Source organism: Elgaria multicarinata, chromosome 12, assembly GCF_023053635.1.
Source record: "Elgaria multicarinata webbii isolate HBS135686 ecotype San Diego chromosome 12, rElgMul1.1.pri, whole genome shotgun sequence".
NCBI classification, from domain to species: domain Eukaryota; kingdom Metazoa; phylum Chordata; class Lepidosauria; order Squamata; family Anguidae; genus Elgaria; species Elgaria multicarinata.
Genome location: NC_086182.1, coordinates 4,221,041 through 4,340,150, shown reverse-complemented (window position 1 = coordinate 4,340,150; position 119,110 = coordinate 4,221,041). Strand labels below are relative to the sequence as shown.

The 119,110-nt window shown below is 41.7% G+C and overlaps 1 protein-coding gene across 1 annotated transcript; it reads right to left on the bottom strand.

The window, feature by feature from the left end:
* Positions 1-9,776: 9,776 nt before the first annotated feature.
* SLC23A2 (solute carrier family 23 member 2) lies at positions 9,777-115,004 on the bottom strand. Its single transcript, XM_063139372.1, has 17 exons — positions 114,923-115,004; positions 109,515-109,581; positions 64,949-65,212; positions 61,428-61,526; positions 51,768-51,884; positions 49,035-49,192; positions 43,761-43,849; positions 39,414-39,484; positions 38,000-38,181; positions 31,746-31,866; positions 29,904-30,060; positions 27,185-27,332; positions 25,912-26,017; positions 21,176-21,305; positions 18,769-18,906; positions 17,516-17,611; positions 9,777-16,097 (listed from the first exon to the last, which is right to left on the bottom strand). Exons 3-17 carry the CDS (start codon positions 65,051-65,053, stop codon positions 15,865-15,867), a joined length of 1,950 nt encoding a protein of 649 aa, XP_062995442.1. The 5' UTR covers positions 65,054-65,212; positions 109,515-109,581; positions 114,923-115,004; the 3' UTR covers positions 9,777-15,864.
* Between the last annotated feature and the right edge of the window lie 4,106 nt (positions 115,005-119,110).

Below are 119,110 nucleotides of genomic sequence, written 5' to 3'. Positions count from 1 at the left end.
ATAGTAAAAAGTAACCCAGCAGTAAACCAGCAAGGGAATTGGGAGAGCAGTAATTAATTCCCAAAGGCCAACTTTTTATTCTTTTTACAGTTAGGTATCCAATTTATATCCTGCCTTTATGCAAAATACCCTAGGCGGCAAACAAAGTTAAAATCAATTTAAACAAGATAAAACAATCAATAAAATGATACAACACAAAACAATATATAGCAGTCAGCAGTAAGATTCTAAATAAAAAGATTTTTACCCATCTGCAAAATGCTACTAGGGAGGAGGCCCAGTGAACTTTTGGAAGAGCCCAGCATTGCAACAGCCGCAAAAAAGACCAACACAGTCAAGAATTTCCGGTGGCCATCACACACTCACGGGCAATGCACATGGCCTCTGAAAGCAGGATGAATCCATGATTACATTCCCCTTTGATGGCTGAAAGCGTGGAGGAGCTGAGGAGCCTTATGACGAAGGGGAAAGAAGAAAGTGCAAAAGCTGGGTTGCAGTTAAACCTCAAAAAAACCAAGATTATGGCAACTAGCTTGATTGATAACTGGCAAATAGAAGGAGAAAACGTGGAGGCAGTGACAGACAGTATTTCTGGGCGCAAAGATTACTGCAGACGCTGACTGCAGCCAGGAAATCAGAAGACGTTGACTTCTTGGGAGGAGAGCAATGACAAATCTTGATAAAATAGTTAAGAGCAGAGACACAATACTGACAACAAACGTCCGCATAGTTAAAGCAACGGTATTCCCCGTAGTAACCTATGGCTGCGAGAGCTGGACCATAAGGAAAGCGGAGTGAAGGAAGATAGATGCTTTTGAACTGTGGTGTTGGAGGAAAATTCTGAGAGTGCCTTGGACTGCAAGAAGATCAAACCAGTCCATACTCCAGGAAATAAAGCCAGACTGCTCACTCGAGGGAATGGTATTAAAGGCAAAACTGAAGTACTTTGGCCACATAATGAGAAGACAGGACACCCTGGAGAAGAGGCTGATGCTAGGGACAGTGGAAGGCAAAAGGAAGAGGGGATGACCAAGGGCAAGATGGATGGAGGATATTCTGGAGGTGACGGACTTAACCTTGGGGGAGCTAGGGGTGGCAACAGCCGACAGAAAGCTCTGGCGTGGGCTGGTCCATGAAGTCACGAAGAGTCGGAAGCGACTGAACGAATAAACAACAAAAAGAAGATACTCCCCATGCTCAATTTTATATCCAATTTTAAAGTTTCCCTTAGGCTGTGTTTAAAAACAAGCTTGACAAATTGGCAGGCCCACCACAAGCTCTCCCTCCACCTGAGGCAGGACAGCATGTATAGAATAGTTGAGTTGGAAGGGGCCTATAAAGCCATCGAGTCCAACCCCCTGCTCAGTGGATTCCTCAAAGCATACCCGACAGATGGCTGTCCAGCTGCCTCTTGAAGGCCTCTAGGGGGGGAGAGGCCATTGGTTGACCTCAGAGAACCCTAGGTAGAAAAATGAAGTTCCCAGACGTTGTGCCCCAGTTTCTTCTCTTGTAAAACATGCAAGTTGGTGTAAATTTTGCACGCCACTTGAACTGCCACGTCCATTCTTGTTATGCTGCCCTTCAGCTGAGATCGTGCAATGCGTTCAGAATCACGGATATGCTTGTTGGCTGCTATCAATATCAAGTCTCAAATTGCCTTCAAGTGCGATTCATCTTCTCCTTTTTTCGCTCCACAAAGGGCTATTTTCTGATTGCAATTAACTTGGCTTCCTGTTGGCGGCATCATATTAAACATTCATAATACATAACTCTATCGGGGCAAGTCTCTTCCACTGCTGCTGCTCCCAGTATTAACAAAAGAGCCAGCCAGATCAACCCTAAGCGCTTACATATATCTATAAAACTCATGTAATTCTTGCATTATTTAGGGCCTTGGCAGCAGAGAGCAAAGGAAAACTGCTGAGTAGACTTGGAGGGATAAGGAAGTACTAAGTCAGACATCTCCATAAATTGACAAGCATCTCTCTCTCACTCTCTCATTCTCTCTTACTGTCAATGATGTTACACTTACTCCAGTCAAGGAAGCTCGTAGTCTTGGCTTTATATTTGATTCCTCGCTCTCCTTTATTCCTCATATTGAGACAGTAGCTAAATCCTGTCGTTTTTTCCTGTATAATATTGCCAAGATTCGATCATTTTTGTCTGTCTCTTCTGCCATGCATTGGTTATTTCTCGGTTGGACTACTGCAACCTTCTTCTCACTGGCCTTCCTTCTTCTCACATCAGTCTGTTGGTTTCTGTTCACCACTCTGCTGCTAAGATCATCTTCTTGGCTCGCCGCTCTGACCATGTAACTCCACTTCTGAAATCTCTTCATTGGCTTCCAATTCACCTCAGAATCCAATATAAACTTCTCCTGTTGACCTACAAAGCTTTTCACTATCTAGCTCCTTCCTATCTCTCCTCTCTCATCTCACACTATTGCCCCACTCGTGCTCTTCGCTCCTCTGAGGCCATGTTTCTCACCTGCCCAAGGGTCTCTACTTCCCTTGCTCGGCTTCGTCCATTTTCTTCTGCTGCCCCTTATGCCTGGAACGCTCTTCCAGAACATTTGAGAACTACAAGTTCAACCACAGCTTTTAAAGCTCAGCTAAAAACTTTTCTTTTTCCTAAAGCTTTTAAAACTTGATTTTGTTCTTACTTTATACTGTTAGTTTTACCCTACCCAGTGCCTGTTTACCCTACCCTGTGCCTGTTTGCATTCTCTTCCCCTCTTTATTGTTTTATTATGATTTTATTAGAATGTAAGCCTATGCGGCAGGGTCTTGCTATTTACTGTTTTACTCTGTACAGCACCATGTACATTGATGGTGCTATATAAATAAATAATAATAATAATAATAATAATTTCCAGAGGAGCAACAGGTAACCGGACACAAAAATCCCATTAGCTTCCCTCCTAGGGGTGTGTGGGTGTGTGGGTGTGATTTTTGTTTGGACTGTGGAAGAAACACTTAACACCCTCCTTGCCATGATCCCAATTCTGCAGGGTTAAACCATACTACTTGAATACAAACCAAATTGGAATGTTATATTGTTTTTTCTCTCCATTTATTTATTTATTACCATCTTTTGACCACCACACACATCCTATTGGATCTGATATCTGCACATTCATTGTAGGACTTTGAGTTGTATTGTGGCCATCTTTCCATTTCCAGGTCATGTCAGTGTGTTCCACCAATATTAGGGTGAGGCAAGTCTTCTGTTGTTTGCAATTGACATTTAAAGCCCTAAACGGTTTGGGGCCAGGTTATTTGAAGGAACGCCTCCTCCCATATGTACCTGCCCGGACCTTAAGATCATCTACAGGGGCCCTTCTCTGTGAGCCCCTGCCAAAGGAAGTGAGGCAGGTGGCTACTAGGAGGAGGGCTTTCTCTGCTGTGGCACCCTGGCTGTGGAATGAGCTCCCCAGAGAGGTCCACCTGGCGCCTACACTGTACTGCTTTCGTCGCCAGCTGAAGACCTTTTTATTCTCTCAGTATTTTAACACTGAATTTTAACTTAAATTTAACTGTTCTAACTCTGTATTTTAATCTTATATCAATTTTGCTGTGTGGTTTTATCCTGGTTGTGCTTTTGATACTGTATTTTGTATTTGTGCTTTTAACCTGTTGGTTGTTTTATTATGGTTTTAATTTTTGTGAACTGCCCAGAGAGCTTTGGCTATTGGGTGGTATAAAAATGGAATAAATAAATAAATAAATAAATAAGGGATCGATTTGGAAAGACAGGGGTAATTAGACAATGTCAAAGTCCATATAACAGCCCCAAACTCTTCAGGAAGTAGCCATTCCACCATTCCAGATCAAATCATCCATATTTACCTGAAGTAGCCTTCTTCATGCAGCATCATTTAACCCTTTTAGCACCAGATTAACAACGTGCACATTAATTGCCTTCATGTAATTGCCTTCCCACTTCCCATTGGGCCCTGCAAGCGCCTGTCAGTTGCGGCCCAGCGTCTATAAGCAAGACCCAATGCACAGGCTGAACCCAACACATCAGGATTTGAACCAGGGAACGGAAGGATGTCAGGCAGGGATACAGCTTGCGTGCCACCATCAAATTCTGGCCAAACAAGCAGGAACCTTCAGGGAAACCACCAGCCAGAGTGGCAAAGGACCCTCTTAACAGCAATAGGTCTGAACACGTAGTGGGGTACCTCCTCGCCCCAATAAAAGTAGGCATAATAGTAGTCTGATTGACAATGGGACACAGCTACTAACGTTCCATAGGACAGATGATCTAGACCACTTTGAGATAACATGTTCATCATTTGTACATAATGCCATTTCAAATTCAGATTTTAATTGCTCAGACCCACAATTCTGTCTATTTTAGACCTTTTATACATAAGTTGAGCCTCGTGTGGCGCAGAGCGGTAAAGCAGCAGTTTCTGCAGCTGAAACTCTCCCCACAGCCTGAGTTCGATCACACCAGAAGCTGGTTTCAGGCAGCCGGCTCGGGTCGACTCAGCCTTCCATCCTCCTGAGGTTTTTTAAAATGAGTACCCAGTTAGCTGGGAGAAAGGTAATCACGGCCGGGGAAGGCAACGGCAAACCACCCCGCTATAAGGCCTGCCAAGAAAATGTCAGCGAAAGCTGGCGTCCCTCCAAGAGTCAGTAATGACTCAGTGCTTGCACAAGATTCCTTTCCTTTTCCATACATAAGAAAGCCATTGACATGTATAACCTTCTTCCAGCAGTTCTGCCCTTGATTTTAACTTACATTCATCTTGTTAAGTTGCAGTGTTTTCTGTGGAAAGTAGGTGTTCAGTTGGGGGCGGGGCAGTGATTCACTTCCCTTTACCCCTTCCCTGTGTGAGTGGGTTTTGTTTTTTGGATAATTTGTATCAAAATGTCATGATGTAGAGGTTTCCCTTAACAAGAAGTCTGTGAAATTTTGGGAAGTTAGGTGCAACGGCTAGGTAGATACAATGAATGAAAATCAATTGCAAGACATATTTGTTTTCTGCTCTGTTGGTACAAAAGACACCGAAAATGCAATAGGAGAGGGGTGGATGATGGACGTGGACCATGCAGTGGCAGAGGCCAACGGATAAACATTTTCCAAGCAAGTACCCGATGCTGTGGGGCCTGGAGTGCTCCCAGGTCCCACAGCCTCCACCAAGCCTCTTTTAACATCCCTGCTCCCGGGAGAGAGAGCAAAAAACACTGAACCCCAGAACAGTCCTGCAATGTATTATTTCAACATCTCACTCCCCAAAGCACTGAGATTGGAAAGGTCTGGTCAAATGATTCACTGTGATTAGAAACCAAAGCAGCCAGTCACCTTAGCCCCCTCTTCTTTGACCTGCCTCTCTCAACTTTGGTGTTTTCCTTATCTGGCAAGCTGCGGTGAAATGTACTCATTTTGGAGACACACTTTGTGGCCCTCCAAATCGAAATTGGGAATGAAACTTCAGGCATGTCCAGATTCAGATTCAGTCCATTTCAGCGAAGCCCCACATTGATTCGGACATCTCCCAAATCCGTCTGAAGCAGTCCAGTTCCATTCTGGATTTGGGGTTTGGCCAAATCTGAAGCTCCTTCTCAAGTTTCTAGTCCTCATGGCTATTAGGATATGGTGGGTGTATGCCTCCTGAAATCTCAGAAGCCAAAGGAATGGCTGAACATGATTTCCAGGGATTCAGGGTTTCAGCGCCTTTATTGTTCCTTGCTCCTCCCCAAATCTAGCAAAGCCAGGAAAAAATGCAGAATAAATTATATAAAAGAGAAAAGATGCAACTATGCTCAATCTGCATAATGTATGCACATCACAGAATTCAATTTTTCTTGCCATGGCATTTGAACATTTGGTTACAGCTCTCTCTCTCTCTCTCTCTCTCTCTCTCTCTCTCTCTCTCTCTCTCTCTCTTTTCTTTAAGTGTGGAGCACTCAATCCTGAAAATACTTCTCTGAATTCCTTGGGGAAAGAAGCAAACAAATACAAAATGCGTGAATTCCCCGAATTCCTTTCTTTAGGAAAAACCAAGAGTGGAGAATTCTCTCTCTCTCTCTCCTTCCCTCCCTCCCTCCCTCACACACACACACACACACACACACACACACACACACACAAGCAATTATAGGGCAATTAGTCTTCTTAATATGCCAAGGGAAATTAATTCAATGCTTCTCCTCCTGAACTGAGGGAACTAACTTGGAGCACACAATCAGGAAAAAGTCCACCAAGACCTTTGCGCCACCATCTCCCAGGCAAATAACACTATTTAAAAGATTGGGTTTTATTACGTTGCCTTTATTGACCTACAAGAGACAGCCAGGGCCAATCCAATGCAATAGGCAACTGTCTGGGACATCCTTCCCCATCTGCCCATGTTGGGTAAGAATGATGGGAGTTGCAGTCCAACACATTTGAAGAGCACCCCGTTGGGGAAGGCTGGCCTGGGGCATCAAACTTCAAGGGGCACTAGGTTACTCTAGAAACCGCTTATTTATTTGCTTATTTATTTATTTATTTATTTATTTATTTTTATTACATTTCTATACCTCCCAATAGCTGGAGCTCTCTGGACGGTTCACAAAAATTAAAAACATTCAAAGTATAAACAACAGTATAAAACCATAATATAAAATACAATATAAAAGCTCAACCAGATAAAAACAGCAGCAATGCAAAATTACAAATTTTAAACACCGTTAAAATTTATTTATAGACTGTTAAAATGCTGGGAGAATAAAAAGGTCTTCACCTGGTGTCTAAAAGCATATAACATAGGTGCCAAGCGAACCTCCTTAGGGAGCTCATTCCACAGCTGGGGGGCCACAGCAGAGAAGGCCCTCCTCCTGGTAGCCACCTGCCTCACTTCCTTTGGCAGGGGCTCACTCACTCACTCGCTTAAGTGGGGATAACCAAATCTGGGAGAGGAAGCCTACATGACCCTCTCCCACTTAGGCCATTCATTGATGGAGATCGGCGGCAGAGGGGAGTGTGAAATCCCCACCCATGTGCACAACACAATATGGGCTGTGAAATGGCAGAACGAGCTGGACTACTTAAGCATTTTTACATAAACGGAACCAAACAAACTGGAACACTGGGGAGGGAGATACAGGCCTGCCCCTTCCAATGGGGGAGTCTGCCGGGGTATATCCTCTGGCTCTGTTCCTTTTCTTTCCAAGCAACTGTTTATGTCAAAGGAGAATGGCTTCCCCCCCTCCCGGAAAGATGCAGATGGAGCAGTCAGAAGGCTGGCAGTTGGTTAAGCTTCCCTGGACATCAAAGTTGCCTTTGTCTAAGCTATACCAGCTGGGGATATATTGTGAAGAAAATCTGTGTACCAAATCACAGACAGGTTTCTGTGTCAGTGACAGGTGTTGTTGGGACTGCAACACCCATCATCCCTCACTGTTGGCTGTGCTGGCTAGATTGATGGGAGTTGTAGTCCAATGACATCTGAAAGGCCACAACTTGCTCAGCTCTGCTGTAAAGTGTGATGGTGCTATATAAAGCATGATATTTATTTATTTATTTATTTATTTATTACATTTCTATACCACCCAATAGCTGGAGCTCTCTGGGCAGTTCACAAAAATTAAAAACATTCGAAGTATAAAACAACAGTATAAAACCATAATATAAAATACAAATATTTTATATTATGATACAGTTCGAGTCATTATTTCTATTGGAAAATAGAGGCACAACGTCAAGTTGAGTTGCAGTTTTCACTTGCAGAGCATTCAGAATGGGAGGAAGAAACTGGTCTAATTTCTAGATTTAATTTTTTTTCTGGAGACTGGGGTCAGTTTCAACTTTGTGTTTTATGATTTTGTGTTACATATTTGTGCAGTAGATGCATAATTTAACAACCTGAAGGCTAATAAAATCTTCACTGGCCCCCAAGTCCTAAGAGCATGGCCCGTGAGAATCAGATGTACCACATGAATTTGCACCATTATTGGGAGATCTGAGGTTAAAAGCACCAAGTTATTCCCTAACAATAAGGGCTGAAGGAGTTCTAAAAAGGCAAGCGTGGTCCTTGCTGTCTCCTGATGGAGCTCTCCAAGGTACTGCAGTCTACAGGTATTTTTAGAGAGGAAAAACTGCTATGCTGCTGTAGCACAGACAGAGCACCTCTCTTAGTAGGAATTCGTAAAAAAAAATACATTTAAGATGTTTTCTAGCATTATTTGCCCTATTCGCATTGAGAATGAACCCAAACGCAATCTGCATTCTGAAGGCAACAAAAATGCATAATTTGAAAAGTGTGCACAAACATGATTTAGGCACAGTCCTATGGGTTGTAGCCTCGTTGGATGGAAGCCTCTAATCTCAGAGACGTCTTGAGTATCCAGTGCCTTGCTATGCTGCTGCTAGCAGGGCAGGAAGAGCAATGGATGCAATTTTTGCCTCTCCATCCTCCTGTTCCCCGCCCCCTTGATGGGCCTCTGACCCATCTAGAGAGTTGTGCTGGCAGGGCTGGGGGTGTGGGAATTATAGGATTTTCGTAGCCTGGACCCTCCTTGCACACCACAATGCCCTCTTTCACACCTCCCTGAGGTCCTCCAAGGCTGCTTTTGTGACCTCGTAATGCAGCAGTCAGAATTGGAATCTGGAGTCCCCCTGCAAGTTGATAGTCTTATTATTTATTTATTTAATTATTATTATCATCTCTTTCTCGCTCAAGGCGGTTTTTCTAGACAGACATGATGGGCTTTGCCAGGTCATGCTGTCTTTTACAGATTCAGGAATTTCCTGACAATTGAGCATGTTTTAATTATGATTGCTTTCTGGATGGTGGTGTGGATGTACTTTTGTAGGCCCAGTTTCTGAAGGTTTTCAGTATAGTTTTTTGATGTGATGCTGGTGACTGATGTGACAAATGGAATAATTGTGACCTTTTCCTGTTGCCATAGTTCTTTTACTTCCATGGCCAGTGTATATTTTTCTTTCTTTTCCTCTTCCTTTTCAACATTTTTGTCATTCGGTATTGCTATGTTGATGAGGTATGTGTATTTTCTTTTTTGTCTATGACCATTATGTCTGGTCAGTTGCAAGGTATTGTTTTGTCAGTATGAATTGTTCTGTCCCAGTATATTTTATGATCTGCATTTTCCAAGATTGTTTCGGGTGAGTATGTATAGTATGGTAAGGGTGTTGGGTAGTGGATGATGATGATGATTTATTTATTTATATCCTGCCTTTTCTCCTCCAAGGAACCCAAGGTAGTGTACATAATCCCCCTCTTCTCCATTTTATCATCACAACAACCCTGTGAAGTAGGCTGAGCTGAGAGTCTGTGGCCCAAAGTCACCCAGTGGGTTTCCACAGCCAAGTGGTGACTAGAACCCAGATCTCCCTACTCCCAGTCCAACACTTTAGCCACTACACCACACTGGCCTTGGAGGGGGACTCTGAAGTATCCTGTGGTGCTAGGGCCATAGGATTGCTGTCCCTGTCAGTGGGAGATAAATGTGTACATTTAAAAAATGTGCACAGTTGATATTTGTGCAAATATCCATGAAACTATGCACAAATTGTCTTGCAGGAGAAAACCCCAAAGCTCACAATCTGATCTGAACATGAGTCAGAATGAGCTTCAGGGTGGAATTCAGAGAACCTTGATGATCTCAAGTTTTGCTGATTCACTCATTCTTTCCTTCAGCCCCTAATCTGCAATTTGGGGACAACAAATCTTTGGGATGAGCTGACAATCTCGGTTTTAATGCTGATTCGTATGTATCTGAAGAATGACCACCACAATCCAGTTGCAAAGTTGCATCTATGTCACCTTTTATTTATACTGAACAGCTTTTAAAAATACAGAATAAAATAGCTTTTATCTACTATTATTCACAACATCTGGTCCAAATATTACATATTTCTTAAATATTTCAACGTTTAATAAAGCAATTGTTAGAAAAAAAACCCAACAAAATACAACAAAATCCATAAAAATCTCAATAAAAGAATTACACATCTCAAAGAAAAAACCCAACTTGGTATGTAACATGAGATTGTGTAGCCATAGTCATTCACAAAGAACTCATGTGGGGGGGGGGGGGAATGAAGAATTATTTATTCCCACTGTCTAAAAAACAGTCAAGATTTTGTTACATCAAAAGTTGTTATGAACAGACCATAAAAAGTAAAAGAGAATGCACTATAGTTTGTATCGGCAGCAAGATGGTTCACTTGGAAAGATGTCAGACAATATACAAGGTAATTCTCTGCTATCAAATATGTACTGATGACTAATCACAGCCACAATTAAATCATAACCAGACAGGAATGTTTTAGATGTTGCTGAAGATGAATTCTCAATACTTAAAGCAGCCCAGCACTATTATAATAGCATAGAGACCAATGGGCGGAATCTAAATACTGGCGGAGATGTGGCCTCCTCACAGCACAAATGACAAAGGATTTGCACTACAAAATGTGAAGCCCTGACACATCTGCCATCCTTGGTCCAGGCAGGTTAAGAAACTTTTGAGTGAGAATCTCTAGATATGCAACATGCACCATGCAAAAAACAAACTGTGAGTATATATTTTCTGCAGGGACTTGTACCCCATGCTTCCTTGCTTGCTTGCTTGCTTTTGGTGGTGCTCAATGGTTGGTTGTTTTGGTTCAAGAAGGCCACTGAAGAACGAAAGAAAAAAGACTGCTTTGTGCTGGTCTGTCGTGCATATTGAGATGTGAGTCCAGTCACTCTGGACTGGAACGCAGGCACACACCCAATGGCAAAGGTCTGCTTTCCCACATGATGGTTTAAAGCAGCCTCCTCTAAGCCGATGCCTATTAGATGTGTTGGACTACAACTCCCATCAGCCCCTGACAGCATGCCCAATGATAGAGCTGGTGGGGGTTATGGGAAGTGTAATCCAACACACCTGAAAGACACCAGGTGGGGGAGGCTGGCGTAAGGACAAAGGAGCCAAAGGAGCCGTCTCGTAAAGAGTCTCTGCAGCATCTGAACTCCTCACATCAGCATCAAGAGTGAGATATACCAGTTTACAGTCTGCTAGTGAGCCAATCAAAAGACCCACATGCACGCCCTCAGGCTATCATGCATCCTTGCATGTGCTGGACTATCCTTCTTGCAGGTAGACAAAAGCAGCAGAGGGAGGGAGGGAGGAGGGCCATCAGTAGCTACTTCCTTGGAGCACACTGATATGGAAAGCACACCGTAACAGATGAAGCGAGCTTAGCTTCTGCCAACAGCTCTAGCCCATTTGTTTCCAACCACTGAGCTCTTCCCTATTCCCCCACCAATGCCTGCGCATGTCTCTCTGAACTCCACTCTCAGCTGACGTGGCTGGAATGGGATGAAGAGCAAGGTGGAGCCAAGGGAGGGCCAATGGCCTGTAGTCTGAGGCGGCCCACTTTTTAAACCATAACATAGGAAGCAGCCTGAAATTTTGCCATTAGAATTTGGCACTTCACAGATGGTAGAAGCTTAGAGTGTGCCATCAGTGAGGCAGATGGTTGACATGTTTTGGTCTGACTGCTTCATCTCTACATCTGATAAGTTTCTCTTGTTCATTCTCAACCAGAGTTGGCCCAAGACATTTTGGTGTTTGAGGTGGAAAATCCAAAAGGTACCCTCCCCACTTCAAAAGCTGAAGTTGGGCACAATCCACAAGCTGCACTGAAATGAACAGGAGCTGGGCACTCTCAATCACATATCTCCCACCCTATGGCCATTAATGGTCAAGTTGGAATCAAATTGGCCACCAAAGTTGGACATGCACCTTGTCTCAGGGTTGGACCAGCTCAGCACTCAACATCTTTTGCTGCAAGTACTAAAGCTACATTGCCAGTATCAATGATTTTAGGAGAGAGGTGACCAAGAACTCCTCTCTGTTTTCACTTAAGGACATAAGCATGGGTAAATAAAGTATACACAATTGGTAGCAATTCGTCAATGAAGAAATTCTATCACATGACATTGTCATGACAATCATATCACTCCCACCCAGGAAGCCTGTGTCATATATTATCCTGGGTGGAAATGTTACTTGATGGGTGTATTTTTTTTTTCCTTTTTAAGTCTATGGAAATAAAATACTGCAATATTCATGTACAAAGTTGCCATATTGAAAGTTAGTATTAAACGGTGTAAAACAAATTGACTGTGTAAATTTAAAAACTCCTTCCCTGATGCAGCTTATTCTTTTTAATACATTTTGTCAATCAAGGATAAAATTAACAATTAAATATAAATTCAAGAGGCATCATTTTATAAGACACATTCAAACATATTTGCCAAAGTACTTAATTTAACCACACACACACAAAATCAACGTAGGTTTTTGTTTTAAATACAAAAGCTCTCAAATCATTTTGCCTTGAATATATGTTGATTCATCTTTGATGTGACGTAGTGTCATTTGGCATATTTAGTACTTTTAATTGAAATTTGTCAGTGCTTTTTCCCAGCCCTCCTATTAGGTGTTCTCTCCAGACAGCATTGCTTAATTTAGATGGGAGAAAGGCAGGTGGCTACATATGAAGACACAATTCAAAGCATCGCAACCATATTTCACTCTCTTCCAGTTAGGATGCCCCTGGCATCTAATAGTACCATCCCAACCAACTTCAGGATTACTCCTAGGTAAATGGGCGCAGGACGGCTGCCTTACTTACAAGATACTGTGTTCAACTTGGAACAATCAATCAGCAGATGATGCTCATAACACCACTTTAAAAAAAAGACACACATCAAAAACTCCACATACACACCCCTGCCCTGTAACTGAATGTTACCATAACTAAAATTTGGAGGGTATCCAGAAAAAGGAGTTTTCTGAATTCTCTCTCCCAAATGCAAGACCAGGGCCAGTCTTAAGACATTTTGGTCCCGGAGGGGGAAATTGCAGAAGGCACCTCCTCCCCGCAATAATATGAGTTCCAGTCTACCAGACATGCATCTGTTCAAGCCCTCTTTTCTTTGAACAGTGCGTGAGCACGAGAACCCTCCTCTCCCTCTCTGCCACTCCTAAAACCGGTACCCAAGACCTGCTGCCTCAGAGCAGCGGCTGTTTCTGGCAACCCTGCACTTTGCAATCTTTGTCAACTTCTCTCCCCCAAAATATGTGTGTGTTCGTCTGTTTTTTAAAAACTAATTCTCTCTCTCTCTCTCTCTCTCTCTCAAGACAAAGACATGTGTGCATTAACTTCCCCTCTATTCTTACCACAACTGCAGAAACTTCTAACATTCTGGGTGTTCTCATTGTGCAAGCGAACAATTGAGCATCAAGGCCATTGAAACAATTCCTAAGTAAGCAGCAGTATTTGCAATGCCCTCTTGTGGCTGCTTTTGTCCAAAAAAAAGAAGAAGAAGAGAGAGAAAAAGAGATAATTTTTGCCTTTCAAAGTCAATCTGTTTTCTAAAGATTTTTGCAGCAGAATCATTATTTGGTAAACCAAACTGTGTTTGTAAACGCTACAAATCCTTGGCAAACACTTCGTCCAATAGCTCTCAGCAGTCTGCAGTCAGGTCGGTGCAGCTAATACAGTAGAAAGACTTTCAAGTTCGCCAAGACTTTAGGAAACCATTTTTTACATAATTTGAATTTTTAAAAACTACATCTTAGGAGGGAGGGAGAACAAGTATTTGCACCTGAGTATATGTTACGGCAGAAGTGAGACAAGAAGTGAGAATCACCTGGGAGTACGTTTTTTCTCACTTCTGTGACGTTTCATTTCACCTGAAGATAAGTTCCGTAATAACAGAGTCAGGTGATTTCCTTGCCAGAGTTGGTGACGTACTCAGGGCACAAGTCCCAGCAGCCACAATGCTGGCCTATTCTGCTGGGCACCATCACCTGGGGACTTGCTGATCCATATGCTGGCTGAAGCAAACTGAGTTGTGAAAGACTGTGAAAACTGTAGTTTAGTGACATCTCAGTTCTACTTTAAGAAGCAACTGGCACTTTAGCAACCAAAAAGGGGGGGAAAGGGAGAGAAAAAAGAGGCTATGATCAAAACAAGAATGTGTTAAATTCTGCCAATATTATGAACACACCACTTTTGCTTCTCTAATGTGTGCAGAACAAGTTGGCTTTGGCATTTACATGATTATAACTTTCCACCTACATTTTTCTTCGGTTGTACATGAAATATAGGATGGAAAACAAGCATGCAAGTCCTTCCCTTGTATGCTGAGTAACTCCCACTGAATTCAGGGGGATTTACTCCCAAGTAAGGGTACCCAGGTTTGCAGCCTTAGTGTCATATATTCCTCAAGGGCGTGGGAGGCCTCATGTCCTCGAGTGACTGAGTATCAGCCCTGACTTAACCTTTTGTTAAATTAAAAAAATATTATTATTATTGGCTGGTTTCCATACCTCATTTGACTTCAAGGCAGCAAACCGCTGAAAACTTTCCAAGGAAAGATCACAGAGGGGAAATAATCTTTATGTGTAAAAACTGTACAAGGAAAATGCTGCAGAAATGGCAGGGAACATCCACCATCCATGGATTTGCTTTTCTCCTGCACTATTCAATACTGATACATCAAGACTCCTTTTGACTTTCCCAAATCCTAAAAGCCTCAGAGATAAGCAAGGGCTGTTTTGCGCCTCTCTAGTAGACTTGCTTGAGTAACTGACCAACGATTTACAGTATCTGCTTTTTAGAAAAATGAAATGCAAGCAGCACCATAGAGCATACTGGCCTTGAGAGAACACTTACCCTAATACCTCTCTGACAAATCTTTCCACGTCTTAAAAAAAGCCTTTCGGGCCACATTGGGGGGAGGGGGAAGGAAAGAACCCCACCACCAACACATCTAAAAACTAACTTGCAACAGTAAGAACATTAAACAGAAATATTTTTTTATAACTATGAATGCATGGTGAGCACAAACATCCACATAATGTCAGAGCCAAGACGAGTACAGGAAAAAAAAAGTAGAAAGTCTAAATGGCACCCGCAGTGGGCTCCCAATACCCGTTAAACCATCCAGCAGACAGGGATGCCATGCATAGTGTCTCTCCCATTTGTAAAGTAGGTCCTGTTTTCCGCTTGGAAAAGGAGGAGTATGAGAAGGCAACATCAACTGTAGGCCGCTTTGGGGACTGGCAGAAATGTCTGAACACAGATCGGCACAAATCTGGAGCATGCTACTGAAATAATCCATTGAGGACTAGCCAATTTAGGTGCATCATCATCATCATCATTATTATTATATTATTATGTAAGAGCCGACTTGCAGGTATGCAAGACGATGAACTGCTTAAGCATTCTAACTTCAGTAAAGGGATGTGTAATTTGATGGCAACCTACCCCACTCTGCCCCATCGCCACAGCTGCTGTGCTAGGGGAATTTGAGCTCTCCAGATCAATGTCAATTTCTATGGGGCAGAAACGTTTGCAAAGGCACCGCTTTTCAGTACAGCAATTCCATACTCAGTACTGGGCAGTTTAGAAAGCACTGCCTAGAACAGAAAGTCCCGCTATAATTTGCCAGAATAATATAAACAAGTCTTTGAAGGCTTCTGGGGGGATTTCTTAAAAATGGAATGTATTTAGCTTTATATGGGAAAGATACAGCCTGTTTGAGTGCTGTGTTTACATATGTGTTATTTACCAATTTAGGATCTGGATTTAAATTTTCACCAGAAGAGCAGCTGGGCCAAAGTCAGGATAAGCAGATCTAACAGCTTTAAAAAACATACACCATCATGTTAACTAGAGAGACATTATAGATAGCTATCACCATCCACAATAGGAAAGCTATTTTTATAATCTGTCTCGGCTCTGTTCCAGAATTTAAAATGCAGATATACAAAAAATAAAATAAAATAGCAAGGAACTGCAGATGTGTCTGTTACTACAGCTAGAAGACGGAGGTTTCGGCCAGGGCTATACGGCAGCCTCAGAGTCTTCCTCTGAACTCCTGCAGCTGCTGTTTTTCCTGAAGCCTTTCCACGTGTAGCCGATGAAGGTGGGGCTGATGGGTAATAAACTGAAGCATTTGTACTTCTTCACCATTTCCATGCCGAAAGGCAAGTCGTAGGTTTCCATGCCATCCATGGCCTTGCTGCCTTTGCCCACTCCTTTCTTCCATTTCCGGATTCCTCTTTCCTCTGGGCTTCCTGGATTTTAAAGGGAAAGGGGGAAGAGCAATATCAAGAGGTGAATGTTGGAGACAAAAGGCCCTTTCATGGATTCATAGGATCATAGAATAGTAGAGTCGGAAGGGGCCTACAAGGCCATCGAGTCCAACCCCCTGCTTAATGCAGGAATCCACCCTAAAGCATCCCTGACAGATGGTTGTCCAGCTTCCTCCAGGTGAATACTGGGCAGGAGGGGTTGGTGGGGCATAGGAACTGCTGGCTCTGCGCCTCACATCTGTGCGTTGAGCGGGACACTTGAAGAGGGGCACTAGCCAGGGGACAGTTGTGGGACCTCTCATCCTGTAGGTGGTTATGAAACTCTCTGTAATTTTGAGAGCTCTGCTGCATGAGGACTGAACATGAGATGCCATGCCACATTTTGTCAGGAAATTGTGTTACTTGGTATTACTTCAAAAGATTTATAAATGCCTTCTTGAGTAAATCAAATAAATCAAATAAAGAAATAGGAAAACCATCAACCACCCATGGGGAAAGGCAGGGAGACACTTTCACACATAGCTTACATAGAAGACTTGACTGTGTAACAAAATCCCAGGACTTAAAAGCGACCCTTTGACTAACACAAACAAACCCTCAACAAATTCCACTGTAAATGATATAAATTGATAAAATAATACAGAAGCTGTGGGCCTTACACCTTCAGAAACAGTTCTTCCAATGTTGGCTTTCTAAAGCTGCAGCCCTAAGCATGTGTATGGGAGGGGGAGTCTCATCTGAATCAATGGGGACAGACTTGCTCTCAGGATTGTGCTACAATACTATAATGATCAAATAAAGCTAATTCTGCAAGGGCTGCAAAGAAAGTTAGAAGGAAACTGGATGGACCTTTATAAAACAAGCTCGAACTCAGTCTTCCCCAACCTCCATATGTTTTGGACTACAAATCCCAGCATCCCTGAACAATGGCAATGCTGGCTGCGGCTGCTGGGACTTGAAGTCCAAAATATCAGGAGGCTACCAGGTTGGGGAAGGTTGCTCTAACTGTTTAGAAATTTTATTTGGATATTTAGTATTCGTTACAGTAATTACGTATAGAATTTTAAAAAGATGTTGAAAGAAGTCCTGTCATTAAATTATCCAGAGATTCAATGAATCCATCCATCCTGTGAGCGTCAGGCATGCAAGTCCTGTGTTCAAACAAGAGCAGCCCTTCTGATCGCACCTGGCAGCAGATCTGGAGCTGCACTGAGAGCAGCAGATGGGAGAAGACAAAATGAAAGAACTCACGGAGCGCTGCTGCAGGAGTCCCACAAACACAATGGGAGCTGCCCTGTGTTGAGGAGTGGCTGTGGTGGGGATTCTCTGTCTCAAGCCTATTGGGGAGGAAGGCGGGCAGGCCAAGAGAGGGAAAAGGCAGACAAAGCTGCATGACCAACCTGGAATTGTGTTATCCAAAATAAACGCTACACAACCCCCAACAAACATGGCTGTAGTGAGAAGAACGTTGAGTACAGGATCAATGCTGGTTATTCCTACAAGAACAGAAGAGAAAGAAAACGGTTAGACTAGAATCGGAAGAACTACTATATTTATACACGTAATTTCAGAAGCCCGTCCCCACAGTCAATAGAGCACACAGGCCTTGAATTATGATTCCTGCAGGAATGCACATGTATGATGTTCTGCCACCCTGCTCCACCTGGAGACAGTGCACCTGGCGGGGCAGAGTGCCTGCTTAATCTCACCCTGTTCAATTCTTTCTGATGGGGGAGGCACAGCTCCTTGGCAGAGCACATGCTGTGCATGCAGAAAGTCCCAGGTTCAACTCCTGGCATATTCATTTAAAAGGATGAGGGAGCAGGTAACGGGAAAGACCCGAAACCCTGGAAAAGTGATGCCAGTCAGGGTGGACAATGTTGGGCTAAGACTGGCCATCATCATCTAATTTATAGGCCACTTTCCCACAAAAAGTTCCTGAAGCAGCTAACAAAACAGCAATACGTAAACAAAAAACCATATAAATATATCATTATAATAGTACAGTATACTGTGAGGTTGGAGGTTGTGGCCTCTCCCACACTAGAGGCACTCAAGAGGCAGCTGGACAGCCATCTGTCAGGGATGCTTTAGGGTGGATTCCTGCATTGAGCAGGGGGTTGGACTCGATGGCCTTGTAGACCCCTTCCAACTCTGCTATTCTATGATTCTATGTGTAAGGATCCTGAAGAAAGGTTGTAATTTTTCATTGGTTCAACATACCGTACAACACGATAACAAAGAGCTCTCTTACCAGTTCCAAACAGCTTGCAAAACATACTGTAGAAAATCCATGTTTTAAATGTATCTTTGATTAAACATGGCTGGCGGTCGGAGGGCTCTTGTGTCACTTTCAGGTTGCCCTAGAAAGCCTTCAAGAACAGCAAGTTCTGGCAAGCCCAACTTTAGTCTGCAGTTAAAGCTTTAACTAATTAATTCTAAGGAACAAATGAATCACCAGGTGACTGATTAATAATTGCAGCCCTTGTTGACTGAGTATGGGCTGAAATATTTACAAGACCCTTTTCCACATGGGTTGTGTGAATACATACTTCAGAGTACTTCTTTAAAAATTCTAAATAAGTGGTTTCAGCATGAGTATGTTTCATTCATTCATATATATATATCAGATTAAGAAAAAAATGCTTTGTACCTGTGTCAAGTGGGTTTTGTCGGAGGTAACTTGGCAGGACCAGTCCAAAGAAGATGGAAAATCCAAGTACAAAAAGGTTCCGTGAAGAATTCAAATCTATGAACTGCAGGTTGGAAAGTCCGACTGCAGTAATCATCCCTAGACAAGAAATATGACAGATTTTCAGCCTATGCTATGTAATGTGAAATACTATACAGAAGACCAATATTCTCCAAATCCCGCCATTAAAAAGCAAATGTAAACTCAATCTTTGTAGAAGCTAAGAAACAACCGTTCACTGAATAATGCTTAAATATATTGTGGCAGTCTAAAGGGTCATGTTTTAGGCATAGCCTTGAAAAGGGGTTTTAAGGCTCAGTTGCCCCATTTGTAAAATGGGAATCAGAGTACAGCCTGCTTTACAAATGGGCATATGTGAAATGTGGTCTAAAGCTGTGTTTGTCAGGGATTGCTAAGCCCACCCAATGTGTAGTGAGGCAACAGAGACTTCCTGTGCAATCCACAAAATCTTTATTAAGTTAATAACACCTCTTCACACCTACAAGTGAACCTAATTAGCTCAGCAAAGCAAGGAAGTTGCCTGGCAACTCAAATGGACGCTGTCCGTCCCCCCATGTCCAGTCTTTTAATGTGCTCCTCCTTCAGTGATAGTCCTCCTGACCTAACATCTGATGGGCAGCCAATCTGGCGGACCTCCTCCCAACTCTGATGTTTGTCAATTCTGGTGCTCCAGTCCCCTCCGACAAAGGCTGAGCTTCCACGGAGAAGCAGTGGGGAATGATGGTCTTTGAACCTGGGCCTTGTGTTCGATAAGCCCCTGGGAAGATTCATCCCTGACTCCTGGGCCAGATCTACACCAAGCAGCATATAACACTTTGAAAATAGTATATGGAATGTGCCCTGGACCCCAACAGTTGTCAATACCATTATAAACTGCTATAAAGCAGTAGTGTAGATCCCTGCCTTGGAGAATTCCCCCCCCCGCCCCCACTCCCTGTCTTGCCTGGCCTTCTTCCAGTTCTGCATCCTGATCTGAATCCGAGTCTGAAGCCAAACCAGGGAGATTGGACCCAATCCTGACAGTGTTTATGTCTGTGTTGGAGCACTGAAAAACTTATACGGCACTTCTTAAAGTTCAAAGTGCTTTTAAAACCTTTCTCATCTTTAAACACAGGTCATAAGAGCACTTTGTGCATTAGGTATAAAACCTGCTCCAATGCAGACATAAACACAGCTTCAGCTCACATTTCACAGGTCCTTTCATTCCTCTACTATTATGGGTTGGGTGCATTGCTATATCCTCCATAATACTTCTCAAAGTTACTTCAGATATTCAGTTTATCAACACTCATCTTAAGATATGTGTTATTGGGGCTTCTGAAGGGGTGTGTGTGTGTGTGTGACTTCTAGACAGATGCCTTTCACTCCCAAGAGGAGAACTATGGGGTCTTGTATGAAAGGCTGCTTTGATAAAGAAATTTTGCATTTTTCTTATAGTTTTTGCTTTGAAATATTTTATTTCTTTTACTTTTAAATGCCATGTAAGTTCTAGTTTCCTCTATCGTGAATTCAGTTTTAATTTCTAATTACAATACTGTGCACTGAGTTTTTCTCTTTTGCCTACTCACATAATTTCTCTGTGTATACGTAGCAGACTGATCCCCAGATAACACTGGTTTTGTTTTTTGATCTAATTTTAAAGCATTCCTTTGTTGGCCTAAGGGCCAGCTAGGGCGAGGGCAATCTACTAAATTTTTAAAAATAAACTCTGCTTCCCAAGTTACTGTCGCCCTGTGCCTGACATCAACATCTGAGGCAGGGATGCCTTTGCATGTAGACCTCTACGTGTGGAAATTAGTGCAGGCTCTGCAACTCTGATCGCAAAGGGATTCTAGTATCTGGGGATTATTATGAAGCAGGTAGGTGTCCTCACTTCTGACGTGCATGCAAATGTGTGACCAGCAGAGGCAAGAGGGCCGCCTGCCATCAGGGGTGAGGCTAGGAATGTGACCCAGCAGGCCCTTACAACAGGCGTTACACTGCCATGCGAGTAACGTGTGAAGGGGGCTGAAGCCCTTCAAGCCCAAGCGAGCGGGTGTGGTGCACTCTGAAGCAGCTTTACCAGATGTAAGTATGAGAATTAGGAAGGCAAGGGCTACTACAGCCAGGTCAGGAAAAGAACACAAGAGAAACTGGATGACTGTCAGCTGACATGGCTCTAGAGCAGCCTTCCTCAACCTGGGGCGCTCCAGATGTGTTGGACTGCATCTTCCAGAATGCCCCAGCCAGCTGGCTGGGGCATTCTGGGAGTTGTAGTCCAACACATCTGGAGCACCCCAGGTTGAGGAAGGCTGCTCTAGAGAGAGCTTATCCCTAACAGACAAAATATACGGAAGAAATCCAGTACCGAAGAGAGTACAGAAAAGAGCGCCAAGCACTGGATCCGGGAGGGATGCAAACAAGGCGCTGAATTTGCCAACCATTCCAAGCAGCAACATGAGCGCAGCTCCATACTGAATAACACGCCGACTTCCAACCTACAAAACACACCGAGGCAGAGATAAAGTACAATACTTCGGGGAAGTTCCAACAGAGTTTTTGTTGTTGATGGCTACAATTTGAGACAAGTTTTTAGAAATGAGTTCAAAACATTGCTTAGAAGTTCAGATTTTTTAAAAAACACACACACACACACACACACTCTAGAAAAGAAAGACTTTTTCTGCTGGTTATAAATTTATTCGATATGATGTTTATTTTCCATTTCCTCCCAACTGAAAGCAGACAATCAAGCTCTCTGCCGAATGTGTTTTCCTAAAAAAGAACAATCAGTAATCAGTTGGGAGGGACTCTTGATGAGACGAGCATTTTACGACACCCCTGAAAGTATTCTTGGATCCACGAAGGAATGTGGTGCCAGCAAAACCAAGGTGGCACTGCCCCATGACAATCTCTCTCACAGCAACAAGAGCCAAAGGGAAAGAACTCGCAGCAGGTGCAACAGCAGGTGGAGAGAGGAAAGGGATTAGGGCCTGGGGGGCCTGGAGAATGAAGGACGGAGCTGAACATCTCCATTACTGGGGGATCTACACTAGTGCTTCCCAAACCTTTTCAGGTCACTGCCCCCTTGGTTCCACAAACTCATGCCCAGAGCCCCCTACCCTACACTATAAAAATCATTATTCAGAATAGCAGTTTTCAACAACCCACTAAGGATGATAATAACAATAAAATTCAAAACAGTAACAATTAATTGAATATTTATTCAAAATCCTCAGGCTTGCCGAGGGAGGGAGGGAAAAGGGAGCCGACGCCTCTGTTTTGCAGCCGGCGTGGCGGGGCACACCAAGCAGGGTATTATTTATTTATTTATTTATTTATTTAATTACATTTATATACCGCCCCACAGCCGAAGCTCTCTGGGCGGTTTACAACATTTAAAAATAGTAAACATTAAAAGTATACAATTTAAACACACATACACACACACACACACACACACACACACACACACACAAAAACAGTATAAAAACAACAGTATCCATTTAAAAACAACAATTGTGGGGTCCATTAAAAACAAACTTAACGTTGTTAAATGCTGTTAAAAATGTCTCTTCATTAGCGTTTTGGTGCTTTTGAAACATTTCAATTCACAGTTAAAAGGACTCTTCTTAAACGGTATTAATACATGTGTGGATTCTTCCCCTATATAGCTTGGGACCAAACTACCTTCTCCCATAAAAATGTCCCTGGGTGTTAAAACCTTCTGGAGAGGCGCTTCTCGGAAAAGACCACCTCAAGCGCCCCCTGCTGCCCCTTTGCCTCTTAACGCCCCCCTATGCAATCCCACCGCCCCCAAGGGGGCAGTACCGCCCACTTTGGGAACCACTGATCTACACCCCCCCCACCAAACCTCAAGAACATCAGAACATAAGAAGTGCCCTGAGGCTGGATCAGGCCCAGGGTCCATCTAGTCCAGCACTCTGTTCACATAGTGGCCGACCAGCCATTGGCCAGGGATGAACAAGCAGGACATGTGGTGCAACAGCACCCTCTCACCCATGGTCCCCTTCCCTCCTACTCGTTTGCTGGGCACTGGCTGATATTTTCAGCTTTTTCCTTGCTGCATAACCACAAGAGTTTGATATTTTGAAACAAAAATGTTCTCAAGGCTGATTCATATCGCCACATTTAACATATGATCACGTAGATTGGGTGAAACTGCAGATCCACTAGCACGAAGTTCTGTTATCACGTGGTCCCAGTACTCAAATGAAGGCAAGCTGGTAAGAGTGGTCAACCTGGTATTTAAGTTCTTGCTTATGGGCATTCTAGTTCAAAACTAATTTTCTTGCAGAGTTACGTAACAGAATGAAACAATTCCAAAATAAAGCACAGCTATTGCTCGAGGCTAAACTCTTTGAAGAGGGCAATTGAATAATAGGATGCTTTACTCCAAACAAAGGCTCCCAGGGGACGCAAAGTTTTTTGCACTGGCAGTTTCACACACAAGCATCAGAGTTCATGTGACAATCGTGTTTCGTTTGAACTGAGTCACACTGTACTTATGGGCAAAGGTCTCCTTCACAAAACTCTTGGCTACGTTACTATCTTAGCTAAGAAAGATTAAGTACAAAGGCAGGATGCCATGAAGATAAACTTTCAAGATTAAAAAAACCCGACCTTCCTAAAAAAGCTGCTTATTTCTAGCTTAAATAGGCATTTTGCTACAAAAAGATCTAGACCAGCCTTCCTCAACCTGGGGTGCTCCAGATGTGTTGGACTACAACTCCCAGAATGCCCCAGCCAGCTCTGCAGTCCAACACATCTGGAGCGCCCCAGGTTGAGGAAGGCTGGACATATATGTATAACATTTGCTTGTACACTACCCAATAAAAACTTAAAAGATTTCACACTGTTAGTCCTTTGCTCAAAACATTATTTCATCTATGATTGGTAGTCCAGTGAGCAATATCTTCTCATTCAGTTGTAAAACAGATCTGACTAGGTTTCTAAATATTTGCATAAGTGTGCAAAGCAAACTGAAGAAGAACAATGAGAAAAGAGTGTGTAGCACCGTAGGATGAAGGAGATCAGATTGATAAACCATTTATTTAGACTTATTAAGTTGCATTACCGTGCTGCTGGCAAACTTCTGTTTATGGCTACAATTAATTTTACGTAAGAAGTATCAAAGAAAGCATCTGCATTACTTCAGCCTGCCAAGAAGGCATAGAGGAAGTTATTAATACAACAATGGCCTTTTTGACTTCATTCTCTTCTCTGTCGTTGATTTCCAATAAGAAAACTAAGAAAAAGTTTTCGTTTATTTATTACATTTTTATACCGCCCAATAGCCGAAGCTCTGGGAAATAATTTTGTAAATATACTTTTTTATCATTCTTATTTTAAAAATAAATAAAAAGCTTCCTAGCACCTTTCTATTTGAAATGACTTAAAATTGCCAGGATGAGACTAGCATTTCGCTAGGATGGGAGGTGGGATTTCAATTTTGTCACATTCTCTCTTTTCTGTTGTTTTACATATGTAAACAGTCCTGGACCTTCAAGCTCGGAAGGGGCACAAATCCAAACCCATATCCATATTTGACTGTCCCCTCATTAAGGCAGCTGGACAACCACCTGTCAGAGATGGTTTAGGGTGGATTCCTGCATTGAGCAGGGGGTTGGACTCGATGGCCTTGTAGGCCCCTTCCAACTCTGCTATTCTATGATTCTATAAGTATAAAATTAGGCTGTGGAAATACTACACTTTCATTTACTTGAGCCGTTTCCCTCCTGAAATGTTCAAAGAGAGGCATCCAGTAGGTGGCAATGTTCACATGTACACTTTCAAACACAAACGAAGATGACAAGCAGGCCAAACTGCACATGACTCTGCTAGACCCACGGCTTTCAATGCATGTCTGTCCCAATCATGTATAAAGCATGCTAGAGAGCAGGTGGGCTTCCCAAGTGATAACTGAAATGTTTACTGTACTTGACAATGAAATTACAAAATGAGCATGCAGGTGGGAGCGATGAGCCCTCTCGCTCTCCTGTCCCCTTTCTATTCCTTAAGACTCTTTTTCCTGGGCTGCAATACTGAAAAGACGCCTGGAGGAGATTGCAAGGAGAAAGGGGGCGGGGAGGATTAAAGCAGGGCTAACCTAGGCACACACACATACAGAGTTTTACATGTGATTGGGACAGACCAACGTTTAAAAAGAAAGGTCTCATACCATCATGTGTGGTTTGACTCTATGGCCCTTTCTACACCATACGGTTATAGAGGGAGGGGGGGGGCGATCCCAGACTTACCTCCAGCCGGGATCGTCCATGTCCACATGGCCAGCACGACGTCCGGGATGGGAGGAGGGACATTGCGTGAATGGAGGCGGCCATTTTTGTTTTTAAGGAAGAGGAGTTGGAGTGCACTCACGCTCCAGCAAAAAATAAGGTTAAAAAAAAGAAGAAGCCCCGACCCTGCTCCCCACCCCACCCCCAATGGACCTGGACTCCCCCTGTCCCAGCTCCTTTCCTCTGATGACCTCCCTACTCGCAGGGAGGAGGGAAGAAGCCGGGACGGGCAGCCACACAACTCCTGTGGTCTCGGGATCATCCCAAGACTGTAGGAGGAATCAGGTTTTCCCAGGGAGTGCTTATCCCTGGGAAAATCCGTGCTAGTCCACCCTTCCCCCGGGAGTCCCTGTGCGTCATTTGGACGCACAGGGACTTGGCTGTGACCAGCCCGGATTTTCAGGCTGGTGTAGAAACAGCCTAAGACATTCCAGGATATCCCATATTTTACAACGGAAGGTAGAATATCAACTCATTTCTAAAACCACACACTGGGTGAAACAATTCATATTCTTACTGAGCTTTAACGCCCCTGACTGGAAGTACAAAAGCTAACTAATCAGCATTAGAATATCTTAAATATGCAAGCCAAAGGCTAAAATCACGTCAAATAGTTCACCAGGGAATTATGTTTTTGCTCTCAGTGTTCAATTTTAATCCATCCCCGCTTTTGAGCAAGCCTCTCTCCTCCTCATTAAGCACCTGCAGGGAAAGATCTCACTGTGTTTGGTCTCTAGGACACTGCTAAAGGGGCAACACTCGCTTGTTTGAATAGGTCTGGTACCTTTGTAATCCCCAAGACTCCAATATTAGGGCTAGAAGAAGTGGATCCGTTCCCAGTGCCAAACACTCCATCCAATACGCAGGAAAGGCCTTCTATGAAAATGCCTCTGCAATTAAAAGAGGAATGTTGGGATGAAGTTATGGCATGTTAGAAAGGAGAGGGGGAAAAACCTCAACCAAACAAAATTATTTTCTGACACTGAGGACGAAGTATTCAAGTTTTGAAATAAAAATGTGGTCATCTGGTCAAATACGCTTATGCATTCATAATAATACAAATAAAGCAAAATGGGTTTTTTTTTTAAAAAAAAAAAAACTTCACATCATTACAACCAAAAGGAATCAGGACAATTTGCACAACCTGACATCCACCGTGGAGTATGACTGCCATTTTGCATATCCAACCATCAATAGATGCGGTATAATGTATCAACCTCCATTTATGATGTATTTGTATATATTGTTTATGAAGATGAAATTGTTACTATGATTATGGGGCTTTGCTATGTATTGTTGCTCTCACTGCTATTGTAAGTTGCTTGGAGCATAGTTTTTATGGAAAGGCAGCATACAAATAAACTTGTTGCTGATGCTGATATTTTAAAGGTTTTTGGAAGCAACATAGCTTTGCAGCCCTGAAGTTTATGCAAGAGGCAGAGAGCTAAATTCAAATGCAGAAAAAGCATGCAGGAATGTCCTTCTGGGACTGTAACATTTCAGACAACAGGTGAGGAACTGTAAGACTGAATGTTTCCTCACGTTAGGAAAACACTTCATTGAAGTTTCTTGTTAACAGAGTGGTTAGTTTCTAGAGACATACTGGCGCTCACGTCCAAGTCCTCATTACCTGGCTTGGAAATCCTAGCTCAAACCACAGATGTGGCTGCTCAGTGCTGATTCGCTCTCTCTCTCTCTCTCTCACACACACACACACATTTCTTACACAGCACTTTGTAACTTGTATATAAACGTGCAGCTACCTCTAATGAAAAAGGTGTTTGAGGTGAAGGCATATGAAAGCTCTGTCTGTGATATTTGACTGGGATGGGAATTTGATCATCCAACTTCCTAGTTGATGCTGCAGCATTAAGTTATTATATACATCTCTAAATTCACCCTCAATTATGCCACAGTTGTGAATAATTTGACCCTGTAATTCTATGCAGTCATACTGCAAAAACCAAAAGAAATTAACACCAAATTTGGCTTTGAGACCAGGGCAATAAGAAAAAAATAGAGTTGGAAAAGAATAGTGTACTTTTCAGGAAGCGTACCTGTTTATTGCATGGATTGGTGGCGGCGGCGCACAAGATAACCTTGCACAGGCATAATAATCGCCAATTGATTCGATGATACTAGCAACCACTGCACTGAGCATTCCAATTACGCCCGCAGCTGAAACCGTTGGCAATCCCCACTGAACTGTGAAGGCAAACACAAAGAAATCTTTCTTATTCTACTTAAAACAAAATGTCTTTCAAGGCGTAAAATGTTCGCTTAAATCGCAGGAGATGGCCCATCCCTGGAACAGGGTGGGGACATTCTATTCTCTTGACATTGGTGTTGGGGGCTTTCCTACATCAACTGACCCTTCACTCGTGGTCAGGCTCTATAATAAATTGGGGCCATCCAGTAAGCAGGGCTTCTCCCAAGCACGAGTGCAGACGCTTAGCACCGCATCAGATGGGTATGTCTATTTCTATGTTACATACAAAAAAACAGAAATGAGAGTATGTGCAGACATGGAACATCTGTTTCTTACAACTTGAAACCTTTTTTCTTTTCTTCATGAGTGAAACTGTGGGGAAATCAGATCAGATTGCTTTGAGGACTGGATTTGAGCTATGGTTTGTCATCTGGCAATCCCCGTATCGTATCATACAAATACTTTAAAAGCAGAAGTTAAAGATGCCACCAGCTTCAATATGCATGTGACAAAAACAATATTCTCGTGAAAGCTTTCCCCCCCTTTCCCTCACAGTATCAACAGTTTTTGTTGTTGTTTATTCGTTCAGTCGTTTCCGACTCTTCGTGACTTCATGGACCAGCCCACGCCAGAGCTTTCTTTCGGCTGTCGCCACCCCCAGCTTCCCCAAGGTCAAGTCTGTCACCTCCAGAATATCATCCATCCATCTTGCCCTTGGTCGGCCCCTCTTCCTTTTGCCTTCCACTTTCCCTAGCATCAGCCTCTTCTCCAGGGTATCCTGTCTTCTCATTATGTGGCCAAAGTACTTCAGTTTTGCCTTTAATACCATTCCCTCAAGTGAGCAGTCTGGCTTTATTTCCTGGAGTATGGACTGGTTTGATCTTCTTGCAGTCCACGGCACTCTCAGAATTTTCCTCCAACACCACAGTTCAAAAGCATCTATCTTCCTTCGCTCAGCCTTCCTTATGGTCCAGCTCTCGCAGCCATAGGTTACTACGGGGAATACCATTGCTTTAACTATGTGGACCTTTGTTGTCAGTGTGGTGTCTCTGCTCTTAACTATTCTATCAAGGTTCGTCATTGCTCTCCTCCCAAGAAGTAAGCGTCTTCTGATTTCCTGGCTGCAGTCAGCGTCTGCAGTGATCTTTGCGCCCAGAAATACAAAGTCTGTCACTGCCTCCACATTTTCTCCCTCTATTTGCCAGTTATCAATCAAGCTGGTTGCCATAATCTTGGTTTTTTTGAGGTTTAACTGCAACCCAGCTTTTGCAATTTCTTCTTTCACCTTTGTCATAAGGCTCCTCAGCTCCTCCTCGCTTTCAGCCATCAAAGTGGTGTCATCTGCATATCTGAGATTGTTAATGTTTCCTTCTGCTTAATCCACACCACTATTAAGCCAATATATACAAAACTATCTTATGCCAAGTCAGATTGTTTGTCTATCTGTGTTAGTATTGCCTCTTACTCTGACTGGCAGCTACTCTCCAAGGACTCAGGCAGAGATATTTCACCGCCTCTTTCTCTTTAACTGGAGATGCTGTGAACTGAGCCTGGGATCAATTAGGGCCTTGCTAGACCAAGGGTTAGCGCGGTGCGCGGCCCGTGCTCGTTCCTGTGCGTCCAGATGATGCACAGGGGATCCTGGCCTCAGCCAGGCCTTGAGCCGCCCTGGCACCACGCTAACGGGAACCGCTTGTAGCGTGGTTCTTCCCGCGGCCCCGGCCTCAGGTCAGGCTGACGCTGGGACCACGGGTGTGTAGCCAGGTCCAGTGCTTTTCCCGGCTACTGGATTTACTCCGGAGTAGCTGGGAAAAGCGGCGGACGGGCAGCAGCGCTCCACAGGAGCGCAGTGGCCATCAGGGCTATGGGGGGGGTCATCGGGGGGTGGGAAACAGAGGCCGGGGAGATCAGGGGGGGAATCGCGGCCCAGGGGACATCTGGGGGGGGGGAATTGCGGGCGGGGGGGATACCAGGCAGGGGAAGGAGAATGGGACCAGGGGGATGGCTGGGCGGGGGATGGGGGGAAGGAGAATTAAAAAAAAAAACCCAACCCCTACTTACCTTTCAAGCCTCCTGCTGCTTTAAAAATTAAAAAAAATGGCGGCCGCGACAGCTCTCCGCCAGAGCTTGTCACGTCTGGCGTCTGAATAAGGGCGAGAACTCGCGTTATTCATAACACGAGGTCTCCCCTCCTCTCCCCTGAATTCTCACTTAGGTCTAGCAAGGCCCTTAGATACATTTATTCTATCACTGAACTATCAGCCTTCCCAGCTATTAAAACACATGACATCTGCTGATTAAATCTGCCTAAACCCGAAGACCTAAATTTAAACTGGCAGAATATGAATAATATGCGGTTTCACCTCTATGAAGCAATGAAAGCAACACAGAGACTAAATTTTGCAGTCTTATTTCTACAGCTACACGCCAATGAGAAAGTAATATTTTCTTACTTCTACAAGACACAGAAAGAAAGAAACGAATGTAAGTCTAGACTGATCACACCAAGAAGCAAAGCTTTGAGGGAGACCCTCCCCCTTCCCTAAATGCTTGTTAGCTGCACTTACATGGATAAGGGACCTTGAACCAGGGTGCTACCAAAAGAACCCCTTGCCGAGCATCGGTTCGCGCATAGAATCCATACTTTGTGCTATCAGGTGGAAAGACATCTGTCACAGTGAAGATGAAGCACAGGAACCATGACACCAGAATGGCTAAAATTATCTGCAGTGGGGAACAGAAAGGCATTTAGAATATGGTAGCAAGGTAACGGGCATAGAGGGTCTCATTGTTAATACTGCAATATCATTTTCCAATAGGGAAAAAACTATCAGCTTACCATTAAAAAAAAGGAAGGAAAGAAAGAAGCTTTAATAAGCTTTTAAAAATCTTTCCAAATCAAATGGGATCTTTCATACAATTTCCTAAACTGGGAATGTCTCCAAATAAGCATTTAAAGGTGCAATCTTATGCAAGTTTAGACAGAAAAAAGTCCAACAACTCATAGTATGCCCCAGCCAGTGGTAGGACATTTTCTATCAAAACATGCACAGGATTGCCCCCTAAGGGGTTGATATTGATCCTTTTTATATACCGTATAAAACCGTATTTCTTCGATTCTAAGACACACTTTTCCCCCCATAAACATCTCTAAAAATGGGGTGCGTCTTAGAATCACAGGTGTGTTTATTATTTCTTAGAATCAAAGCTTTTTTTCTGTTGGTGGTACTGAAATTAGTGTGCGTCTTACAACCGATGGCGTCTTAGAATCGAAGAAATACGGTAATAACTAAGCCCTGGGTATACTGATCAACTCACAAGAAAAGCCAGTGGATACCAGTGGGAATTTTTCAAAGATGATGTGGCACAAAGTGTTGAGCTCCTAAGATAGTGGGTCCCTACAACAGATTTCAAGGTGGAGGAAATGGGTAACTGGCTTGCTGGATCACACCAGAGATCCATTTAACACAGCACTATCTGCAAACAGATCTGTTTGGCCAAAAAGATGCTCCTGAAAGGCTCACACACAGGGTGTCAAGATGATAGCCATCCCGTTAGCCCTCAACATCTGATAACCAGAGGTATAATACACCTGAATATGGAGGTTCTATTCAGCTATCAGATATAACTGCCACTGACAGACATGATCACTAAATGTTTAATAATTTTTAAAGACATCTAAATGAGCACCCATTTCAGAAGTGAATTTATGAAATGTGTTTGTCCTGAATTTACTACCAAAAATGTTCACCAAATGACCTTGAACTTCCATGCTTTGAAAGGGAGTATCTCTCTTTCCACATCATTCATAGCTCCTTAATTCTCTATCATGTATCCTCTTAGTAGCATTTTCTCTAAATAAATAGCCTGAATTGTATGCCTTTCATGAAATGGAAGATGCTCCCAAATTCACTGATCATTTAACTTTGTATATTTTTTAGCTCAACTGATGTCCTTTTTAAGGTGGGATGGCAGAACTGTATGTAGAATTCCAGATTATAGTTATACTATCTATTTAACAGCTTTATGATACTTCCTATTTTATTTTCATTCCATTTTCTAGCAATCCCTAACACTGACTTTGTTTTTTCACACACCCACACCCACTGATTTCGTTTCCCCCCACCAACATTGCAACAGACATCTGAGCAGGTACACAGCCTAAAGAGGCCGAACCTCTTTAGGCTGAAACCAGGAAACAAAAAAGACCATTCACACACACAGTCACCCATTACATTGTCCTCAGCATTGATTTTGTGATACGGTTGTAGAAAAATCATGCAGCCTTTTATAAAATCAAAGAGGGTAAAAACCCAAACCCACACGAGGCTTCCATTTTGATAGTAACCAGTAGAAGTTACAGCAGAAGCACAGCTAAATCTAAGCAGAGAACTCAGGTGATTACTTACAGGAAACATTTTAAAAAGTTGCAACCGGTATGCAGTCCATCCTTTTTTGGATTTGTAGATTGGTAAAGGGAATTTGACATTTCGGGCATACTGAGAAAACAACAGCACTAAGAAAATAGTCCTGAAGAAAGGGGGAAGAAAAAAGTTTATCTATTTACTAATCACTAATTTAACAGGTAAAAAAGTTAGTCAATAGAAATATTTCTGATTTCTAGCAGTTATATTTATTCTTGCATATTTAAACTACAGTAACAATTTGCAGACAAATCATATTAGCATGACAAAAGAGCTTTTATTTTTACAGTCAGGGAAAATAAGAAATTTACTTTTAAAAATGAAAATATTAAATTAAAGCAGCTTATCTAAAATGTGCTTTAGAAGCACAGGATTAATTTTTACTACTTGGAAGCTCAAAAAAACCAAAACATCACAGTAAACTTGCTTTCTAGGCCTCAAAGACTAATGGTCATTAGAATATATACATTTTGGCTCAGTTCACCCTACCCGGTGCCTGTTTACACTTCCCTGTGCCTGTTTGCATTCTCCTTCCCTCCTTATTGTTTACTACAACTTTATTAGATTGTAAGCCTATGCGGCAGGGTCTTGCTATTTACTACGTAATCTGTACAGCACCATGTACATTGATGGTGCTATATAAATAAATAATAATAATAATAATAAGTTCAGACAACACGTTTCTCAATGGTGGTTTTAGAACTCCATGGTGGAGTTTTTATATCACCAATAAGAAATGTGTTGTTGGGCGGGAAAACTCCACCCCATGGTGGAGATTTTTTGGGAACACACTCCATGCTGAATATGCATGCTGTACAGAGGAGAGTTCCTGCACAACTGTTGCATTGTATGGTGGGCTCCATGGAGTTTTCTGTTGCATTGAGTTGACTTTTCCCACTGGCTGCAGAGTTCCCTGGCAAGAGCAGCGAAAGGAGCGAGTGCCGCCCTAGGAGAGGTGCTGGGATTGTGTTTTTTTGCAGCAGTGGCTGATAGGATACCATTGGGAGGACTGGGGCAGGAGAGAGGGTTGAGGATCTGTCAATCAAACATCGCAATGGATTTTACTCAACTCCACGGTAGCCCACAGTCACACAATGGTGGAGTTAGAACATGTTGTGTGAGGAGTACCCCCTAGAAACTCAACTGTGGAATTGAGTTTTCACACTGTGTTGACTAACATGTTGTCTGAACTGAGCCTTTGTCTGTGAGAGAAGTGAAATTACTGCTGCAGCTTAGGTTGAAGGACCCATTGACCTGGTTTGGACCACACCACAGTCCACCCTTGGGGCACTGGGGCACATACCATCCACCATTATGAACGTATAAGCCCCAGCCCAAGTTTGTGGTGGCTTGCTGTGTCATCTGAACCCGGGCTCTGTCAAACAATCTCCTCTGCCCAGGTTCGGGTGCTAGGCAAGCCCCAGCTAGGTCTTGCATATTCATAATGGTGGACGGCATGTGCCGCAGCTCCTTGCAGGTAAATTAACCCATGATGGGCTGTCCCACTGTGTCTCCATTCTAGAAACTTCTCCTAAGGGAAAAGTCAAACTATCAAAACTGATTAGGTAGAATTAATTCTGGTATGTTTTCTAAATGCATTAAAAAACATGGTATGTCTTTTTAGAGCAGGAGTGGTCTCGGCGGATTAGCGTTTCACAGAGTTATGTTTGGCACTCACCATAAAGACAACTATCTTGTTCCAGCACAGGAAGTCTTCAGATGCGTAATGGCACAAGGATTTGTTGCTAATGGGCACCCCAAGGATTTGCTTATAGCTCAGAATTTGGCTTGTTTCAAAGCTTAGTACTTCAGACCTCACTTAGTACTTAGGACCTCAGGTAGACAGGTGTTTGCTGAACAGTCACTTTAGGCCAATAAGCCAGGCTCAGCACTCCAGATGTTTTATTTATTTATTTATTTATTTAATTACATTTATTTATTTTATTTAATTACATTATTTAATTGTTTTGGCCTACAACTCCTGTTAACTCTACCCAGCATAGTCAACAGTGAATGCTGATAGCAGTTCTAGGCCAAAACAAGTTGTCCATCCCTGTTTTAAAGTATATAAAGCCAAAGGGGGAGTTCAAAAGGAAAAGAACTGCAGGTAATCTATAGGATATACTCCCAACCCTGGGGAAATACATATAACAAAGTTTATGTGACAAAGACATGTGCGTAATAAGATAGTAAGGAGAAAAATAAATATTTTCCTTGGAAAGGTAAGGTGGCCCCTTTTAAGATCAGGGTCAAGCTGTTCAAGTGTGTGGACTCGGAAAGGATTCTTTCCTTATGAGTGACATTTGATTCGTAGGACCTCTCCAGTGCTGAGCCTGGCATATTGGCCTAAAGTGGCTCTTCAGCAAACACCTGTCTACCTGGGCTGCCTTGCTTCGTTGCCATGGGATCTGTAGCAGCAGCACGTAAGCAAATTCAAGTGAAGTCTCCCACACTAGAGGCATTCAAGAGGCAGCTGGACAACCATCTGTCAGGTATGCTTCAGGGTGGATTCCTGCACTGAGCGGAGGGTTGGACTCGATGGCCTTATAGACCCCTTCCAAGTCTACTATTCTATGATTCTACTAAGCTTTGAAACGAGCTATAAGCAAATCCTTGGGGTGCCCATTAGCAACAAATCCTTGTGCCATTACGCATCTGAAGACTTTCTGTGCTGAAACAAGATAGTTGTCTTTTTGGTGAGTGCCAAACATAACTCTGTGAAATGCTAATCCACCAAGAACACAGCTATGGTATCCTAAATAAACTTCCCTGAAATTCTAAGAGGGCAGGTTATATCCCCACATAAAGAATGAGGTTGAGATTGCCTTTAATCCAAAAGAGAACAGATCAGTTCTCTTTCAGGCTTGAGGCACAAAGATATGGTCATTGCAGATATGGTCATCTGATGCCACGACCTCCTGTGACGTACAGATTAGTGAAAAAAGAAAGCCTCCTTGTGCTTAGGTAGAATCTAAACCTTGAAAAAACAAGTTAGAACCTTACAATACTTTAAAAATATTGCTTGTTTAGACAAAAATGTTTGATCGACTGCCACATCACATTATTATAATATTCCGTTTTCTAATGCAAAAATGTCATAGGGGTGGTTTCATTGCCCCTGACACCAGCTTCCACTTTTTCATGTTTTTCCACACTGTTCATAGTCAGTCATATCCCCATTCTGCTGCTGATTCCGTGGCATTTTTTTTTCTTAAGAGGACTTCATGATGTGATCTTAGTCATAAGAATCACCTAAGTAAATGTAATGACATCACAGACAATTTGGTTACAGGGTGATATCACTGGGGGCAAACACAGCATTCACATTCCCCTCACTCCGGTGGGGGAGGGGGGGGGGTCCCCGTTGCCAAAGTAGCCAGACTGCAGTCCATTATGTATCCCAAGCCACATTTGGGTACAATTAGTCAGAGGACTGGGATGAGGGAGAATTTGCCTGGTTGCTTTGGCAATGGGACAAAAACCGCCCTTCCCATGTTTACATGGTTTCACAAAGAGTGCAAGAAATCCCCAAAAAGAGGGCCCAAGTTTTACAGGGGGTGGGGAATATCTGCAAAATGTGGACCCATTTCAGCTCACCACTAAAACCTTGCCCATAAGCAAGAACTCAAAATGGATTCTGTTGTCCTGTTGTCTCCTCAAATGGCTTCCAGGGGAAACTGTTTCACTTGCACTGGTTGAATCTGGGAGTTACGATCATAACATTACTCAAAAAATTAACGAATTCTGCCTAGCAGGAAAATGGAGGCTCCCAACATTGAAGACCGGGGGTTACAATTTGCACACATTGGGGCCCAATGAAGGACCTTGCTGCCAGGGGAAAAGGCACCCAGATATTATGGCACTTGGCTGACAGTTGTCAATCTGGATACTGTTTTATACTGTTGTTTTTATATTTTTGATGGTTTAAAATTGTGTATACTTTTTTAAAATGTTCACTGTTTTTAACTTTTGTAAACCGCCCCGAGAGCTTAGGCTATGGGGCGGTATATAAATTTAATAAATAAATAAATAAATAAAAAAATAAAAAAAGATTCATAATCTGTATCTCTACAAAACAGGCAGATCTTCTTATCAAGATGTCCATCAATGTGCAACCAATCTATGTCAATGCTGACTTGGAACCTGTTACAACATTCTTGATTTAAGAAGTCAGGATGTCAGACACTCTTTAAGTGGCAACAATCGAATGAACTTGTCTTGAATAAAGTATCAGTAGTTCTGGTAATGCTGAACAGTGTGAATCAACTTAGGCTGAATGTGTTTTGCATATTTTACAAGATTCATTCTGCTTTCTTGGAATTTGGGATTTGGATTTTATCTCCAGCAATGTATCCTCAAGGAAAAGATCAAGAATTTAGGCAGCAGCTAAATTCAGAAAATATAGAAGCATTCTATGAAGATAGAAAGAATGTGTTAAAAAAGTAATGTAAGCCAAAGTACAACAAAAAGGACTCTTCTTGCAGGTTATTTTGCTTCCCTATTAAACATGGCCAGGTGTGAGTCATTTATGGTCTGACAATATTGATCATGCAGTCCTACCCACTGTAACAACTTTAATAGCAAGCTTAGCTTAAATCCTTTTCTATAGTGCCATTTAGTTCAACTCCTATCAATTCTCCTTTTTACATTTGTCCAATGCACAATATAGATCCTGATTAGATCAAAGTCAAGTTTGACATACAACTATTATGTCTCCTCTCACCACCCATGTCTATCCAAGTCAAATACATTTATTTATTCGAGACTGGTAAAAGTCCAAACAGTTTTGCACAACGAAGTTTCAGCTGGTTACCACCGGAGAAACCCTTGCAAGTAGCTATTCTTTAAAGCAACAATCTTCAAGAGATTCATTCTGGCTGGTCTAAGTAAAAAAACCAACCAACCAATATTGAGCCTCCTAAACTATAACCAGGTAAACTGATGTTTGGTGTTTTTACTCTGGCTACACACGAGGCTAATCAAGGCAAGGTAACAGGATAACATGGAACTACAGAAGTGACGAATATGTATGAAGACTGAGGGAGGACTTAAGGATGGTGCTATAGTTCTGAACATATTGATAAGTCACAACTATGCAAACAAATTGCTAACATTAGGCCTCATAAATACATTTTTCCTTAAAAAAAGAAAGAAAAAGTAACAGTGGTGGTGCTCTCGGCAGCCCTGATCAGGAATGTATTGCATAACCAAGTATCACAGTAGTTATTAGCAATGGTGAATAGCAGAGAACCAAGCAAAGGTGTCATGCATCACTGGAGAGACAAAAGCCTTACAACTATACCATACAGCTAGTTACTACTGATGTTATGGCAGCTTTGGGACTAACTCTTGTAAGGTGCCTTCGGAGTCATAAGTGGTAATCCTACTACAATTGCAAATAAGCCAAGTAGCTGGACATCAGGAAAAAATTCCTGACTGTTAGAGCAGTGCGACGGTGGAATCAGCTACCTAGGGAGGTTGTGGGCTCTCCCACACTAGAGGCATTCAAGAGGAAGCTGGACAGCCATCTGTCAGGGATGCTTGAGGGTGGATTCCTGCATTGAGCAGGGGGTTGGACTCGATGGCCTTGTAGGCCCCTTCCAACTCTGCTATTCTATGATTCTAGTACCTATATGCTTAATAATTTTGTTTAACATGGAATAAAAACAAAACACCCAAAACAAAAAATCACTATCTATTCACTGCTAATAGTGTTTGGTCATACAGATGAGCCAAGGGCATTCGCTCGTTGCCCCAAGATGACTTTAGCAAAGGAGGTCTGGCAAAGTCCCTCTCACCTGAGTGATGCAAAACGCAGGTTTTGGGTTGGCCTTTGGAAGTCAATCATCCAGATGTTGCTCATTTTTATTGTGCATTAGTTTATACTTTTACTATAACTGTTAGCTGCTTTTAGCGTTTGGAAAACTACCCCCCCCCCCAATAATTTAGAAGGTCTGAATCACCATGCAGATCACACCCTTGATTTATTTATACTCATTTTAAAATACTGGCTTGAGGAGGTAAGAGGCAATGATCCATAGCAGGGGTGGCCCTCCAGATGTTTTGGTCTACACCTTCCAACATCCCTCACCATTGCCTATGCTGTCCAGGGCAAATGGAAGTTGTAGGCCAAAACATCTGGAGGGCCGCAGGTTGCCCACCCCTGGCAGTGTCATATGCTTAGGTTCTCAAGTGATTACTGTACAAGTTCAGCTGTCAAGGTAGCCAAGAATACTTACAGCATCGCTATGCCCCAGTGTTTGCCCGCTCTTTCCCCAGCAACCTGGAAACCAGAAAGCCCAATGAGAGCCACAGTTGGTGTAATCGTCAGAGGCCCAATGTATTTGAGGAGTGCGCCTGGCAGGCCCAGGAAACCAATCACCACTTCTATCAAAGACGACATGATAATAGCACCTTGGATCTGTACACAGACAACAAGAAACAGCTTAATTAGATTGGTTTTGTATAGATTTTTTTTCGTATGTATGTATCTGCAGAGTGTTTGAAATGGATTATGAAGTGCAAGTCAACGAAGTCAGTGACTAGAGCTGGGCGATGGCAAGTGTTATTCAACTGAGTGCTTAAGCAGCAAGTTTTCCAGGCTATCAAATATCTGAAGTTCAGTGGTACATTCCATGTTACCAGCAGAAGTAGGTTCAGCAGAAAGGCTACCCACTTCATTCACTTCCTCTTACTGCTTAAGCACATTGCTTAGGTTTTAACACACAACAGGGTCATTAGACCAGTCTGGCAGTTGTGTCCATAGTACATCACACTATCATACAGGAAGACCTGGGTTCCAAGCTAACCTTTAAAGTTCTCAGATCGAACCGGCAAGGGCTGGTGGTGCCACGGAGGTGATGCTCTTAGCTCCTAGGGGCAGAGTGTATGAAGCATTTGGTCACACGTACTCTTTAGAAGCTGGCATAGAGAGCAGCGCAGTGGTCTCAGGAGACTGTCAGCCCCCCCTTGGCTGCAGGCCTCTTGGCAGGATGGTGCTATGGTTTGAAGATGGGGAAGAGAGAGGGGATGTTTTAAATTGCAGAAGAACTGGCAGCCCAAAGCAATGGGATGGGAGAAAAGTTCCATGACACACATGTGAATGGGGTTCTATGCTAGTTTTTCCCCCCTAGGTGAGATTTTTCTTGATAAAGGACATTTATTCTGGATTCTTAAGAATAAAAGACTGGGTGTGAGAGGGGAAGGAGAAACTGCACAGCATGACTAACATGTAGTCTTTGAAAGCTGGGCACTGCTTCCAATTGTGCCTGACTTCCTGAAATAAAACTACAAAGGGACAAAGTGCTGATTCTTCTCCTTACAAAGCAGTTGATTGCATTGCTAAATAAGGTGATTCAGTGCTTTGTTAGCAGCTAATTAGTTATTTTAGCTATTACTGGTGAGAAGCACTTGCACATCGCAAGACACATCATGCCATCTCCTTGGCGTGACAACATGGCCTCACCTCTCTGGGTTTGGGGGAGCTTTGCAGCTAAAAATAAAATATGGGTTAAAATCTGCATTGAGTGAATTTAACATGTCCAAGGCCCCCTGCAAAGGGCACTAAGGGAAAAGAGTAACAATTCTAACAGTTCAAAGGTCATCCGGATGAGAAGGACCCACTGAAGGCATTGAATACATTGTGCAAGTTACCTCTCGTATCCTGGGGTACCAGATATGTTCTGTGTGCAGCAGCTCCGTCGTGACATTTGGAACCATTATAGCTTGTAAGGGCAAAAAGGAACACTTCTCATTATGGCAAGATAAAGTAAAATGTTTTTAGATACAGAAGAGTCTAATGTCTTCTAATACTTGGGGTTCCTCCCAACCCACCATTTCCAGCATTAAATTCTACATAGAGCATGGAAGGGGCCAAAGAAGTGGAAAGGAAGGATAATCTACTTAAGGCACGCCCAGCATGTCCAAACAGTCCCTGGGAACCCCCAAGCAAGGAGATTGCAGAACTCTAGCAGCATGCTCTGTTGCTCAATACCACATTCCCTCTACCTCAAAATCCTAGATGCAGAGGACAAAAGCAGGGAAAAGCCATTACCTGTATGGAAATGGCCAAGGGAACCTGGATGGTGGGCACTGAAAATGCTGGCACAGGCAATGATGCTTCTGTTCCTAGGGACTGTGCCTGTAGTTAGTACAGCTTTCCTGAGTGTTTAGCCTCATTTTTCCTTCCGCTGGTTTAACCCAGCCATTTGGCCATCCTATTCTCAACAGTTAGGATTTACTTTTATCCCCTCTACCACTTTTTGACAAAGTTTCATTTTAATCCCCATTCCACCCCATCCAGAAACCCTAGGGTTTCCCCCCCTTCCTTTACATAATTTGGAAGCAAACTTGGTTTTGCCTATAAAATAGACTGTCTTTACTGCACTTATGGGCTAACCACTAATGCCACACAAGATACCAGAATGGGTAACCCCAATTGGCACAAAGAGGCCCAGAACCACTTAAAAGTGGTGTGGGAATAATTTCATAGCACAGATAATGTGACTTTTGCATATTTTGTCTTCAAATTTGTCGCCTATTAATTTAGCTGTCTAGACTGCAACAGCAGCTTCTGTCTGACGCCTCATGAAGGTTAGAAGTGGTCAAGGAAGACAGAACAAGAGTTCTTTTCATAAACAAAATGTTCTAAATTTATGACTCCTGAGCAATTTTCACATATCTAGACGCTGTAGCACTTCCCTAAGGCATGGAGGAATGTAATTATCTTGATCTAAGAAGAGTTGTAGTTAGTCTATTTGCCATAAAATACAGCAATTCACACACTAAATGACATGCTCAATGATATCTATGCTGGGTGGGGTGGGGATCTGACCTTCTATACAAAAGGAACAAAATAGATACCATAACCGGGAAGTTTAAGTCATGCAAGTATTAAAAGTATGTCTTTCCCATAGTTTCACACTTGCTTTGAATTTGAAAGCTTTTGCCGTTTTATTGTTACACATTTGGGACAGAGGGTGGAGAGCACTGTGAAGCAACTAGGATCTATACTGAGTAAAATATCATCTCATGTCTCTTGACTATGCATGAAGTTAAGCAGGAAAATAGGTGTAACACACTCCCAGGCATTAATATTTCTGAATTAGAAAGTTACTCAATATACAAATCTTCCTTGCAGCTGAAGATTTCCTTTTGAAATAACTCAGTTTTACAAAGCATTTCCTGTAATATCAACTGTATTTACTTGATACGAACATTCATCACTTTAAATAATGATCTTAAGTTGTATTATTATTATATTTATTTGTATCTCGCCTTTTGCCCAATGCTGGGCCTCAAGGCGGCCTTACAAAGTTTAAAACATACAAAACCATAAACGTTTAAAATACGCAACAAAATTATAAGACATTAACCTAGATGGAGGGCCAGATTATTCTCCAAAGGCCTGCTGGAACAAAAAAGTTTTAGCCTGCTTCCAAAAGCCCATGAAGGAGGGAGCCAGCCTAGCTTCCCCGGGAAGAGAGTTCCAGAGCACCGGAGCAGCCACCGAGAAGGCCCTCTCCCATGGTCCCACCAAGTGCGCCTGTGAAGATGGTGGGACTGAAAGAAGGGCTTCTCCAGAAGTTCTCAAAGCACGGGCAGGCTCATAAGGGAGAATACGTTCTTTATATGTTTTACAGGTTGTGTATTTAAAAAATATTTGTAGCCATTGATTATTTAAAAAACCTAAAACAACCACATGAGACAGTGGAGACTGTTTGCACAACACGATAAGCCCACCGTGGGTTATTTAAGTCATGGTGAGATGGTGGTGCTTGTGAGGTATGTGCAGCCACCAAATTGCATGTGCAACCCCTGCTCAAATCACAGCTCAGCCATAGCCTTATAGAGCTGAACATGGTCATGCATCTCTCAGCCTTAATTTCCAACAGCAAAATTGGAGCACTGATGGCTTTTCTCAGAGAGTAGTTGTTTGAAGGGCAACGTAAGAACTCAAATGCACTTTGACCTAATTATAAGCCATCATCACAAGAACGGTTTCCACACAATCTTCTTTTATATTTGTTTGGGCTTTCCTGGGAACCTGACTCATATTCTGAGTCCAAGGATGATTCAAAGCAACCTACAGCAAGATGCCTTGAGTCATCAGGGCTTGATCAATCTGTCTATTTAAATAACTGATTTGGCCCTGGCCTCTACTCGTTCAAACCTGCTAATTATTTCCAAAAGCTCTTTTGTGCTGTTTTATATGAACCACCCAGAGAGCTTTGGCTATTGGGCGGCATAGAAATGCAGTATATAAATAAATAAATAAATTTGTTCCCCTATTAAGGTGTTTCTCTGATCCTTCCTATTTGCTTCCGTTATAGATAGATAAATAAGTCTATCAAGTTCCAGTTACGTAAAACTGTGCAAATGTATTCAAGACATTGTGGCTAGCAGGTAACAATAAAAGTCTCTCTCACTTGGAAAAATGTTGGAGAAACAAGCCGGAAATGATCAAAGATTGATTTTCAGCAACGGAACTAGGATCAAAGAGTCTTTATGGCTGTGTTTGCACACACCACTAAACAATGATTTTTCATTTGTGCACTACCCCCTCCTCCTCCTCCTCTGGCACAGCTGTGAGGAGTTCAGAAACTTTTGCTTCTATTTTAGATTAGCCGCAGCTTGTTGTGATGTCTGAAATTGGACAAACTAATCATTGTTAGTTTTAACTACGGTTAGTGGAAAAAAGCCAACTTCAAATAATAGTTTATGAAGTTGGCTTGTTTCCATTAAGTATATTTAAGATTAACCACAGTTTACAATTTGAATGTAACACTAAACTGTGGTTAATCTAAAACAGAAGATTTCAAATGCCTTCTCACAGGAGGAGAGGGGAGGGGGAAGGGAGGTGAAGCATGAAAGCCCAAAGCTCGCTGTGGCTCATTCTCAAATGCTAAACCAGGGGTATGCAACACATTGCAACACCCCCGCCCCATTGAAAGATTTTTTTTGTTCATGAAAAAATGGTATTTGTAGAGCACCCAAATGGCGAAAATTTGCTTCTTTGCAAGTGAAATTTGGCCATTTGGACGCTCCATAACTGCTACCAAAAAGGTTAAATTTAGCTTGCATGCAAGATAAATGTAACAATTGCAGTACTCTGTGCTACTATGAAGTGGTCTGTTGCCGAATTTCAGCAGCAGACCAGCAATTCTGGCTCCCCCCCCCCACCTCCAAGGCATTGCATGGTGCCTTGCTGGTGGTGTCCCATGTTGTAGGCCCAGGGGTTAAAATGGCTCCTGGAACTATGGAAGCTGCCCACCCCTGAGCAGTTTACCATTATATGTGAATTGGGCCATTGTGCTCTATTTTGTTATTACAGCTATTTCAAACAACTATTTCAAGAAATATACTTCTGTGAACGTAACATGATCAGATGCTGGATGGATCAGATCAAAATCCCTTCATCCTGTTTCCCACAGCAGCCAATCAGATGCCTTCTGGAAGCCCATAAGGAGGGGCCAGGGCAGGAAGGCACCTACTGTTGCTCCCCAGCCACTGGCTCTGAACCTAGAGGATCTACAAGCCATACAGCAACCATTGGTAGGCTTACTTCTTCTTCTTTAGTTAAAAGGGATACCAAAATGAGACAAATTCTGGCACAGCAGTTAAACAATTAAAAACACCCACTAAATCTTCTGGTTGAAACATGTTGGGCAAATCTTCACATAATAAGTTACCACTTCCTAGCACTCCTCTTCCCCTTGCCCACCTGCTGGTGTCCAGCCAATGCTGGCATGCCAAACAGCCTGGCAACCTTTGCTGAAGCTCAGTGTTGGGCATTTATTGGGCAAACCCTAATAGTCCACCCCTCCCAGGGCTCCTCCACAAATCCCTGGGAGGCAGGTAGCAGATTTTGCCACCAGGTTCTGACTATTTTGGAAGTTCAACACCGTGGCTGCTTTTTAAATAAAATCATCAGACTAACATAACTTTTAGCTCTCACTCTGAATGAACCGAATGAGTCAGATGGAAAGGACTTTTGCTTACCGGTGTTATTGCATTCCCATTTATCCAAGGAGAGAATAGCTCTGGCAGGAGCCAAGAATGCAAAAGCGCTGGCTTGGAACAAAGGTAACCTGCGGGAAGCGAAAAGAAAAGAAAAAAGTCAACAGCTTGAACTTCTGCATCAGTGTCTGAACTTGCCAGTAAATCTTTCTAAGAGTAACAAGAGGCCCCTTTACTTCTTCGATAAGTAAAGTATTTGTTTGACCAGGTAACAAGAAACTGTGTTAAAAATGCTAGTGAAGGGAGGGAGTGAAGGATTCGCAGTCCAGCTAATCAGTGGACTACCTTGGTCATTTTGTACAAGTCCTAATCACAATATAACAACATTAGCCCAAGAGTAAAATGAGAATATTAATGACCTACCTCTCTAATAGTATCATGTGAAGTTAAATGAGATAGACAAATAATGTTACTTTTAATATAATCTGCTCTGAAAGCTTTTTTTTTCTGGAAAGCAGCATAAATTGTTTAATAATAAAACTTTCCACAATATCAGGGACAGGGTCTATTGATTTTTGGACACAATTCGAAGAAGTGGTTTTAATCCAGAAAAATCCTAAATGCCTAGGCTCTGCATAACTTCAAGATCACCTCATTTTCAGATCCAGCCACTGGGTCCTATGAGGAGCAGGATGCTAGACTAGAGGGACCTTTGGTCTGATCTAGTTGGGCTCTTCTTCTCTTCGCAGTCTTAGAAGTGACGTGAACTCCCTCCTACATGTGGCATCTTCTTCAACAAGGGTCCACAGAAAGGCACTCAGTAACTCCCCCAGCAGTGTGGACATCTCATTGATGTAATAAAGCATAACTTTATTCCACTAGTTTTTGGTTGTCGTTGTTTTTTAAAGGTTAAAATCCTCCCCATAACATTTCTTTCATCTTTAAACTCTGAGAGGCTCATAGCAGACATAGCTGAGGATGCTCTGCCTCAGAGCACAATGTATTAGTGACCGTGTGCAGGTGTTGTGACCACATCTTAATCTCTGTCATGCGAAATATGTAATATATAAACTACTTTGGCAGGAGATCATTGCATTATTTATGTACGCTACATAAACAAGTTTGCACAAGAGGTAAGCTGGCACATCAGCTTTAGAAGAGAAACTCACATGACCACCCACCTGTATCTATCATATGGATAAAGCCAGTCCAGTGGCTTTGCTTAATTTTTGTGAACCGCCCAGAGAGCTCTGGCTATTGGGCGGTATAGAAATGTAATAAATAAATAATAAATAAAAATAAATTTGCTGGAAAACACTAAAATCAGATTTCTAAGATGACCAAAACACTTGGTGCTTAGCCAAAGCAAAAGAGGACTCTTGAGTGGATGACTCAATATCATGGGGATTTGTTGGCTGCCATGTTGTGCCCCGGGCAAAGGTGCTCCTCCTCTCTCTCATTACCCTTTCAAAAAGCCCCTAATTAAATATATGCAATTAAATACATTCTTCAAAAATTAAATCATCCAGTGTTTGATTTCCAGATCGGAATTTTCTTCTGTGTGGGGAAAAATACACACCAGTCCATGTTTAAACACAGTTCAAATAAATTGAGTTTAGTACATGAGCTCACTGTTTGCAATGCTCAAGGCTGGCATTACACAACTGCATGCCTATTTTTCTACGGTTCATAAATTTCTTCAGAGCACCTTAGAAATACCAGGCTGCAATTCTCCCCCCACCCCCCAAAGAGTTCAGTCACAATAATCTCTCAGAAACATTCACAACAACCTGGATCAGCCTGATCAGGGATTGTCGGTGCACTTTATAAAGCAGTAGTGTAGCTCCTACCTCCTACTGCTTTCATACCACTTTCATACTGTCATATCCTGCTTGGTGTAGATCTGGTCTGAGACTGTTGGACACTTCCATGCTAACCATGCTTAATGTTTACTCGGATTGCGAAGTTTGAAATGAGGACTTAAAACTTAACTAAAAGGGTTAACTAGAACTATGCTTAGCACTGATTTTTTGCAAGGAGAAGAATAGCAGAGCTTTCTTCTCGCTTTCAACTGTATGAAGATGTTTATACATGACTTCTACGGACTTTGGCCTCTCTCTCTGATCAAGGAAGTCTTAATTGCAGGGCAGGGCAGGGCAGGGCTGTTAACAGAGAGAAGAACAGAATAAAAAGCTGCCTTGGCCAATCTGCGAGGAGTAATAAACATCCTCTCCTTTCTAGAAATTCCAGCCGAGTGACAATACTTCCACATTTCATGAAAGAAAAAGCAGAACTTCCTCGGCATTTTATGAGAAAGTAAAGGACAAAAGCATATTTTCTAAAAGATATAAAAGATTGCAATTGGCTTCTTTCAGCATATCATTTGAAGCAAAACTAGATAAACATTAATTTAGGAAACCTGAAAGGGTATCGCACAAGGCTTGGGGTTCTTTCTTTCTTTTTCAGGAGAATTCTTTTCACTGATTTGTTTAAACAGGCTTGGCTTCTTTACCCTACTGAGCAGTTATCCTCCACCCAATATTGTTTCATGGCTAAATATGCTGAATACTTTGCTTTTGAGGGAAAGATTCCAAGATTTAACATTACTTGAAAGATCTGGAACTAAGGAAATAGATAACAAGGTTTAGTACGATTTCCCCACACACTGTTTTTCACTTTTGTTCCATTTAGGATGAAGAGAAAGTCTGAATGTTTACCATACTTTGGCTCTTCGACAAAGATGAAAAGCTGACTGTTTTTAACGTTTATTCTCAAGTACGGAACAATGCAACTTAGGTACAAACTTCAATTTTAAAAACATTTAAGGAATGTTAAAAACCATTTGTATTTTGATTACGATTGGAACATAGGGCAGAATACAATGGTGCACTTATGCCTCTGTAGATGCTCTTGTGCCCTGCTGATTTGGATGCGCAAGCAATGGGTTCCACTGATTCTGTTGGGTGAGTGGGACCCACTGTTTGCACAACAGTGATTTAACGCATCCTGGAGAAAGCCCTGAAGCAAGTCTTTCTTGATTGGGGCAGCGGGTCGGTGGAGGTCTCTTATGCAAGCTCTGCTGACGTGCCTGGTTACAGAAATGAGTGAAAATGCTCATTTTCACTTGTTTCCAGTTGCGGAGAAGCGCTAAATCTTCCCGCTTGCAGACAGGAATTGGTGAGACCTATGGAATTGGTGGAGATGTAAGTGCCCGTTGGATTCTGCCCATCGTTCCCTAATACAATGAAGATGATTTTGGGAGGGTGTATGTGTTTAAATATATATAGTTTGGAATGGCACAAATCACAAGATGACCCATAAAATGATGTGTCCTATTTACTTGTAAGTATCCACTTCATAGAATCATAGAATCATAGAATAGCAGAGTTGGAAGGGGCCTACAAGGCCATCGAGTCCAACCCCCTGCTCAATGCAGGAATCCACCCTAAAGCATCCCTGACAGATGGTTGTCCAGCTGCCTCTTGAAGGCCTCTAGTGTGGGAGAGCCAACGACCTCCCTAGGTAACTGGTTCCATGGTCGTACTACTCTAACAGTCAGGAAGTTTTTCCTGATGTCCAGCCGGAATCTGGCTTCCTTTAACTTGAGCCCGTTATTCCGTGTCCTGCACTCTGGGAGGATCGAGAAGAGATCCTGGCCCTCCTCTGTGTGACAACCTTTGAAGTATTTGAAGAGTGCTATCATGTCTCCCCTCAATCTTCTCTTCTCCAGGCTAAACATGCCCAGTTCTTTCAGTCTCTCTTCATAGGGCTTTGTTTCCAGACCCCTGATCATCTTGGTTGCCTTCCTCTGAACATGCTCCAGCTTGTCTGCGTCCTTCTTGAAGTGTGGAGCCCTGAATAGAGAGAAACTAGTACCTCACACAATTTGGAAGCTATACTTCTATTAATGCAGCCCAAAATAGCATTTGCCTTCTTTGCAGCCGTATCACACTGTTGGCTCATGTTCAGCTTGTGATCTACAACAATTCCAAGATCCTTCTCGTTTGTAGTATTGCTGAGCCAAGTATCCCCCATCTTGTAACTGTGCATTTGGTTTCTATTTCCTAAATGTATAACTTGGCGTTTATCCCTATTAAATTTCATTCTGTTGTTTTCAGCCCAGCACTCCAGCCTATCAAGATCACTTTGAAGTTTGTTTCTGTCTTCCAGGGTATTAGCTATCCCACACAATTTTGTGTCATCTACAAATTTGATAAGCGTTCCCTGCACCTCCTCATCCAAGTCATTAATAAAAATGTTGAAGAGCACTGGGCTCAGGACTGAGCCCTGTGGTACCCCACTCGTTACCTCCCCCCAGTTTGAGAAGGTACCGTTGATAAGCGCTCTTTGAGTCCGATTCTGTAGCCAACTGTGAATCCACCTAATAGTTGCTCCATCTAGCCCACTTTTAGCTAGTTTGTTAATCAGAATATCATGGGGCACTTAGTCAAAAGCTTTGCTGAAGTCAAGATATATGACGTCCACAGCATTCCCACAGTCCACAAGGGAGGTTACCCGATCAAAAATGAGATCAAATTAGTCTGACAGGATTTGTTCCTGACAAATCCATGTTGGCTTCTAGTAATTGTTTTCAAGGTGCTTACAGATTGCTTGTAAGTATCCACTTGCCTGGTTGCCTATGGTGAGCGAAAAAAACCCACTCCACCTCCAGGTAACTAGATGTTTAATTTGGGAAGAAGTTATCTGTTTCTGATGTGACACAAATGTGTAGGCAGTTGGAGATTGGGCCTAGCTCAGAGGCTGAGCACATATTTTGCATGCAGAGGGTTCCAATCCTCAGCATCTCCAGTTGAAGGATCTCAGGTAGCAGGGAGGGGAAAAACCTTTGGCTGAGAGCTTAGACAGCTCCTGCTAGTTAGAGTCAAGAGAGGGCGAGGCGGCCTCACCAATGGCCTCACCTGGCTGAAGACTAAAGCTCTGATGTTTTAATTATCTGGCATGCTGGGGGGTTTTCTAATGGTTTTAATTGTTGATGATTGTTTTATTGTTCTTGAATGTTACCTGCCTTGAGTACTACCCTAAGTGGAAAGGCGGGATATAAATTATTATAATAAAATAAATACATGTGCTCTAATGCGCTAGTTAGTTTTGTGAACATTTTCCAAATGCATTTTTAAAAAACCGCTGGCCACCAGCACAGCCTTCTTCAATCACACTGACCTGGAGGGGGGGTTTGATGGGAATTGTAGTCCAGCATATCTGGAAGGCACCACGTTGGGGAAGGTTGTTATAGCAAGTCGCCTGGGATAGGGTGATATTTGCCTTCAGAAAGGTAACTGATAACGAAAAACTCACCTGCACCCAAACGTTGTTTGTAACAAAGTCGTGATTCCAACACAAAAGAATATGGTCCCAATCAGCTGGCTGGTAGCCCACTGGTCAAATCCAACACACATGGCATCTGCTAGCAAGAAGGGCACCGCTATAGTTCCACTGAAACAGGTCAGGTAGTGCTGCAAATACAAAACATTATATTTTTTACTCTCAGCACATATTAATCCATTTTAATACCATTACTATTAGCCAAAGATCTTATTTTCTAGTACAATATATTCCCAATGTAAACTGACCATGCTAAATTACTTCTAAACAACCATCCATTAACTCCTATTTATCAACACATAATTTCCATACTTCATACTCCATCCTAAAACCTTTCATGGGGAAAATTATTTCGATTTAAATGATCAAATGTGAATATGGGCAAGTTCCTGATAACACACATCAAAGGATAGCTAATTTAAACCATTGTTAGAAGCAGAAGTTAACTGTGTGTCCACACACCTTGTCCAGCATGACAGAAGCAGAGCTGGTGCCAGAATAGGGCACAAAACAAATAGAAGAAGCTTACACACTGAGACAGCGAGTAGTTACAACCATATGAAAAGCACCCCCACTCCCCCGAATGACCAATGCCTAAATGTCAAAGAACTCCATTCTGACAGATTTCTGTCAAGGGTTAAGAAATGCCAGTATGCAAATTTTTTTACAGATGGACCATAAGGAAAGCTGAGCGAAGGAAGATAGATGCTTTTGAACTGTGGTGTTGGAGGAAAATTCTGAGAGTGCCGTGGACTGCAAGAAGATCCAACCAGTCCATACTCCAGGAAATAAAGCCAGACTGCTCACTTGAGGGAATGGCATTAAAGGCAAAACTGAAGTACTTTGGCCACATAATGAGAAGACAGGATACCCTGGAGAAGAGGCTGATGCTAGGGAAAGTGGAAGGCAAAAGGAAGAGGGGCCGACCAAGGGCAAGATGGATGAAGGATATTCTGGAGGTGACGGACTTAACCTTGGGGGAGCTGGGGGTGGCGACGGCCGACAGAAAGCTCTGGCGTGGGCTGGTCCATGAAGTCACGAAGAGTCGGAAGCGACTGAACGAATAAACAACAAAACTATATTTTACTACCAAACATCCTTCTTGTAAATAAAATTATTCCGTGGTGTGGATATGGTAGACACTGGGTTGTGGGGTGGGCATAGCTCAGTTATGGAGTGCATGTTCTGCATGCAGAAGGATCGCAATCTTCAGCAGGGATTTCAAATCTCTGGCAGGGTTGACAGGCTTGCCAGTCAGTCCATATTGGGTTAGATGGACCAAAGCTCTGGCTTGCTGTAAGGCAGCTTCCCATGCTCGTAACGCTTTGAGTGTCCCCACTGTATAAAAAGTTTGAAATGCCTGTGGGTTTTCTCTTGAACTACTCTGCCTCAGAGGACGTGTGCCTATGTATTTATTTAAGCCATTTATATACCATTTTTCACCTCTTAAGATTTCATGGCAGGGCAATTTACTGTGTTCTTGCGAAGCATCCATTCATTTCAGCAGGGGTGTGCATGAGGACATTCTTGCGGATTGTGTCCATGGGAAGGTTACATCAGCTGGGATTGTTTAGCTTGGAAAAAAGGAGGCTAGGGAAGGCATGATAGAGGTGTACGAAATTATGCACAGTGTGGAGAATGTGGATAGGGAGACATTTTTCTCCCTCTCTCAAAATACTAGAACCCGGGGTCCTCCCATGAAGCTGATTGGTGGGAGGACAAATAAGAGGAAGGACTTTTTCACACAGCACATAGTTAAATTATGGAACTCACTACCACAAGATATAGTGATGGCCACCCATTCTGATGGCTTTAAAAGGAGGTTGGATAAATTCCTGGAGGAGAAAGCTATCAATGGCTACTAGCCTTCATGGCTGTGTGCTATCTCCAATATTCAAGGCAGTAAACCTGTGTGAACCAGTTGCTGGGGAACATGGGTGGGAGGGTGCTGTTGCACCATGTCCTGCTTTGTTGTTCCCTGGCCGATGGTTGGTTGGCCACTGTGTGAACAGAGTGATGGACTAGATGGACCCTTGGTCTGATCCAGCAGGGCTCTTCTTATGTTCTTATTTCAGATCTGTCTGTTTCCTACTTTGTGGCTCTCAATTTGCACCCTGAGGTGACCACCTCACTTTGCCTCATAGTGGAGCCTCCTCTGCGTCTAAGATATTTTGGTTGCAAAGTTGTGCAGACTTGAAAATCCCAGCATCATCCACTGATATGGTTCGCATGCCCAATGGGCATCATAAATAGCAATGGGACATATCAGCCTTGTGGATATTTTGGTAACCTGGAGTTCCTCCATGAACTACACGAAATAATACTAATGCATATTTATGTAGCAGGTACAAACTCTCAACTATACTCAGGTGCTCCAGAAACAAATATACCTATATTTTGTGGCTACACTGAAGCAACATGAAAACAGAGTTGGCTTCTCATCTTCCCAACTTCAATAATTAAAATCAGAGAAGTAGAACAAAAGATAAGGCTGCATGTAGTCCAACATCAGTTCCTACAATCTTTAATTCCTGTGCCAGGGCCTTCATTAGTTAGCACTTTTTTCTGCTGAGCAATATTTAAAGTAATACTATAAATATTGCTTACCAAGAGTAATATGGAAGTCATTTTCTGTCAGGATGAAAATGTTTGATGGAAAAACAGTTTATACATGAATTCAATAAATAACAAATGAATAAACTGTACCTGTAACCCCAGGAATATGCAGAGGTACCAGGGAGGAACATCCTCAATTGTATATATCATGTCCGTTCTTTGTGCATCTGAGCTTCCACTGCTGTCAAGTGTCTCTGCCAGAGAACTCTGTCAAAAACAAAATCAAGGTAAAAATAAATTGGTACTCATTTAACATTACAGAAAAATGGAACAAATACATGAACTGTGATGTGGTAACCAGGGCACCTTTAATAAGATCTGTATCCTGTTTCAAAGCAGTATCAATACACATAATAAAACCATTTACCTTTAGTCCACCACAAAAGCACACAGTCTCTTTCATATACGCAACTTCCTGCCTTTTCATATAAGATCATTATTCCCTTCTTGTGATATAACTACAGTACATTATGCCAAAAGCAAGATTAAGATGACCTATTGGTTTACACAAACAAGGAGGTTAACATTAACAAACCACATACCAGTCAGTAAGGGATAATTTTTAAAAAATAAAAATAAAGACTTGTAAAAGAGGTTCAGATTGTACAATTTATGATAGTGCTACACCTTATTAAAATGGATGTATTTTTTTCAATACATACAGCTGAATTGTAGTTTACACTAATTCAAATACGGGTTATATCAAAAGTCATAGAAGATAAAATGGGAATCAAAGGTTGGCTGTTGTTGAACTGTGAGTTATCAATGCAGCATGTTTTCTACAGAGTGGGTTGTCTGAACACAGTGCATTTTCCACAGGGTTGCTAATTAATCATGCAGTGTGGCTTCTTAACCATCCTGAATAACCCAACAACAAGCCATGGGTTCTCAAGGTGGCTTGTTCAAGAAAAATAAACCACCCTGCAGAATACACACTGAGTTCAGACAGAACCTACAATAACCCACCCTGTGGAAAACATGCCTCGTTTAGACGACACAGTAAACCATGGTGGGTTATCATGTTGTATGAACCCAGCCACTATGCTTTAGAGGCACTTCCGGGGGGGGGGGGGGGAAATATCTGAAGATTCCTACCTTAAAAATAAAGTCTCTAGATTTCATTAACGTTTGGAAGTATCATGGTTTAAGGACCAAATAGAAGAAAATGAAGAGGGGAAGGGCACAAGGTCCTAGGTTCAATCCCTGTTATCTTCAGGTAGAACTGGGAAAGACTCCTGCCTGAAACCGTGGAGAACCACTGCTGGTCAATAGTGTAGACAATACTGAGCTCGACAGACTTATGGCCTGATTCTATAGATGGTAACTTCATATGAAATGCAGCCCAAATGCATTGTTTTTCTCTAATCATAACAATCAAGGCCATACATTTTTCAAGGATTTACTGAGGTCTTATACATTTAAGAGAAACTTTTTCCAAAGCCAAGAACACTGAGTTGAATCAATTGTAGTTTTAGCAACTACAAGGTTCATATGAATAATAAGGAAATGTTAAGTTCAACAATTAATATAACAAAGTTCATGACACATGCTCCATCCTCTCAGTGCTGAAGCTGCTCATCTTTATTCCAATGCATGCTAGAAAGGGAAGGGTAAATAATCAGAACAGGCAACTGCTACATGCACTGCAGAGTATTGGATGGCTACTTATCTACGGTGAGCTCCACTGGCAGTGATACAACCATCATTTGAAGAGGGACAAAGAAAAAGAAGCAGAAAGAAAGGATAATGATATATGGCACTGGTTCTTAGTTCAAAGTTCTTATAGATGTTCTTTCTCACAGGGAAGGGAGAAATAAACTCCCTGCAGCGGTTCCTTCTCTGGCCAATGTAAGAAGCTGGCTGGTTCACCCCTTGCTGTGTTGGTCATCCTGGGAGGCATGGGGTGCAACCTCCTAGAGGCCCTTGGTTCTCTGGCTGCTGGAGGAGGCCAGAGTCTGCAGGCTTAGGGAACTGTCAGTTGGAGCTGTGTGTGTTCCTTCTGGCAGGGAGGGATGAAGCAAGCCCCCTGCAGCTTCTCTCTCTCTGATGGTATGTGTGACAGCCACATGCTCTGTTACTAAAACACAAACCCTCGAGGTAGCTGCCCATATACCTCACCCCAACCCAGTTTATTCTCACTGTAGCTTTTGCCTCTGCCCAGCCACGAACCCACTCTGCCGAGGTAAGCCATCATCTGTCGTTCACCGATATAAGAGTATCATGGCTGACCAAACAGTGCCCTCTGACATCTTCTAGATTCAGGTCATCAGCGTCTACCCTGGGGCCTGTAACACCTTTCAGATCCCCTCGAGCAATGAACAAGGAGAATTCTACATCTGGGTGAGCCTGCTTCCTAGCAACAGCCAATCAGAGAGGTCCTGCCCAAGTCTGCCATCTTTCCAGGCGCGAAAAGACTAGCTAACCATTTTATTTATTTGTTTCATTTCTATACCACCCAATAGCCAAAGCTCTCTGGGCAGTTCACAAACATTAAAACCATGAAAACCATTCAAAATATAAAACAAACAACAGTATAAAAGCACAGTACAACATACAATATAAAAGCACAACCAGGATAAAACCGAGCAGCAATGCAGAGATTAATACAGAATAATTACAACAATTGTATACCGCCCCATATCTAAAACAGATTCTGGAGTGGCGAACAAAAGAGGCACAATAGTAAAAAGATTAAAACACCATTTTAAAATAATTAAAAATACAATGCCAATAAAAAACATGGCTGGTCATTTAAGGAATGCTTCCTGGAACAGAACTGTTTTTTATATATACTAGTGTAAGGCCCATGGCATCATGAATGTTGTTGGTTTTGGGCACTGAGGAAATTAATAGCTATTAAAGCTTGAGCTTTGAACTTTTTTTGAACGTTCAAACTTTTCTGCTCGGCTACACTGCTCAAGCTTCAGTTTAAAACAAAAATGAACAAAATTGGTCTAGTACATCTCAAATAATAATCCTTATATTACCATATGTGTGTGTGTGTGTGTGTGTGTGTGTGTGTGAGCACACGTGCGTAAAATACAAATATAAATGTGGGCCTTATCTTGCAGGTTAGGGTTAAAGGGTGTCTAATATCTGAAATGTTTTTGGGGGGCATACATCTGAATGGATGGATGATATTCTGGAGGTGACGGACTTAACCTTGGGGGAGCTGGGGGTGGCGACGGCCGACAGAAAGCTCTGGCGTGGGCTGGTCCATGAAGTCACGAAGAGTCGGAAACGACTGAACGAATAAACAACAAACACATCTGAATAGGCTTCACCAGCCTTACCCAACCTTGTGTCCTCAATATGTTTTGTACTACAACTCCCATCATCCTTGACCACTGCCCATACTATCTGGGGCTGACAGAAGTTGTAATCAAAAATATCAGGAGGGCACCAGGTTGGGGAAGGCTCAGCTACAGCTTTGTAAAGGGCCAGTATGACTCTTCCAACAGAAGAAGTCTAACAAAAACACTTTTACTAAAGCTGTATGAAAACAAAAATGCCACTTAACGCTTACTGGCAACAGCCCTTGGAAGGAAGGACATATTTAATTTACCAGTCTCAAATCTTGTAGAAAAAAGGCTTATATAACTACCATGTTGACTTAATCCACACTTGGCTTAGGAGTGAATATTCTGGTATTGAACATTACGACTTCCTGAGATCCAAAACCACATTTCTGGCTCATTTTCTACATGTACCACATCCTCCTAGCGTACTCTATTGCACCTATGTTACAGCACCAGAGATATTAATGACAAGTCACACAACAGGTATTTGCTTCCCAACTGAGCACTGATGTAGAAGCAATGCACACTGTGGACTTTGTAGGTGCCGCAGAAGGAAATGAATAGAGAGGCACTTCTTTTTATTTGTTTTAAGGGGACTATTTCGATAAGCACTCCATGTAATTTGGGCAATTTCAGCCATGGGAACTTAATCCTGTACACAGCATCGTGGACATCACTAGAACTACATAGGAAGCTGCTAAACTCAACTACATGGGAAGCTGCTCTGATCATGCCACAGTTTTCAAAACATCAGGTGGGGTCTTTGGCTCTGGGGATAACAGCTTATAGAGCTGTCTTCTACTTTCCAACTGCTTACTTTTCTGCCCGAGCTTCCGAGGGAAGAATTCCTTCCCCTGGGACATAGTCATTGAAACTGATGTTGATGCTGTGAGAGAGGTGTTTGGATTGATTATTTTATTAAATGTATAAATTGCTTTCTACAACTAAAGCAAATTACATAAAAGGATAAAGTATGAAGGATAAATGCAATATATGATAACATATTCACTAAAACCATATAAATGTAATATGTGAACATCCCAAAGACTGCCTAAACTCATTCCTAGTCAATCATAGGAATAAACAACAAAGTTAACTATCCAAGGGTGGAGCATTAAATCGATCCAATTGCCTGGGAGAGGAGAAATGCCTGAAAGGATGAGGCAAGCTTCCCTGGGGGAACATTCCATAATCAGGGAGCTACCACAGAAAAGGCCCATTCTCCCATCTGTACTCTCTGAGTATCTCTTAGAAAGAGTACAAAGAGGGGAGGTACATATGGGGAAAGGCAGTCCTTGAGATAATGTGGTCTCAGGCTATGCAAGAGGCATTAAGGGATATCTCCTAGGAGTTCATTTCAATCTTCTCCTCAAGCAATCTTTGCTTTTGAGTACTGAGATGAACAGAGCTGTGATCAAACACAGACTTCTATGACTGGGAAGCCACAGCTCTGCTGGAAGCTGTTCCAACTTGCTGAGGATCAAACATGCAAAGCAGAACTCAGGGTAGAAGGGCCAGCGCTATAAATAAACTTCATTCCAAAAGGGATTTTAAAAATCAGAATGAGTTTGCTCTGGAGAAGGCTCTACAATTAACTCATGAACATGCAGAATGTGTTTCAAGGCTATAGGTTGTTGTTGTTGTTGTTGTTGTTGTTACTGAGGAGAGAGAAAATAGAAAGTAGTGCCCTGCCAGTAACTACTTTGTGAAGAATTCAGGGCTATATTGTTTTGGATCCAACATGGATCTAGATAGAATCCATGTTGGTAAGGTTTAAACACACACACGCACACACCACAGAAATATTTAATTGTATACCAGCTTTGACTCATTTGCCAGATACATATATTCTTGAACCAGTTCAACCTTGCTAAAGTAGTCCATGCTCTGATAATCTTCCAATTGGATTACTTCAATGGGCTTTCCTTGAAGACGGTCCAGAAACTGCAGCTAGCATAGAAGGCTGCTGCCTGGGTGTTGTCCAGGGCAGGGAGACAGGATCATATCACACCCCATCCCCAAAACTCAGTGCTGGTTGCCAGTGAAGAACAGAGTCCAATTTAAGGTGTTGGTACTAGTGTACAAAACCCTAAATGGCTCAGGACCCACGTTCCCTCCTCCTCCTCCTCCTCCCTCCCAATCCCCTTTCCTTTTGTGTCATGTCTTTTAGATTGTAAGCCTGTGGGCAGGGACTATCAGGAAATACTTTTGTAAGCCGCCGTGAGAGCCTTTTTTGGCAGAATGGCGGCATAAAAATGCTTAAATAAATAAATACTTAAAGGATCACCTCTTCTAGTACTAATTGGCTTACGTTTTAAGGTCAGCAGGGGAGAGTCTGCTGGTGGTGCTCCTGGAGAATGGGGCTTGTGAACTAATCTGCGAAGCAGGATTTCTTGATGGCAGCTCAGTTCTGCTGCTGGTTGATGTTACTGCATTTGTAACTGATTTGTGATTTTATTTGTGGTTTTAACATTGATTTTAATGTTTTTTTATTGAGTTTGCTAGGTGCTCTGGGTTCTTTTGAGAAGAAGGACAAGATACAAGAACGACAAATAAATAAATAAATAAATGTGACAGACAATGTTCAAGAATCTCTTTGAAAGAAACACGAAAGCCAAAAAAGGAAGAAAAGGGATCACAGCTGAATTTGAGATCCATGAAGAAAGAATTTGGGGAAGCAAAAGTTCCATAAGAAAAATGCCATGAGTTCCATGAGTGGCCTTGATCACATGATCACTCTGGCTCATTTAAACTGTGGCATAGTTTATTAGAGGGAAAAATAATCCTCAAATAACCCAACAACAGGCCAATAAGACACATTGCTTGGGTTTGGATAACACTATGTACAGCACCATGTGCTCTGATGGTGCTAAATAAATAAATAACAACAATAAGAAGAAGCAGCTACGCTTGGGCAGGTGATTAGGCAAATGGCACCACATCTTAAACAAGACACAGTGGTGATCTCCAATCAAGTGCACTTAATCTGGATTAAATGTTATATTCAAATAAGCTGTGGTGGTCGCACAAAACAGGTCAGTGCAGAGGAGCACAGAGCCTCTGCAGCCTCTATCTTATGGCCTACTCAGGATCACCACCAGTCCTACACACATGTGCATGCACACATACAAACACACACACGGAACAAAGCAGGCAGAAGAATTTATGAAGCTCATCATCTTTGTAAGGAGGATTGATTATCACTATAAGGACCATGGCTATAAAAGAGAGTCTGTTTGGGATGGGGGCACAAGCAATGATGTGAGTTCTGTGGACATTTTTCAAGAAACTTTCCCTCTGCTCTAAAATCAATGGATTAATTCAGTAAACAAAACTAAAAAAAAAGAGTATATTATAGGCTCAGTTCAAATAACACGTTTCTCAATGGTGGCTTTAGAACTCCACGGTGGACTTTTTACACCACTGCTGAGAAATGTGTTGTCTGGAGGGAGAACTCCACCCCACCGTGGAAGTTTTTTTGGGAAAACACTCCACACAGAATATCAACACTGTGCAGAAGAGAGTTCCTGCACAACCGTTGTGTTGCATGTTGTGTGGAGGGCTCTGTGTAGTTTTCTTTTGCGTTGAGTTGATTTTTCCCACTGGCTACAGAGTTCCCTGGTAAGAGCGGCGAAAGGAGCAAGTGCCACTCTAGGACAGCCACTGAGATTGTTTATTGCAGCAATGGCTGATGGGATACCATCAGAAGGACTGGGGAGGAGGAACTGTCAATCAAATGTCGCAATGGATTTTACTCAACTCCACGGTAGACCACATTCACACAATGTTGGGAGTTAGAACATGTTCCGTGGGAGTACCTCCTAAAAACTCAAGCATTTGAGTGAAGTTTTCACACTGTGTTGACTAATGTGTTGTCTAAACTGAGCCATACTGTATAAAGACCCAGAAGTATTTAGAACTGAAATATTTTATTGGGAACCCCCTCCCCCTGCAAATATTTGATTAGGGAACCACCTCCTTTACATTATTTAGATGTGAAAGGGGAAATGAAGGCATGAAAAACTATTAACATACTAATTTGGCACACCTGAAAGACCTCTGAACATAAATATGTGTGTTTCCTATGGAGAATCAATTGAAAAATAAATTAACACAACTTTGATTCTCGATTTGACTAGCATCCATTCCAGTTACCCTGTTTATAAAAAACAATACATTTCTAAAACTGAAAAAAAATATAACAGTGGAAAACTTTCCACTCCACATCATATGTGACGAGGAGTCACATATAAGAAGAGCTGATGTGGTTGACAGAGTGTTGCATTGAGATGTGGAAGACCTTTGTTCAATATAAGCATGATAACATAACCTACCATGATCCCTTTGGAGAAGGGGCTGGAAATATTTTTTCTTACTCTCAGGGGCACCATACCCATTACTAAAGCAGCTGCACTATCAAGGATGTGTTTGTTCTGTCCCGTGAATCAGAGAGTTAAGACCAAGCACAAATATTATATTAGACAGATTATAAAGTCAAAATATACGTCGGAATCCAAAGCCCAGTGACCCAGTTGTATAACTTTATCCTATTAGCTAAACATGCTGGAATCACTTAATCCCCTTATGATTGCTACCATCTGCAACCTTGGAAATAATCTAGGTGGTCCAACACTGGCACCAGTTCCCTTGCAGCTCCTTGGCTGCCAGAAGTAATCTCTGAAACAAAGGTGGCATTAGCAGCAGAAATGCTAAGACGTTTTGCCTTCCTGAATAAGCTTAGTGTTTACAGCTGGACTCTGGAGAAAGAAGTTTTTGTGCAACAAGACAACGGCTGATAAAGTAAAGTTGAATATCAAAATGTTTAACTCAGCCCATACTCAGTATAAACTGTATATACTGTATAAACTCAGTATTATGGTCAAAATCATAAAAAATAATAATCGTTAATTCTTCCAATGGGATGCTTCTACGCCAAGCGTGATCTATATCCATTTCAAGTCAAACAATCCTGTTTATTTACATGTGATACTGTTCATTTAGTTTTAGATCCTAATTTATGGAAGGACAGAAAAAAGTGAAATTAAGGGCGCAATCCTATCCAGATGGTTGGCAGCTTCCGAACTCAGAGGCTGCCAAGCATCCAATGCAGGGCAGAAGGAGAGCTGTGGCCCTGCGCTCCAGTCGCCCTGCACGTTTTCCCGTCTAATGGAAGCGCCTCGGAGAGGTCTCCTCCCCTCCCCGCCTCCAGGAATGTTCCCTTTTCCCTGTCTCCACACTCCATTTTCTGAGTGTAGAGAGGTACCGAGTGAGGTTCTTTCTGCACCAGCTACAAAGGGGTGTAGAAGCGGGTGGGGAGCACAGTTTCCTGGCTTCGAGGTCAGGGCCCTGCATGTCTGGAGGGCATAGGACTGCTGTTTCATTTAATTAAAAGTTAATTTTTCAGATCATATAAGATCAGTGAGTGCAACTTGTAGTTCCCAAGGGTGCTTTTACGAATACTGCAGCTCTTGAGGGTATCATGATAAATGTAGCTCTCGTTGTAAAGATTGTGTGATCCTTTCTTTTGCAGAGAGAAGTTTAAAAATGTGATGGCAAAAACAGAAAAAAGGTTCAGAAAAAAACTTCCATGAAATGAAACTTCCTTGGGTACAGCCGCCAACCTTGCTGAAATATTTTCAACTTCGCAAAAATATGGCAATATAAATTCAGCACGTTTATGAAAGACTACACAAACTGCAAAAAATCAGTCTGTAAGCAGAATTTGAGTATTGTTGGCTTTTACCATATCTAGAGACACGGCCTTGAAGCCTTAACAAAAGGCATGAATAATGTCAGGAATCTAAGACAGGGGTGGAAAACAAGAGAGGGAGCGGGGGCAGAGAGCGATAAGAGCTTTTGTGGGGTCTGTTTATAATGTATATCAATGTGGTGATTACTGAATGCAGAGTGTATTATTTGATAAATCATGCCTGTCCATGGGGTTCTCTGGATGTTTGATGACAGTGTCATAAGACCAACCTATCACATGGCAATAACAGTTATCATACAATGAACAAGGCTGTGTGAATCAGCTTTATTGTTCATTCTGATCTGCCAAGAGCACTCAGTGATGGTCTTCCAAATGTTATCTTTCTTTTAGGCTTACTGATTGTAGAGTCCCTTACCCATCCACCTCTGCCCACACACACTATGCTACTTGCTCTGAACTAGAAAAGGTAGGGCGGAATATGGTCAAGTAGTTGCATCTTTGCATCTCCAAGTGCTCTTTTCTAATGTAATTCAGCTGTCTCCTTCCATTCTTTCCCCATCATCTCCACACACTTCCAACATTCATACACATTTTCTGGCAGTCTTCGAGTGACAACAAAAATCAACCTGACCAGCTGGAGATCCCTCCAGAGCCTCACTAGCATCTTAATTTAAGAAATTGTGAGTTATTCTGGTTAAACTAGGACCCCACTTTTTAATCTACTTCAGACTATTGAAGTACCTTTTCTGCAATTCCATTTTCTGTAGTATAGATAGCCATAAGTTCTGTGTCTTCCGTATCCTGATCACCACTTGATGCTGCTCCACCATTTATTACAACCTAAGATAAACAAACAGTTCCGATAGTTTTAATAATGTACATTATATTCTGAACAAAGAGCACAGCAGAATTTTAATGTACTGCATTCTTTTAGAGAAACAAATATAATTCCTACATATTGCCACATAGCTGACCAACTACAAGTTATATAAAAATAATACTAGTATTGATGAACAAGATGGGGAATATAACTCAACAGCACTCACACTGATAGAAAATCAGTGAAAATAGTTACCTATACAATTCCAGAGGACTAAAATAAAACAGCTTTAATGCACAGTGGTTTGTATCTCTTTTTAAAAAGCTGTTTTCCTGGAAAAGCATTTTATACTATTCATGGGGATAGCTGAGAGGAGCATTTTTTCTGCCCAATGGGCAAGGTACTGCCTTAGCCAGAAGAGCTCATACAAATCAGAAGTTTAAACAAACAGAATGGGTGATGCAACCCACTCATACGCTGGCCAAATCCTGGGATGCATAATGTATTGAAGTAAGTGTGCCTTGACATTTAAGAATACAAGAAGAGCCATGGTCATTCAGGCCAAAGGTCAATCTAGCCCAGAATTCTTTTCACATCGTGGCCAACCAGCTGTCTGTGGTTAACCCACATGCAGGGCATGAGGGCAACTGCACCCTCCTGCTGAAATGGGTGTACATGGACACACTGCCCCTGACACTGGAGGTAGCATATAACCATCAGGACCACTGGCCATTGAAAGCTTTATTCTGCATAAGTTTGTCTAATCCCTTTTTAAAGCCATCCAAAATGGGTAGCCATCACTGTATCTTCCATATTTGATAGTTTAACTATGTGCTGTGTGAAGGAGTATTTCCTTTTTCTGTCCTGAATTTCCCAGCAATCAGCTTCATGGGATTGACCCCTCTGGGTTCTAGCATTATGAGAGAGGGAGAAAAATGTGTCCCCAGTCTCCACACCATACATAATTTTGTACACATTTGGCTTGCTAAACCAGACTCAGGTAACATATGGACCCGGAGAAATTTTTTGTGAATCTCAGAGGCTCTTGTCAGATCTTAAACATTACTTCTAGTAGACATTATTTACTCAAAGCAGATATAAATTATGGTGATGGAGGTGGGGACAGGGGGGAACCTCAGAAAAAAAGTCCAATTTCATTCATATCTGTACATCAAAAAAATTAAAGGCTGGGTGATGCTTTCAATTATGAGGTTTCAGAATAGAAACACTGCAAAGTAGATGCAGTACTCACAGAGTAGATTTTAGAAGCCTAAATTCCTTAAGGTGATATACACATTAGGCCCTTTGTAAGAAATTAAATATGCACATTAGAAAGACATAATGTAGCCCTCAGTGATGAATGAATTGCCTACTTATGACTGGAACTCTTGAAACAAAGCCCTATGAGGAGAATCTGAAAGAACTGGGCATGTTTAGCCTGGAGAAGAGAAGACTGAGGGGAGACATGAGAGCACTCTTCAAATACTTAAAAGGTTGTCACACAGAGGAGGGCCAGGATCGCTTCCCGATCATCCCAGAGTGCAGAACGTGGAATAATGGGCTCACGTTACAGGAAGCCAGATTTTGTCTGGAATCAGGACAAACTTCCTGACCGTTAGACCAGTATGGCAATGTAACCAATGACCTAGGGAGGTCATGGGCACTCCTGCACTAGAGGCATTCAAGATGCAGCTGGACAGCCATCTGTCATGTATGGTTTAATGTGGATTCCTGTATTGAACAGGGGGCTGGAGTCAATGGCCTTATAGGCCCCTTCCAAATCTATTATTCTATGAACACAAGCATTACTGGTAAGAGACAGTGAGCATAAGAATAGACCATACTGTTGGTGTTCTAATCTAACACAGCTAGAGGAGAAAACACCAACTATACTCAATTACACTTCAATTCATTAATTCAACCTCTGGAAAACGCAACACTTTTCTTACTGTACACTCCATAGTATATGTACAACACTGCCTCTAGGTAGAGCAAAATCCTAGCATTTAGAATTAGGCTAGCATGCTGTAGTCTATTAATTTTATTTATTTGTTACATTTATATCCCACCTTTCCTTCAAGAAGCCCAAAGTGGCATATATGATTCTCCTCCTCTCCATTTTATTCTCACAACAACCCTGTGGGATAGGTTAGGCTGAGAGTCAGTAACTGGTTCAAACTCATCCAGTGAGTTTCATTGCAGAGTGGACACTAAAACCCGGGTATTCTGAGTCCTAGTCCAACACTTTAACCACTACACCACACTGGCTCTATACAAGGTTGTCTACAAGATTGTGCTCTTTGTCTGAGTTGGGCCAATGCCAAGCTATCATCATAAAAACTTAAGAGCAGCCCTGCTGGAACATACCAAGGTTCCATCTAATCCAGCATTTTGTTTCTATAGTGGCTAACCAGATGCCTCTGAGAAACCAACAAGCGGGGCATGAGTACAATAGCACCCTCTTGCTCATGTTCCCCAGCAACTGATGTTGAGAGGCATGCTTGCTGCCTTTGATACTGGAGGTAATATATAGTCATCATGACTAGTAGCTATTGATAGTCTTATCCTTCATGACTTATCTAATTCTATTTTAGAACCATCTATGTTGGTGGCCGTCACTACCTCTTGTAGCAGCAAATTCCACTTACTTCTTTTATCTATCTTGAATCTCCCACCATTCAGCTTCATTGCGTAACCTCAGATTCTACTATTATGAGAGGGAGAGAAAAGTCTCCCTATCCTTTTCTGCACACCATGCATACCTTTATATACTGCTATGATGTCTTTTCTTACTCACCTTTTCACTAAGCTAACGGGTCCCAGATGTTGTAACCTTTCCTTCTCGGGGAGTTGCTCCAGCCCCTTGTTCATTTTGGTTTTTGAAGTGGGGTAACCAGAGCTCAAATAACCTTCAATTAATTTTAATTACAGTTGTTTTGCATCATCACTAGCACTGCATGCAATAGTTTAAAGCCATCCATCTATGTTATTTAGTCAATTCTACTCAATGAGATATAAGAGTCTGGTCACTTGAACAATCCAATCAGTCAACATGACATCTGTATCTGTTTTCTGAACAAAAGAAGTCATTCATAAGGAGAAGTTTTAATTTCATTTCTAAACCATGAATCTATTTTCTCTTGAACACCTCTCTATGCTAAAAACATATCTAGTTCTGTCTTTGAATAGATTCAGTTTAGCATGACAGCTTTTACAACAAATCTCTTCCCCAGAACTCAGAAGCTGCAAAGCATTCAGAGGAATCAAGTTCTAGATTGTATCTGGCAGTGCTAATTGGACCTACCTTGGAAGCTGATTGCCTGAGTAATGCAATGGCCCTTTAGTAAGTGTGATTATTAAAGTTGAACATATTCCGTGCCTTGAAAATAGTCCTACAGGTGCTATGGGAAAGCACTATAACATTTTTCAACATTTAACTTACCGGTAATGTGAAGAAAGTAGGACATTTGGATTCGTCCTCATATTTGCCCTCTGTTGGACTTCCAGTTTCTACTGATTTAGAAGTGGTGTTCTTGCCAATCCCCATTGTTCCACACAATGCTCAGAAAATGCACACGGTGTCTTAAGTAATATCAGTGCAGGAGACAAATTTTCAATAAAAAGGACACCTCACAAGTCAGAAGAGTATCCCAGGCATTCACAATGGAGCATAAGGTCTTGTAAGTAATATGTGTTTCTGTGCTGCCTAGAAATAAATGAAAAACAGAGAAATATTGTTTTGTAATATAAACCCACAAGCCATTTGCTAGTACTGTATTAACCTCACTGAGAGTAAACGTTATGGTAACTTAATTACGTCAAGAATTCCATTGAATGATCAAGTTTTCCCTACAGAAAACACCCAGTTGCAATCTCCCCCTTCATAGCATAGCTTGAAAATCCACCCCCCAAAAAAACCTTTCGATGCTAGTGAGAAGAATCTGAAATAGATGCCCTACTTGGTCTACGAAGCCCACTTTTATCCCAATGCCTTTGGAATAATCATAGAATCATAGAATAGCCGAGTTGGAAGGGGCCTACAAGGCCATCGAGTCCAACGCCCTGCTCAATGCAGGAATCCACCCTAAAGCAACCCTGACAGATGGTTGTCCAGCTGCCTCTTGAAGGCCTCTAGTGTGGGAGAGCCCACCACCTCCCTAGGTAACTGATTCCATTGTCGTACTGCTCTAACAGTCAGGAAAGTTTTTCCTGATGTCCAGCTGGAATCTGGCTTCCTTTAACTTGAGCCCGTTATTCCGTGTCCTGCACTCTGGGAGGATCGAGAAGAGATCCTGGCCCTCCTCTGTGTGACAACCTTTTAAGTATTTGAAGAGTGTTATCATGTCTCCCCCAACTGAAAACTTAGTCTTTGCCCCCAACTGAAAATGATCCTAAGTATGGAATACAAATTCTTCCCCTCCCTCTATTTCAACCTTCCCCCTTCCCCAACCTGGTGTCCTCCAGATGTCTTGGACTACAACTCCCAGCATCTTCAGCCAGCATTCTGCTCTACAACTTCCCCCCCCCCCCCGTGCAATTTAAGATTGTAAATCTCACAGGACAGGGGCCTAGCCTTTAGTCTGTTACTCTGAAATATCATGTCCACTGATGCTGCTAAAATATAACAATAATAATTAGGAGGGGTGAGCAAATCAGAGTGGTCACGTTTATTTACTTTGTTGTAGCTACTAAGCTTTAAAAAACACACAAAATAATCATGCCAACCTAGAGATGGTCTCACTATGGCAATGGGAGTAATCAAGGGTAAAGAGGTGGACACAGGTCTAATTTCAATCTAAAACAGGGATGAATAAAAATGAAAGCTGTGTATACCTGGCCTTCAAAAAATTAACAATGACTCCGTTCCCATACAAAATAATCATGCAAGCCCAGATTTAAACAATTAAAATATTCAAAGTTGTTCCAATGGCTAACTGGCATTCATCACTTATATTATATGCAGTTGATATGTTTGGCTATGTACTTCAAGTTCACACAATTGTTTTTTAGACTACTTCAAACGGCTGCCTGCAAAATAAACCAGAGACGTTGTCTCCAGTGACATAACACGATGTCTTACATCTTATTCCGGCTTGAACAAATTAACCAAATTCCCTTTATGGAATTTCTATGCAATAATGGCTCCACTTTATACCCACTCAGGTTAGAGCATCAATGTGAACCATGCCTCAGTTTCAATAAACGTCATATGAAGTTAATGGGAACTTTGTAATGGGTCATTACAAAGATATTACAGATTATTTCTCTAAAACCTTAAGGGGATGGACTATGTGTTAAAATGAATGCAACAATACTTGCTGCAATACAGAACAAATAAACAAGGTTTTTCGAGTTGGAGTGTCTGACCCAAGGATGGACACGAAACCTCATGTGAAACAGGATGCTTGAAAGCATATGGTTGGGAATGGGCAGGAAATAAGATAAATGGAAGGGTGGGAAAGGCACCATATTAATGCTCTATGACTGTGTTCAGACAACACAACAAGTAATAGTCGACGGTTGGTTATTTAACCTACCATGGGTTATCATGTTGTGTAGAGGGAGGGTTTTTTTAACCAACAGTTGGTTATTTGAACCATAATTGGTTATTGTGTTGTGTGGAGGGTACCGTTGGTTATTTCCTCAGCCACTGCTGGTTATTTCATCAGCCACAGAGTCACAAGGCAAAAGAGGTGGCGGCCGCTCTAGTCCAGCTGGCAGGAAAGATTTTCAGCAGCAATGGCTGATGGGATACTAGTGGGAGGACTGAGGGGGGAGAGAGGGTGACGGATGAGTGAGTCAACTCAGTGTGGACTAATAATCAACTCAACGATGATCCTAATCCACACCGTGGTTTAATTATTATCATTTTTTATTATTATTATTTATTTATATAGCACCATCAGTGTACATGGTGCTGTACAGAGTAAAGCAGTAAATAGCAAGACCCTGCCGCATAGGCTTACAATCTAATAAAATCATAGTAAAACAATAAGGAGGGGAAGAGAATGCAAACAGGTACAGGGTAGGGTAAGCAGGCACAGGGTAGGGTAAAACTAACAGTAGAAAGTAACAGTAGAAGTCTGCACAACATCAAGTTTTAAAAGCTTTAGGAAAAAGAAAAGTTTTTAGTTGAGCTTTAAAAGCTGCGGTTGAACTTGTAGTTCTCAAATGTTCTGGAAGAGCGTTCCAGGCGTAAGGGGCAGCAGAAGAGAATGGACGAAGCCGAGCAAGGGAAGTAGAGGCCCTTGGGCAGGCGAGAAACATGGCATCAGAGGAGCGAAGAGCACGAGCGGGGCAATAGTGTGAGATGAGAGAGGAGAGATAGGAAGGAGCCAGACCGTGAAAAGCTTTGAAGGTCAGCAGGAGAAGTTTATATTGGATTCTGAAGTGAATTGGAAGCCAATGAAGAGATTTCAGAAGCGGAGTAACATGGTCAGAGCGGCGAGCCAAGAAGATGATCTTTGCGGCAGAGTGGTGAACAGAAACCAACAGACTGATGTGAGAAGAAGGAAGGCCAGAGAGAAGAAGGTTGCAGTAGTCCAACCGTGAAATAACCAATGCATGTACAAGCGTTTTGGCAGAAGAGACAGACAAAAATGATCGAATCCTGGCAATATTATACAGGAAAAATCGACAAGATTTAGCTACTGCCTCAATATGAGGAATAAAGGAGAGCGAGGAGTCGAATATAAAGCCAAGGCTACGAGCTTCCTTGACCGGAGTAAGCGTAACATCATTGACAGTAAGAGAGAATGAGAGATGAGGAGAAGGTTTAGGAGGAAAAACAAGCCATTCAGTCTTTGCCATGTTAAGTTTCAAGCGACGATGAAGCAGCCAAGCTGAGATATCTGAAAGACATGCCGAGATACGATCGTGAACATCAGGAGAAAGTTCCGGAGATGACAGATATAGTTGTGTATCATCGGCGTACAGATGATATTGGAGGCCATGAGATTGAATAAGCTTGCCCAAGGGCAACATGTATAAGGAAAACAACAACGGGCCAAGCACTGAGCCTTGCGGAACCCCTACTGAAAGGGGAAAGGAGGAAGACGAGCTGCCATTAGTCAACACGCTGAAAGAGCGACCCGCTAGATAGGAGGCAAACCAGTTATAGACAGAGCCACAAAATCCAAGGTCATGAAGGGAATCTAAGAGAAGATCATGATCAACCGTGTCAAAGGCTGCAGTTAGATCAAGGAGAATAAGAACGGAATAATGGCCTTTAGACTTGGCAGTAAGGAGATCATTGGTGATCTTAGTAAGGGCTGTTTCGGTGGAATGCAGAGGACGGAATCCAGATTGAAATGGATCCAAAGCAGAGTTACTAGAAAGAAAGTGAAGACAGCGAGAGTAGACTGCACGCTCCAGGATCTTTGAAACAAACGGCAACAAAGAGACAGGTCGGTAGTTAGACAGAGATAGCCTATCAAGAGTAGGTTTCTTGAGAATGGGAGAGACTGTAGCATGTTTAAAAGCAGAAGGAAATGAACCAGAGGACAGAGAAAGATTAATAATATGTAGCAAGGAAGGGAGGATAGAAGGAATAAGATTAATAAAGACGCGAGAAGGAATCGGATCACGAGAACAAGTGGAAGGCTTCGAAGAGCGCAGTATTGTAGACAGTTCATCCGCAGAGACCGAAGGAAACGCAGAGAAATTTGCAGGAGGAGCTGACAGATGAGGAACAGGAACTGGAAGAGGAGCAGAGCTGGCCAGATCAGAGCGGATAGTTTGGATTTTAGCATTGAAAAAAGAGGCAAAGTTATTAGCAGACAGAGAGGTGGGGAGAGATGGCGGATTAGGCTTCAGAAGAGAATTGAAGGACGCAAAGAGCCGCTGAGGATGCCTAGCATTTGACTGGATCAGCGTTGAGTAGTACTGCTGTTTGGCCAGTGAGATGGCAGAAGAGAAAGAGGAGAGTACAAATTTGTAATGGACAAAGTCCGCCCGGTCCCTGGTCTTACGCCAAAGGCGTTCAGCTGCCCGGGAACAAGAGCGAAGGTAGCGGAGGGAAGAGGTGAGCCACGGTTGGGGTTGAGAAGGGCGAACTATCCGAGTTGTAGATGGAGCAAGATTATCAAGAGTTGAAGATAAGGAGGAATTAAAGAAGGAGACAGCTGAGTCCAAGGAGACAGCCGAACAGACAGAAGGAAGGGAGGAGGCTAGAGACTGGGAAAAAGCCTCATAATTGATAGATTGCAAGTCACAACAAGAGCGAGAAGCGGGACGTGAAGGAGGAGGATTATGAGTAATATTGAAAGAAACTAGGTGATGATCTGACAGCGGAAAGTGAGCAGTAGAAAAGTCCAACACAGAGCAATTCCGAGTGAGAACAAGATCCAGACAGTGTCCAAGGGAATGTGTGGGTGCATCAGACCAAAGCTTAAGATCATAAGAGGAAGATAATGAGCGAAATCGTAGAGCTGCAGCATCTTGAGGGTCATCCACGTGAATATTGAAATCACCCAAGATAAGAGTAGGACAGTTATGAGAGGAAAAAGGACAACCACGAATCAAAATCAGAGATAAATTTTGAGGACGAGCCTGGGTGGGGAGTACCCCCTAGATAAACAACTGTCAGGTTGATTATTACCCCACTGTTGTTTATCGTGTTGTCTGAATGCAGCCTAGATCTCTGGTCAGCAAATAAATGCTAATATCAAATAAATGCAAAAATAAATGCATTTTGGGATGAGCAAAAGAGCCTTTAGTCCAGGAGTGGGGGGGGGGAACATGTGGCCCGTAGACCATATGTGCCCCCACTGCTTCTCAGGGTGGTCATTCCCCCAAAATAGGGGAGGATTAGCAGCAAACCACTACAGAGGCTTACTAAGAACAAATTTAGTTTTTTAAAAAATAAGCAGTGTCCTTACTAAGCTCCATAGCACTTAGCCACCAAATTTTGACAGCGAACCGCCATTTAATTTTTTAAAAAATCTGCCACTGCAAAGGGATGCAATCCATGGGAGGGTTGGGGAAGAGAATTAGCCCCCAGATTGCCTGAAGTTGCCCAGCCCTGCCTTAGGACTAACTTTTCCAGGCTGAAAGGCAGCCCTGTCTAGGGAAGCTGAGGTGTAAAAGGAAAGAACACCTGTTGATGCTGTGCCTACACTGGGGGTGTGAAGTCTTTGAAGCAGAGTGATGTAGTTAAGTGAAATCCTTGGGACTGGAGGCAGTGCTGGGGGCCAGATGAAAAGCCCCTGAGGGCTGGATTGACCCTCTGGAATGCCACCTACCCCGCCTTCGGTCTATAAAGGCTATTTCTCCTAAAAGAGCAAGGGGATTAAGAGCAGTCAACCCTTTACTTGTATTCTTTTGAGCTACGCAACTATGCCCTCACGTTTTTGCCACCCCTTGAAGAGAGCCACACCAAATCCGTCTGATGCCTCACTCCGTCCGTGAGGTGCAGGGGGCCAACAACCAAGCTCTGCTGCTTGCTATGAAATCCCATCACCAGACACCTGCAGCTAACAAAAGCAGGGCCCAAATCTCAGGAAAAAGCATATGATAAATCATGAAGCCAGAAATAGCAATAAGAACATGCTTCATTCAAAAGGCACAATAGACCGGATTTATTATAAAAGGCAATTAAGAGTATAAAACCTATGTTCATTGGCACCAGCTTAAAAGCTAGCTTGTGGCGTTTTCCACAAAATTCTTGAGGTAAAAGGAATGAATGGCCATTGAGAAATCACCATGAGAAATAAATTGAAGTATAATCTCACAAAAAGCCGAACAAAACAGGAGTGTTTTCTCCCTTCTCTCAAAAGACACAGTAAAGCTCCTGCTTTTGAAGAAATGTAGAATGATCAAATACCTCAAGAATTCTGGTTCCTGACTTGGAGCTGAGCAGAAGCAGGGAAAAGCAGCTGGCCCAGCTCAAGGAGGAGCTAGAAAAGTAAGCCAGATTCCCAGGGAGCGAGCGAACAGGGAGCGAGCTAACAGGAAGAGCAAACAGGAGTTCGGCAGGGGAGGCCAAGGGGGAGGCCTCTAAAAAATAATAATAATAATAAAATAAATAAATAAATAAAATAAAAATAAAAAAGAGGTGGGGGAAAAAAGAAAAGCATAAAGAGAAAAAAAACCCCACAAAACCACCACCAAACAAAAGCAAAAAAAACCCCCAAAAGATTACTTTCCCTTAAGACATCCTCATATAGTTGTGTACCTTCAGAGAGGACACAACAAAGCAAAGGCAATTCTACTATAATCAAAAAGGAAAAAAAAACAAAAGCAGAAATCGACATTATGGATGGAAAGGAGTCCCTAGAGGTGGTGACCTGCAAAGGGTGTGCAATGTTCGTGTTTCTGCCTGAGCTCAACATGGCGTATACCTGCAACAAGTGCAAGCTGGTGGCACTTTTGGAAGAAAAAGTGAGAGGACTTGAGCAGCGAGTGTCCACCCTCCAAGGAATAAGAGAAGTCGAGGAGTTCTTAGACTGAACGGTGGAACTGCAACAGCAACAAGAAGCACATGAGATTGAAGAACAACAGCCAGCTGAAGCAGAAGTGGAGTATGCTGAGGGGAGGAAAGCCAATGAAGAGGAAACTCCCTGGAAAAGAGTGACAGTTAGACGAGGAATTAGAGGGCGTTCTGCACCGGTGGAGCCACTGCAGTTAAGCAACCGCTTTCAGCTTCTGGAGAATGAGACTGAAGGACAGTTTGCAGAGGAAGAAGTACAAGAGGCACCATGCAACAGTGACCAAGAGACAGAAGGTAGGTCAACCAAGAAGAAGCGAAGAGTAGTCGTTGTGGGAGACTCCCTGCTGCGTGGGATTGAAACCCAAGTATGTCGTGAAGACCCATGGACTCGCCAGGTGTGCTGTCTCCCTGGAGCACAAATTAGAGATGTGACTGAAGGGTTACCGAAGCTCATAAAGCCCACGGACACATACCCCTTTCTTCTCATCCATGTGGGAACAAATGATGTCGCCAAGCAGAGCTACGAAGAAATCATTTCAGACTTTGAAGTTCTGGGAAGGAAACTGAAGAACTTTGGGGCCCAGGTAGTTTTCTCATCCATCCTCCCGGTTCTTGGAAGAGGATTAGAAAGGGAAAGAAAAATACTCCGGATGAACGACTGGCTTCGAAGGTGGTGCCGTCGTGAGAGTTTTGGATCTGGGACCACGGGCTACGCTACTTGGAACATGGACTGCTGGCAAGGGATGGGTTGCACCTCACAAGGGCTGGAAAGAATGAGTTCGGCCACAGCATGAAGAACTTCATCAGGAGGGCTTTAAACTGAATCTTGCGGGGGAGGGAGACGTAAATTTTGAGGCAACAATGGATGAAGGCCAATGCACCACAGTACAGAGAACAGCTCCAACAGAGTCCCAAAATAGTGTCTGCAACAAGGTAGGAACAAAGCCAGACTATAAAACACATGGTCTTCGATGTCTATATACTAATGCCCAGAGCATGGGAAACAAACAGAACGAACTTGAACTCTTATTACATGACGGCAAATACGACTTGATAGGTATAACTGAAACTTGGTGGGATGACTCCCATGACTGGAATATAGCAATTGAAGGATATAACTTGTTCAAAAAGAACAGAAAAAATAGAAAGGGAGGTGGAGTTGCACTATATGTTAAGAATACCTATCCCTGCACAGAAATACAGGCGGATGAGATTGGGAGCCCCGTCGAGAGCGTCTGGATTAAAATAAATGGGGCTAGGAATAAAAAGAATATGATAATCGGAGTCTACTACCGACCACCCAATCAAGGAGAAGACGAGGACGAAACTTTTGAGAAACAAATTGCCAGTGTTTCAAGGAAGTGTGATGTAGTAGTGATGGGGGACTTCAATTACCCTGATATCTGTTGGGAGACCATTACTGCCAAAAGCGGCCCTTCCAAGAAATTCCTGACATGTATGGGTGATAACTTTCTCCTACAGAAAGTGGTGGAAGGAACTAGAGGATCGGCAATCCTTGACTTGTTATTGACCAATAGGGATGACTTAGTGGATAAAGTGGCAGTTACAGGAACTCTGGGGGAAAGTGACCACGTCATACTTGAATTCTTGATTATGAAGGAGACAAAAGTCGAGCGTAGCCATACACGTACTCTGGATTTTAGGAAAGCTGATTTTCTAAAATGCTGAGTATCTAAAAAATGAAATTTTAAAGGCACAGTTACAAACAATTCCAACAAGGAGAAAAGATAGAAGACAACAGAGGAAACCAATGTGGCTCCACAAAAAGCTTATTGATGAACTGAAAACAAAAAGGGATACATATAGGAAGTGGAAGGAAGGCCAGGCTACAAAAGAAGAGTACAGACAAGTGGCGCAGAAGTGCCGAAATGGCGTCAGGAAGGCTAAAGCTGTGAATGAGCTGAGATTAGCGAGGGATGCTAAAAGCAATAAAAAGGCTTTCTTCAGATACGTGAGTAGTAAAAGACAGAGGAAAGAAATGGTGGTTCAACTGCTTAATGAGGATGGCAAATTGATAACAGACGACAAACAAAAGGCTGAAGTGCTCAATTCCTACTTTGCCTCGGTCTTCTCCCAAAAGCGGATCTATGACCCCCCTTGAAAAAGTGAAGCAGAAGTTGAGGGGGCAGGATTGCAGTTTGAGATTGATAAACAAATGGTCAAAGAACACCTAATTTCCTTGAATGAGTTCAAATCCCCAGGGCCCGATGAACTGCATCCAAGAGTAATGAAGGAGCTAGCGGAAGAACTCTCAGAACCTTTGTCTATTATCTTTGCAAAATCATGGAAGACGGGTGAGGTGCCGGACGACTGGAGGAGGGCTAACGTTGTCCCTATCTTCAAAAAGGGCAAAAAGGAGGAACCTGGGAACTACAGACCAGTCAGCCTGACATCCATCCCTGGGAAAATTCTGGAGCAGATTATAAAGAAGTCAATCTGTAAACACCTTGAAATCAATGCAGTGATTACTAGAAGCCAACATGGATTTGTCAGGAACAAATCCTGTCAGACTAATTTGATCTCATTTTTTGATAGGATAACCTCCCTTGTGGACTGTGGGAATGCTGTGGATGTCATATATCTTGACTTCAGCAAAGCTTTTGACAAAGTACCACATGACATTCTGATTAACAAACTAGCTAAAAGTGGGCTAGATGGAACAACTATTAGGTGGATCCACAGTTGGCTACAGAATCGGACTCAAAGAGTACTTATCAATGGAACCTTCTCAAACTGGGGAGAGGCAACGAGTGGGGTGCCGCAGGGCTCAGTCCTGGGCCCAGTGCTCTTCAACATTTTTATTAATGATTTGGACGAGGAGGTGCAGGGAACGCTGATCAAATTTGCAGATGACACCAAATTGGGTGGGATAGCTAATACCCTGGAAGACAGAAACAAACTTCAAAGTGATCTTGATAGGCTGGAGTGCTGGGCTGAAAACAACAGAATGAAATTGAATAGGGATAAATGCCAAGTTCTACATTTAGGGAATAGAAACCAAAGGCACAGTTACAAGATGGGGGACACTTGGCTCAGCAATACTACAAATGAGAAAGATCTTGGAATTGTTGTAGATCACAAGCTGAATAGGAGCCAACAGTGCGATATGGCTGCAAGAAAGGCAAATGCTATTTTGGGCTGCATTAATAGAAGTATAGCTTCCAAATCACGTGAGGTACTGGTTCCTCTCTATTCAGCCCTGGTTAGGCCTCATCTAGAGTATTGCGTCCAGTTCTGGGCTCCACAATTCAAGAAGGACGCAGACAAGCTGGAGCGTGTTCAGAGGAGGGCAACCAGGGTGATCAGGGGTCTAGAAACAAAGCCCTATGAAGAGAGACTGAAAGAACTGGGCATGTTTAGCCTGGAGAAGAGAAGATTGAGGGGAGACATGAGAGCACTCTTCAAATACTTAAAAGGTTGTCACACAGAGGAGGGGCAGGATCTCTTCTCGATCCTCCCAGAGTGCAGGACACGGAATAACGGGCTCAAGTTAAAGGAAGCCAGATTCCGGCTGGACATCAGGAAAAACTTCCTGACTGTTAGAGCAGTGCGACGGTGGAATCAGCTACCTAGGGAGGTTGTGGGCTCTCCCACACTAGAGGCATTCAAGAGGCAGCTGGACAACCATCTGTCAGGGATGCTTTAGGGTGGATTCCTGCATTGAGCAGGGGGTTGGACTCGATGGCCTTGTAGGCCCCTTCCAACTCTGCTATTCTATGATTCTATGATTCTATGATACCTGTCTGTCCACAATATGTGGTAGTGGACTTGAACTCAGCTTAGTGGGTTATAAGCTGTAAATACCTACAGTACAGGAACACCACTAAGTTCTTTTATCATACTATACTAGAATTCTAATACAATCCACGCTTACAAAATTATTGCTTCTATCTTTTGCATCTCATCTTCAGGATAGCAGATGGTCTAGCTAACCATGTAAACTTCTGGCCAAATACAGATGCTTCGTAATTACATTTCTGCTAACTGTCCAGAAGAAAATAATAATAATGCTCATTTGTGGTGAGTGCAAACTGGGGGGAAAGGGGGAGAAACAGCATGGAAGAAAATTAAATGGGTTGCCAGCAGATACTTGCAATGAGAGAAGGGAAAGGAGAGCCTGGCACCAATATCAAAACAGGTTTACATTGGCCAACAGAGCAGGAACATTTTGAAAGACATTCACAGACTGTCTTGATTAGCAAAACAAGAAAGCTTTTAACTTTTCAAAACAAATGAAGCAGATAATCACAGAACTTTGGCAAAGCATTGAGTAGCCAGGATAGTTAGATGGCAGAACCAATGCTTGCCAGAGGCTCATTCTGCACTTAATACAATGCCCAACTCATTACAGAATGGCAGCTTTTGAGTGCTTTTTGGCATCGGTCAGGCCAGTGACACGACTTTCTTCCAATGGAAGACAGAGAGACGGTTCCACAACGCGTGGATATATTACTGATTAAATACAGTTGTTATCCTTTCCGCTCTAGTCTTATCAAGTGAAAAATTCCACAGACTTCGGTTGTAGCCAGAACTCTTATGCACAGCTAGAAGTAGAAGAGAAAGTATTTCTAGTGGCACGGCTTATAAACAAAACATGATGAATAGGTTATAGCCAGAACTCCTATGTACAGGTAGAAGTAAAAGACAAAGTCATTATTATTATTATTATTATTATTATTACATTTATATCCTGCCTTTTTCCTCCAAGGAACCCAAGGCAGCATACATAATCCTCCTCCTTTCCATTTTATCCTCACAACAACAACAACAACAACCCTGTGAGGTAGGTTGGGCTGAGAGTCTGTCACTGGCCCAAAGTCACTCAGTGGGTTTCCATGGCCGAGTGGGGACTAGAACCCGGATCTCCCAACTCCCAGTCCGACACTTTAGCCACTACACCACACTGTATTTCTAGTGACACAGATTATAAATGAAACATGATGAAAAACCAATTCACACATTACCCTCATAACAGAGAAATGCAAAAATTCAAGTTTCATCACTCATTTTTGCAATAGGAAGAATTAAACTCTCTCATGGCATGGGAGGTCAGGACAGATAGCAGAGATTGTGAATTTCCTATTTTATATATAAAGCTTGTCAGTTGCTTCTTTATAAAAACAACAACAATAATAAAGAACCATACAGTAAAATACGGACAACACATTCTATTGCATTTGAATGTCCGGCATGGTTCCCAGGCATGAACATGTAGCTTCATTGTGAAGAAGCAATACAGGGCTTCACTTCCCACTCACTGGTGCTGCCAAGAGAGACAGGCAGGTAAGCTAGGCACAACATTACTGCTGGGAATTGTTTTCATCTCCATTTGAACCCACAGCCATCTCATTTGTCAGTTCACCAAGGAGGGTAGCGCTAGTGAAAAGAAAGCAAAGGACAGCTTCCTACTGAAAGTGCTCTCGTTCTCTTCACTCTCCCCCTTACAAATTTGATAAGAAGCATCTGGGAATCGCTGGATTCTTGCGTACGCTCTGACTTAACTGACCAACAGAATACAGACTGACTACCTACGGGTACATCCTATGTGGTAAGCTTCTATCCTATGTTGCCTTTCAGTTGATATCCATCACACATTTATTTATATATTAAGAATAATTTATATCCCTCCTTTCTAGTTCAAAAATTGAACCACTTGCCAGTTTACAAAAGCAAAATAAACCACTAAAATATAGCAAAAGCCGCACATAATCTGTATGATTTGTTACAGCTTTATTAAAAAGGAGAGAAATAAGGAGACTAAAAAGATGGTCCACCTTGCAGGCCAAAGGTCTGATTTAACAAAAACATCTTCAACAGGCAGAGAGGAATGCCATTCAAAAGGTGGAAATATGGATATCCTGAATATGGGTTTTCAGAAAGTGTGAAATTTCCAGAACCAACATGTGAAACTCCCAGAAACAAAAAACACCCTTCTCATGTGCTCCTCAATCATGTGCGTTCTATGAGGGCAAGACACATAAGACAGCCTATCTGGATTCTGTCATCCAGACTACAGATAAAATAATTAAAAACTTACCCCAAAATGTTAGGCTTGTAGGACTGGCCTATGAAGTAGGTGGCTCTGTGTTGGTCAAATGCTGCCTAGATGTTGTTTACGTGAGATAGTCTTCTAGCAATCTGTTTTGTCCTTATCAAATCCCTTCCCTACCCAATCCTGTGAAGGTGGTTGTTTCCAGTGCAGCACCAAACTTCACACAATAAACATGGATAATTCAAAGTGCCAATAATGTAAACATCCACAGCTCATGCTTCTTGAATAGCTGTGCTTGAGCAATTTCCTGCCTTCATTTGCAAGCCTCTTCAAGTCAACAAAAAGGGGACCAATTTCCATATTTTCTATTTAATTGTCCACTCAAGTAGTTAAATGATCTTCTGACATGTGAAATGAATTGTTCTTGCCTGGTGCAAAAAAACAGCTTTTCATACTAATTATCGTTTGTGTGTTTGGCTCAGAAAAGGTTAATTGATAATGAAACGATTTTTTTTTAAAAAAAACCCAGCTGTTCTTCTAGAACATGGGTGCTAAAATTAGCCACTCAAGTAAAGCAATTAAGATGAAAAATATAGACTTAACTTTATGACCAGTTTTATATATACCGATATATATAGATATAGATATAGATATAGATATAAAAGAATTTAGTAACTCCTTTCTGTAAAGAATACTCCAGAGGTCTGAGACGAAGGAAGGCTATTTTCAAAAAAGTCTTTCCATTTTTTATCTTTTAATGTTACTTTTTTCCCACCTTCAAAACTAAAGGTTTTCTTTTGAACTCCTGTTTGACATCCTACTTCACATTTTCCCAAATACACATACACACAGTCTTCGTTTAGCAACATCAACTTAGCACATCATTTACAGAGGATTCCTTCTAAAGGGAACACAATCCATATAGTGCCCTTAAGAGTGTCGAAAGCACCTCACACGCATTATCTTGCTATAAATCTTAAACATTATTATTATCCTCATATTGCAGACAGAAAGGCTGAGGCTAAGAGTATGTGGCTTGCTAAGTTCATTTAGTAAATTCCTGGCCAAGGCAAGTTTTGTAGCAGATTTCCTGATTTGCCACTCAAATAAATAAAAGTCTTTTAGACACTGCATTACACCAATCTTATACACAGTTGCACAAGACAGTTTTAATATTCATACAGATTTATTTCAGAACAGTGAAACAGAGTGACACAGTTATACTTAGCAGCTATAGTGGGGGGAAACTCTTCAAGTTATGAAAACCCAAATGTATGGAGTGGTAATATTTTCATAATCAAAACTCAGCCTAGGGCATAACGTTTATGTAAATTACAAACTGTAGCTCACTAGCTGAAGTTTTCATTTACATTAGTTACATCTTTTATCCAGTTAATTATCTTACCTCAAGACACAGGCAGAGATATCAGAGCCAATGCAAAAGAGTTTAATTTGCTTCCTACCAGCTACTCCCAGCCATAGAGATCGTTCTATAGCAACACACATGGTGAAGAAGGATTTTATATTCTAGATATTGTATAACTGTACTTTATCCAATCAGAATAGATGTTTCTACATTACACAACTACTAAAAATGCCAAGACTCACCACATGGTCACAAGGTGTTACTACATGCCTCTGACATAACTAGAAAAAAACTTAAGTAAATATTGCAGTAGCAATAATGTACTTGATCCGTAAAAACTAAATTAAATAAGTGTTAGTGGTTTAAGGTATCATGAATTGTTCTACATATCATGAAAAAGTTATATATAGTAGAAATCCCAGGAGGAATTAAATCAAATCTGTCAGAATGTAAAGGCCCAATTTTGAAGAGCAATAGTCACAATGGCAAATCCCTCTGTTCTATTCATTTATTTATTATTTATTTAAAATGTTTTTAGATTGCCCCTCCATTTAATGAGCTTTTGAGGCTATATACAAATAAAAAGAATAAAATGCATAAGCTACAAAAAGATAAACAACATTTCATACAATAAAACTGGGGACTAATGAAAACAGTTCTATTATCAATTTCAGCCAGGGTGGGATCCACTGGGAGATATCAGGGCAATTTGCAGTAGATCAGCTAAGTGTCTCCAATTCCCAACTGTCTAATAACAGCAATTTTAGATCTAAATTAGTTAGAATCCCTGATCTGTACTAAAATTTAGATTTGCATTTGTATATGCAGGTCGGTTCATTTCCCTGAGGCACCATTTGCATCTACCTCTATTTGGTGGATCTGAGGATCCTAGCAAAAAGCAAAGTAGATCTTGCAAGCCTGAAGTTTGTCTTCCTCCCCTGAATTACAGATGCGCAGGTCAGCCCATAGGGTTTATTGCTAAACAATAAAACTGACCCCAAAATGTAAAATGACCACACACAAAAATGATAATTATAAAGTTCCATAAGGAGTCAAGTAGCCAACATCATTGCTCATAGTTGTAACAATCTAACATGCTGCTGCCAGAAACATTTGTGGTGCAATTTGACCACAATAAGAACAAGAGCAGCTTTGCAATAATACTTTTACTTCCATCAGATAGGGTGCAATTTTCTGATGGACTGACAAAAAGTTTGCTCTAGCTAGAAGCTGAGCCAAACTATTTGCTCCAATGTATTCTTAGAGTAGAGAAACTGAGGAGCTCTTGTATGCACTCAAGTGGTTTTTCCAATTCATTCCAGTGCCAAGGACAGGTCTGCGTGGGCTGTCGTAATTCTACTGAATCAGTGTACCGCAGACAATAATATGGGCTTGGATGTGGGAATTCCAGATCTAAAAGCCTTTGGCATGTTACTATCTTTCAGTTTAATAAGCCCACAGAGGTGCTGTGGGAATGGCCATATAGATCCTGTATACGCCACACCTTGAAGGACATACAAATATCACTGTTGGGATTAATAAAGTCACTGGCCATGCTTACACGTCAGAATATTATCATTGTGAAGGCGCCAGTATGCTGCCTGATCACTCCTGCTGCAAGTGGGAGTGGTTAAACAATCTGCATACCTATGTATGTTGTTTTATTATCATGATGTCCAAACTGGGAACTCTGGCTTGCCCCTTCCCAGACAAGCCAGAGCCGTATGCTAAGAACAAACCATGGCTTACGACTCTGGCTTATCTGGGGAGAGACAAGCCAGAGTTCCCAGTCTGCACATTATGATAAACAAACCCAAGCAGGAGCAACTGAGCAGCATGCAAAAGCTGTGCACTGTGATGTGTGAATGCGGGCTGAGAGTCTGTGTTGCGATTAGATAAATAAAGACGTGGAAAAATTCAGAACAGATCTGTCCCCCCATTCCTGTCCCCTCCCCCCAGGACCTAATCCCCCCCCCAAATTATTCCCATGGAAAAATTGGAACTTTTAGGAAACACTAGGGAAAAACCCTCACTGGCTAGGGGTTGTACAAGAATAGCACGAAGACTTTGTTTTAAAATCTAAAAGCGCCCCATGCAGAAAATGGGGGGGGGGGGAAACCAACCTAGAACTGTAGGGGGCACACAGTCCACGGTGGGAGGGTTGGATTTCACCTCAATTTTTGGCACAGTGCACCTTTAGATTCAAAACTGAAGGGGGAAGAAACATATGTGCACATTCCCCAGGCATTGAAAAGTGTGAAAAAACATTCCCAGCCCTGTTTTTGCACACAAGTTAGTCATACCTGCTGAAAAGTGTGATGCTGCTATATAAACCATAATACGATTTCAGTCATCATATTTCTATTAGAAAATTGAGGTGCAATATCAAGTTGCGTTGAAGTTCTCCCTTGCAAGACATTCAATAAAGGAGGAAGAAACTGGTCTAATTTCTGGATTTATTTTTTTCTGGAGCTTGGGGGAAGGTTCAAATTTGCTATAAATTTATAATGTGTTAAAAAAAATCGGCAGCAGAGGCAGCGCTTAACAACCTGAAGGCTAAACAAACTTCACTGGCTAGGGGTCTGCACACTTAGCTGAGAGAAAGGTCCAGTAAGCAAAGTAGGTCTTACTTCTGAGTAAACATTAATAGGATTCTTTTATATAAGCCACCTTGGGAAGATTTTTACTTTAAAAGGCAGCCTAGAAAAATATTTATATACATTAAATTGCTCTGTAAATTTCAAAAATAAGCCCAGTACAATTTTAGACGCTAAATTATAAATTACGCATTTAACATTTTCCATCTGTAGGTTTGCTAAGAAACTACGCATTGCATATCTTTCAATTCCACCCCCTCCCCTCCCCACAAAAAAAAGGGGGGGGGAAACAAACATTTTTTTCCTCCATGGCTTCAACCTTTCTAGAAATTTTACATCTCTGGTTGTGATGTGTAACTAAGGTCTTTTGTTTTAAAGCAAAAAACTGACTGTGGTAATCTCTTTGACATACCCAGTTTCCATGCACAATATTACATTGCTTAGGGATTGTTTCATAAATAATCCCTGATGGTATAAAGTACAATTAACAGTTGTACAGAAGCACTAACATTGTTTGCAGACAACTCAAAGTTCAAGTTATTATGGCAATAGGAAGGGACATTCCAGGATGTATTATTTTCCAAACACCCACAGCTTTTGTCTGAAATTTTTTCTTTAAAAAATCTTTGAACCCAGATCTTTAGATGCAAAAAAATTTCCAAACTAACACTGCCACCTAGCTTCCATTCATGCTACCCATAACGCTGTTGCACAGCAGATGAAATAAAAACATAGTGGCTGTCGGAAGTGAAGAGCACTCACACTTCATCAACCACAGAAAGATCTGTGCGTGTTCATCATCTTCTGGAACCAAATAAACTTTGAACATATTGGACTGAGTCCCTCACTGTGGAAACACAGAGACACATCCAAATTCACTCCCACAAAACCCACGTGAAGAAGCAAGCATCTCTTTGTCTGACAGGTTTTGCAACACACACAGTGTATAAAACATGTTCCAATTTCATTTCTTTAGGGAGTGCAAGATAGCAATTAAGATTTCATTTTCATTGATGGATTGTGGGCTTCCTGCTCACAGCCAAGGCTGATCATCACTTCCACAAAAACATACAGGACAACATTTCAAACTATTTTAATTCTGTAAACTATTTATGCTCTTTTTCTTGCTTTTAAATGATGCAGTCATTTATAATGCAGTTAGCTGTTAGAAATCCAGAACCCAAGCAACCAGAAATCCAGAATCCAAGAATCTATACACTACAAAATATACCAAGGAACAATCTTTACAAGAAAGGAAGTCTTCAACCCATTTACTTATTTTCCAATACAATAAAGTCACTTAAGAACTGTAGCCATATTATAAACAGATTTTAGTAATGTACATAGTTCAGTGTCCAAAATTCATTTACTGGAAAAAATACATGGGGATCATTACTACTTGTCCCTCCATGCTGATATCTCAGGAAGAATTTAATTCACTGGGGATTCCATATCCCTTCTCCCCTCCCCAGTGTGCAATTATATGGGGCCTAAACCATAATTAATGCAAATTACAAGCCACACAGATTTAATTGCTGATTTCAGAGGAGCAGCTTCATGGTAAAGGATTTTCATTCTACTGTCAGAAAAGCCACACACATACAAAGGATTGGCACTACAGAGCATTGCTTCTGCTGCCAGCACCCCACAACACACAAAAGAATATCTGCCCACTATAACTTTGCAGCCGTATATGCATGTTTTGCAACATGATTTAATATAGCACTGCAAGCAATACATCAGTCCTCAGAAGTGTTCACCAGCCCGTACTATTTTATCCTCACAACAATCCTGTGAAGTTGGTTGGGCTGAGTGGGAATTTGGACTCAGGCCCCCAGTCTTTGTTCAACACTCTAACCACTACACTAGCTTTTCCCAACATGTTGCCCTCCACATGTTTTGGACTACAACTCTCATCAGCCCCAACCAGCATACCCAATTGTTGGGTGGTATTATTATTATTATTATTATTATTATTATTATTATTATTATTATTTATATCCCGCCTTTTTTCCAGTACTGGGACTCAAGGCGGTTTACAAGATTAAAACATGTACAATTAAAACATACAAATATAAATTATAGAAGTTAAAATAGAACTAAACCCACAGTAAAATGAAAAAATGTTATTTTTTTAAAAAAAACTGTAACGGGTTAAAAGGGGAGGGGAAACCAATACATTAACACAGGTCCAGTATAGTTCCAAAAGCCTGCTGAAACAAAAAAGGTTTTGACTACCTCCGAAACTGAAGCACAGCCTCCCTTGGGAGGAAGCTCCACAGCCTGGGAGCGGTCACCAAAAAGGCCCTTTCTTGGGTTGCCAACAAATGCACTTCTGAAGGTGGTGGTCTTAAAAGAAGGGCCTCTCCAGAAGAACTTAAGAGCCAGACAGCCTCGTATAGGAGAAAGCAGTCTTTCAGGTAATATAGTCCCAAGCTGTTTAGGGCTTTGTAGGTCAAAACCATCACTTTGAATTCTGCATGAAAAAGAATTGCAGTGAAGCTGATGTAAGAAGGGAATCAGTGGTCCCTGTAACAGGCCCTGGTCAACAGTCTGGCCTACAGGCTGCACGTTGAGTACATGTGCATTCGAGGTTCTACTAGGTGCTATATAGGTTACAGGTAGAATTTAGTACAGCTGGGACAAAGAAACACCCAGAGGTTGATCCCACATTTTTGAATATATAAAATCCAACAGTTATCCCATCTGCAATTTGTTTTACCATTCATCAATTGAAAGCAAGCTAACAGGTTTCCAATTTTATCTTGTTTTCCCATACACAAATATTTTGAATACAAATGTTCCAAAGCACTTGGCAATTAAAGTAACATCACATGAAAACATATCAGATCCCCAAATAAGCAGACTGCAGCACCTATCAACTCTTCTGTAAGATTACCATGTCATTTTCCCAGTTAACTAAGCATAGGAAATCTGCAATAAAGCCCGGCAAATTCGAGGAGAGGTACAAGTCCTCCCAGATACCCCGGAAGCCCTGGAAGCAGAGGAGAGAACAGCCTAGCAGCTTGAAACTTTCTATGGCTAGTTTCAGCAGTCCCTGTAATTGATTCCATCCCCACTCAGGACTTGTGGGAGTTTTATTTTATGTAGTGTCGGGTGCGAACTCTACTAGATGAGAGCTTTGTGACTGGTGGAATTGGATGAGCTTTTTACATTAATTTCGAAACGTGATGGGCTGTGAGAAAAGAGAATGACTCAAAGAAAAGTAGCTGTAAAGTGGGAGACAACTCCATCATACAAAACAAGGAAGTTAAAACAGAAAGATCAGGGTCATGTCCCCCCACCCGCCCCAGTTCAAGTGGTTTACCCATCCCCCATTCTACCCTTATATACTTTGCTTAACGTAGACATCTAACAATATAGGTCTTTGGGACAGGCAAATATGCTCCATCCCGTGGTGGCTAGCAAAGACTCCTGAGGAAGACATCCTCTTCCTTCCACATTGTTCACCAGCAACAGTGTACAACGTCTTCTGCCCCAGACCCTTTGAACTGACATTTTATCCTCGAGAAATTAGAACACACACAATACATGCCATAGCTTCACAGCATCTTTGCCGACAGAATGGGTTGGGGGAATTGAGTCATTTCAATAAACTCTGGCAGTTTTGATATCATAGCAGTGGCTGAAGAGAGCAAACAGGTTGATTTGGGCTGCTACTCTTTCACCTCAGATTTTGAACCCCTGCCCCATCCTCGGGTTCCTGTGACTCATTTAGCAAATTGAAAAACTTCTGGGGTTGGGTTCAGAGCAAGACAAATGATCTTAGGTCCCATTGAAATTGTGAATAGTTAGTTATAACTAATTCAAGTCCCATTGTTCATAGGACATTATCTGTGGCTTTTCCCAGTCTCCCATAAAGTCATAAACATAGTCATATAGCATCTCCTAACATGGACTGCATATTGTGTAGCCAGGATCAAAAATAGGATATCAATTGTTTGCTGTCCCAAAGTCCTCCACAAGCGGGGCTATAAATGGACAGAAATGGTATTGTATTGCATCGAACTTCATATTAACTACTCCAACACAAATTTCAAAAGCAACTAGAACTTCCGTTAACACATTCTTCAGCATGTGAAAGGTGCATCCAGTACTCAAAGAAATCTACTTTGTTACACTCACCCACTCTAATTATTATTTAGCTTTTAATCCTCTATGGGAAAATTGCTAAACAGAATTGTACACGTAAGAATTGCTCCATATGTATGATACTCATTTGCACTCTGGCACTCTCTCAGGCAGGTTTCAAGCCACGGCACAGTTTGTGCTGGTGAGTGATTTTAAAGTCACACTAAAGGAGGGTATCACTATATTCGTTCTACAATATGGTAGCTTATTACTGTAAAATACACAATAATTACAGATCCTAAGATATTCTTTTGGAATCATAAGCTAGGAAGCATTATTATTATTATTATTATTTATTTATTTATATAGCACCATCAATGTACATGGTGCTGTACAGAGTAAAACAGTAAATCGCAAGACCCTGCCGCATAGGCTTACAATCTAATAAAATCATAGTAAAGCAATAAGGAGGGGAAGAGAATGCAAACAGGCACTGGGTAGGGTAAACAGGCACTGGGTAGGGTAAAACTAACTTACTTCCTGTTCACACATCTTTGACCTCTATATGCCAGTGGTTCCCAATTAGCTAAGTACTGTGGACCCCCTTGTTTTTCAAATGCCAAGCCATGGACTCCCTACTCAATGGTTTGCATTCAATGACTTTTAGAAGGTGTCTTCATAATTTGGGGACAGAACTCTAGTATGCAAGAAATGAGTCATTTCAAAGTCACCATGAAGATGTCATTTACGACACTAGATATGCAGCCCCTGTTACCAGTTGGACTGCTGCATTCTGGACTAACTGTAGTTTCCAAATACTCTTCAAATGCACCAAGGTGACCAAGGCAGTATTGGTCCCAAAACCAAGTCTAAAGGTGGTTTGAATTTAATCCAGAAAAAACTAGGAACTGAGTAGCCACCACAAACTGAGCAACTTGCCCCAAAATAGAACATTAGAGACTGGGCAGAAATCCTCAAGTATGTTAGAACTAAAAAAAGTCCTGTCCCCCCAATATGCAGGGACAACTCCTTCCAACGAGGCCATTCCCATCAAAAACTCAGCCAGTTTACCTCTCATTGCTCTTATTACTCAGGATGAGCATAGGTCAAGTATTCATGTATATGGCCTCACTTCTTATTTATTTATTTATTTATTTATTTCATTTTTATACCGCCCAATAGCCGAAGCTCTCTGGGCGGTTCACAAAAATTAAAACCATTAAGAACATAATAAAACATCCAAACATAATAAAACATCCAAACCCTTGGACAGGTGCATCAGCTGGTACTGCTCTAACTGCAGCATCTAAGCAAAACAGATATGAGCAACTTTACCCAGAAAATGCTTTGCCCATTGTTCAGAGGTCTACGAGCAGCCCTCACCTCCAATTTGTGGCCCAAGATGTAAAAGACCTCTAACTACTTGGAACTAGTGATGGGCGAACTTACCCCAACAGGAATTGCAATTTGCTCATCAAGTTAAAAATTCTTCTCTCCAATATCGGAAGAAAGTTGTTACACACGCGAGTCAACAAAGTGCACCTTGGGAACTATAGTATGGCATCATGTCATGCATCACTACATTATGTTCTCTGTTCTGATTGGCTGCTTTCATGTGCCCTATCGTTTACCCTACAGCTGATATGCAGCCACTGAGGCCAGTGCAAACACCTGTGGTGGGAAAATAAAAACATCTTCACCTGGTGGTCCAAAAGAGTCCAATGTAGGTTCCAGGTGAACCTCTCTACGGAGCTTGTTCAACAGCCAGGATGCCACAGCAGAAAAGGCCCTCCTCCTGGTAGCCACACCTCACTTCCTTTGGCGGAGCTCACAGAGAAGGACCCCTGAGATCTTAGGGTCTGGGTAGGTACATATGGGAGGAGGCGATCCTTCAAATAACCTGTCCCCAAGCCATTTAAGGCTTTGAATGTTAATATCAGTACTAATATCTAAAAGGGCTTCCCCAACTAGTCTAAAGCCTCACAACACATCAATTCACTTCTTTCCAGTGCAAACTTCCTATTACACGCTGGCTCCAACTTATTCTTTCCAGCAGCAATTTGATCCAGAGGCAGGATTGAAGCGCTGTTTGCTACTAGTTGCATCTTGGACTAGATGGAACTTTGGTCTGATTCAGGAGGGCACTTCTTGTGTTAAGTGCAGGATAAAGTGCCAGGGCAAATTGAACATCAGAAGTGCCCTGCTGGATCAGACCAAGAGTCCATCTAGTCAAGCACTTTGTTCACACAGTGGCCAACCAGCTGTCAATCAGGAACCTACAAAGCAGGACCTGCTGCAACAGCACCCTCCCACCCATGTTCCCCAGCAACTGGTGCACACAGGCTTACTGCCTCGGATACTGGAGGTAGCACATAGCCATCAGGGCTAGTAACCATTGATAGCCTTCTCCAGGAATTTATTCAACCCCCTTTTAAAGCCATCCAAATTGGTGGCCATCATTACATCCTGTGGTAGTGAGTTCTAGAATTTAACAATGCGCTGTGTGAAGAAGTACTTCCTTTTAATTGTCCTGAATCTCCCACCAATCAGCTTCATGGGATGACCCCGGGTTCTAGTATTTTGAGAAAGGGAGACATACGTCTCCCTATCCACATTCTCCACACCATGCATAATTTTGTACACCTCTATCATGTCTCCCCATAGCCTCCTTTTTACCAAGCTAAACAATCCCAGTTTTAATAACCTTCTCTCATAGGGGAGATGCTCCAGCGCCTTAATCATTTTAGTTGCCCTTTTCTGTACTTTTTAAAGACAGTATACTAGGAGTTTTATTCTCAATTCCTTTTCTTATAATGCCTAACATGGAGTTTGCCTCCTTTATAGTGGCCACACACTGGGTTGACATTTTCATCAAGCTGTCCACTACAACCCCAGGATCCCTTTCTTGTTTGGTCACCGCCAGCTCTGATCCCATTAGGTTATACTTGAAGTTGGGATTTTTTGCCCAATTTTCATTATCTTACACTTGCTTACATTGAACCACATATGCCATTTGGATGCCCACTCTCCCAGCTTGGAGAGATCTCTTTGGAGATCTCTTTGTTTTATCAACCTTAAATAATTTGGTGTCATCAGCAAACTTGGCAACTTCACTGCTCACTCCTAATTCTAGATAATTTATGAACGAGTTCGATAGCATTGGTCCTAATACAGATCTCTGTGGGACCCCACTATTTACTTCCCTCCATTGGGAGAATTTACCATTTATTCCTACTCTCTGCTTTCTTTTCTTTAACCAGTTACTGATCCATAAGAGGACCTCTCCTCTTATTCCATGACTACTAAGTTTATTCAGACGTCTTTGGTGGGGGACTTTATCAAAAGCCTTTTGGAAGTCCCAGTAAACAATGTCCACCGGATCACCCCTGTCTACATGTTTGCTGACGCTCTCAAAGAATTGTAGTAGATTAGTGAGACAGGGCTTGCCTTTGCGGAAGCCGTGTTGATTCTTCTTCAGCAGGACCTGCCCTTCTATATGCTTACTAATTTTGTCTTTCAACCAATTTACCTGGAACAGATGTCAAGCTAACTGGCCTGTAATTTCCCAGATTCCCCCCAGATCCCTTTTTGAAAATTGGTGTTACAATGGCCATCTTCCAGTCCTCTGGTAGAGATGCTGAACTTTGGGACACGTTGCATATTTTTGTGAGGTCTGCAATTTCATATTTGAGTTCTTTGAGAATTCTAGGATGGATACCATCTGAGCCTGGTGATTTACTTGCTTTCAATTTGTCAATAAGGTTGAGAACTTCATCTTTTGTCACCACTATTTGCCTCAGTTCCTCAGACTCCCTTCCTGAATACATCAGTTCAGGCACAGGCATCTGTCCTGTATCTTCTGCAGTGAACACTTATGCAAAGAATTCATTCAGCTTCTCTCCAATCTCCCTATCCTCCTTTAGTACTCCCTTAACTCCATTGTCATCCAGTGGTCCAACTGCTTCCCTAGCTGGTTTCCTGCTTCTGATATATTTAAAGAATTCTTTATTGCTGGCTAGCCATTTCTGATGCAGAAGTGAAGCTGAAAGGAAAGCTAACTTTAATGAAGAGTGGAGAAGGGAAACAAGTTCTACAGGTCTTAGTGGAGAGGGAAAGGGTTTCCATAGAATGGATGTATGACAACTAGCCTGGGGACTAGGGTTACAGACGCCCTCCAGGAATTGCTTGAGGACAGGTTGGAAAACTATTTGCCTATGAGCCCTTAACAGCAATTCACCTCTTGCGGTCTATCAGGGCTGCTTCTTACAGTAAGCACTGGCAAATCTGGGTTTGTTGCCAAGTGAGTACTTGAGAGGGAGCTGTAGAAACAAATGGAACTGTGTTTATTTCACACTTTACTTTTTAATGGGAACATCTAAAAAGCAATGACATCAACCTTGTGCGAGCAGACATTGACTTTTGCAATGGAAATTCCCCTCTCCCCTCCCCTCCCCGCTAAATCTTCTCTGGAGGGCCCAACAATCCTCTCCAGCAGTTCTTGGCAATGTGAAGGGGGCTGCAGGGGGGAGGGGAATCTGTTCTGCCAACTGTGCCCATTTTCCTGGTGGGTTATCACCCAATTTGTGAAGCAAATCTGAGAGCTGAACTAGATTCCATGTTTGCCTCAGACACGCAAGTACCAATGGTGGTGGTGAGGCGCAGAGTGCTTCTGCAGCAGCACTAGCAGGTGGCTACTGCACTCGCTGTTGGAGTAGGGAATAATGCCAGAAAAAGGGAAGGGCATCCTCCTTCTTTCCTACCACTTTCCCCAGCAAGTATCCCCATATTGTATGTTAGAAGCAAACACTGGATTAGGAACCCTGTATTGACACCAAATAAGTTTTAGCAGCAGAGTAGTGCTGAACCTCATAGGAAAAAAGAAGGGGAGGAGAAAATGAAAATAAGCACCCTCAAATGTCTCCTATCTATTAAGGATGAAGGTGAAAAATATTCATTAGAGATCATTCCCATGTAGGCTTGAGATACAGATGCACTTCTCCAGTTGTACATCCTACTATTATTAATAAGATGTCTTTGTTTTTATATCTCCATTACTGTAAATGGCGCTTTGCGCAGTACTTATTGACAGGTCCCTATCTCAAGGAGTTTACAATCTACAATTCAACACAGGGAAGACAATTAAGGAAGGCAATGGGAATGGATGCAGAGGACAGTGGGGGTAGAAAGTAGCTTGTTTCAGTTACACATATTTTTAGGCTCACTGAAGGATTACTTTTGCTTAAAGTTCCAGCAAAAGCTAACGGCTATGTACTTATTCCACACTTTGGATTGGATAGGAATATTCAAAGATGAAGATCAGTTTATGAAAACCATGTGTCTGGCATGAACCTATAAGAAACACTTTATGATTACAATGGATTATGGCACTTCTTACTACATATATGAATAGAGAGGAGGAATTGCTAAGTGTGCCAGAAAGGGGGACACAACAACCCATGACCATGGAGAAGAAAAACATCTAAACAAGTTCAAGAGAACAAGTCTTTGCAAGAGCCCATCAGACGCACTTAAAGGAGTAGGGGAGGATTAAAATTTCTTGGACCATGTTGGTAGAAATGCAAATAAAAATCTTTACAACATATGGCTAACTTATAATATGTTATTTCAGTAAAGTAATTTACAGTACAGTAAATGACGTACTGCATAATAAATACAATAAATATTGGCTTCCTGTCGATAGATCACAAGCAGAGTATGAACCAACTGTGTGATGTGGCTGCAAAAAAGTAAATGCTATTTTGGGCTGCATTAATAGAAGTATAGCTTCCAAATCACACAAGGTACTGGTTCCCCTCTATTTGGCACTGGTTAGGCCTCATCTTGAGTACTGCATCCAGTTCTGGGCACCACACTTCAAGAAGGATGCAGACAAGCTGGAGCATGTTCAGACGTGGGCAACAAGGATGATCAGGGGTCTGGAAACTATGAGGAGAGACTGAAAGAACTGGGCATGTTTAGTCTGGAGAAGAGAAGATTGAGGGGAGACATGATAGCACTCTTTGAATACTTGAAAGATTGTCACACAGAGGAGGGCCAGGATCTCTTCTCGATCCTCCCAGAGTGCAGGACACGGATGAATGGGCTCAAATTACAGGAAGCCAGATTCCAGCTGAACAACAGGAAAAACTTCCTGACTCTTAGAGCAGTACAACAATGGAACCAATGACCTAGGGAGGTCATGGGGTCTCCCACAGTAGAAGCATTCAATATGCAGCTGGACAGCCATCTCTCAGGAATGCTTTGAGGTGGATTCCTATGTTTAGCAGGGGGGTTGGACTCGATGGCCTTTTAGGCCCCTTCCAACTCTACTATTCTATGATTTTATGATTCTATATGAATACAGCAATTTTACATACATTAACTCAGTGCTGGGAAAGACAACAGCTCTAAAGTTGCATTCCAGAATGGTCATAATTTTTGGAGAAATGTCATTTCCAGATTGATATCCATTGTTCTATTTTTTATTTTTAAATCCAGTGATATCTGACCATTTATACTATAAAGTTTATAGGTTAATTAATTAACTATTCATAATAACTGTTAAAGCAAAACCACTAGTTCCTGGAGGTATGGCAGATTTGCTGTTTTTTTATCAAAAACAAATAAACAGTGAGAAGCCACCTAGGCAGCTTCCCTTAAATAATTACCTACAGCATCAACTCTTTGATAAGATCGGCTATATAAGCATATTTATTTATCTAACAAATGAGGAAATTTATTGCTTACTCTGAAATTTATGTTTCTATAACACTGGAAGGAATCACATTTTTGACAAAAGCACAAAATGCTAGCACAAGAATAATGTCTCTCATAAATTGTGGTAAAGAATAAGACAGTTTTTGGGTCCCCAATAGGGTAAAAGATACACAGCAAGCTAGGCCATTTGTTTTACAGGATGAATGTTTGTAAAATGAAGAGGTATATAAGTTCCAGGGCAACAAGCTCTTTATCAAAGAAATGACATAACCCATTCTGAATGCATTAAAACTGAGACAAACAGATGTTCAGTACCAGTGATATGGGGCAGAAAATCTTCCAAAACCAAAACTTTTCCAATTTTTTTTTAAAACAGGTATTCCAGTAAAAATGCCTAGATAACATATTATTTAAATGACATTGTTTTAATCCCCCCCCCCTTCAAAAATTTCAGGTCAAATACTTGTGGTAAATCTCAACAAAAAATGCTTGGAGGCATTTTGAAGGGATTTATCCCTCTTGACTACTCCTTTCAGCTTCCTTTTCACCTGTTCCCTCAGTTTACAAGTAAAATAAATATACCAAATTAGACCGCTCTCTAGAACTTCAGAAATCTTTTGGATGCAAATTAGCCTAATTTGCATAGGAATCTTTTCTAAATCAAAATTTTCCAGAAAACTCACATCAATATTGAGCACTCAATCACAAATTCTTTGATCATTTACTTCAAAATATTATTTAATCTATTTTGCTCTAACTATAAAATCAGGATGATGTAAAATTTGTTAAGTTTGTAAATCACATAGGGATTTAGGAAAGGACGTTTGATAAACAAGAGGCTGCAATCCTAGACCTGCTTACCTGGGAGTGAGCCCCATTGAACTCAACAAGATTTACTTCTGCATAGACATTATTAAATTGTCTCTAATTTTAGGAGTGGATCCATATTTAGTCATATTTAGAATAACCTACTGAAATCAATAGGATTTCAGATAGTCATGAATAACTTAAGTTCCACTGATTTCAATGGCTCTACTCCAAGTATGACTAAATCCTGATCCAAACTTTCATGTTTGCTATAATCATTTCAGTGAGAATTCTACATACTAGTGCATTATAGTTTATCTTATGTAGAAAACCTATTTTTGCTTTTAAAAAGCCCTTCAATATACTGTCCCATGAGAAAGCACAGAAAGAATTAATTGCATGCTACAATTATAACTTAAAGAACTGGCATTATTCAACATCCATCTCTCCAGAATTTCTCTTGAGCATCAAACATGCATCCTTTGCCTGTACATTTGCCTGAAATTTCCCAGAGTTACATTTTAGTTCTTTGAAGCGACCCAAATACCGCAATGCCTCCCACAGTGATTTCCTAGTCATGCAACAAATTGCTATCTGTTTCTGCTTTCAGAAGAAAACAATTTCAAAGAAATTTAGTACAACAGATGCATTGTTCCAAGATACAAAGCTATTGTATTATCTGTGAAAGCAAGAGTCAGCCAATATAAGAAAGATAAACAGGTACGATGCTATCTTTTAAAAATCAAACTGTGGTGGCAAAATTGTATATGGCCAAGTTCATAAATTGGTAGAAAGATTATATGAATTTACTTTTGTCAATAGAAGTTGCTACAGAGAGCCAGTGTGGTGTAGTGGCTAAGGTGTTGGACTGGGAGTCAGAAGATCAGGGTTCTAGTCCCCACTTGGCCATGGAAATCCACTGGATGACTTTGGGCCAGTCACAGACTCTCAGCCCAACCTACCTCACAGGGTTGTTGTTGTTGTGAGGATAAAATGGAGAGGAGGAGGATTATGTATGCTGCCTTGGTTTCCTTGGAGGAAAAAAGGTGGGATATAAATGTAAATAATAATAATAATAATAATGAATGACCAGTCTAACTATCATGAGCACAATTGTTTACAAAAGGGATGTTAAAATTCATGCCTACAGGCAAACCGGGATCTCAGTCCAGCCCTCTGGGGTTTCCCCAATAGCCACGACCCCTTCCCCTAGCCCCACCCCTTTCCCCAAAGGCTAATCATTTGGTGGTTCCCTAGCTTTTATTCAGCCCCTCCCCCTTCTAAAAGACTGAAATGCTTCTCTTAAAGCTATGTACTGGCAGTAAGAGCTTTAAGCTAAAATTCACTCATTCATAAGAATATCAGAAGTGCCCTGAGGCTGGATCAGACCAAAGGTCCATCTAGTCCAGCACTCTGTTCACACAGTGGCCAAATTCATTCATTTATTATTACATTTCTATGCCACCCAATCACCAATATTGTCTGGGTGGGTTAAATCCTAAAAATACAATATAATAATATAATATAAAACCAGTTACATGCTGGTACTTTGGGATTTTTGTCCCTGCCCCCTTTTGCCTTTGTCCCCACCCTTGACTGGAACGCGGCCTTCAAAAGCTTTTATGAACTTGAATTTGGCTCAAATAGGCTCAACACCAAGCTTAGCTGAAGCATAGTAAGAAGAAATTTGGTTGTTTTATTATGGTTTTAATTTTTGTGAACCGCCCAGAGAGCTTCAGCTATTGGGCGGTATAAAAATGTAATAAATAAATAATAAAGAAATGTGGTGCTAAAATCTATCAGCTGTAATACTTGTAGAAATCACCCATTACCTAAACCATGTTAGAGATCTACTCAGCCAATTTCTTGTTGTCCATTTCACCAAATCTGAATGCTTTCTGTAATAATGCTTAAGACAACATTGCAGGTCAGCCATAATCTAAGAAAGCCCTTCCTGAGCCCTCTTGAGTTTCTCCATTGCCGCTCTCCCCTTCTCAATCTTGCTCCCTTGGCGTCAATTCCTGACCTCTCCTTGCCTTGTCTCTGGACAGGAATAATGGTCACTTCTGTACTATACACAGTATCTAACACACAGCTGACATTAAATCACCATCTAGCAGTAGTAAGAGTCACCATAAAGTCTGACCAGAGCCATGCTCAAACTGATGGCTTATCTACACCAAGCAGGATATTCTACTATGAAAGCGATATGAAAGCAGTATATAAGAGGCAGGAGCCATATTATTGCTTTATAGTGGTATTGAAGTGCACTGACAACTGTTGGGGCCCATTGACACATACCATATACTGCTTTCATACTGCTATATCCTGCTTGGTGTAGTTTCTGCCTTTTATTGACTGTTTTCATACCGCTTTCAGAGTGGAATATTCTGCTTGGTGTAGATGAGCCCTGAGTGTGGTTACCTGTGATGAGAATTATTATTATTATTATTTATTTATATAGCACCATCAATGTACATGGTGCTTAGAGAGTAAGTAAGTAGTGCTTAGAGAGCACTACATTCGAGCAACCTTCCTTAACATGACCCCTCTCCAGATGTGTTGGACTGCATCTCCTCTCATGCCCCAGCTAATGACCATGCTTACTGTGGCTGAGGGGAGTTATAGTACAATACATCTTTGAGGGAGCAGGTTGGTAAAGGCTGATTTAGAAGATATTTGGCAGATTCCACAGGACCCTCTGCTAAACATCCTTCATCCAATCTGATTTGGTGTGCTCTTCTGCAACATTTGTTTATTTTCTACAGTAGGTTAAGCAATCGTTCTCTGTAAAATACATATTTTCCAAGGCCAAATATGGCCTCAGATAAGTGAATTTAAAAACTCTTAGCTTTGTGCTTTAGATTCTATATGGAAGTCATGAAGGATCAACAGTAATGAAGGATGCATATTTAGTCTGATATTTAGGGGGATAAAAAAATTTTACAGTACTGATTCTGCAGTATGAAGGGCTGACAAGTAACATGAGACCTTTCCAAACTGTGGTCAAAGTCATTGACCCATTAAAGAATGATTATGCAAGCTCACCAGCCTTGAATTGCTTAACAAAAAGCAACACACACACACACACACACACACACACACACACCAATCTATTTTCTTATTATACAAATCGGATTGAGGCTGAATGTCTCTTAGATAAAATATGCTAGTCACGAAGTAGTTTGCATAACAGAACTTCTTTCATTTGAACATCTCCAGTAAGTTCAGCCTCTGACAAGAGCAGTCTTCACCTGAGAAGAGGTTTTGGGTACCACTGTGTACAGTAGAATTGGAGACACAGATCTGACACATGGAACACAATCCACTGGACATTTTTCCTGAGCAAACTCCACAAAAATGAATGTGATGCACAACATTTCTATTGTGCTCAAACACAGTTCCTGTTCTTTTTAGTGGAGTTTGTACATGCAAACTTCCAAATGGATTGCATCCTATGTTAATTAGGTAGATTGCCATTTGGATTTTTCATTTTAGGCACCAAGATGCCTTGGGTCAACCAAGGATCATAGAATCATAGAATAGCAGAGTTGGAAGGGGCCTACAAGGCCATCGAGTCCAACCCCCTGCTCAATGCAGGAATCCACCCTAAAGCATCCCTGACAGATGGTTGTCCAGCTGCCTCTTGAAGGCCTCTAGTGTGGGAGAGCCCACAACCTCCCTAGGTAGCTGATTCCACTGTCGCACTGCTCTAACAGTCAGGAAGTTTTTCCTGATGTCCAGCCGGAATCTGGCTTCCTTTAACTTGAGCCCGTTATTCCGTGTCCTGCACTCTGGGAGAATCGAGAAGAGATCCTGGCCCTCCTCTGTGTGACAACCTTTTAAGTATTTGAAGAGTGCTATCATGTCTCCCCTCAATCTTCTCTTCTCCAGGCTAAACATGCCCAGTTCTTTCAGTCTCTCTTCATAGGGCTTTGTTTCTAGACCTCTGATCATCCTCGTTGCCCTCTTCTGAACACGCTCCAGCTTGTCTGCGTCCTTCTTGAATTGTGGAGCCAAGAACTGGACGCAATACTCTAGATGAGGCCTAACCAGGGCCGAATAGAGAGGAACCAGTACCTCACGTGATTTGGAAGCTATACTTCTATTAATGCAGCCCAAAATAGCATTTGCCTTTCTTGCAGCCATATCGCACTGTTGGCTCCTATTCAGCTTGTGATCTACAACAATTCCAAGATCTTTCTCGTTTGTAGTATTGCTGAGCCAAGTGTCCCCCATCTTGTAACTGTGCATTTGGTTTCTATTCCCTAAATGTAGAACTTGGCATTTATCCCTATTCAATTTCATTCTGTTGTTTTCAGCCCAGCACTCCAGCCTATCAAGATCACTTTGAAGTTTGTTTCTGTCTTCCAGGGTATTAGCTATCCCACCCAATTTGGTGTCATCTGCAAATTTGATCAGCGTTCCCTGCACCTCCTCGTCCAAATCATTAATAAAAATGTTGAAGAGCACTGGGCCCAGGACTGAGCCCTGCGGCACCCCACTCGTTGCCTCTCCCCAGTTTGAGAAGGTTCCATTGATAAGTACTCTTTGAGTCCGATTCTGTAGCCAACTGTGGATCCACCTAATAGTTGTTCCATCTAGCCCACTTTTAGCTAGTTTGTTAATCAGAATGTCATGTGGTACTTTGTCAAAAGCTTTGCTGAAGTCAAGATATATGACATCCACAGCATTCCCACAGTCCACAAGGGAGGTTATCCTATCAAAAAATGAGATCAAATTAGTCTGACAGGATTTGTTCCTGACAAATCCATGTTGGCTTCTAGTAATCACTGCATTGATTTCAAGGTGTTTACAGATTGACTTCTTTATAATCTGCTCCAGAATTTTCCCAGGGATGGATGTCAGGCTGACTGGTCTGTAGTTCCCAGGTTCCTCCTTTTTGCCCTTTTTGAAGATAGGGACAACGTTAGCCCTCCTCCAGTCGTCCGGCACCTCACCCGTCTTCCATGATTTTGCAAAGATAATAGACAAAGGTTCTGAGAGTTCTTCCGCTAGCTCCTTCATTACTCTTGGATGCAGTTCATCGGGCCCTGGGGATTTGAACTCATTCAAGGAAATTAGGTGTTCTTTGACCATTTGTTTATCAATCTCAAACTGCAATCCTGCCCCTTCAACTTCTGCTTCACTTTTTCCAGGGGGGTCATAGATCCGCTTTTGGGAGAAGACCGAGGCAAAGTAGGAATTGAGCACTTCAGCCTTTTGTTTGTCGTCTGTTATCAATTTGCCATCCTCATTAAGCAGTTGAACCACCATTTCTTTCCTCTGTCTTTTACTACTCACGTATCTGAAGAAAGCCTTTTTATTGCTTTTAGCATCCCTCGCTAATCTCAGCTCATTCACAGCTTTAGCCTTCCTGACGCCATTTCGGCACTTCTGCGCCACTTGTCTGTACTCTTCTTTTGTAGCCTGGCCTTCCTTCCACTTCCTATATGTATCCCTTTTTGTTTTCAGTTCATCAATAAGCTTTTTGTGGAGCCACATTGGTTTCCTCTGTTGTCTTCTATCTTTTCTCCTTGTTGGAATTGTTTGTAACTGTGCCTTTAAAATTTCATTTTTTAGATACTCCCACCCATCCTGCACTCCTTTTCTTTTTAGGCTCCCTTGCCACGGGACCTTACTTATTATAGTTCTGAGTTTATTAAAATCAGCTTTCCTAAAATCCAGAGTACGTGTATGGCTACGCTCGACTTTTGTCTCCTTCATAATCAAGAATTCAAGTATGACGTGGTCACTTTCCCCCAGAGTTCCCGTAACTGCCACTTTATCCACTAAGTCATCCCTATTGGTCAATAACAAGTCAAGGATTGCTGACCCTCTAGTTCCTTCCACCACTTTCTGTAGGAGAAAGTTATCACCCATACATGTCAGGAATTTCTTGGAAGGGCCGCTTTTGGCAGTAATGGTCTCCCAACAGATATCAGGGTAATTGAAGTCCCCCATCACTACTACATCACACTTCCTTGAAACACTGGCAATTTGTTTCTCAAAAGTTTCGTCCTCGTCTTCTCCTTGATTGGGTGGTCGGTAGTAGACTCCGATTATCATATTCTTTTTATTCCTAGCCCCATTTATTTTAATCCAGACGCTCTCGACAGGGCTCCCAATCTCATCCGCCTGTATTTCTGTGCAGGGATAGGTATTTTTAACATATAGTGCAACTCCACCTCCCTTTCTATTTCTTCTGTTCTTTTTGAACAAGTTATATCCTTCAATTGCTATATTCCAGTCATGGGAGTCATCCCACCAAGTTTCAGTTATACCTATCAAGTCGTATTTGCCGTCATGTAATAAGAGTTCAAGTTCGTTCTGTTTGTTTCCCATGCTCTGGGCATTAGTATATAGACATCGAAGACCATGTGTTTTATAGTCTGGCTTTGTTCCTACCTTGTTGCAGACACTATTTTGGGACTCTGTTGGAGCTGTTCTCTGTACTGTGGTGCATTGGCCTTCATCCATTGTTGCCTCAAAATTTACGTCTCCCACCCCCGCAAGATTCAGTTTAAAGCCCTCCTGATGAAGTTCTTCATGCTGTGGCCGAACTCATTCTTTCCAGCCCTTGTGAGGTGCAACCCATCCCTTGCCAGCAGTCCATGTTCCAAGTAGCGTAGCCCGTGGTCCCAGAATCCAAAACTCTCACGACGGCACCACTTTCGAAGCCAGTCGTTCATCCGGAGTATTTTTCTTTCCCTTTCTAATCCTCTTCCAAGAACCGGGAGGATGGATGAGAAAACTACCTGGGCCCCAAAGTTCTTCAGTTTCCTTCCCAGAACTTCAAAGTCTGAAATGATTTCTTTGTAGCTCTGCTTGGCGACATCATTTGTTCCCACATGGATGAGAAGAAAGGGGTATGTGTCCGTGGGCTTTATGAGCTTCGGTAACCCTTCAGTCACATCTCTAATCTGTGCTCCAGGGAGACAGCACACCTGGCGAGTCCATGGGTCTTCACGACATACTTGGGTTTCAATCCCACGCAGCAGGGAGTCTCCCACAACGACTACTCTTCGCTTCTTCTTGGTTGACCTACCTTCTGTCTCTTGGTCACTGTTGCATGGTGCCTCCTGTACTTCTTCCTCTGCAAACTGTCCTTCAGTCTCATTCTCCAGAAGCTGAAAGCGGTTGCTTAACTGCAATGGCTCCACCGGTGCAGAACGCCCTCTAATTCCTCTTCTAACTGTCACTCTTTTCCAGGGAGTTTCCTCTTCATTGGCTTTCCTCCCCTCAGCATACTCCACTTCTGCTTCAGCTGGCTGTTGTTCTTCAATCTCATGTGCTTCTTGTTGCTGTTGCAGTTCCACCGTTCGGTCTAAGAACTCCTCGACTTCTCTTATTCCTTGGAGGGTGGACACTCGCTGCTCAAGTCCTCTCACTTTTTCTTCCAAAAGTGCCACCAGCTTGCACTTGTTGCAGGTGTACGCCATGTTGAGCTCAGGCAGAAACACGAACATTGCACACCCTTTGCAGGTCACTACCTCTAGGGACTCCTTTCCATCCATAATGTCGATTTCTGCTTTTGTTTTTTTCCTTTTTGATTATAGTAGAATTGCCTTTGCTTTGTTGTGTCCTCTCTGAAGGTACACAACTATATGAGGATGTCTTAAGGGAAAGTAATCTTTTGGGGTTTTTTTTGCTTTTGTTTGGTGGTGGTTTTGTGGGGTTTTTTTTTCTCTTTATGCTTTCCTTTTTTCCCCCACCTCTTTTTTATTTTTATTTTATTTATTTATTTTTATTATTATTATTATTATTATTATTATTTAGAGGCCTCCCCCTTGGCCTCCCCACAAACTCCCCCTGCCAAACTCCTGTTTGCTCTTCCTGTTCGCTCGCTCCCTGGGAATCTGGCTTACTTTTCTAGCTCCTCCTTGAGCTGGGCCAGCTGCTTTTCCCTGCTTCTGCTCAGCTCCAAGTCAGCAACCAGATACCAATTTCCAGATAATTTTGGGGCTTTTAATTATTGCCACAGCTGGAATTTCCTAACATCAGAGTCAGGAGCTTGCTTGCTCATAAGACAAGCAAAGAAACATGTTCAAGAAGCAAATCAGTAAAATTATTCTACTTCATGGCATTTATTTGTCAAAGTACTAGGCAGGACATTAATGTTAAAATAATATTTTACTCCAAAACCCAAGAGAGGCATAATTTCAGAAGTCCTAAGCTTCTGACAGACACCAAACTTATTGTTTTCAAGTGAATTTCTATAGCCATAAATACTAAAAGATTTGTGTTTGCACTTGTGTTTAGATCTTAAAGTGGAGAAACAGTGATGGTGGAGCCAAGCAAGAATGGAAGATCAAATGGCAGAATCCAGAAAGTCTAATTGATAGCTATCCCTACTTCAGTCAAGCTGCTTTCTAAGAAAATTACCTCCTACTGCTTATATTAGTCTCATTCTGCCATTAAGGAGTCTGGAGCCACAATACAGATTATTTTAATGACAACATGATTCCTTTACTGCTAAGAACATCTCATGATGTTCATCTCTTCCAGCAGGCCTACCCAGATGGAATTTTGAACCTAAGAATTTTAAGATGTTGTGATTGTTATCGGTTTTATATGCTCTTTTAACCAGTTTTATGTATTGTATTGCTGTATTTAATGTTGCTCCCCGCCTCAATCCAGAGGGAGAGGCGAGTAAGAAATAAATATTCTATTATTACTATTATATAATGCTTGAACTTCAGCCCCCTGAGCATACTAGATCTCCCATTGTGCTTTCTTCCACAAATTCTGAGCTCCAGCTTCTAAACTTCATGCATCAGTACAGCTTCAAGTGTTATAATACCAGCTCAAAAACACACATTCTAGCTTCCACTTAAAAACCAGTGAAGCTTGCAAACTTGGGTGAATCAGACTATCTTACCTGCAAAGGATATACATTCCCTGGACTGATACTGGACATTTTGCATATCATTAATCTTTGCTAAGAAACTGATATACATGTTAACACTTCCTATTTCTCAGCCTTTTCCAACCTGGTGCCCTCCAGATGTGCTGGACTGGCCATGCTGGGTGGAAATCATGGAAGTTGCATCTGGAGGGCACCAGGTTAGGGAAGGCTGAGGTATGTTACCTGCCTGCATGTTAAGATGAGGAACTTCAGCAGATTTAAATTACTGTGTTTCAGAGTACCCTCTCCTCATTTGCTAGTAGAGGATTTGATTGATTGTGTTCACTTGGTGGGTCAGACATTGGTAGCAGCAGAGAGACAACAGCTATCATGCCTCATTTAAGGTTCTATTGTGTCATATGAAATCACCAGATGGACAGGAAGGTTAAACAAGTTCCAGAAAAAAACCCCATAGATGACAGATAAATCTTAAAAATTGTGACCATTTAATTTATTTATTCATTTATTTACAATAGTTATATACCGCTCCATATCTAAAATAGATTCTGGAATACGGAACATAAGAAATAAAGCAGTAAAATGAAGAGCTGCAGAAGCCAAGCAAAGTGGACTTATGAAGCTTCCAGAAATGAGAGCTTTTACTGAAACAAGAAGTGCTGAATCTAATTTGGCAATCAATGTACCACATCACAGAAGGGAGACACAATGAGTACACTCAGATATAACATGAAACCTTGGTTTGGTATTACATACATAGTCAGCAGCAGGCCTTGGACACCCACCTCCCATTTCTGTGCCGTGATTTTTTTTACTTTTAGATTCTCAGTAAATTATTGTGTACCAATGCACCACATTATGGTTTGTTGCTCTAACCATGGTTTGCCTGTAAACTAGGTTCACATACTAGGATTAAACCCGGGTTTGGAACCCTGATTTGTAGACAAGCTATAGTTTGAGCAAACCAAGGTTTGCTATGCTCAAACTAAAGATGTGAATATGCCCACGGGGGTTGGGGGGATGGAAAAAATTGGAAAATGACTGGGGGTTTTCCCTGAGAACTGCCCCCCACCGAAAAATTGGGGAAACTTAACAGCTTTGGATTATGTAATATTTCCTTTTAGAATTTAAGACAAAGTATTTATATATTGTTACCCGGTTTTTAGTCCCCACAAGATGATTTCTAAAAACTATGTAATAAGAACACTTTTATGGAAAGTTGAGAGACATGAAATGTCTGGAAATAACCATGGAGAAAATGTATTTTTAAATCTCTCTATAAGATTCCCAGCAAAATTATTGCTTTCATTTCTTATTAAAATTATTGCTCCGAAGAATGTAGTAGTAATAATTTAATGTAGTTCTAATCTATTCACACAAGTATTACACATTTACTAGCTGAGCTTACTTTGAAAAGTTTTAAAATATAATGATAATTCCATGAGCAGACTAAGTTATACATAAAATAAATAACTTTAGAAACATAAATGCTACTTTATGTTCCTAAAGCAGCATCATTCCCCAACTTTGTGCCCTCCGGATGGTTTGGACTACAGTGCCTAGCATTCTTGACCATTGGCCATGCTGCCTGAGGCTGATGGGAGTTAAAATCCAAAATATTTGGAGGGCACCAGGTTGGGGAAGGCTGTGTTAAAGCAACAAAGTGATTTAGAGCACTAAAAAAGTAAGTATTGTCTATTTTTCCATTTCCCCGAAAAATTTGTTTTCCCCCTTAAAAAAAAAACTTTTTCTCATAGCTCAAAATTCATGTCTTCTCCCTCCCTCTCCCTGAAAAAGAGGTTTCCCCCCACCCTCTAGGCTCAACATTTCCAGAAATTTTATATCTCTAGTTCAGATGCAATAGCAAGCTAGGATTTCCTGTGAACTCTGAAGTGGGCTTAGATATTATAATGCACAAGGAAAGAATGGGCAGGGAGAAAGAAAAAGTAGCATATGAGCCTGCAGCTCACTGCTGCTCATTCATGTATCAACCTATGGTTTGGAATTACATCTGAATCCACTCAAATATCTTGTGCTGCATTGCTACGAATGACAATAGAGAATTGCTAGCACAGCAGTGATCATTACTCATCCATGATGAGTGAGCACCTTTGGTTATAGAATGCATTACAGAAGTACTGCTAAAAATGACAACTGTGGTGCAAGGTCACACACTCTCCAAAGGATTTACTGCAACTCATAACTAAGATAATGTTTCTGTATCTGGAGGTCAAACAGTCTCATGCTCTTGTGTAATTTTGAGAATTTAAGAGATTGGATTGTCTGTGCTTACTTTTACTTTTCTTCTACTAAAGAACAAAAGTCTACGTATGCATCCCATAAAATTAAACACTTGAGTGGCAAGTTTCAGGAAAGCAGGATAAATAAAAAAACAATGGTTTAAATTATTAAAATGGTTTTTAAAAATATATAAATTAGATTCTTAGACAAAAAAAACCCCACTTCTATTAACAGTCATTTCAATAATAATAATAATAATAATAATAATAATAATAATAATAATTTGCTTTACATGAAATTAAGATCAACTAGCATGTTAAGTTATACACATAACTTAAAACTCCATTTACGGCCCTCTATCAAAGGCACTGAGGCTGTGTTTAGACAATACAAAGCCAATTGTGGGTTAACAGTCAACTCCACGGTTGAATATCGAGGGGGCATTCTCCACACTGTGGTGTGGATTGAGGACAGTGTTGAGTTGACTATTAGTCAACAGTGTGTTTGATTGACACATCCCCCACTCTCTTCCCTCCTCAGTTACCCTGCTGGTATCCCATCAGCTGTTGTTGCAAATTCTGCCAGATGGACTAGAGTGGCAGCCACCGTTTTGGTCGCTCTTGCCAGGGGACTCTGTAGTCACCAAAAATAACCATGCGCAATGAAATAGTCAATGGTGTCCAACACACGACACAATAACCAGTGGTTGTTCAAATTATCAACTCTGCAGTGTTTATTTGCACTGGTTATTTTGGACAAATAACGAACTGTGGTGTTAAAAAGTCCCAACAGACGACACAATAACCAACTGTTAACTATTTAACCCACTGTTGGTAATCGTGTTGTCCAAACCAAGTCTGTAAAAAAGCCTGCTTTTCTATGTGAAAGAAACAATCATATTTTACTTCCAAGGCAAGCAATATGATACAAGTCATATACTATATTAACTATTTTTTGCAAATTATGAATGTTTATCAGCCAAGTGGGATGGGTTTTTTTTGTTTTGTGTGTGTGTGGGGGTTGTTTTTGTTTTGCAAAGTAATTACCATCTTTGTTTCTGGAAAGTTCTGGGAACTTGGTACACAATCCAGTACCATCACTCTATATTGGCATGTGGCCCTTGTGTTCAAATGAGCAAAGACAGGATGCTTACCTGCAACTGAAGTTCTTCGAGTGGTCATCTCTGCATTCACACCATGGGCTCTGTGCCTGCACGAAGCAGCATCGGGAAACTTCTAAAGCTAAGGCATTATGGGTGGGAACCCCACCCCCACGGCGCCGTGTGCATGCTCAGAGAGATTCCCAGCCATTCCCCTCAGTTCACGGAGACCGACATCGTGGCCTCGGAACCAAAAGGTCTTATAATACATATCATCCCATTGTTACCCGACACCAGAAGTGTCGCTACCGTATCCATGCAGGCATGAACACTGTAGCAGAGACAGTGGGTGGGTTGTGTGAATGCACAGGTGACCACTCGAAGAACTTCAGTTACAGGTAAGCAACCTGTCTTTCTTCTTCGTGGTCTCTGTGCATCACACTACGGGCGAATAGCAAGCTGACATATCAGGCAGGAGGGTAGGTGTCTATGCCAATATTGACAGGAGTACAGCCCTTCCGAACATCGAGCTGGTAATTTCTCACAAAGGTGGTGGGATGAGACCAGGTTGCAGCCCTGCACAGGTCTGGGAGTCCGATTCCCCTGTCAAAAGCTGTGTGATCTAACTGGATGTCATGTCTAGCCCTGTTCCCCCTGGGTTGGAAGAAAGTGTTTCAGGTATCAGAATCAGACTGTGAAGTAGAGGAGTCAGCGCCAGAAACAGGCCAGCCTGTACCAGTGGGGGAGAGAGCTCTCACGGGCTCTTCACCAGTTGGTGATGAACTTCCTCCAGAGTTTAACTCGTCAAGGGCAAAAAATACGGTCAGTGGGAAGCCAACATTCTTCCGAAGGAGAGAGCATGGACAGGTTAGCCGATCCTAGAATACGCCGCAGACGTATATAAGGAAGAAACAAATGCCTGAAGAATTCAAGAAGAGAAGTCTCTCAATAATGTTGCTGCGATGGCGGTCGAAGAGAACAGAGGGGAATCGGTGGGAACCGCTCTGAACAACAACATGATTTTATTAAGTTGCCTGACCATACAAAAAGTAAATCAAAGCATCACAGGAGGAGATGACTAACAGCGCCTGGAATGTTCAAAATTAATTCACATTATAAAGAATTGGATTTTTGAGATTGGACATTTAAATATCTTTGTCAGAATTTGCAAACTGACTGAAACGGATCCAGATATTCAGTCTCGTCCAAGATTGTCTGGAGTTGGCTCGCAACCACCCGCTCAAGGACGTTGCTCAGGAATGGAATATAAGTAACCGGCCTATAATTATTAAGATTTTCCAGGTCTAGCGAAGATTTTTTCAGCAGTGGTCTCACTACCGCCTCTTTCAGTCAGCCTGGGACCACTCCTTCTTGTAGAGAGACAATAATCACTTCTTTGGCCCAGCCAGCAGTTCCCTCCCTTCTAGTTTTTATTAGCCAAGGGGAGTAAGGATCCAATAAGGAAGTGGTCACATGAACCTGTCCAAGCACCTTGTCAACACCCTCAAGCTGTACCATCTCAAATTTATCTAAGGAAACTGGACAAGGATGTACTCTGGATACTTCACCTGCTGTAACACTGGAGTCTAAGTCCTGGTAGATGCAATAGATTTTATTCTGAAAGTGCCTAGCAAATGTATTACAGCAGGCCTCAGATGGGTCTACAATATCCTTGGGGACGGCACGTAATAATCCCTGGACAAGTCTGGAAAGCTCTGCTTTGCGGCAGATAGATAATTCAATACAGGTAGCAAGAAATTGTTGTTGTTGTTTTTGCCACCCTCACTACTCCTGAATAGACATTACTGTAGGCACACACCAGCATTTGATTACATCCATTAGTTCTTCTCCATCTGCACTCAAGTCCCTTCATCGCTCTCAGCTGCAGGGTATATCACAGAGCAGTATGAGCTCTATTCAATAGAAGGTGCTCAGGAGCAACTGTATCAACCACCCGGGTCATTTCTGCATTCTGCAGATCAACCAGGGAGTAGTGAAAGAAGATGAATGAACTTCTATTTAAGTACAAATATTGAGTAGTATCCAAACTTTTGTAAATCGCCCAGAGAGCTTCAGCTATGGGGTGGTATATAAATGTAATAAATAAATAAAATAAATAGAAAGCACCAAATTTAAAGAATAGGGCAAATATTTAGAATTATTTATATACTCGCATATATTGTATTTTATATTATGGTTTTATACTGTTGTTTTATACTTTGAATGTTTTTAATTTTTGTGAACTGCCCAGAGAGCTCCGGCTATTGGGCGGTATAGAAATGTAATAAATAAATAATACAATACTGTCAGAGGGTCCTGCAACATCGCCGACCTTTACACTAGGCCCATCGCATAAACCCTTCTCAGGCCAAGCGCCACTACTTGAAAACCTGAGGAAGGGTTAAATAAAACCTTTCCCCTAGCTATGAGGGAAACAGGTTTAATATTGGATCTGCTCTAAATATACTGTGGGTATAATCTGGTGTAGGTGTTTAATAACTGTAAGGCAGGTAAATAATGGCAAGCTGACCCGTGGTATTTGGTAGCTAACAAAATAAAAATAAGTTTATTGTTATTTAAAAGCTTTAAATAAAAATGTAATACTTTCAATCCTGCCCAATCCAAACTCTCCGCACGCCAACCACCTCACTGTCTTCACACCAATCCTAAGTCCCTAGAATCCAAACACCTCAATAAACAACTCTCTCTCACGCCTCAAACTCTCACACCTCTCACAAACTCCCAACGCTTTCCTTATATACTCCTTTCCTCACCCCACCTATGATATCACAAACCACACCCTCTCAGTTCTAACATTCCATACTTACCAGACATACTTATCTAGACGTATACAAGATACTAAACTGTGGGGTAACACCACAGGTCCAAAGGAAAAAAAATTGTGTGTGTTGTACAAAGGTTTTAGTATATATGCCTTGCAAGAAAGATCTGTGTCAATATATCTGAAAATCAGGTATGCTTTTTTAAAAAGCATTATGGCACAAAATGTCTTATGCCATTTAACATGACAAGCCTGGTTGCAAATATCTGAACACATGCAAGAAATGTTCAGAACATGTTCAGAGTAGGATCCTATTTTGTCCATTCACTTGTGGGACACACCACACATGCAATGGGGCTTTTAAACAAAATGAATGGAAATGGGGCAGGTCCCTGGAGCTTGCATAAGGAACCTCCGCCAACCTTATTCCAATCCAGAAACAAGCATTTCCGCTCATTTCTGGGATTATTTTTAGAGAAGCCAATTACCATTGCACAAGCAGTGGGGCCTACAAGCACAATAGAACTAACAGAGGCAGAGCAGGCCTGTAGGATACTACCCAAGAATCTAAAAATTTCCACTGAAAAGGGTGGCGGCATGACAGTGAAACAGAGACGTGATACCAAAGACTGGCTGCTTCAGATCTATTTGGAGTGGTGTTGCCATATTAACATACAAGGGGAATTTAATCTGACAGGTCTCCATTAGTCAACTGTGCAAGCCACAAGATTTCACAGAGGAATGTCAGACTAATTTGTAAACAGCTGAGCTTTTGATCTTCTGTCATTTAGAAGAGAGATAAGCACTACGATAAAGCTCCTTGCACCTCTAGTTTCACCACAAAATCACTAGATGGAGTTTTTACAAGTCTTTTATCAAAACCAAAGATATGATTCTGGTCAAAACAAATTCTAGTTTAAATACATCCCATTCCAACTTTGAAGACACCAGTGGACCATGGCATGCATATTTACTTTTCAGTATTTATCTTGTTCCTACCTTTCACTACATCACAATGGCCATTCCCACACTTAGCTCGACTGTTCATATCCTCTTCCCACAGATTCTGAGTAAAACAAAAAGTACATTTTAACTTATTGAACAGCTTTTCAACAGAGATTTTTTAAATTAAACATTATTATTCATTAACCAAACATTTTCAGAAACAAGATTGGCTTCACCTAAAAAGAAAGTTTCAGCATCTTTCATTAGTTTATGTTTCTGGAATTTCGTTTACATGAATATAGGAAGCTGCCTTACTGGTCCAGTTTGCATGACACAGCCAGCTTACCATGGTAATTTAACACCTAATAAGCCCCGGTGTGGGCCAGGTGACATTTTGAATATGCCATGCAGGACTTGCTATGTCATGAGAATCCAACTACCGAAGGTTATTTGAGAATTAAACAACCCTCGCATAGCCCTCCAACAAACAATTCAAAATGTCACCTGCACTTGCCTGGAATGCACTGTGGCTCAATGGAGTTTAAACAACCCCCGATGAGCCCACTGTATCATGCAAACCAGGACAGTGAGTCAGACCATTGGTCCATCTAGCCCAGTATTGTTGACACTGACTGGCAGCAGCTCTCCAGGGTTTCAGGTAGGAGCTGCTCCTGCTCTACCTCTACACGGTGCCAGGAATTACACACAGGACGTTCTGCATGCAAAGCAAGTGCTCTACTGCTGAGCTATAGTCCTTCCTGGAAGTTATAATTATCTTGTAATTGTAATTACAAACCCTTTTTGCATAAAGTTCTGCAATAAGTGATGTAAAAGAGAGATTTTCAACAGGTGCAGCTTGACATGCTGCAAGGGTTTAAAAATCTGCACCTACACAGCTGTTAAATGTATAGGAATCCACATGTTGACTTGTCAACTATCCTTGGCATACAGATAGCAATTACAGTATTTCATCTGGAATACTGCTATTCTAAGTGTGTCCATGAATTCTGTCAAGTTCCTCCCTCATATCTGAGCTGCGGTCACTGTATATTATAATAATAATAATAATAATAATAATAACAACAACAACAACAACAACAACGTATATGTGCTTGATCACAAACAGAGAAACTGCTGCGCCTTAACTGCATACCTTTCGTACAGTTAATTGTTCAGTCATTATCTTTAGTACATTAATTTTCCAACTGTCTACATACCCAAATAGCTCTCAGTTACACTGGTGATATTTGAGATCATGCACATGAGGCTTAGGCTACCTAATTATGCCAGCTCAGTTACCCTTTCTTGAAGGATCTGCAGAAATAAACAACTGAACTTCTAAAAGTTGAAGGGGAGCAGTTTAGATATCTAAAGAGGGGAGAAATTGTGTTTTCAGTTAATCCATTTGATTTCAAACATAGTTCCTTGGAAACAAGTTCAATTGAGATCAATGAGACCTATTTCAAAGATTTACTAGAACCGAGGAATGTAGTGCAAAAGTTATAAGATAGGTCAGAGGGAAAACAGAGATTTCCCAAGGAACTAGACTGGCAAGAATTGATGGTGCTTGGATTTGTGGTTTCAGCTGTAACTCATACTAGTAAAGTATATGATGCTCCACCTTAATTCCTGGTCGAATTGTAAAGCAGAGAAATAGGTCACACCTCTGCATATATTACTGTGAATGGAGAATAATGTCTGGGAAAGGTAGGCAGGAGTTTACAGAGCATAGACCGTATAACTCCCCCCCCTACACACACACACACACACAAACACCTCCCCCAAGTTGTTCTTTTCCTCTGTCTTGTTTTTTCAGAAGAACTTTTATTCCTGTCACTGGAACATTTCATTATATTTCAGACTAAGCTTTCTATCAACAGTATTGCAGGACATAAAATCATTCTATAACTAGACTGGATTATTTTGTTTATTAAAAAAGATTATTGGAAGCCATCTAAGTAAGGTCGCATCTTAACCTATGGTCTAGTAATGTCAAGAACTTAGTGGGGGGCATAACCTGCTCCCAGTGTTGCTGGAGTGCAAGAATAAACCATCAAAGGAAACGTTGTAAATAAACAAAGTTCTTGGCTCACATGTTGTGGTAAGATTCTATTCATCCTAATGCAGCCTTGTTAATTTCCAGTCAGTATTGGGCGGCTAAAGCCATGCTGTTATTTGCTATGCTGCCTCTTCCCAAGAGTCACTCACCATCCCAAAATGCTCAAATCTTAATAGTTACACATCATATAATGAGGGGTGGGGTGTCCACAATGAGCTTCTGATCTCTCTTTAGCACCGTGTTCCCAGTTGCGGGCAGGGGGGGATTTCTATTTCTAAAACCTCACTAACCAGCACTCATTGACCCAACGTCCTTATAAGACACTGCAGTTGATTCTGACATGGGGAAGCAATCGTTTCAGTCATCTAAGGCAAATTTATATTATTGAATTCATCCTCTGCTTTTCTAGAGGGGACTGAGCGTTCAATGAAGATAGAAGTGGCTGGAATGAAATCATTGGTGCATGAATTGTAGCATGTAAATAGCACAGAAATGAAATATTTATTGCAGAATTGTAGAGCACCAGTTAATCCTGCATTGATAGACGCGTATGACTGCACTCACATAACACCAACTGCTACTTTTTAAAAGTCAATTAAAGGATGGAGGAAAGACCTTCACTACAGAGATTTTGAAGAAACTAATAGTCTGATCTATTTTATATTAACCTGACAATGAGCCCATATCCAAGAACCTTACCTGGAGACTGGGTTCAGACAACACAATAACCAATGGTGGTTTAAATAGTCAACGGTTGGTTATTTAACCCACCAGGGTTATCGTGTTATGTGGAGGGAGTTTTTAAACCAACGGTTGGTTATTTGGATGAAATAACCAACGCTGTACAGAGTTGGCTAGTTGAACCACCTTTGGTTATCATGTTGTGTGGAGGGCACCATTGGTTATTTCCTCGGCACCATTGGTTATTTCTTCAGCTTTCTGGCATCAATGGCTGATGGAATACTAGGGGGTCCTGATGGGGGAGAGAGGGCAGGGGATGAGTGAGTCAACTCAGCGTGGTCTAATAGTCAACTCAACACTGATTCTAATCCACACCTCGGTTGATTGTTATCATGTTGTGTGAGGAGTACCCACGAGATAAACAACTGTCAAGTTGATTATTACCCCACCGCTGACAATCGTGTTGTCTGAATGCAGCCAGAATTTAATTGCAACCCTTGTATTAGCTACTTGCCACATAAGTTATACACTTATGTGGCAAGTGCTCCTCATGAAAGAAAAAGCCTTAGGAACAGATCAAGGCTCTGTTAGGAGCTTATCTTTGAAGAGCAGGGGAATTACTATGTCAATTTCAAAAGGGAGGGATGAAAAATGAACAAGTATAGAGTGCTGCATGCAAACTTATTATCTTTTAAGAATGTGATACTAATAGGTATCAACAGTATCATTCAGCTCTTAGAGAATATATTTGATCTACTAGCTGGGTAAAGGTTTTAATTATGCTGCTCTCCGAGTTAATTCCTTGTCCTCCAATATTTTAGTATAGAAAAAATGCATTCAAGTATAAGAGGAAGAAAAACCAAAGAAATGCATTATTCTGGCATCAATTTCAAATCAGCTCAAACCAAATCACCAGAAAGGGATCAGACAGAGAAAGCAATCCATGACTGCAGGTGAATTAACCTAAATCCTTTACCTGATTTACAAGCCTTACATGTCCGCCACCCATTTTGTTTCAAAGAAAGATGGGCATTCAAATGAACAAGAGAGGTTACACCCACCAGTGTTGGGGGTGAGCATTCATTTTTCATCAGACAGAAGATTCTCACTGGCACTAACCTATTTCAATCCCCTTATCCTTTTCAACAGTCAATTTGAAAGCAAAAAACCCTGCAGTTATTAGCTGTGTTTGCTCTTGTATCACACAGGGAATGGCTAAGATGCTATTAATATACATACAACAAGGGAGCAAAATGAGGCTAGTATCTGGTAGAATACCAAGACATCAGCAGAGAGCCAAGATAACATACACAGAAATTGGGGTTGCAGGGAGAATAGTAGTGAAATGAATCTAGCATATGATAAAAAGGTGGTGGTTTTTTTAAAATGAGGTGCTAGTTATGGGTGATCAAACTATACAGACACTGGGTTAATATACAAATAAACAATCATCCCTAGATGTAGGAAATGGATTGCTAGAAGTAAAAAGGCAGAATTATAATCAGCTAGGGAGTAAGGACTACCTTGGACTGCTCATCTCAGAAAATATGTGATTGGGCAGTGAGCTTTGCCACAAAGGCTATAATTTGGTATGGCAGCCATGATTAAGGCCCAGGGAGGAAAGGGGGATGGCACATTATCTACCATCAGAGGATGGCAAGGAGGAAAGAAAAGGCAATTGAAGGAGTGCGTGTGCGCGTGTAAATGACTGGCCCCAGATACACCGTGGAGAGGAGGATTTCAAGAGGGGTGTGACAGCTGTGCATGCAGCAGTCCTATTATTACATAGAGCACATTAGGAAGGTTAGCAGCACGCCTGGGGTTGTGTGTGGGTAAAACCTTCCAAACAAATTAAATGATTGCACATGATTTGACCAAGGGAAGGCAGAGAAACGAACAGAAGAAACCGGTGAAGTTGACTACTGATCCAGGGAGAGAAAAGAAGAGGAGACTTGAACATTAGAGGAGGGGGAAGATTGTAAGATGGAGAAGAAGCGGGTGTACATTTCCAAAGGCAGGAAGGGATGAAACAAACTGGGTTATAGGTGGGGTGGGTGGGCTGGAAATACAGGGCAAGTGCAAAAGGATGCAGACTTAAGGCAGGGTTAAGGTTCATTACTCTGGGGTGAGGTGATGCTTGGAGGGTGGAGAACGAGTAAAATATGCATTTTAATTTTATATCAATTTTGCTGCGTGGTTTTTATTCTGGTTGTGCGTTTTATATTGTATTGTGTATTTGTGCTTTTAACCTGTTGGTTGTCTTACTATGATTTTAATTTTTGTGAACCGCCCAGAGAGCTTCGGCTATTGGGCGGTATAGAAATGTAATAAATAAATAAATAAATAAATATGTATGTAGACGGGAGGTGGGTGGTTGTGAGGGTCCAATACTGGCCGGGGTGGGTGTGCATGAATGAGACAGAAGCGAAGTACTGGGGAAGGGGCGGCAGTGGGCCTGATGGGGCAAGGTGATGCCCGAAGGTTGGCGAAGGCAGGCGTCTCCTTGGAAAGGGATGTGAAATGGCTATCCTGGGGGAGATGAGGGGTGGTGGGGTGATAGGTAGGGGGGTGCTTCCTCCCCCCGCAGGTGAGTAGGGTCGCTACGGGAAGCGGGGCTTGGGGAGGTGGGGGGAGAGTGCCACCCCCTCGCCCGCATCTTCGCCCCCTCCCCTCCCCTCCCCCTTTTCCAGCCGAGCGACCTTCCCCTCATCCCTCACCTCACCTGCCATTGCTAGAAGCTACTGGAAATGGCGGCGGCGGCGGCGGGAGAGAGGGAGGGAGGCCCGTCGCGAGCTTGAGCGTCCGCTATCCCTCGGAGAGCGGCGGCGCGGAGGCAGAGGCTGAGGCGGCGCAGGAGCGAGTGAGGAGTCCTCGCGGCCGCGGCATGGAGGAGGAGGAGGAGGAGGACGGTGATGACGGCAAAGGCGAGGAGGAGGAGGAGGGGAAGGCAGGGCAGGCGAGCGCCGCCCCTCTCAAGATGGCGACCACCGCGACCGCGGCCCCTCAGGCGTTGGCGACGGGCCGCTTCCCCCTACTTCTCCTTCGTTTTTACCCCGTCTCCTCACCACCCCCGCGGCGGCGCGAAAAGCGGAGCCCGTGAGCGCGGTTACGTTTCCGTCCGTGTGAGAATCCATTTATTTATTTATAAATACTCCCACCCACCCTTTCCTCAGCGAGTGGAGTTAACTCCCAGGTCTGCTGAGGTAGTGTCGGTGACCTAACTTCACCCGAGGAGAAGCTTGGCTGGGGGGGGGGGGGGCGTGGATTATGTAACCCACCCACCCCAGAGAGCTTCGGCTATGGGGCGGTGTAGAAGACAGGGTGACCCTATGAAAAGGCGGACAGGGCTCCTGTATCTTTAACAGTTGTATTGAAAAGGAAATTTCAGCAGGTGTCATTTGTATATATGGAGAACCTGGTGAAATTTCCTCTTCGTCACAACAGTTAAAGCTGCAGGTGCCCTGCCCTCTTTTAAATCTGGTCACAGTATAGCTCCTGCAGCTTTAACTGTTGTGGTGAAGAGGAAATTTCACCAGGTTCTCCATATATACAAATGACACATGCTTAAATTCCCTTTGCTATGCAACTGTTAAAGATACAGGAGCCCTGTCCTCCTTTTCATATGGTCACCCTAGTAGAAGAGGAAGAAAAGAGGGACGCGGACGCCGTCACTTTATTTTATTTTCTCTCCCTCCGGGTTTATAAACTGCCTCAGTAGTGACAGGCAGGAATGCAACCGGTTGTGCTGCCTCTTGTCCCTCGTGGAGAAACTTCACCAGTTGTGTGTCTGCCTGCTCCAGCAGCTGTTATAGAGGCACAGGAAGGGAGGGAGATGATGGGGGGGTTAGGGTTTATTGTTATAATTGTTGTTGTATTTGTTTATGAGTCACAGAGCACGCGGGATCAGAAGGAAAATCAAAAGGGAGATTATGGATAAGAATATTAAAGTATCAACGCTCAATGTTAAAGGTCTGGGGGCAGTCGTGAAAAGGAGGAGAATAGAACAAATGTTAAATAAAGAAAGATCAGATATTATTATGTTGCAAGAAACACACCAAAAATCTGATGGAGTAAATGAAATCCGGACAAGATGGTCTGTTTATTATGAAAAGTCATTGGGGACGTCAAAGAAAAATGGAGTAGCAATTTTGATTTCAAAAAAAAGTGGATTTATACTGAAAACTGTTAAAAAGGATGATAATGGTAGATATCTTATGATAAAGGGGCAAATAGAAAGTGAACAATATACATTAGTAAATGTTTATGCTCCTAATGAGAAACATAGAGAGTTTTTTATGAAATTATTTAGTGAAATAGAGGAGTTTAGGGAAGGATATTTAATTTTGGCAGGGGATTTTAATATGGTAATGGACAATAGAGTGGACAGATCAAACCCCACAAACGTGGAAAAAAGAAATAACATTACTATATTGAATAAATTAGTAAGAGAAAAAGACTATGTGGATTGTTGGCGTTTACTGAATGGCGTGAATCCGGGATTTTCTTTTTACTCCCCAGTTCATCAGACATATTCTAGAATAGATTATATATTGATTTCAAAAGAGTTTGCAAGTAAGGTGTGTAAAATGGAAATGGGAGTAATAAAGGTAACGGACCATGCAATGTTAAATTTAGAATTTACAGTTAAAAAAAATTACAAGGAAGCGTTTAGGTGGAAATTAAACACAAAACTTTTAAAATATAATAAAGTGGTAGAAAAAATACAAAGTGAATTGACGGAGGCTTGGGAAATTAATGAGAAAGGAGGAACATCAAGGGCAGTAGTTTGGGATACCATGAAGGCAGTATCGAGAGGGATATTTATTAGAGAAATGTGTAATTTGAGAAGACAACAAGTAGCAGAGCAAGAACAATTGGAGGAAGAGATTAAGAAAATGGAGAAAGATTATTGGCAAAATAAAAATAAGCATAAATTAATAGAAATACAGGCAAAGAAAAAGCAATTAGAAAATTTAAATTTAGAGGAGGTCCAAAAGAATCTAATATATATGAAAAGGGAGTATTTCGAAAACAGTAACAGGAATTCTAAATTGCTAGCCAGACTCACACAAAAGGAAAAAGCAAGGAATGGGATAGGGATTTTGAAAGATAAACAAGGGAAGTATTGTCACACAATGAAGGATAAAATAAAGATATTTCAGGAGTTTTACCAGGATTTGTATAAGGGAAAGGATACTCAAGAACAAAAGTTGGAAGCTTATATAGAAAAATATGCAATGAAGAGAATAAAAATAGAGCATAAAGAGTTAATGGAGAAGGTAATAACTCAAGGAGAAGTTGAAGAAGTAATTGGGAATTTGAAGCCGGGTAAATCACCGGGGGTAGATGGTTTAGGACCAGAATATTATAAGGTTTTTAAAGGAATTTTAATACCAAAATTAATAAATTTGTATAATTCCATATTGGAAGGGGATAAAACGCCAGAATCATGGGAGCATTCATTAATAATTTTAATACCAAAACCAGATAAAGATTTGACTGTTCCTGATTCATATAGACCGATTTCATTAATAAATCAGGATGCTAAGCTTTTTTCAACTATCTTAGCAAGGAGGTTGAATAAATTTATAGAGGAATATATAGGGGAGGATCAATGTGGATTTGTGGTAGGTAGACAGATGTCTAATTTGGTGGGAAGAGTATTAAATGCAATTCAGGTGATAAATAAGTCGAGGGTTAAAGCGGGAATTCTGGCATTGGATATTTTCAAGGCTTTTGATTGTGTGAGCTGGCAAGCCTTAAAGATGGTTTTAAATAAAATGGGATTTGGAAATAAATTTAAAGCGATAATAGAACAGTTATACTCTCAGAATACAGCCGTAGTGGTAGTGAATGATGGTGTGACAGATAAGATACGACTAGCCAGAGGGACAAGACAAGGATGTCCGCTCTCACCAGTCCTATTTGTAATGGTAATGGAATTATTGGCGAACGCAATACGAGAGGATGAGGAGATTGAAGGAATTGGTAGTATAAAAAAAATTAAATTGCATATGTTTGCAGATGATACGTTGTTGACGATTAAGAATCCAATAGAGAAGATGGGGAGAATTAAACAACATTTGAGAGAATTTGAGGCTGTTATGGGGTTAAAAATAAATTGGTCTAAATCAGAATTGATGTTATTTAATTATACTAAAAAAGAAGAGAAAGATTGGGAAGAAAAGGGAAGAGAAATGAGAGTTAAGACTCAGATTAGATATTTGGGAATAAAAATTACGCAGAAGTTAGAGAATCTAGAGAAAGAAAATTTAAATGTTTTAAAAAAAGAGATTTTAGTAAAATTGGAAAAATATAAAAGGTTAAATTTATCCTGGTTTGGAAGAATAGCATTAATAAAAATGAAGATTTTAGCAAGGATAAATTTTGTGTTTAGGATGCTACCAATAAAAATTTCAGAATTAGAGTTAAAAAGTTGGCAAAGGATCATAAATAATTTTTGTAATGGTGATAAGAAAGCGAGGGTAAACAAAAGTAAATGGTATTTGAGTCAAAAAAAGGGAGGATTGGGTCTCCCGAATATTATATTATATTATGCAGCCAATAGATTAAGATATATAATGGAGGCAATTTTAGGATTAGGGAACTTAGATTGGATGGAAGAAAAAAACATGAGTAATATAGAGACTAAATTAGAAAATGTTTTTTTTATGGAAGGGAAAAAAAAATGGGTGGAAGGTATAAATAACCCACTTTTGAGGACTCACTGGGAAATTTGGAGTAAATATAAAGGGGCGCTGCTTCCGAGCAGCTCTCCCTTGTCACCGGTAATATTGTTGAAGAATTTCCCGGAGGAATTAAAAAGTAAATTAAGTAAAGTTTTAATAGAGAGAAATAAAATGAAATTAAGAGATTGGTTAAGAGGAATGGGTACAAGAGAGGATATAGA

Excerpts from the sequence above, each read along its gene's own strand:
- SLC23A2 (XM_063139372.1), bottom strand. The coding sequence starts at position 65,053 with ATGGGGATTGGCAAGAACACCACTTCTAAATCAGTAGAAACTGGAAGT. Across the intron at positions 61,527-64,948 it reads CTACTTTCTTCACATTACCG|GTTGTAATAAATGGTGGAGC; the intron begins GTAAGTTAAATG and ends TGTTTATCTTAG. Across the intron at positions 31,867-37,999 it reads CACTGGGGCATAGCGATGCT|GACTATTTTCTTAGTGCTGT; the intron begins GTAAGTATTCTT and ends CCCTTTCTTCAG.